The 143,050-nt window shown below is 49.7% G+C and overlaps 2 protein-coding genes, 1 long non-coding RNA gene and 1 other non-coding gene across 4 annotated transcripts; all 4 read right to left on the reverse strand.

Annotated features, from left to right (window-relative positions):
* Nucleotides 1–38,240: 38,240 nt before the first annotated feature.
* Nucleotides 38,241–41,209, reverse strand: LOC104651442 (uncharacterized). Its single transcript, XR_744908.2, has 2 exons — nucleotides 38,785–41,209; nucleotides 38,241–38,543 (listed from the first exon to the last, which is right to left on the reverse strand). It is a non-coding gene; the product is annotated as an uncharacterized LOC104651442 (long non-coding RNA).
* A 46-nt stretch (nucleotides 41,210–41,255) lies between these two features.
* LOC104651455 (uncharacterized) lies at nucleotides 41,256–91,295 on the reverse strand. Its single transcript, XM_074387965.1, has 6 exons — nucleotides 91,024–91,295; nucleotides 90,291–90,334; nucleotides 90,034–90,129; nucleotides 51,483–51,638; nucleotides 48,424–48,580; nucleotides 41,256–42,319 (listed from the first exon to the last, which is right to left on the reverse strand). Exons 1-6 carry the CDS (start codon nucleotides 91,293–91,295, stop codon nucleotides 41,797–41,799), a joined length of 1,248 nt encoding a protein of 415 aa, XP_074244066.1. The 3' UTR covers nucleotides 41,256–41,796.
* Nucleotides 76,270–80,286, reverse strand: SOX1 (SRY-box transcription factor 1). The gene has a single exon (XM_039473456.2). The coding sequence runs from the start codon at nucleotides 79,457–79,459 to the stop codon at nucleotides 78,290–78,292; it is 1,170 nt and encodes a 389-aa protein (XP_039329390.1). The 5' UTR covers nucleotides 79,460–80,286; the 3' UTR covers nucleotides 76,270–78,289.
* Nucleotides 91,296–94,877: 3,582 nt separating the features above from the next.
* Nucleotides 94,878–94,938, reverse strand: LOC120365833 (small nucleolar RNA SNORD44). The gene has a single exon (XR_005580676.1). It is a non-coding gene; the product is annotated as a small nucleolar RNA SNORD44 (small nucleolar RNA).
* Nucleotides 94,939–143,050: the final 48,112 nt, after the last annotated feature.

The raw sequence follows: 143,050 nt of genomic DNA on the forward strand, positions 1-143,050 counted from the left end.
CGGTGGGCTTCTTCGGCTCTCTCCTCCCCAGGGCTCTGCACAGCAGGTGCCTGTGGCTGGGGGCTCCTCCGCCTGGCCACAGCACACACCCACACCCTCTCCCTGGCAAAGGCCTGCCACTGCTTGAGGCTCAGTGTAAGGGTCAGTTCCTCCAAGCAGCCTGCCCTGGGTGATGCCCAGCGGGCGTCAGCCTCACGTGGAGGCTCCACCTCTCCTCCTGGATTTTACTTTTATGGTTTAAAAGGCAGAAACTCTGTTTACACCCTTATTCTGTGCACATCGTACCGCATATAGTCCATCTTTAATAAACATTTGTATAATCCATCAATCTACCTGTGAGCTTAACTCAGCAGCCCAACCAGTTTATCATCAAGCATTTACTTCTCCCTAGAGAGACTGGAAGGAGGGTTCCTAGCCCCACCTGGGGCAGACGAGTGTGTACCGTGAAGCAGTTTCCAGATTTGGGGGATTCTTCCTGAAAACTGGCTTTGGAAGGAACTTCTTCAGCCTTACCCTTGGAAGTCTTGATGGCTGTGCACTCAACAAGCCAGGACCAGCAGCTGGAGAAGAAAGGAGAGAGCAGACGAGCCCCAGGGGAAAAGGGCAGTGGTCAGCACCTCCCTGCATGATTCTAACTCAGCTCCTTAAGAGACAGAAACTGGCTGGGTGTGGTGGCTCACACCTGTGATCCCAGCACCGTGGGAGGCCAAGGTGGGACAATTACTTGAGCCCAGGAAGCAGAGGCTGCAGTGAGCTATGATCATGCCACTGCACTCCAGCCTGGTGACAAAGTGAGACCCTCTCTCAAAACCAAAAACAAATTCACAGTTGAACTCCTGTTTCTGAATGTTAAGAGTTCAACTGTGAATTTCCAGGTGTTACGAGTTCAACTATGTCTCTCAAAAAACCATGCTAAAGTCTCAAAGCACAGCGTCAGCGCACTCTTATTAGAGAGATGGAGGCCTGGGGTGCGGAAGAAGACGTCCCGCAGAGTCACTCGGAATACAAGGGTCACATTTGTGTCTTAAAGAGAAGCGGGAGGAAACAGAGTGGCCTTTGCACCAGAGCGCACATTTGGGACGAACACGTAGCCCTGGAGAGGACATTTGGGACGAACACCTAGACCTGAAGTGGACATTTGGCTGGGACATCCCGGGGCTCCCTCACCCCGGGCCTGAACACTGTGTGCGGGGAAGAGCAGAGCAAGTCAAGTCAAGAGGCCTTAACCTCACAAGCCCTAAAATCCCGGTATCCTTGCGTTCTCCTTTTCCGTCTTCCTCATCCTCTCATTTAACATGCAGCTGAAAACCCGTTCGTGCTGACCCAGAGTGTGACCCTGAACTTGTAATTATAGTTATCTTCAGAGGCAGGCGTTAGGGAAGTGTCCAATTATACATCATACAATTGCGAAATGCTTGAATGGTTTTGTAGGTGTGTATGGCTTATCAATTCACTATTGATGATCAAGGAATAATAAATAAATTAGCTAAAAGGAAGTCTAAACAACTTGGGAAGAGTTGGGGCAAGTGTCAGGAAGTGCCACAAGCTCCCAGCCCCCAGCAGGGCGGGTGTATCCATCGCCATTAGTCACCAATCTTGGGGGCCTGGTTCCTTCTGACCCCAGCAGGTGTGTGTCTAGAACACATCTGGGGTGTGAGGAAGGTGCAGCTACGCAGGGCAGGAGGGTGGGGGTTCCTGCCAGACCCACGGCATCCATTCTGCAGCTTAGTGTGTGCCTGAGGCCGGCCCCCCGACTGCGCGGCTCAGAAGCAGAAAGCTTCTGTGGGGGTGAGGCTTCTGGATCTCCAGGCCAGCAGGGCTTTCGAGGTCACTTGCCCATCAGCCACATGGTGACAGAAATCTGAGGCTGCTGCAAAGGCCACTCTCTGTTTTCTCCTTCCTCTCTTTAAGACCCACACATAAAACTCGCATGCCGAGTGAACCTGTGGGACAGCTGTGTCTGCACCTCAGGCCTCCCACGTCCCTGGTATGAGGACGCTGGGGCCGTGGCTCAGGACTTCAGCGTATCTTTTTGAGAGACACAGCTGAACTCGTAATAGCAGAAATTCAAGCTGTCATTGTTAGTAGCGTGGCTGGCTTCAGCACTCCCGTCTTGGGTGGAATGCATTTGTGTTTGCTTTGAAAGGTTTCGTTTTCTAGTTCCCTTGACCAGAGGCTCATCCTGAGCATGAAATACTGGGAAAATTACTTCACCTGCTGTAGGCCTGGCTGGCTCCTCTCTGTAAACCGGGGTGCTAACACCACTCCTGCCTCGAGATGCTGTCCAGACGAACCCCGGAGGCAGTGTGCCTGCTGCACGTGTGGGTGGCAGGGTGCCTCCGTCTCTGTCTTCTCAGGGAATGCCAATGTGATGATTGCCCAAAGCAGAAAACAACTTTTAGAAATGGTTCCAAGGAATTTTAAACCCAGTGGCACTCAGAGCAGTGGGAGCTGAAGGACTTCACATTTTGTTCTCTGAGTGCCATCGAGCGGCCTCTCGGAGGCGGGATGGACGCTGCGGTGCCGGCGGGAGGGAGCCTGATGGTGGATTTCTATTTCTAGCTTCTCCGTTACCTTGACGCGTGACCTTGTGAAAGCTTCCCTTTAAAAAAAAGTATCTCTGTAGCTGATTTCTTCTTCATCTTGAAAGTGCAGGTGGTAGTCATGAATATTTGTTTCCTGCAGGTTGGTTTTGTAAACCTCCTCTCGAAGGAAAAGTACCACACAGCTGCAGAGTATTGTTCTTATTAATAACCCCATGTTGGCACGCACTTGCCGGCTTCTCAGGCTTTGTAGTAATATTCTGCTGCAGAAAACACGCCGCAATAACAACTTATCTGAGTTCTCTGTCTTCTCTCTTGGAAGCTGATCTACGCACCAAATAGTTAAATTGTCCTAAACTGAACACGTCTTTTCCCTTTCCACGTCAATGTCTAACTGCGGCTATGTCTTCTCTATGGTGGCATCAGTTGGGGCCTAGCGGTCCAGCTGTCTGTTGCCAGCTCTGCTGGTCATCTTGGGGCTGCCATGACAGTAGACCGTGTGGCTCAACCCACAGGAACTGATTTTTCACTGTTCTGGAGGCTGAAGTCTGGGATCAGCCTTCAGCGCGGCTGCTTCCTGGTGAGGACTCTCTGCCTTGTAGATAGCCGCCTTCCCATTGCGCCCTCACAGGGGCAGGGAGCGGGGTCGGGAGAGAGAAGGCTGTTGTCTCTTCTTAAGAAGGCGCTGGTGAGGAGGGCCTCACCTATGACCTCCTCTGAATCTAATTATCTCCCCAGGGCCCCATCTCCGAATACCATCACCCTGGGGTCAGGGTTTCTGTGAACTTTGGGAGCCACAGCTCAGACCAAAGCACAGTGGTAGACGATCCTCGGGCAGGATTGTTTTGTGCCAATCTGCTCACAATTGCTTATAGCTCAGTCTATTGGTGTGTTTCGGGTCTTCGAAGCTGATCTAGGGACATCAGGATGATTAGGTCTTTATGCTCAAACACCATCATCTGGGGCTGCCCCAGGACATCCCAGCATGGGTGCAAACCAAGGACTCCCGGACCCTTGGTGCAGGTGCAGAGCAGGGGACCCTACCTGGTGTGAGCACAGCAGGAATTTGGAAGCCTTGAGCTTTGTTTAAGTCCAGGTGTCATGACTCACTGAGTGACTGTGTTCTAAACTCATCCAATAGCATAAGTTATCAGGGCTGCATGTGCAGAAGGCACTGGGTGCCTGTTCTGGGTCCCTCGGAGTCAGAGGCAGGGCATCTCAGTGCCCCTCAGCTGCCAGGCCCCGGACATGGCGCACATCTCAGGAAGACACAGGGGAGCCTCACAGGGCCACCTGCTCACAGGGAGGCTTGTCTCGCTCCCATCCTCTGCAGGCTTACTTGCAGCCTTGGGGTGAAGTAAAAGTGATCTTTAACCAAGTCTCAGCTCATGCGCAGCAGCCTCAGGCTCAGCCAGAGCCCTCTGTGCTCTCAGAGATGGGTGTACTGTGGGGCACACAGATGGCAGCTCCAGCGCTCAGCTCACATCCCGTTCAAACGGGGCGGGGTTCCTGTGGGAAGTCTGGCTGTCTGGGGGTCTGGCTGTCCGCAGACAGGGCTTTGGTTTCAACATCAGCGCTCTCAGGCAGCACCCAACTGTGGCAGAGCTCCAAGCAAAGCCACGCCAGCCACGCTTCCCAGGACAGCTTTCTGCCCGGGTGAGTCACATTTCTAATAGATGTATTTCTCCATAAAGTTCAATTCATAATTCATCTAGCTTTTTCAAACTCAACTCTATTGTTTTTGAACAGAATATGAAATACCCACAAGTATCTGGTGCCATCGCCTTCCAGGCTATGAAAGCAACCAGAAGAACGCTTTTAAGAGGCCTGGCTTTGAACGCCTGCCTTTGTGTTGGCTAAAAGGACACAGAACAATCCTAAAAGCCTGGACGCTGAGGGAGAGAGCCCGGGAGGCCCACTCAGCAGCTCCCGCTCCGTCACCATGCTAACAATGATTGAAAAGTAAATTGCTTTTTAATAAGTGTGGTGTGCTCGGGGGACCGGGCGAAAGGGTTAATGCGGTGCTTGACCCATTAAAACCGTGGGCTCCTGGGAGAACCTTGTCAGCTGATCAGATGATCATTTCTGCAGGAGAAGGGGTTGAAAACTGAGCCTCGGTGGCCAGGTAATCAAGGAAGTCAGCTTCAAGGAGGATGCGGCCCAGTAGCGCCGGAGCGGCTACCTGAGATTCGACTACTTGTTGTCTTTCAAGCATTATAATGAGATTACAGTAACCCTAAACTGGCTGCAAACAGAAATCTGGCTGTCTGTCAAGTTCATTGTGCTGAGTTTTACAACAGTGCAGATCCGGTTCCTCTGAACCTGCAATCATTACGCCAGGAGGGAGGGAGGCCCCCAGAAATCCCTGTGACGTCCAGCCTTGCTCAGACTTCAGCAATCGCACTGCTGTTACTGCTTGAAAACTTGCTGTTTTATTTTCCTTTTTTCCACCATGTGATTCAAGAACTAGTGATTCAATAGTGCACAAGTCTTTCCTTCCCCATATCTGTGGCAGGTTTCCTGGGTCTGGAACGGGCGCACCGTGGGCCCGCATCCTCCGGCGCAAATCACACCAGGCTTAGGTACCCGCGTGTGTCCACGCCCTGCAACTACCACGTTGACTCTGCCTTGGTGGGGAGAGACAGAAGCCTCCTTCGCTCTTGGGGGAAAACATGCGTCTTGTTGGAAAGTCACCTGGCCTTCTGCTGGGTCACCTGTTTTGATGCTCAGGACGCACTTGTTGAAATGCTGCAGCCACACCTGGCGATGTGAGCTGACATTAGTGAGCACTTACTGTCTGCCAGGCTCTGCTCCTGCTGTTTACATGTAGCATCTCACTGCATCCTTTCGCTGGTGTGATTGTGGCACCTGGTCCGGCTCCAGGCAAGCAATGTGCCCATCCCTGTAAATAGCAGAAGCAACAGGACTTGGTCCTGGAGCCCGAGTTCCCAGCTCTGGAGGGATTGGGCCTCCTCAGGAGCATGAGTGCTGGGTCTTGAAGATTGATTCTTGCAAGACTGGTTTGTAAATGCCACATGTTCTCTTAAGCAGCATAGGATTCTGGAAGAGCAGACAGGAATGATTCACAAACGGCTCATCTTGCAAACACCTTTGCTTTGTAAGAACTGACTCCAGGCAATGCTCTGATCTCTTTTTCTGCAGGTAACTTCTGTGGTGACATCCCTAAGGCCAAAATTTATCATTTCAGAGGCTGTTGATTAATTAAAACTCAGATGCGTGCCCTCTGGCTGAAGCAGATGTGAAGGGGAGCAAAGCTTATTGAATATACTAAATCCCAGCCAGGGTAGCAGAGACCAGGTGCACAGCCGAGGCTCACTCGTCTGCTGAGCTCTGTGGGGCCTATGCCCAGGTGATCGTTGGTCCCTGGATAATGCTAAGCTGATGGCTCAGGCAGTCTGGAGCCCAAGGCCACCTGACAGGGAGGGCTGAGACAGCCCAGGGTTGCGGCAGCCAACTTCCTAGCTTTTTCTCTTGGCCATGGGCTGACACGATGGCAGGGATGGCCGTGGGCTGGCACGGTGGCAGGGGTGGCCATGGGCTGGCACGGTGGCAGGGGTGGCCGTGGGCTGGCATGGTGGCAGGGGTGGCCGTGGGCTGGCACGGTGGCAGGGGTGGCCGTGGGCTGGCACGGTGGCAGGGGTGGCCGTGGGCTGGCGCAGTGGCAGTGGCAGCAGTGAACTCACACTGCAGAGATGCTCCTGCTGCTTTGTGCCTGGTTTTGCCATCTGTCAAGTGGAAGCACAGTCCTCACCTCCTCACATCCCAGCCCCATGGCCACAGCCACCTCCCTGCAGTGTCCTGAGCTTTGAAGGAGACAATCTTGGCGGAAGTGCCGTAGGGAGTCCCAGGGCCTGAAAAATGTGAGGTCGCATGTTCACAGACCCTGGTGATGCTTGGGTGTGGGGGACATGCAGGGCTCCTGCCGGCCTTCCCTGCTGGCAGGGCTGACTGTGGGGACCTGCTTCCCTGCCCTCCACCGGGACGTTGAAGTACCCTCTGAGCACAGAGGGAAACGCCCCCCCACTCCCTGTGTCCCAGCTGACTCCTGGAATGGACTGCAGGCAGGGACATGGTGCTGAGCCTGAGCGGGGCCTGGCCTGCTGTGGCTCAGGGGTGCAGTGCAGGCCTTTTGCCCTCTAGGGGCATAACCCTCCCCCATTCCTAAGTGAGGCCACCAGCCAGGGCAGGTGACACCAGCGTCTCTGTGGTTCGGACCCAACTGTCCTCATCTCATCTCCACGTTTGTATTTGCTGCATCCACTTCTAGTTCCCGATCAGCTGACCCTGCAGGTGTGCGCCTCCCTTAGGGGCTGGTGGAGACAGCCAGGTGCCCTGGACCTGGAGGGGGCATTCCTCCTCTGCCAGCAGCCCTCCCTCCCTCTCTCCCAGCTGCCTGTGTCAGCTCTAGGCCCCCCTGAGAACACCTGGTTCTGTGGGGCCAGCCTCTGCTGCAGCTGGTCTCCCCCCTCGACCTGTGGGTGCAGATGGGTGAGGAGTGGTCCCCACGTATCAGCCTGAGGCCAGCAAGCCCACTGCCCACGTGCTGGTGTCCACAACGGTCCTATCGGGATGAATGCTGGCCACTGTGATGAGGAGCCCCTGCTCTGTGTCCGGCCCCAGCCCTGCACCTGAACAGCCTCTCCTCTAGGAGTAGTGAGGGGCACAGGACACACCCTAAATGTGTCATCGTAATGCAGTCGCCCCAGCTGCCAAGTGGCCACGCCGCAGCTCACCAAGCGTCCCTGTCTCCTTACCTGGCCTGATTTGGGTGGCAAGTCTGGGTTAGCTGGTTGTGTTTTTACTGTTACATATGGATATGTCCAGAGGCTCCGAATGGCTGCTGCACCTGCCCAGGGTACTGCTGTCGATGACACTGAGTTAAAATGCAGGTTCCTTTGTCCCCTCAGAAAGGCCAGAGAAAAGCCCTATGCGGGCCTCTGTCAGCGCCAGGCACAGCTCCTCAAGGTGCGCCGTGAGGACTGGAGGGAAGACATGGTCCACTCTGGTTTTCAAGGAAGGACTTGGAAAGAAGCAGGGTGGGTGTACACCGGGAAGCCTGGGAAGTATGTTGGCACAGAGGCAGGAGGGTGAAGAGCTGGGCTGTCCAGCAGGGCCTTGGGGGTCCACCTGCAGAGAACGAAGAACATCTGCCAGAGGGAGGCTGGGAGGCTGAGTGGGGACTGTGGGTTGGAGAGCGTGGAAGGCACGAAGAAGGTGCTTTGCCTGCAACAGCACCAGGGTTAGCAGAGGATTTTCTATGTCTGAGCCACGAGACCAGAGTGTGCTGGGCACGGGGCTGGGAGCCACGGGAGAGCAGGTGCGGCACGGGCAGCTCCTCAGCTTGCTTTCTCTTCTTTGCATCCACTGGTCCTCGTCCCGGAAGTGGCAGGTGGAAGCCTGGAACCTTCCTGAACAGCCGTGGCCACTGTTGTGCTTTCCTCTCGGGCTCTGTTCACCAGGCATGAAAACCTTTGTCCTCCTGACCACGCGGCTGAACCATAACGGAATCCGCACACTTAGGGAGGAAAGGAAAGTGGAAATCTGGTGCCGTTAACCCTTTGAAAAGGCGCTGGGAGACCTGAAGTCACCAAAGCCGCGTACTTGGCGTTTTGATGACTCTGATCCTGTGACCACACCTTGATAATAGACGTGCCTGTAAGAGCGTCAGATTCAAAGAGTTTCATCTCTTAACAACCCGGTCTGGTTTACCATAGTATCTATTTCACGGATCATGAAGAAATCACTCCGATGCTAGAATAAACGTTAAGTGACAATGCATGGATGCTGCTTTGTGGTAGCTCTTCATTGAATATGGACATGGTAGATATTGAGGGAAGGCCAAAGCGAGCAAGGTAACCACACCCCCGTGTGTGCATAAATGTGTGTACGTGTGGATGGATGCGCATATGTCTGTGTGGAAATCTCAGGGCCAGGACTCTGGTCTCTTCTCTCACTGAAAGGAACCGAGGCTCTGGGGGGAAACGGCGGATCCCAGGCTGGAGTAATGCAAGGGCAGCCTGGATGTTCTGTCCCAGAACATGGTGAGGGAGCCCGTGGAAGGCGGCTTCCAGTGCCCAAAGAAGGGGTGCTTGATGGTCAAAGCGTAACAGCTGCAACGGATTGAGACCCAACACAAATGCTCAAATACACAACTTCCTAATGAAACTAAAAAAAAAAAAAAAAAAAAAAAAAAAAAAAATTAATTGGTACATTAGAGAATGCTAACGAATAATTCATTATTTTGAAAACTCATAAACAAAGGGAAGGTATTAAATATTTATCTCATCTTTCTGATATAAACTACACAACTGGGTGAGCAGATCTAATACGAGGAAGATTTCCCGTTAATGCAAGTGTTCCAGCTAATACGTGGAGAAGCGACGGAATTGGAACCTGCCCATGGTGCTGGCCTGAGGGCCTTAATGTATCTGTGACAACCCCTGGCAGTGCAGAGTGAGAGGCAGAAGCTGACACCACGTGCCTCCCGCAGACACAGCCACCCAGGAAGGAGCTCACCTCTCTCCGCCGTGAAACCCAATCTGATCAAATCCCCAGATCTTATTTCAGTTTATGGGAAATTCGGAGGAGCGTGTTAGATTAAACCACTGGAGTGCTACCAGGAAAATCCCACACGAGGAAACCCGTTACATCAGTGACTGTTCCTCCAACGTATAAATTATAAGAAAAAGGAAAGAAGGAAGAAACAGCAGTGAGACCTTTGGATTGAAAAGACTCACAAAACATTTCAGCCAGTCACAATTGTAGAACTCTCATTTTCATCTCAACGCAAACAAATGAAAAAGCAAATGAAATACATGGCATAGATATATGATGTTAAATAAGATGACTGGGAAATTTAAACACTGACTAGATATTTTATGATATTAGGGAATTATTGCTTTTTTTTTAAGGTGTGACAGTGTATGTATGTAATCATGACTTTAAACAAAGATAACATATTTTTTTAGAGCTCTGTGCCTAAATATTTACACATGAAAATATGCAACATCTGGGAATTGTGGGGGAGGAAATTGGGAGGTTTGGATTGAAGAGGAACTCTGTGAAGTGCACAGGAATGTGGGGATTCATATACTATTCTTCCCGCTTCTATATGTTTTACATAATTAAAAAAATAAAACATATATACGTATGTATAGTCTCAGATTCTTAGAGCATAAAATCTTCACTTTTGCTGAAACACTAGAGCTGCTCCACTCCCATTCGCGGTGTTTACCCATACACACGCTCCTGAATGCATGCGTCAGTGCAAATTCCTGCTAATGTCCTTAAACATGCATTTTCACAGATAACTAGATGTGTGTTTTAATTGCTTTCCCCAGTGAACAAGATAATGCGTGCTGGAGCCATTGATTAAAAATATGAACTGTAAAATTATGCTGCAAAGTTTAGAAAACTTTCAGAGGTTACATTTTGACATACTAGGATCTTGCCTTTAACAATGACAGAATGCTATACAAAAATACTGCATTTCATCTGGTGTGGGTCTTTATCTTATCTTGACAGATTATTGCTGGTTAAATTGTAGTGCTGACTTAAAGGCAGGACTCTTCAAGGGAGTCAGAAATTAAGGCTTCACCAAATGGTAATAAAGCTATTAAAAATGCAAACAGCAAACAGCTATGCTGTACAGGTTAGACAGCTAATCCAAACTCACAGTTTAAAAAGCAGAGCAATTACACTTTTATTTAAATGCAAGGAATATGAGCAAGAATAGAATAAGGAGCCTTGTTTAAATGCATTCTTTTGAATATTTATTAGAAATAATACATGTAGTTAAGCCACTTATCTGATTTCAGTGAATAAGTAAAATGCAAAAGATCAATTTTCATAATTATACCGAAGAAGTCTGTCTTTCATAAAAATCTCATTAATAACACCATTATTACTGAAAAAATATCTCAGTATTATTATTGTTATTCTAATTATCAGCAAAATGCTACTGATAATGTTGTCATAAAATTTCCTTTTAGTATCCTATTAAGAGAGATAGAGTAAGTAGCGGTTTAAGTTAAATCTAGACCCTAAGTGGCATTATGAAAATCTTCTTTGTGTATTGGGTAAAATACATTATGTGTATAATTACATAAATTACGATGAGTTTGGCAAACAGGACTCTCTGTGCATCTATGTCTGTAGGTTGAATTCAGTAGCCCAGTGCACACCCAGCCACACACACGCGTGGCGCCACCGCTGCCCACGCCGTTCGTGCTGTGGGAGGACAGCAGCGGTCATCCATGGACGTCAGATCATTCATTATCTTAAAATGAAATATTCTTGTTATTAACCACTGTGAGTTACTGCTTTCAGAATTTATTCCTTGTTATGTTCGTTCCTCAGTCGTTCACCGGTGCTTACTGGCGTCCACTTCAGCAGGAACCGTTTCCTCTGGAACTCTGACAATTCGCCAGACTCCTGCCCGGGTGGAGAGGAAATTCCTTCAGTTCTCTGGGCCTGGGTTTCCATCTCCGAAAAACTCTGCCCGGAGAAGGAACCTCCACGACCATTTTATTCCTGATGGTTTAGCTGAAATAAAACAATGTGTAGCCTGAATCTTTGGCAAATATTGCTGCAACAGAGCAAAACAGAACAGAAAGCATCTGAGACTTCTCTTTGTGTGATGGGCTCTGTCAAGAAAAAAAGGATTTGAAGCAAAATTAACTAAGCAGTTATTATTGGTACTTTGTTCTTGATTCCGATAAAAAAGCGATTCAATCAACCCCAGTGTCTTTGTTTAGGCAGCGTGTTTCCCCAGCCCCCTCAGCCTGACTCTGCACAGGCCTGAGCCGCCCCTGCGCTCAGCCGCGATTTCTCCTTCAAAACCTGCAGAGAAGAGAGCAATGATTCCTTTCACCCCTCACTTGGAAATGATACTGATGACTGAAGACTAACAAAAAGCCTGCTGAGATTGATTCTTGTTTGTGAGTATATTTAAAAATCACTGTGCTCATAAAAATAAAGACTTGTAAATATCTGAAGCATTTTAAAACTTTTATTTATTTATTTATTGAGACGAAATCTTGTTCAGTTGCCCAGGCTAGAGTGTCATGGTGCAATTTCAGCTCACTGCCAACTCCGCCTCCTGGGATCAGGGGATTCTCCTGCCTCAGCCTCCCCAGTAGCTGGGATTAAAGGCACGCACCACCACACCCGGCTAATTTTTTATATTTTTAGTAGAGATGGGGGTTTTACCATGTTGGCTAGGCTGGTCTCAAACTCCTGACCTCAGGTGATCAGCCCGCCTCAGCCACCCAAAGTGTTGGGATTACAGGAGTGAGCCACCGCGCCTGCCTTAAAGTATTTTATTTAGTGAGTTAAGGCTGAACTATCTCTTTGAATTGGAAGACATAATAACTTTTGACAGTGCAAATGAGTAGAAATCGCCACAACTAAAGTGAAAGGCTTATTATGTTTACTTTCCACTCAAGGTTGAAAACAAAGAAATCTGGGTGTAGAAAGTGATATGGTCACCTCAGGGTCCTACCTCTTTCTTCATTTTTCCACACAAGGGGCTCCCAAAAGATCCACACACCCAGGAGGCAGGCGCTCTGCGCTCCAGGCCTCCAACTCTGGCAGTGGCCACAGGGGACACACGTCTATGGGGTAGAAGCTCTACCTGAGACTCCAGAGCCTCAGGTTGTGGAGCAAAGGGCTCCTGTGTCTCACTCCGTATCTCACGGGAGGCCCTGCATCTCACAGGAGCTCCCACAGCCCACTGGAGGCCCCGAGTCTCCGGGGAGGTCCCGTATCTCACAGGAGGTCAGAATTTCAGAGACAGGCTTCCAAGCCCCGGCGTGCAGCCTTCCACGAAGACAGCACCTCCCCGCACGACACAGCTGCTGTGAGGAGCCCTCCACCTCCGTGTCTGCCCGGGGAGACCTGCTGACCCAGCACTGCTAGACAGCTGGGCTAGAAAGCTGTCTCTGAAACCAGCAGGACCACATGCAAATCTGTACCTGATGATCCTAGCTCAGCCCGCCGGAGCTGTACAAACTCCCCTTGTTCCTATGTCAGAGGCCTGAAGCCTCCGGGGAAGGACACCGCTGTTTCCTAAACCGCCTTTCCCCTGGCCCTGTTTCAGCTCCCATCTTTCATACCGGGGGCACCGTCCTCACCCAGAGGCAGAGCCACCCCGCGGCTCCTGCAGAGACTGCCTGTCACAGGGCCTTCCCCCTCCATTCCATGAAACTGGGCATCCCCGTGTGTAGCCACCGTGTGGGGACTGCAGGAAGGGAGGAGGGAGAGAGAGAGGAAGGAAGGGACGGAGGGAAGAAGGAAGGGAGAGAGAGGAGGAAGAAAGAAGGAGGGGGCGGGGGAAGACAGAGGAAGAAGAAGGGGAGGGAGGGAGACAAAAGAAAGAGAAAGAAAGAAAGAAAAAGACGGCACGTGGGCACAGCAGACCCAGTCCCTGGCGGCCTTGGGGCTCCACAGCGAGGAACATTCTGGGTAGAGAAGGATGTCACCTGGAGGAGGCCCCGGGGGTCAACACAACCCACCTTAGGAGAACTCCCTGGCACCGAGACCTGGAGGAAGGGCAGGTGCTGGTCACACCCAGGAAGGGGAGCCCTGCTGATCCAGGAGCAGGGGGAAGGTGTGGAGCCTGCTGTTCCAGAACGTTCCCTCCTGGTGTGTTGGGGAAGTTGCCGACCGAGGCAGGGCCAGGGAGGCGGTCGGGCTGGAATCTGGTGACCAGGTGCCCCGGAGGCTTCGAGGTGGGAAGCCCCCGACCGTGGCCGAGGGCGTGGAGAGTGGATACGTGGGTGAACCCAGAGGCAGGGCCGGGGCAGAAGTGGCACCCTGGGTATGCAGAGAGACTGCCCAGCAGAAGAGCCTTAGACCCTTCTCTAAACGATTTCTGTACAGCGTTGGCTGCATTACAGGTAGAATGGGTTTGGGTAGGCTTCTCTGGGAACCTGATTTCACTTTTTAACATTGTTTCTGTGAGGAGGTGTTCTAAGGCCCTGTGAATTGACCTTGGGTGTGACCCGTAGGGAGACAGAGCGCGGCGTATACCACAGCTTGGCAGTGCCGCGGGAGGCCCAGCTTCCTGGTGGCTCCTAGGGAGAGCTGGGTCTCAGACGCTGCTGGAGGGAGGCTCTTCTCCTGCAGGGCGGAGGGTCCCTGAGACAGTCCCCAGCAGGAGCCCTAGGACAGAGTTTTAGGCCACGTATGAAGGCACCTGAGCCGGCTTCCCCAGTACCCTTATTCCCTGGTATGAAAGAGAACCATCTTTCACGCCAGGTGCACTGTCCTCACCTAGAGATGTTTCCAAAACAGTTTTTAAAAATAAGCCATTAAATTGAACCCTCTGGAAGGCAGGCCTTGGCTGATTATCACAGCGGTTAATCCTCACACAGAATTTGTGGGCACAGACTCTGTGATGAGGTCACCAGCCTATGGTCAAGGACTAGCATTTTATTTTTGATTTACAGCCAGTCATGGAACGATGCTTTTGTAAAATACAATAAAAAGGGAATTGCTGAAGAAAAAAAGTGAAATAAAAGTAATCCATAAAAGTGCCAGGCATAATGATGGGCTCCTGTAGTCCCAGCTACTCAGGAGGCTGAGGCAGGACAATTGCAGGAGGCGGAGGTTGCAGTGAGCCGAGATTGTGTCACCGCACCCCAGCCTCGGTGACAGAGCAAGACTCCATCTCCAAAAAAACCAAAAGTAATCCATCAAAGAAAAGTCAGACTTTTAAAGTGTGAGTCAATATCGGATATGGCATTGCTGTATCCGATCGCTGCAGGAGAGTTAAATTCAGGCTCCTCATTCTGCTCGGTTTCCTCACCTGTGAGCCGTTCAGTGTGAGGGGTGGAGCCGCCGGGGCCCTCACTGGAGTGCGAGGTGTGCCACTGTTTTCCAGGACAGCTGGCCGGACAGCGCGGTTGTGCTCAGGGCTTGCGGGTGGTGAGGGTTCAGCCTCCACCCTCTTGCTGATGCGGCGTTCTCGGAAATCCAAAGCAGCATGGTTACTGAGGTCATGTTAGACCTTGAAACCAGTTCTCTGGTGTTCCTTTTCTTTAGGGGAACATTGCTATGTCTGTGAAAACAGTGGCTGGGCTTTCAGGATAAAGGGGGAAGATGATCGTTTCTAAAACTGAAGAAACGGCAGAAAGACAGGAGCCATGGTGGCTCAAGCCTCAGGAACCTGGGCCGGCGGCCATGGAATCCCAGGTCAGCTCCGGCCTAGCATGAGCCCTGGAGAGCACGTCCGCACACAGCAGCAGACCTCACTGTTTCCTAAGGATCTGATGGAAGGGCACCGTGATCACCTTCATGCTCAGCCACCCTCTACTGGGGGCCCCCTTCCTCCACCCCCGGGGTATCCACAGGCCCCCGCTGTGCCTCCCCGGCGTCCACACAGAAGCCTTGGTGTCAGCTGACGAAGCGACTAAAGCATACGCCGTTTCCAGAACGCAGAGGTCACCTGGGCTTCCTCGTGGGGCACAGGTCCCACACGCGCAGCTCTGCGAGTCTGGGTTCGTCTCTCGGTGGACGGGACAGGGTGTGTTAGTTCACAGCCACCTCTGGTGCAGGGTGCCGCGGCAGAATCCGATGGACACATGGCTGGTTTCCCGGCACACACTCGCATCCCTCTGTTGGACACGTTTTTATTTGTGAAGGCATGTGCATAATCAGTGGGAATTCATTTTCAGAGAAAGGACCCACTAAAAAAAAGTGACCCTAATGAATGTCATTAGAAAGAAAACGCTGCTTTCTATCAGGCCACTGTTTACACCGGAGCTGTAAACAGTCCAGTGTGTCCATGGCAACCGGCCGCTCCACATCTAACTTTTCAGTCTATAAAGGAGGTAATTACTTCCTTCTTTACATTTGTATAGTTTATAATAGCAATAAGACTGTCCCCGCCCTGGGTCAGACAACTCCTGGTGATTAATGAACAACTGGCCATTTTCGTTTTTTTTTTTTTTTTTTTTTTCTTAAGGGCCTTTGATTTCACTCCAGGTTCCTAAACTTCCCTGGTCACTTGCTAACTGTCCTTGTGGGTTATGACTGCAGCACACTCTTGGTTCTAAGACAAAGGCAAGCCTCCTGCAGTACTTTCTGTGTGGCCATGCCGTCTGTGAGTGGCACTATTTCACCCTCTCTGTGTGCGTACTCATGCAAGTGGATTCTGTGCACTTGAGGAGGTCGCTGGGAGGAGATTTGTGGTACAGAAGCAATATAATGCATGACAGACAGAACACAGTCTGTGAAACGCCACAGCACTGAGGCGTTACAGCTCTGTGAAATTCTCTGTGATCTACAAAATGAAGATGGGAATGCCATCCTGCACCCTCCTCTACTCGCCCATCTGGACCTGGAGACATTCAACCTTCATTCATCACACGAGAAACACTTTTCAGTCACCACCAGGTGGATAAGCCGCATCAGGTAGGGTTACAGACACATATTTGTCCCGTAATCAAAAGATATTGCACCTTTACTCTGCATGAACGTCTTGGCCAGACTTGGGCTGTGCACATGCAGGGATCGTGAGATGTGGAAGGAGACAGGTGTAGACAGTGAATCCTCCACCCAGTGTGGGAATGGGAATCTTCAAGGAGGTGCTGTGAGCTTGAGGTGGCCAAGATGCTGTCTCACTGTGGTCATCTCCAGCTGCAGCTGTGGTGGCGGGAAGACAGCACTGCTTCCTGACGCCCGCCACGCCACGGAGAACACTCCCTCGGGGGCTCTTTGAACCATTTAAATGGTCAGAACGATTGACGTGCTCATGGGACCAGCCTGCCTGTGGGTTAGAAGAGACACCACTTGGCGTATTTACTGAGGACGCAGAGCAGACACACGGAGGCTGCAATTCTCTTCGCAGTGTGAACACAGGCTCCGGTGTGGCTGATGATGGTTTAGCGGTGGAAGACAAACGTCTGATCCTCTGTTGCGGCTCTCAAGAGAAAAGGCTTCCTGGACGCTGGTGGCCCTGAGCAGCCAGGCAGTGGGTGCTGGACGCACTGGGTGGGTCGCCTGAACACTGGGTGCCTGTGTAGAGTGGGGGCTCGGCACTGAAGGGACTTCCTTCTGGAGGTGCCGCTTGGCGATTTTTAACTCACTATAATCCTTTCTTCGGTGGTCATGTTCCTGAGAATCCAAGGTGGTTAAGGTTGGTGAGAACCCAACTGTTACGTGTGTTGTTTTTAGCCTCTAACCTATTCCAGATATCTATCGTGAACTGTATGTGTAAAGGCACTTTTAAGTGACAATCTTAAACACAGTGGATATCCAATGACAGCACCAACCTGCTCAGCAAGCCATGTGGGCGGAAGTTACTTGGCGTCATCCATCCTGGGAGACAGTGCGGTCCTACGGTTCAGCACCTCCGTGTGTATCTGCGGCCGGGGGGGGACGCGCCACCTGCACCCAGCCGGGCTGACCCCACCTTCCTCTGCGGCCACGGCTGCTGCGTGGCACGCAGGCGGCTTCCTGCCCCTCCACCTCATGGTTTGCCAAGTATCATGGCTGAACATTTTTTTGACAAGAAGGAAGGAGGAAGAAAAAGCTGTTCCATTCTGCAGATTCTTGTCCTGGAGAGTGCTGTCCACGCCGGGCACGTGCTGTCCACGCCGGGCACGTGCCTCCGTTTGCCGGGCGCCCTGTGGGCTGTTCCTGCCCGTGCTCGGCTTCCTCCGCCTCCTCCGCCTCCTCCGCCTCCTCCGCCTCCTCCGCCTCCTCCGCCTCCTCCGTTTCCTCCGCTTCCTCCGCTTCCTCCATTTCCGCTTCCTCCGCTTCCTCCGCTTCCTCCGCTTCCTCCATTTCCGCCTCCTCCGCCTCCTCCGCTTCCTCCGCTTCCTCCATTTCCACCACTTCCTCCGCGTCCTCTGCGCCAGGCTGTAACCCTGCCTGCTCCTCGCCGCTCGGGTTCACCGTCATCTCGAGCCCTGCACTTTGCTTGGGGAACGTCTCTCCTCACCTCCCTGCGTGAGAGCTGCGGGACCCTGTGGTCTTCCTGTCTCCCTGAGCGTGGGACAACCCTCAAAGGCCGAGCAATGGGCACAGACCCCAACCGCAGTGGGACCCCCCCTCTGGGCTCTCAGCCAGAGAGGGCCTGTCTGCTTCCTGAGACAATGCGTTTTACTTTTCAGCCATCAACCATTCCCCGCTCCCCGGGTGTGCCAGGCGCCAGGCCGGATGCTACATTCCCATGGTGAGTGCCTGCGGCGGCCCCACACCCGGGGCTCAGGCTTCAGGGGCCACCAGCAGCAAAAGAGAGACTCAGTTGTGCAGGAGCCAAGCAGGGTGCTGCGGCTCAGAACACCGGGGGCTCCTGAACACCGAGGGCTCAGAACACCGGGGGCTCCTGACTAGGTGGCCAAAGCGCCGTGGGAGAGGGGGCCTGGAAGCTGAGTCCTAGTCCTGGGAAGAGTCAGGAAAAGCATCCTAGACAGAGAAAAGGGCGAGTCAGAAGCTCTGCCTGGGGCCTGCAGGCTGTGCACAGCCCCAGGCCTGCCCAGAGTCACCGTGGCTGGAGTCTGTCCCAGGCAGGCCTGGAGGCCACGGCCGGGATTTGATCTCCCTCTGTGAAGGGAGCCGCAGAGGAGTTTCCGACGAGGAAGTCTTGTATGGGAATGATGGCTTCAAACGTGATCTCTGAGGCTCTGGGGGAGAACAGACTGTAGGCAGAGGAGAGCGGAGGTGAGGAGGCCACCGTCCCTGATGGACCCCATGGCAGGGGGTACCCTGTGTGACCCCCTGGGGTGGAGACACTGTGGGATGGCAGAGCAGCAGCAGGGAGAGAAAACTGTAGGCCTCGGGCCTCAGCGACGGGTGAAGATGCCTCCGTCGGCCCAGGGGGAAACCCCGCAGCCTGGAGATGGCCAGCGCTCAGAGAACGTGGGCCCTGTGCCTGACAATAAAACTCCCCCAAGTGCCATTTAACTTGTTGTTGGAAAGATTCCCCGTGATTCTGGGCACTCCCAGTTCGTTACTGTGGGCCTCAAGCATGATACTGCCACAGAGACACAAGTGTGACAGCTCACGTCGTTGGCAGCGCACCGCAGAAGCTGGTTCTTACCCCAACATCCGCCCGATTGGCCAATGCAGACTTTGAAAATGCACGTGGAAGAAACAGTGGTCAGGTCTGGGGTCATCAGAACTCAGCAGAGAAGATTCACGACCCCCTTCCGACCCCTCTTTCTGCAAAGCTTCAGTGCTCACTCATCAATACTTCTTTGTGAATTTCTAGAAACCCAAGTTCCAGGAGCCTAATTAGTTTAGCTCCTCTGATGGGAGGATGAGCCAAGGGAAAGGAACGGGCTGTTAAAGGAGCTTTTATCTCAGCCCGAGTTGTAATCAGCTTTCTAATTAACGGAACAATTTAGCTGAAACTAACTATTTTAGTTAGCACCGTCCAGGAATTTCTGATGAGTCTTTGTATGACAGGAGCAGGAACGTGTTGGTACTTTTTACCTGGTTTCTAACGGTTACTTACCTTGCTTCCATCTCTTTTTTGTGGATTCATAATGCTGGTTCACATTTACGGAAACCTGTGATCTGCTGCATGCAGGCGACGTGGAGTGGTCACATCAGAGTGCTCAGGGCATCCATCCTCATTCATCCTTTCTTTGTCTCGGGAACATTTCAAGTCTCTCTTCTAGCCATGCCGAAATGTAGGATGATTTTGCTTGGTGCTCAGCACTGTGCCCCTGCCAGGCCAGCACCCCTCGTTAGCTTTCTGTTGACTAATAGCCGTCATTAACACCTTATTCCCAAGAGCCCTTGCCTGCAGCCTGACACCTCATTCACTTCCCTTCCTGCATAGAATCAGTGCACTGTGACTTTTATATGTATTCGGGGCATTATCTGTTTAGTCTTTTAATCGGCAAATAATAATCGCATGTATTTCTGGAGTGCAATGTGATGCTTCAGTGCGTGGCTCCACTGTGGAATGGGCAAAGCGGGCTGATTAGCATACTCATCTCACGCTCACCGCCCCTTTGTGAGGAGAACATTTAAAATCCACTCGTTTAGCAGTTTTGAAATAAACAATGCATTGTTAGGAACTGTAGCGACCTCTCTGCGCAGTAAACCCACAGAGCTCCTTCCCCTTGTCTAGTCGAAATGTTGCATCTTTGACCAAGTTTCTCCTTCCCTCACCCATGCAGCCCCTGGGACCACCATTTCATTCTCTGCATCCGTAAGTATGAAATGTTAGACTCCACATAGGAGGGAGATCACCCCGTGTTTGCCTCTCTCTGCCTGGCTTGTGTTACTTAGCATAGCATCCTCCATGTTTATCCATGTTGCCACGAATGGTGGGCTTCCTTCCTCCCTCCCTTCTCTTTCTTTCCTTTTCTTTCTTTCTTTTTTCTTTTTCTTTCTTTCTTTCTTTTTCCTTCCTTCCTTCCTTTCTTTCTCTCTCTCTCTCTCTCTCTCTCTCTCTCTCTCTTGTTTCTCTTGTCACCCAGGCTGGAGTGCAATGATGCAATCTCTGCTCACTACAACCTCCTCCTCCCCAGTTCAAGTGATTCTCCTACCTCAGCATCCTGAGTAGCTGGGATTACAGGTGTCCACAACCACGCCCAGCTATTTTTTTTTTTTTTATTCTTTCAGTAGAGATGGGGTTTCACCATGTTGGTCAGGCTGGTCTCAAACTCCTGACCTCAGTTGATCCACCCGCCTCGGCCTCCCAAAGTGCTGGGATTATAGGCATGAGCCAATGCGCCTGCCCTGTTTTCTCTCTTTTTCCTACGGCTCTTGGCTGGGAAGCTCCACAAGAGCATTGAGGGCAGAACTTCTGAGATAATCCCAAGTATCTGGCCACAGACACTGGGAACAGGGAACCCTAAACACTGCAGACTGTGGGGAAATCCTAGAAAGAAGAATGTTGGGGGAATGGATTCCCAGTTCTGCAGATAAAGCTGCAGGTGCACGCGACACACTATGGAAGTGCAGTGAAGGCTGCGGAGACCCCATTCCCAGGCTAAGCTCTGGGGTGCACCTGAGGGCTGGCCCGAGACAGAAAGGCAAAGGCCGTGAGAGCAGTTGGCCCTGGAAACCTGCAGGCCTCGCCTGGCTGGACAACTGTCTGCTAACACAAGCCAGTCACACATCAATCTCCTCTAGAAGGTTTTAATAAGACCCAGACTTGTCTAGAATCACTCCGCACAGCAAACATTCCTGGCCAAGTCTCAGTATGAAACACAGTCAGAAGATGCCAACTCTTAGTCCCATCATCAGTAGACAAAGGCCAGACAATCATCAACGGCAGAGAAGACCCGGGCACCACGATGAGCCTGTTGGCCTGATTGGTGCAAAGACACCGCACAGCACAGAGAGGACACCAGCAATATGCCCGGGTGACCATGCCGTGTACCGTGGAGCCAGCCTTTGAACATGCGTAAGAACTGACATCGATTAAACATTGTGGGAAATAAAAGTTCCTCTTTAAAGCTTCCTTTCTTGTTAAAGAATAAATCATAGGTGTGCTAATAACTCTTTGTGAAGCCCTATCCTATGTAGCTGTCAAACATGCCATGCACATAGTACATTCTATGTCCTTGGACTTTAACCAAGATATCTGTGCTGGATGTGCTCACAGGCATGTCCCAGCTCTCCATTGCTTTTACCTGTTTAGAAAAGTTTTTTTTTTTTTTTTTTTTTTTTTTTTTTTTTTTTTTTTTAGACAGAGTTTCGCTCTTGTTACCCAGGCTGGAGTGCAATGGCGCGATCTCTGCTCACCGCAGCTTCCGGCTTCCGGCTTCAAGCAATTCTCCTGCCTCAGCCTCCTGAGTAGCTGGGACTACAGGCATGCACCACCATGCCCAGCTAATTTTTGTATTTTAGTAGAGACAGGGTTTCACCATGTTGACCAGGATGGTCACGATCTCTTGACCTCGTGATCCACCCACCTCGGCCTCCCAAAGTGCTGGGATTACAGGCTTGAGCCACCACGCCCAGCCTAGAAAAGTTTTAAGTTGTTAGCCAATTAGGTTTTAGTTTAGGTTGTGAGGTCTCACTCCAGCCAACGGAGATGGGACAGAGCAGTAAGGACGACCCCAAATGCGTAAGGGATAAATATGTCTGCTTTTTCTTTGTTCGTTGTACTCCCATGGCAAGATGGCTAGTGAGAGTAGGCTTCCTGCAGTCCAGGAAGTTAAAAAAGTAAAAATAGCTTTGCTGAGAGATACATTGTCTCAGTGCTGATTTTTCTTTGCAGCACTGAGCATCTGTTTCCAACAAACATGATGGAATTGAGGTACCTAGAATGTCTGCAAACATGTGGATATCAAACAACAGATTTTAAATAACTCATATGTCAACAGAAAAGCAAGGGAACTTAGAAACTATGTTTGCTTGAATAAATATTAAAACACAGAATATCAATACTAAAAGGACACAGCGAAAGCAGTGCTTAGACCAAAAATTATAGATTTACATTGTTACATTTGAAAGGAAGTAATGTCTCAAATGAAGGATTTAGCCTTTCACCTTAAGAAACAAAATGAAAGCAAACTAAATCAGAGCAAACAGAAGGAAGAAAATAAGAAAGCAGGTAACATTGGAACTGGAGACAGACAGCCATGGAGAAAACGATGGAACCAAGAGCTGGCTCTTTGAAAATACCAATAAAATCAATGAACCTCTCTCCAGACTGACCAAGGAAAGAGCAAGATACAAGTTAGCAGCATATGGAGTGAGAGGCAAGTTATCACTACAGGTCTAGAAACATGAAAAGGTAATAAGGGAATACTATGAACCACACTCTAACCATATTCCATAGCAGATTAAATGACCAATGTTTTGAAAGATGCAAGCAACCAAAGCTCACTCAAAAAGAGAGAGGGAACCAGACTTATTCCATATCTATCGGGGAAGCTGAAGTCACACTTAAGAACTTAAAAAAAAAGAAAGAAGAAACTCAAAATTCCAAGACCAAATGGTTTCACTGGAAAATGCTATCAAACATCAGAGGCAAACCATGACAGCAGTGTACACACTCTCTTCCAGAAAACGGAAGAGGGGGGACATGTTCCGGCCGTTTATCAGAGCAACGCTGTGCTGCTACAGAACACAGGCAGACATCACGGTATGACAGCAGACCCGTACCCTCCTGCACAGAGATACGGAGACCCGTAGCAGAAGAAACAGCATGGAGAATTTGCCCGTTTATAATAAGGATAATATATACTGACCAAGGGGGGGTTATTCCAGGAATGCAAAGCGGGATTGACAGTTGAAGATTAATATGTCATCATATTAAGGAAAGAAGAAAACTCATGTGATCATCTAATTAGACACAAAGAATTTAACAAAATGTAACATTCATTCCTGATAGAAATTCTCAGCAAACTAAGAACAAAAGGGTATTTCTTTAACTTGCCAAAAGTAATCTACAAAAATCCTATAGCTAGCATCATACTTACATGGTAAAGACTGACTGCTTACCCCACAAAATTAGGAATCAGGTAAATTTGTCCAATGTCACTACTTCTATTTTCATTAAACATAATACTGGAAATCCTTGCCAATGAAATTAAGCAAGGCACAAAACAAAGCACACGGGTTGTAAAGGAAGAAATACAACTGTCTCTATTTGCAGATGACATGGTCATCTACAGAACAAATTCTGTGGAATCTACATAGAAAGTCCTAGAACTAATAGCGAAGTCTAGCAGGGTCACAGGATATAGTCAATATCCTAAAAAGAAATCAATTGTGTATCTATATATTCCACATAAACAATGGGGAATCAGTTTTTTAAGTACCATTTCCACTGTGGCATAAAAATAAAATATTTAGATATTCATATGAAAAAATATTGCGGGATATGAATACTGAAAGGTATAAAATGCTGATAAAAGAAATCAAAGTAAACCTATATTAGTGAAATCATGTTTGTGTGCATGAATTGGAAGAGTTTATAGGGTTGCCATGTGTATTCTTCCCAGCTGGATCTATAGGTCTGAGGCAACCCTAACCAAACCTCCCCAGGACTCTGAGGATAGCCAAACCCCGATTCTAAAATCTACCTGCAAAGGCAAGTTACTAGAAACATCCTTACTCTAAAGATACCATAATCAAGACAATGTTCTACTGGCTGAAAGATAGACATAGATCGATAGGCAGGAGTAGAGTCCAGAGATAGACTAGCACAATTGATTTTTGACAAAAGTACAGAGACAATTCAATGAAGAAAAGATAGTCTGTTTAACAAATGTCACTGGAACCATTAGACATCTACATGGGAAAATAAAAAGGTCTCCATTAACTAAAAAGGGATCACAGACCTAAATGTAAGGCATGAAACACTAAAAAATTTAGAAGGAAATCCTTGTGACAAACTTCGTTGTATAAGGAAAAATTAATAAACTGGACTTCATCAAAATTAAAAATGTTTGCTCTGCCCAGCTCAGTGCTAAAAGAGTGAAAAAAGATGGAGATGAGAATAAAATATTTTAGAATCATGTATCTGGCAAAGGACTTGCCAACTGACCACATAGAGGACTCTCAAAACTCAACAATAAGAAACCAGGAAACACAGGAATGAAATTGGCAAAACATTTGAACACATACTTTATGAAAGAAAATACATGAGTGACAAATAAACACATCTTTAAAAAGCTGGATATCATTATTCACTGGGGAATGAATGCAAATTAAAATCAGAATGAGAGGGCACTGTGCTTCGTATGTTTAGTATGATTTATTTATTTATTTTTGGGGATGGAGTATCACTCTGTAACCCAGACTGGAGTGTAATGGCATGATCTTGGCTCACTGCTACCTCTGCCTCTTGGGTTCAATCGATTCTACTGCCTCAGTCTCCTGAGTAGCTGGGATTATGGGCATGTACCATCATGCATGGATAATTTTTTTTTTTTTTTTTTTTTTTTTTTTTTTTTTTTTAGTATTTTTAGTAGAGATGGGTTTTCACCATGTTGTTCAGGCTGGTCTCGAATCCGAATCCTGACCTCACGTGATTCACCTGCCTTAGCCTCCCAAAGTGCTGGGATTACAGGTGTGAGCCGCTGTGCCCAGCCTAATATGATTATTAACGACTAAATTTTAAAACATGACAAAGCTAAGTGCTGGAGAGGCTGTGGAGTGACTGGAATTCTTGTACAAAGTGGAATGGTCCAGCCTTCTGGAAAACAGTTTCGAAATATAAAATCAAACAGAATCCTTTTTTTTTTTTTTTTTGAGACAGAGCCTCAGTCTGTTCCCCAGGCTGGAGTGCAGTGGTGCCTCTCAGCTCACTGCAACCTCCATTTCCTGCGTTTGAGCAATTCTACAGCCTCAGCCTCCTGAGGAGCTGGGATAACAGGTGCCCACCACCATGCCCAGCTAATTTTTGTATTTTTAGTAGAGATGGGGTTTCATCATCTTGGTCAGGCTGGTCTCGAACTCCTGACCTCAGGTGATCTGCCTGCCTCAGCTTCCCAAAGTGCCGGGATTACAGGTGTGAGCCACTGCACCCGGCCACTAGAATCAAACAGAATCTTATAAGAACTCATAAATATGTATTTGTATTTACTCAAACGAAATGAACAAATAACCCATTCAAATAACACACTTCAGTGGTTGTTATCTGATCTCCACATGCACTGACTGAGCGTGACCACATAACGGTTTTATGGGTGTTTCTTTTCGACAACTGTTTTCATGAAATTTAAAAATGACTCTAATAAATCTTTGCATTTGGGGATTTCTGGAACAGGCCTAAGCAGTTGCTCCCTTGAAACTTCTCCCAGAGCAGGACGGCTCCGTGTCTGAGTGCAAAAGCATCTGCAGAAGGAAGCTGAGGCAGCTCAACTCCCGGAAAAGCGTCAGTGGGATGAGGGGTGTGCACTCACATTTACCCTGTGGATGCCCCATGCCACCCCCACACACAAAGAATCTGCAAGGTTCGGGCTTACAGATCTGTGTACGTCAGATCTACAGTCTTTTGTCAAAGGTAAAATAGCTCATTATCCATGATGGGAAAAGCCGTCTGCACACAAATTCGGAGCCTCCTATCTCAAGGCCTTAAACTGAGATTTTATAGCTCTTTGCACCAGAGCACTCAGCTGCGGATGAGCACTGATGGCTCACTCCAGCAAAAAGGCCGAGATTTGTGTGCTCAGTCTCAAGGTCAGAGTAAATGTCTTCATCCTTTTAAAAGCATTGGCAGGTGCGGAGACAGGCTGCAACCTTTCCAAGACTGACTGGAAGTGCTTCTCACGCTCCTGTCACCCCGCCTGTGTCTGTCTAGTGCCAGCACAACTGTGATGCTGAGAACAGAACGAGGCTGCCCTGCAGCAGGCCCGGCCCCGCTGCACTGTCGGGGAACCCCTTTTTATCATGTCCCTTCATTTACTTACACCCCTCCTCAACCTGTCACAAAAGAATGCCTTTTTTCCCTAGATAATGCAAGTAGAAGATGGCAACAATAAATAATAAAATAAATAAAATAGGACTGTGGCAAACAGTGCCAGCCAGTCGCTGGAACAGTCTCCCACTGTCAACCAGAGAGCTCGTCTGGGGTCCATGGAGGGAGTGTGGCATTTGGGGCGGCAGGAGCTCAGGTCACTCTGGCTCGGACTCCTGGCTCTCGTGTGCTGTCCCAGAAACACCCCTTTCTCCTTTAGACACCACAGGACGGAGGGAATCAGTCCACACCATCGGGAGGGCTCCTGCTCTCTGTGCTTAGCGACACTTCCTTTTCCTCTTCCCCACCTCCCTTCGTTCCCCCCCCGTCCCCCTCCTTCCCCCACCTCCTTCCACTCCCTCCCTCCCTCCTCCCTCCCTGCCTTCCTTCTTCCCTTCTCTCCTCCCTCCCTCCCTCCTTCTCTTCCTCCCTCCCTGGACAACCATGTCCAGCAGGTGCCAGGCGCTGTCCTAAGAGCTGAGGATCCAAGTCCAATGGAGGCAGCCTTCCTTCCTTCCTTACAGGAGTGACAGGGACAGGAAAATGGAAGGTGGTCACAGAGCGGTGTGCCAAGGTGGGGGAGCCTCTCAGTGACACGGGTAGGGGGGGCAGACGAGTCTTTGGCAGGGGGCCTTGTGGACCCAGGAGGGGTCTTTGTGACTGGCACCCATCGGGCAGGTGCCACCAGCAGGGCTGTATCTCAGCCGTGTGTGAATTGCTGCGTGTCTCAGGTGTGTGTGCGTGTCTCAGTCTTAAGTGTGTCCCAGCTGTATGTCTCTGTGCGTCTCAGCTGCGTGTGTGTCACTGCGTGTCTCAGCCATGCGTGTGTCTGTGTATCTCAGCTGTATGTCTCTGTGCGTCTCAGCCGTGTGTGTGTCTCTGTGTGTCTCAGCTGTGTGTGTCTCAGCCATGCGTGTGTCTGTGTATCTCAGCTGTATGTCTCTGTGCGTCTCAGCCGTGTGTGTATCTCTGTGTGTCTCGGCCGTGTGTGTGTCTCAGCCATGTGTGTGTCTCTGTGTGTCTCGGCCGTGTGTGTGTCTCTGTGTGTCTCGGCCGTGTGTGTGTCTCAGCCGTGTGTGTATCTCTGTGTGTCTCGGCCGTGTGTGTGTCTCTGTGTGTCTCGGCCGTGTGTGTGTCTGTGTGTGTCTCAGCCGTGTGTGTGTCTCTGTGTGTCTCGGCCGTGTGTGTGTCTGTGTGTGTCTCAGCCGTGTGTGTGTCTCTGTGTGTCTCGGCCGTGTGTGTGTCTCAGCCATGTGTGTGTCTCTGTGTGTCTCAGCCCTGTGTGTGTCTCAGCCGTGTGTGTATCTCTGTGTGTCTCGGCCGTGTGTGTGTCTCTGTGTGTCTCGGCCATGTGTGTGTCTCAGCCGTGTGTGTATCTCTGTGTGTCTCGGCCGTGTGTGTGTCTCTGTGTGTCTCGGCCGTGTGTGTGTCTCAGCCATGTGTGTGTCTCTGTGTGTCTCAGCCATGTGTGTGTCTCTGTGTGTCTCGGCCGTGTGTGTCTCAGCCATGTGTGTGTCTCTGTGTGTCTCGGCCATGTGTGTGTCTCTGTGTGTCTCAGCCATGTGTGTGTCTCAGCCGTGTGTGTATCTCTGTGTGTCTCGGCCGTGTGTGTGTCTCTGTGTGTCTCGGCCGTGTGTGTGTCTCAGCCATGTGTGTGTCTCTGTGTGTCTCAGCCATGTGTGTGTCTCAGCCGTGTGTGTATCTCTGTGTGTCTCGGTCGTGTGTGTGTCTGTGTGTGTCTCAGCCGTGTGTGTGTCTCTGTGTGTCTCAGCCATGTGTGTGTCTCTGTGTGTCTCAGCCATGTGTGTGTCTGTGTGTGTCTCGGCCGTGTGTGTGTCTCTGTGTGTCTCAGCTGTGTGCATGTCACTGGCACATGTTCCCCAACGTCACTCATGCCATTTGAGTTTTAATATCCAAATTGCCCGTTTTGAAATGTGTCTACACGCATCTATTTAAAGTCCTGTCTGCGGCGCAGTGGTGCATTCCATGTATGAGGAGTTTTGATTTCATTTCTCATTTATTATTCTTCATATTCAAATTGAGAATGTGTGATTTCTGTCTGAGCATCCTCGGAGGGCTGTGAGCGGAACCAAGACACACCTCGCCTTCCGCAGGTTCTGGGATCCAGCCGGTGGCCACACTTCCGAGCCGTCACAGCACCGGCTGCCGAGGCCAGCACTGTTGGTGATAGCCTCCCGGCCTCCTGTGAAGGAGGCCACGGCACACTCAGGGGTCACCTGCTGTTCTCCCCCTGCCTGGCTCTGCAGTGAAAGCCCCAGGCTGCTGAGCCCATTAGGGGTCCCAAGGCAGTTCATCCCTCTGCACCCTCCCCCGCACCCCCCGCAATCTCAGGAAGGGGCAGCCTCAGCGACAGCCCCTTGATTGGGGCTTGGCAGGCCCAGCGGGGATCCGGGGCTTGAAAACATGCCGGCCCCTCTGCAGCCCGAGAAGCTCGCAGGCTCCCTGAGTGGCAGGGCCTTGGAGACCTAAGTGGCCGTCCTCAGAGCCGCCTCCTTTTAGAGTCATCCCGGGCGGGACCCAGCCACGAAAAGATCGCTCTGAGTCTAATCTTCTCCAGGGCTGATTGGCAATTGCACTGCAGCTCACAGACGCAATCAGATGGGAAATCACTTGGGCAGACTGTCGCGCGCTCAGGCCTCCCTCGTGCACCCCTGATGCAGCACCCATGACGCTCGGGAAGGAGCTGCGAGAGCAGGTTCCACACCCAGCCCAAGCCACCACAAAGGCCGTTGCCCTGCACAGCAGAGATGACAGCGTGACGGGGCGGAACCCAGGCCTGACCAACGGCCCAGTGTGCACAGGGAAAGAAAATGCTATCGGAGACATCGACCTGAAATTCAAATTAAAGAGTGGGAGATATTGAGCATTTCTTTATGGACAAAGGGTTTCCCTGTCCTCTCTCCTATACCACACACAGAGCGGGATGTGGCTCAGACACCGTCCTGTTCCTGTGCAGTGGGACCCAGGATAAGCCCTGCACAGAATCCCAGGCCTCAGCGCCTGCTCCAACGCCCCCATCACCCCCGACGCAAGGCTCCGAAGCCTGTGTGTGTGACACCCCTCCTCCTCAAAGGTGGAGCTAGCTGCAAAGCTTCTGCTATGTTGGCCACCCCCAGGGCTCCCCTGGCCAGGCGGCGTTTGGCATGGAGGTCCAAGCTTATTGCTGTCGGAGCCTCGGGTTGCACGCTCAGCCTCTCAAAGGGGAGACCCTGGAGCCTGCAGATCTTCATCTTGGTCAGTGCTCGCCCCAGGCTCTCCCGCGCTCTGCCCTGGAGTTCCATCTGGTTTTGGTGCCTGCAGGGCTGGAGGCAGGAGAGAGGGGGAGGTGGCAGTGGGGTGCCTGTTCAGTGCCTGCTCCTGCTCCCGCCCCTCCCTGAGTCTTGGGCAGGCCGCTTCCTCAGCTGAAGGTCGCTGCTCCCTGCTACTGTGGCTCCCGAGACACAGTTCCCTTCTCCCAGGCTGGGCCGTGGCCTCCTCCATCCTGTGGGCCTGGGCTGGAAGACCTCAGGGCGCTGCCCCACCACCCTGGACATTCTGGCTGCCTGGCACAGTGCCCCACTCTGCAGGCCCCTGCCTTCCCCAAGTCGCCTTAGGTATCTCGTTTTAAACGGGCCACCTATTCCCCGTGAGTCCCTGGGCTGGTCCAGTGCCTGGGGACAGCTCCTGGTGCTGGGGTGTGTCCATGTGAATCTGTGCAGGGCATGGGAAAATGATTCTTACCCAATAGCCAACCTTCTTCTGCGCCCGCGGGCCCCGTCTGTGCTTCAGAAAGCGCCTCAGCGAATGGCCTCGCATCTGGACTGCCCCCGCCGCCTTCTCCGTCTCCCACCGGCGCCCAGCGTTTCCACTCACCTCCCAGGATCCCGCACCGCCTGGTAGGTACCCCAGGACTCACCTGGCGAACTCAGCCCTGACTCTCGGCACCATCAGCCCTCCGCGTCCCGCTGCTGGCTTGAGGAAAGCATGCTCTGGCCTCGTTGTTTCACCTGAAAATCATGACCATTTAATTCCAGGAGGCCAGAGGCTGCCACCCGAACACGCAGGACTTCCCCAGGCTGTTCACCCTCAGAGTGCAGGGACAGCTCTCCCGCGTCTCCCCAGCTGGCCTCCTCCTCACGGCCTCATCGTGGTTCACCCTCGGCCACGTGTTCATTCCTCCTTCCTTTGGAAACAGCCACTGAGTGACCAGGACACACCGGGGTAGTTCCAGGCACCCGGGTCGAGGGTGCAGCACGTGCCATGCAGATGGGAATCCCTCCTGGATGAAGCTTGCTTCTGGGTGGGGGACGACACCAAGAGAGCCAGTGAGGGATGTGGCTTGGTCCTTGGGGTAAGTGCAACAGAGACGAAAGAAGACAAACAGAGGTTGGGGCCCATTGAAACGGGCGGTCAGCAGGGCCTCGCTGACAAGGGGGCCTCTGAGCAGAGGGGGTCGGGGAGGAGACGAGGTGAGCGGCCAGGTCCTCTGGGGAAAGGGAAGCAGCATTGCCAGGGCCCGAGGTGGGCTAGGAAGGGTCCGAGCGCTAACGTAGGTTGAGCAGGGGGAAGTGTAAGTGGAAAATGCAACCAAAGGGGTTACAAGAGGCCAGACAGCGGAGAGCGTGTGGAGGGTCATACAGGCAGGCGCTGGTGCCCTGCGCACTATGCAGGGGTCGCTCATCTGTTCCAAGAGCCCTGAGTGTGGCCCCTCCCCACCTGCTCCAATGCAGACATGGATCTCCCTCTCTCCCTCTCTCTCTCTCTCTCTCTCTCTCTCTCTCTCTCTCTCTCTTTCTCTCTCTGAATGAGTACAGTTGCTCTCAGAATTTTCTCAAGGGCTGATTCTCACGGACCAAGAGGTGCTCGAAGACGGTTCACAGCAGCCATCACAGTGATCTGTCCCCACTTGGCCCTCACACTGCTGCGCACACCAAGATGCCACAGGCCACCCAGGGTGCCTCTGCTCCGAACCATTCCCGAGGTTGTCACCGCCCCAAGAACCAGGAGAGCATTCACGCATCTGCCATCCGAGGCGCTCCATCGCACAGCAGACCCTCCTCCTCCAGCATGCTCACCTCTGCTCACATACTCAACCTCATCTTTGGCTCCAGCCAAGCTCAGGCACGGCCACCACACAAGCATCCGGCAAACCAGCCGCCGTGGCCTCACGTCCTCCGCCGAGGGACACCGCCTTCCACCCAGGTTCTCCAGCCGTGGGCTGTGTTTGGAGGCCCTGAGCAAGTTCTGTCTTCCTCTGGGAAACTTTCTCTGACCACCCAGCCCAGAACCATCTTTTTCTCTGCAGAATCATCACTCTGCCCCTTGGCACGGAGCCCACTTTCCTGAAGATGATTTGCTGTGTCCTGCCCTGTGCCTCTGCAGATGCCGTTCCCCTGCGAGACTGCCTTCCCCTCCCTCTTCTCTTCCCTCGGGGCTCAGATCCCGGGATGCTTTCTCTGACCCCCCAAGAAGAGAGTGCCACTCCTTTCTAAGTGCCCCTGTGAATTACCTAGGATTGCAGTTGTCATGCTGAATGACATTCAAGTGTTTACTGTCTCTTGGCTGCAAGGCTGTGAATTTCTTGAGAGCATGAATCGTGAGCTGTATCTTCTTTACTTCTGTATCCTGCACTTTGCAGAGTACCGTAAATATAGTAGATGCCTGACAAACATCTACTGAAGTGAATTCTTACCCTATCATCTTTTCCCGTCTTATCAAAGGAATGTAAGTTACTGCGTTAGCTTATGAATAATCTCCAGTCAAGGTACCAGTTAATTTTTTCAGACTAGAAATAAAAGACCACGCCGCAGAGCTTCAGACGGAGCCTCCCGCGGAAAGAGCTGTGAGAGTCCTGCCTGCCCTTGCCTTCGCCTTTCCTCCTTAAGAGAGAATCGCATGAAATAGGCATTTTTCAAACCCACAAACCTTAGGTTTGCTCAGATCAGAGAGGAACCAGGACTTACGCTCTGTGGCCTCCATCCAGCCCTTCTTTACAAAGTGCACAGCAGGGAAGAAGGGATGAACTTAGTTTCCTTCTGAGGAGAAACGGCCTTCATTAGAAGCACTGAAGGGCTCGGAGGGAGGCTCAGGGTGCTATGTCTGCTTCTGGGATGCTCCTGGGTTTGGTGTATGAGGTTGGCTAGGGTGCTGGGCTAGGGTGCTGGGTTAGGGTGCTGGGCTAGGCTGGTGGGCTGGTAAGAGCAGTGACACGGTGTGTGGAAGGTCCAACCAATGTAGCACAGCTTGCCTGAGCCTGCCAACGGAAAGGATCCCTGTGATGTGGGCAGCAGGTGGATCTTCTGAAAGCTTCTCTGCGACTCAGAATGGGGCTCAAGACCCTGAGATCATGCTGGGGACCCTGAGGTCAAATCATGGTGGTGCATCTAGAAGCTTCTAAGAGTCAAGTAAGGAGGGCAAAATGTCATGGGCCACGTTCGATCCTTGATGACCCCTCTTCCCGTGGATGCAGGTGATCCCATCTCACCTGCCCCAGACAAGCGGTATAGCAAGGCTGCATGGGCCGCAGTGCAGAAAACTGGGTGAGCTGAAGACACCAACCAGAGCACTGACCCCGTGGGCACCAGCTCTCCCCTGGAGTCAACCAGAGAATGGCCGGCAGAGCTCCGACTCCCTTGTTTTTATCTGAAACTTTATGTTTTCTTTCTTTCTTTAATTCCTTCATTCTAGACCTCGGCCTCCGATTTACTTTGCGTATACGATCCTTGTTTCAGCAACTGCTTCTCCAAGTTCATAGCACCTGTAGCTGCGGCTCACTGAGTATTGAACAGCTATGAGATTCTCCCTCAAAGTGCCCACTTTTCTATTAGAATGCAATCAGGAATGTCCAGCTGTAGGCTCTTGGGCTTCCTTCTTGATTTTATTTTGTTAGTTTTTTTGCAGGCCCAGGCATGCATTCGCAGTTTAGTTTAGTCCTGAAGATGAAGATGAAGGTGACCATCATTATTGTCCCCCCAGAAACATGCTCTAAAGATAGTAATTTTTCAGTGGAATGGGATCCTCTGTGGGCAGCAGCCTGCTAGACGAGTCTGTGTCTGTTTCTGAAATATAGGTACTGACAGCCATTGTGTTCATTCTATCAAATTATCAACTTGTTAAATACCTTCTGTGATAATAGATTATAATGGTGACGGGAGCAACAATTCAGTGAACTTGGGTTGATACATGGATGACAATCACAATGATCAGACAAAGAAATCATTTTCTCACCTACAAAATTACCAAAGAGGCTACCCATGAAAACAAGCTGAGCTCTGCTACCGACTTCAGCAATGTGGTCTCCGTGTGAAAGCCTCAAGAACCCTTTTTTCCAACCCTTGACATTTTAGTCTTGTATGAGGACTTTGTTATATTAACAGCCATTTTCAGAAAGAGAGAAACAATGTGTGAAGGAGATACGAACAACATGTAGATAAGCAGTAAGTAGCTCTTCGACAACTACACTCAGGTGTCCTTCTCCTGAGCTATCTCCACCCTAGAGTGAGTCAAACAGCCCAGCCAGTGTGACCTGAATCTTATGGAATGTATCTTGAGGAAAAGCACAGAGAACCCACCAGCAGCAGATGATGTGCAAACTCTATGACTGGCTGAGGATTATGGGAACTTCAGGAACGTCTGTTTTCCCATGCAAGTTGTCTAACTTGCAGAAACATTTATAATTTGCCTCCTGCCATATTAAAATCTAGATAAGGTCCCTCATTTACCAGAAGACTTCGTTGCTTTCTTATCTGCTTTTGAGACATCTTGTAATAAGAGTTGTGTTTTTTTTTTCCTTTAGGTCTGTAGTGCTTTTTCAATCAATGTAGCTGACACCAGACAATTTCAGCACAAGGGACATATCACACTGGCCCTGTATGAACGTTGACCTAATTTATTTAATCTTAGATTATTTATCCAGAATATCTTGTCTGTGAATATTTGAAAGTATATAACCATTGTAGTCCTTAGGGAAAAGAAGAAAAACAGAAAGCAAATGAGAGTCTCTCTGGCTTTATAAGGTGACAATGCAAATGAAGCAGTGTAATACATATCCTAAATGAACAGACCGTCTTAAACATCCAGAGTCTGAGTGCTGGAGTTTCCAACGGGATGCTGATTGCTCCTTAACAGGAATGTGCTAAGTTTTTAGTTTTTCCTTTGGCAGGTGTTTTTTTGTTTTTTTTAAATCAGGTAGTTTGATGAAGGAATAAAATAATTCTATTAGTTGCTTACTTAAATAACAAGAGTGATATTCCCCAAAGAGTTAATACCAAAATTAACCCTTTCAATTATGTTACCCACAAAGCCTTGTTTAACCTCGGTATTTCACAACATTTTCTTTTTCCTTTAGTGAAATTTAATTTAGCCAAAAGTAGAACAGTAAGTGAACAACATACTAATAACGAACAATAGGACAGTTCCTTTTATAATAAAAAAAATCTTAATTTTATTCAAAATTCTCTATGAGACACTTCCATTATTGGCAAAGTACACGTGACCTCACATTCTTATTGCATTTTTAAAATTAATTATGCAACCCTCAGGATAAATATGTAAAAGTATAACGTGTGTCTATGCAGCCTGCAGGCAGAATTTTTGTGTTGCCGTTACACTGAATTTATTGAAAACAACATTCTTGGAGCAATCTCTTTTCACTTGCTGTTATCAACAGGCAAAATATCGTTTCTAATTTTTATAAGTTCACTTCTAGAAATCTGTGGCTAACATGTAAAATATTTTTAAATACCTTCTTTAAAATAAAAAGTTGGCAAATATGGTTTCTTGCAACTTCCATGACCAAAGTATGACTCCATGGATGTTTGAAGCTGTGAGTCGATTGTGGGAATAAAAGGGAATCCCACTCTTGATGAATAGAAGCATTTTCCCAGATGTAAATTCCTCCCGAAGCTTTCCGTTTGTTTGCTGTGTTTTGGGTTGTGGTGATGGTTCGTGGTGGCAGTGAAACGCGTGTGGGGGAAAATTAAAGCAAAAAAGTACCAAACTGCTGACCCGAGATTTGAAAATAACAGGAAAGCTTTCGAGCTGCACTGACGTTCTGCAGTCACCTTGGTCACTCACGTCTCCTCATTATCCAACACTTGGAGCAAGATGCTTCAGAAGTTGCTGGAGAGTTCCCACAAGATTGCTGACTGAGATCACAATATAGTAATTAGATGGAACTAAAGTTAAAATGAAAAGAAAATGAATCGAGAAGTAAAACACCAAGTGTGATGTCCTTACTCGCCCAGCCCGCCCCCCCCCCCCCCCCCCACCGCCTGCCATGCATTCTCATGAAAGGAAAGACGCTTTGGGAACAGACTGTGGTACAACAGCAACTTCAGAACGGAGGACTCTGTGCGGGCGTCCCTCCAGGCCACCTGCTCAGCCGTCTCCACCATCTTTGCTTTTCCTTTGTAGTTTCTGAAGATCCCTGAGAAGGTCTCCTGCTGCCCAGCAGAAGGATAAAGCACACATAGCCACGCAGGTAATCGCAAAGTTCCCGGGAGCTACAGTTTTAAAAAGCAAAACGAAGGAGATATTTCAATAATGTATTCTATTTAACCTAAGGTATCTAAAATACAATCATTCCAACCTGTGGTCAATATTTTAAGTGATTCCTGAGGCGTTTCACCTGCTTTTGAGTACTGCGCCTGGAGAACCCCGTGCGCGTTTCACACCGAGCTGCAGGCCGAGCGGCAGGCGGCCCTGCTCCCCTGCGGGCCAGCGCCCACCACCCCCGAGGACACAAGTCCAGGGGCAGCCGAGGAGCCTGAACCTGGGAGCGCTGAGAACCCACCGCACCGCGGGAGGCTCAGGCAGGAGGAGCCCGCTCCGAAAACACAGGAGGAAAGGAATTGCTGAAGCCGAGAGGTGACGTGGCCTCGTTCTCCGTGTTTGGCTGCAGCTGTTGAATTTCTATAAGGATCAGCTCACCGGGCCTGTGTGTGTCCCTGAGCCAGTAACCTGCCCCCTGTGTGACTTTCCCTCCCATGAGAAGTCCCGCCCAGCCACGAAGAGCCACCTCAGTGTTCAACCGGCCCTCGACTCTGTGGAGACGCAAGGGGATGGCAGTGCGTGTGTGTGTGGGGAATGCAAGTGTGCAACTGTGTCGTGTGTAAGAGTGAGTGCCTGTGAGTTTGCTGAATCTGTGAATCCTGTGTAAGAAAGAGTGCGTGACCTGCACGTATGTGGGGAATATTGATTCCGGGAATTCGTGTGTGTGGGATGTGTGTGTGTGTGGATGTGTGTGAGTGTGTGTGGGGTGTGTGTGTGCGGGGATGTGTGTGAGGGTGTGTGGGATGTGTGTGTGTGTGATGTGTGTGTGGGATGTCTGTGTGATGTGTGTGAGTGTGTGGGATGTGAGTGTGTGGATGTATGTGAGTGTGTGGGGTGTGTGTGTGTGGGATGTCTGGGTGTGGGATGTGTATGAGTGTGTGGGATGTGTGTGATTGGGATGTGTGGGTGTGGGATGTGTGTGAGGGTGTGTGGGATGTGTGTGTGTGTGGGATGTGTCAGTGGGATGTGTGGGTGTGGGATGTGTGTGAGGGTGTGTGGGATGTGTGTGTGTGTGGGATGTGTCAGTGGGATGTGTGGGTGTGGGATGTGTCTGAGGGTGTGTAGGATATGAGTGTGGTGTGTGTATGTGAGTATGTTGGATGTGTGGGAAGGTGTGGTGATGTGTGGGTGTGGGATGTGAGTGTGTGGGATGTGGGGGTGTGGGATGTCTGTGTGTGGGATGTGCGTGAGTGTGTGGGATGTGTGTGGGGGGATGTGTGGGTGTGGGATGTGTGTGGGGAATGTATGTGGGGATGTGTGAGTGTGTGGGGACGTGTAAAGGCGTAGGATGTGTGTTTGTGGGGATGTGTGAGGGTGTGTGGGGATGTGTGTGTGAATGTGGGGATGTGTGTGAGTGTGGAGATGTGTCTGTGTGGGATGTGTGTGGGGGTGTGGCAATGTGTGAGGGCGTGGGGATATGTGTGAGGGTGTGGGATGTGAGTGTGGGGTGTGAGTATGGGGCTGTGTGAGTGCATGTGGTGTGTGTGGATGTGTGAAGGTGTGTGAATATGTGAGGGTGTGGGGATGTGTCTGAGTGTGTAGGATGTGTGGGAGTGTGGTGATGTGTGGGTGTGTGGATGTGTGTAGGTGTGGGGATGTTTGTGAGTGTGTGGGGTGTGTGTGAGGGTGTGGGGATATGTGTGAGTGTGGGGATGTGTCTGTGTGGGATGTGTGTGACGGTGTGGCAGTGTGTGTGGGTGTGGGGATGTGAGGGTATGGGGATGTGTGTGAGGGTGTGGGATGTGAGTGTGGGGTGTGTGAGTGCGTGGGATGTGTGTGGGGGTGTGTGGATGTGTGAGTGTGTGGGATGAGTGTGGGGGTGTGTGGATGTGTGTGGGGGGGATGTGAGTGTGTGGGTGTGTGGATGTGTGTGGGTGTGTGGATGTGTGTGGGGGTGTGTGGATGTGTGTGGGTGTGTGGGATGTGTGTGGGTGTGTGGATGTGTGTGGGTGTGGGATGCGTGTGGGTGTGTGGATGTGTGTGGGGGTGTGTAGATGTGTGGGTGTGTGGATGGGTGGGGGTGTGGCGATGTGTGTATGTGACAAGTGTGTAAGTCAGTGTGTGGGAGGGAGGCCACAGCAAGCCGAGGGTCACGGGTTACCAGGCGCTGGCCAGAACCCCTGGGCACCCTGTGGAGCCCTTTGGGCAGGGAGAGGCCCAGCCGGTGCCCAGAGCTTCTGCGGGCCCTTGGCTCCGCCCCCAGCGATGGCCTCCGCATCCCCTCAGCAGACAGATCGGAAGAGCTGCAGGCAGCCAGGTACTGTCCCCCACCCCCGCGGGGACATCAGTGACCCACACCGGCAAAAACTCCCTCTCTTGGCAACTTCCTGGCACTCTCCCTCCCACGGCCACGTCTCCCGAAGCCGCCTCTGGCCTGCAGCCCTGTCCCCAGCCTTCGGCAGCCTCAGCCTCGCCTGCACGTGGGGCGGTGGGAAGGGTGGCAGGAACTGGGGCCAGAGGACGAGGGCAAGGCTGCCCAGGCCCAGCCAGGGGCTGGCACAGATGAGAAACCCTGGGGAGGAGCTTCTGCAGGGTCTGATCTGAGACCTTCTAGACCCTTCGGGCCACATCATACAATTGTCCAGGGAGAAAACGAGATGGTGTTCCAGGTCAAAGGGATCCGCATTTACCAGGAGCCTGCCCCCAAACCCCACTTCCCACATGGCGCTGTAGCTTTTCCTGGATCTAGATGACTCCACCTTCAAGCCCGCCCCCCCACCAAAAATGACACACCCAAAAGATAGATTTCCTCCATTTATTTTTCTATTCTTGTGTTTACAAAAGCGTAACTGGTTGCGCTACCCCTCCACATCCTACCCCCTCCGTTTGTCAGGAGCAGGGCAGGCATTTCGGGGGCCTGGGCGCTCACGGACGACCTCGCGGGTGCTGGAGAGGCCTTGGGGTGCGCAGGGGTGAACCCGCTCCTCTGCGCCCCTCGACCCCAACGTTTAGTCCTCGGCCCTGGCTGGCGGCTTTCTCTTGCTTTCTCCTAGGAAGTTTTCCCAGCCTCGGAAGCTGCAGAGAGGGAAAAGCAGCTTGGAGTCCTGTGGGGAAGCGGAAGGACACGTTACTGGAGATCCTGGTCGGAGGAGAACGAGTGTCCTTTGGGGGAGGGAAACTGCCTTAGTTGACCCCGCCTGCGGCCTCCCACACGTCTGAGAAACTGACCCCACCCACCGCTGGGTCCCTCAGGCCCTAACGGTGGTTTGTGCTCCTGGGTTCTAGCGCCCTTCCCCGCCGGCCCGCCCTGCACCCTCCCGGAGCATCAGGAGCACCCTTCCCCACCCTCCGGGTTCTGGAGAGACCAGGCCACTTGGGCAGGTGCGGGCAGGGGACCGGCGTGGAGAGCGGGCGTGCACGCAGGTCGTCGGGTCACGGAGACGCGCCTCCCCTCGCCTTGCTGCGGGCACTGGAAGCCCGTGAGCTGCTGGCAGTCCTGCAGTCCGAGGAGCGAGGAGCGCGGCCTGGCGTTTTAACTGGTTTGCTGGAGGGCGCGCAGCTTCTCTGACATGCATATTGTGAGTTCACCCTAAAGGACGATTCAGAAAGGATCACTGCCTCTGCCTTTAAAACAGAAGATGATGTCTCTGTGAAAGTCACTCGACTTGCTCTGTGGGCCTCTTTCAGTGACGTTAAACTGGCAACATAAAAGCAACACTTGAGAGAAAACGGGAATATGTCCAAATCTCAGGGTCGTTCGAGGCAGACATTCGCGCTCAGAACCCCAAGGAAGGCTTTTAAAGCTGCAGGACCCACCAGAAGGAGGAGACCAGGGACCCCCCCCTTTCCTGCGGCCCCACTTTGAAAGAACCCCTTCCCGGGCCCCTGCTCCTTCTCCCACCCCTACCAACGTTGGAGGGGGTCTGGACTTTGAAACTTGTCGCGGCGAAAGGAAGGCTGCTAATGAATTCAGGTGGCATAGTTCTCCAAAGCTGATGTTTGGCAATGATGACATGAGCGTGGCGGCCGAGGGTCCCAGCACAGAAAGTCTGCGCAGCTGCTCGGTGCTTTGAGGCCCGGGACAATGGGCGCAGTGTTAGGGCCTCGGCCTCTTCAAACCATTTGCATACCCCGTTCTGCCTGAGTGACCAGCGGCTCTGCGGCGGGGAGCAGCATTGTTCACGGTCACTTCAAGATGACCGAGGTGACAAGAGCCAGGTGAGCCATGGGGCGGGACATCCCCAACCCTGAGGAGATGAAAACGGCGTAGGGAGCCTTGGCCAGAGCTTGCGTTTGTTGATTCTCGCGGTGAAGTTTACTTGTTTGCTCTTAAAGACCTCATCAGATGTTGCAGGAGGAAATTCGAGACTTTTAACAAGAATCTACAAAGCCTCATTTTGGGAGTAATTTGGGGTTATCTGGAAAATCCAGTGCTCTTATGGCACTTTATTTCGTTGCATTTTTTCACTCTTGGAAGTTTCAAGTTCCATTGCCAAAGGGAAGCAGTTTCATTCTCTGTAGCCAAAAACTGTCACCAGATTTTTGTTATTTTCCAGAAACACCCTTTTGAAAAGTTGCAACTGCGGCCCTTGGCCGGCAAATCCCAGCTGCAGAAGCGCCGGAGGCCGGGACGTGAAGCCTCCAATCACCAGCCACAGCAGCTCCGGCTGGGACGGCGCGGGCGCACAGCCCCTCCACCGCCGCCAAACGCAGCGCGCTTGACGCCCCTGTTTTGACTTCAGCTTAGAAAGACAAGTCTTTGCAATGCAAGTTCCTCTTCCCTAGAGAGTTGACGCACCAGCCGCCACCATCTTTACCCCTAGAACCGGGACTCTTCTCTCGGAGATTTCAGTTGTGGAGAGTGCAGCTGTTGCCAATGATGTTCAGAGACCTGGATCCTTAAGGAGGGGCTCCTGGGGCGGGGTGGGACCTCAAGTGGGAAAGGTGGATGGGACGATGGGCGAAACCAGTGGAACCGAGACCACGGGGCAGCGGGGAGGCGAAGGTCTGAGGGCAACGTTCCCCCAAGCGAAACACTGCGCTCCGGCACTGATGGGTCCTCCCGCTCCTGGAGCCCGGGGCCCTGCCGCGATGCGCCCAGGGCCTCCCGAGGCCGCGCTCCACCCAGGCTGCGCCGCGGCCCCACAGGCCTCTCTTCCCTCGCCCCTCCTCCTCCCTCCGCCTCCTGTACCCCCGCACCCCTACTTCAGCAAAAAGAGAGTCAAGCCCTCTCCCGGGGGCACCAACACCTGGGCACACCGCGTCCCAGGCTGAAGCGGAGCTGGCCGGCACCCGCCCCACCAGCGCCCGGGAGGCGTCTCCAGGTCCCCACCCGCGTTCGCTGAGGATTTCAGCGACGCTCATCTCGGGAATATAACGATTAATCCAACCGCAGGTTTCCAGATAAGTGATTGTGATGGAGACTGTTGGCGAGAAAATAGACAATTATCCGCTGTTAGCTTTACATAAAGATCGCATTAACTCAAATTAGTTATCAGACAAAAGAACGTCGGCGCGCGCGTCCTGCCGGCCCGCGCCCTGCCCGCGGGACCCCCGGGAACAACCAGGCCCGGAGCACGGCAGGCAGGGCCGAGGCCTTGGCGGCGCGCTGCGGGGCAGGGCGCGGGGAGAGGGGGCACACACGAGGGTGCTCCGAACTCCGGCCCCTGCGGGGTCTGCGTGTTGCGCCCTCCTAGACGCAGCGCGGGGCTCCCGACTGGGACGCGGTGGCCTTCCGGGACACTGGAGCTGCAGCTCCTCCCAGCGCTCCCCGCCCCTAGCGCCCCCCGCCCCCCGCCCCCCACTCTCCCCTCCACTGCGCTCCCCTCCCCGCTGCACCGCCCCCATGCCCCGAGTCTCGCTCCCGAAGTCCCTCTTCCCCCGCGCGCTCCGCGAGACGCCGCCCGTTTCTTTCTGGCGCCCGCAGTCCCAACTTTGCGGTTCTTGAGTGCGAGGAGACTTGGTGAATCAGTCGGAAGGAAACTGCCCTTCGCCCTCGCCGCGGAATCAAATCGCAGCGAAAGCGTCCTCGACCACGTCGAGCGCTCTTAGACCATGGCTGCATGACCCGCCATCCCCACTCCACGCGTGCGGCCACTGTCCCACCCGGGGTCGCTCTCCGCGGGCCTGAGCTGCCACGCGGGAGAGGGGATCATCGGGAAAGGTGGGCTTCGGAGAAAGGCAGCAGAGCGACCGCGGAGCTGGGTGTCGCTGGCCTGGGGACCCCGGCTGAGACGTGGCCGTGCGGCCTGGACCCCGACAGAAGTTGCGCACTGCCCACGCGCCGCGTGGCCTCTTGGCACGCTCCTTTACCTGTGTCCCCACTAGGGTTGACATCTGCCTGCCCGAAAACGGGTTTCACGGACGCAGGCGGTGCAAACGCACGGCCCAGCGCTCGGAGCCTTGGCCTGGCCGCAGCGCCCAGCGGGGCACCCCCCCCTCCCCGCCCCCGTCGGCGGCGCGCGCTGGCGGAGGTGCTCCCGCCCGTGCTGGCCTCGCTGGGCCCCCAGGGTCCCCAGGCCCCGCTGAATAGGGCGGATAATGACCCCCGGTTCCCAAGGCAGGCTTTCTGCTGCCTGGTGAGCCTTGGATTTGTGTGGTCCAAGCCTTTCCCAGCTTGTCCCATTCTGTCACCGGGATAAGGGGCTCCCTCGGCTCGTTTGCACCTGCGTCGCTTTTGGCTCCTTCAGGAATGCGCTGAAGCTTGTAATCAGCTTTGTGAAGCCATTGAGTGCACGGCTGAGTGAAACTTCCAAAGCTCGAGGAAAACGGGCCGGCTGAATGGGAGCCAGCATGGGGCTGCTCTCCAAGCCTCCGCGCTGCCAAATTCCAGCAGAGCCCCTCACAATCGCTCCGCGCGGGCTTGACTGCTTTCCCCACACTGAGAAAAGTGAGAAAAGAAAAGCGAAAATACCAGTCACCGAGGTTAGCCGCTTGTTCCCAGATTAATGGCAAACGGCCCCCTCCTCCTCCCCGCGCCGCTGCCCTCGCCCCCCTCCAGCAGAGCACACGGATTCAGGAAACACGGCAGAGAGGAGGGGAGGACAGTTATTAATAACTCCCCATCTGATTTCACATTTTCTGTCCCCTGCCCGGGGGGGGGATGGTCTTCGCGCCAAACGCGCGGTCCTCCCACCTGCCTGCAGGTGCTGAGCTGGGCTGCCAGCCCCTGGTCTGCCGCGCACCCGCCCGTGGCCTGGGGAGGTCTAAACAGTCTTGGCTGCGCTCCTTGCCCCAGTAGAGGAGTTAGATGAAGCCAAACCTAAGATTTCCCAAAACTAGCACTGCAAAGCCTCCACAGTACTCTTAACAGGAAACAAAAACACCAAACCAGCCCTGGGCCTCCACGGACTCCCATCCCCGCATTCACTCAGCAGGGCCCGCGCCTCCGAAACGCACCTTTGGATTTCAGGGGCTTGGGAAAGAGGAGGTGCAGGCAAGGGAGGACTTCTCTGACACCCAGGGTGTGTGTGTGTGGGTGTGTGTGTGTGCCTTCTTGCAGATAGTGTAGGAGTAGAGGTGCCTGCAGCTGGGGACACCCCCCCCCCCGCCCCACCCCACTGCAGCCTGCGTGGCAGGTTCTGGAAGACAGGCGTTCTTCCGCTGTCATTTCTTACCAAGGGTCTAGCCCTTCAGATCAGTGCCTCCCGGGGCTGTCCCCCAGGCCCTTGGGACCTGCCTTCCCAATCAAGGTAAATCAGGGTTCCAGGCTGGCTTTCTCTCCAAAAATGGAGCTACTTGGCAGCCAGTAGAAAGCATCCAGTTTGCAGAAGAAAAGCAAGCCAGCTCCTCCAGGGCAGGGCTCCTTCCTGCTGCTGTTTCACCCCGTGGTCCTGGAACTGTGCCTGGCAGTGCGTGCAGAGGAGACACTCAGCACCTATTCATCAATGAATGCTGTCCAGCTTTACCTCTCAAAACGCAAGGCCTGCAAGCAGGTCTTCTGGAAGGGAAATATGGAATCTTTTCTCTGGAGGGCTCATAGGGCCCTCTCGTCAGTGAACCCGCACAGGCATTACTTGTGGGAAAGAAAGTGAAGACGACATGCGATCCACGTGTACAACCCTCTTTACAATCGCTGTGCATTTCTTTTGCTAGTGAATTCTTGCCACCATGAATTTGGACTCTTTTCCTTTTCTGCAAGCACAAATATGAAGCACAAGTTTTAATATCCGAGCTACATTTGCATTCCTTCTGGTAAACACACGTTCAGTCCTCCAGGTTCTTTCTCCTGCTGCAGAACCTTGCCTTTGTAGGGGCACCACAATGCCTGACTGCTGCTCTGTGCTATAAATAGTCCCCTGGTGGATCGAAAGGTTTAATGGGCCTCTTTAAATACCGAACTTATTATAAAGCCCCGGGAGAATCCCATTAACAGGCGAAGAAGAGCAAGAAGAGAGCTCCCCCTGTAGATGTCCTGTTACGGCGTTCTTGGAGACCTGGAACAGGCAAGACTTCTATTTCTATACATTAATGTGTGTGAGATGCCGCAGCACGCTGGCGCCAGGAGGGGCTGTAGAGGTGAAGCGGTGCCTCTAAGCCAGGAGGAGGTGGCGCTTACGAGGTCAAGTGATTTGCCCAGAATTACCCAGGGGCATCGTGACTGTTATCAGTAATAATAAGAAGTCAGAAAAATCAGTGGATGCTTGCTTTGTCCTGTTTTTAAACACATCAGATAGTCTTGTTTAAGAGCAAGGAAATCCGCCCCCCCCACCCCCCTTCAGCCAGTTCTGAATCCCCAAAGGTGATACAATGGCAGAATTGGTGAATCTCAAAGAAAAGTCGAATTTCTGTCTATGCCAATCCTTTTGTCGACGCTAAAATGCTTTAAACATTCCAAATTCATACCGCCTGCTTTGACAGTTAAAGTTTACTTTTTATGATAAAGTTTGACATGTTGTTTTCAGCAACGTTTCTCCTTCCAACCATTCTCAGTAACAAGTCAGGAGGATATGCAGTAATTCAGAAATTAGTGAAATTTTGTTCCTGGTGGGGGTGTTGGATTAAGAGGCTGGGAGAGTGTGAAGCAAGTCAACGTGTAATTGCATGATAAGGCTCTCACGAGGAATTTATTGGCGAAGTCGCTATTTCTATTCCTTCCTAATCTCGTTTAGCACATTCATTCTCTGCAATCTGTCTCCATAATCTTCTGTAGCAGAATGGCAGCCAACAGAAGCATGCATGTTTGGAGAGAAGAGAAAATATGCAGAGGCGTGATAAACTGATGCTAATTATCCATATTTAGGACACGGAGTGCAGAAGATCAAGGTTTACAAATCACAAGCCGGAGCCCGAGATGGTGGCTTCCTCGTGTGGAATACATTGCAGGAGACCAGATAAGGGTTTCATGGGCAGGAGAGATTTATTGGTCAAAGGGTTCACCTTCCACTTTTCCACTTTTATATAGCAGTAAATTATTTAGGCTAAATTCACCAGAACATTACTCTTTCATTTGGCGATGTGCCATGACTTGCTCTTTCTTTGTGTCTTTTCAATGCAAATCCTTGTAGTTTAACATCAGTTGATAAGAAACAAATAATTGAAGTAATAGGTAATTCCCTTTAAATCGTGCATATAGGATAGTCCCAGAAAGAATGAGATGAGGTAGAGAGCAGAGGGCTGAAGGTGAAGCAATATCAACCTCAACCCTTAAATGGCATGACTATCAGGGAGAAGAAAAAAAAAAGAATGTAGACATTCAGTGCATGTATGACTGCACAGTCTCTGTGAGTTCCACAGCCAGCGTGCTTGTGGTAAGAAGAGGTGTTCCAGCGTAGCGCCGACATCATTGCTTTTCCTGTCTGGAATCCCAATCATTTAAAAATTTTTAAAAATCTAAACAGTTTCTCTCCCCTCCACTATGCCCACATCACCTCCACCTGACTTCATGTTTACAGTTGGCTCTCAACGCTCTCCAGGACTTCTGGCCCTGACAAAGGACACAGGAAGATGCAGACCAGAAATACCACGTGACCCGGCTGCGGGGCCAGTGGTGGAGACCTTTCTGCATGACAGTAACTGCCTTCTAAAGTCTCCCAAGAACAAGTACAAATGTGACACTGTATTTTGCTGCAAGTGGGCATGCTTATTTGACGATTTATAAGATTAACTAAACCCCATTCAGTGATACTAACTTTTTGTTGTTGTTGTTGTTGTTGAGGGGACTCATTTTCAGCTTTGGTACCAAATGGGAAACTGATCTAGAATTTTCATTTGTAGATTTTTTTAGTCAATGGGAGCGGGAGGCAAAGCAACAGAAATTTTCTGTTGAATAGGCACTGCAAACCAGCATGAACCACTCATTATAAGGACAAGAGGTTTTTAGAATAAAAAGAGTTATGCAGAAGTTTGAGGCTATAATTTATAAACCCTACATCAAAAGGTATTAGGGAAGAATAGCTGATCTTTGACACAAACCATTTTTTTTATACCTGAGACCATCTGGACAAGAAATTATCTGTCGGTTACTTACACACACACCACACACACACACACACACACACACACACACACTTTCTATTTCAACAAACCTAATATACCATTTATTTTACAAGCTGATATCAAAGAAAAAACTCCTCTGCCAATTGTAATTCTAAGTTGTCACTGATGGTAATGGTGTATTTAGATTCCAGAGATGATGAAAATATTTAAAATTGGTATCTATATAGAACCAAAGAAATACAATATGCATTTTTTAGTTCCTTGAATAATGAGTTTGCAACATTTTGTCTAAAATATTTTCAAAATTACCCATTGTTCTATAGAAATTAACTTTGTTGTAAATTAATAAATTGTCAATAATCACATGTGAGTAATGGGCAACATAAATACACGGTTTCAAAATGTAGAATTGAAACATTTATCCATTCCAGCCACCTCACCCAAAGGAGAAAGAAAAGTTAAAAATATAAATATCTCATCAGTTATAATCCAGCAATTGAGGCAAAAGATGTAGATTGCTAGTTTTTTTTTCCCCCCAGAAATTATCTAAATTAGAGAAAGAAATCGAATTGTTCACCTCATCTGATACACATACGCATATTTGGTGCCTGCCAAAGTAAAGTGAACAATTTAGGCTGGTTGGTTTGGGTTGGGGTTTGGTATTGGTACTGCAGGTTGGATGTGGTTAATGAGAATAATTTGGTTCTTAGAATCAGCTTCTCTCTCTGAGAGACTGGTTTTTCTCTACGTGATCTAAACTATGCCTAAACTCTTTACCTGGAAATGTTCCCATATTCACCTTCAAATACCTCTCCCTCCTCACACCGAGGACTCTACCAGTGTAAGAAAACTGACCATAATTTTGAAAATAGGATTAAGTTCAGAGAGAGATCAGCAATTTTAAAGGAACCGGTTAAACCTAATTAATTTACATTTTAAAACGAAGTTAAAAGTTTTAAATTCAATCTAATAGTTTAGGTATAATTTAAAGTGGACCTAATTTGAAACTTTTAACTTCAATTTAAAATTAAATTTCATGTTTCCTTGTAAGTTAGCTTGTGTTCAGACAGGCAGACATGGAGACCAATTGTTACTGTCCAGGAAGTGGGCCTTGGCAGCATGTGGGACGCATGTGGGGGAAAGGTACCTGCCATCAGACCCAGGAGTTCTAAACATGCCCTGCTGAGGCTGCGTGTGCCTGTGCAGGTGTGTGTGTGTTCTTATGTGTGCCTGTGTGTGCCCTGTGTGCCTGTGCAGGTGTGTGTGTGTGTGTTCCTGTGTTTCTGTGTGTGTTACTGTGTGCCTGTGCAGGTGTGTGTGTGTGTCTGTGTGCCTCTCTGTGTCCCTGTGTGCCTGTGCAGGCATGTACATGTGTTCCTGTGTGTGCCTCTGTGTGTTCCTGCACACCTGTGAGAGGTGTGTGTGTGCCTGTGTGTGCCTGTGCAGGTGTGTGTGTGTTCCTATGTGCCTGTGTGTGCCCTGTGTGCCTGTGCAGGTGTGTATATGTGTTCCTGTGTTTCTGTGTGTGTTACTGTGTGCCTGTGCAGGGGTGTGTGTGTGTCTGTGTGCCTCTGTGTGTCCCTGTGTGCCTATGCAGGCGTGTACATGTGTTCCTGTGTGTGCCTCTGTGTGTTCCTGCACACCTGTGAGAGGTGTGTGTGTGCCTGTGTGTGCCTGCGCAGGTGTGTGTGTGTGTCCCTGTGTACCTGTGCAACTGTGTGTGTTCCTGTGTGACTGTGCAGGTGTGCGTATGTGTTCCTGTGTTTCTGTATGTGTTACTGTGTGCCTGTTCAGGGGTGTGTGTGTATTCCTGTGTTTCTGTGTTACTGTGTGCCTGTGTGTGTCCCTGTGTGCCTGTGTGGTTGTGCATGTGTGTGCCCCTGCGTGCCTGTGCAGGTGTGTGTGTGTGTTCCTGTGTGCCTGTGTGTGTCCCTGTGTGCTTGTGTGGTTGTGCATGTGTGTGCCTCTGTGTGCCTGTGTTCCTGTGCAGCTGTGCGTGTGTGTTCCTGTGTGTCCCCGTGTGCCTGTGCAGGTGTGTGTGTGTGTGCCTGTGTGTGTTCCTGTATGCCTGTGCAGGCGTGTGTGTGTGTGCCTGTGTATGCCCGTGCAGGTGTGCATGTGTGTCCCTGTGTGCTCACTTCTGCATGCCTCATGAGTGGCATCTGAGTTGCAGCAGACAGCACTCCTTGCTCTTGTCAGAGTTAAGCACTGACCAGGCCCCGGTGCAGGAGAGAGTGGGGAGCTGTAGAGACACCAGGGAGAGCAGCAAGGGGAGGTGGCGAGAAGCGCAACTGTGAGTTCACGTCTTTCTGGAAACCAGCTTTGCTCTTCCTTGCGGCTCATGAGGCCAAGCATGTGTGAGTGTGAGCTACGCGCTCAACGCCGCCTGCGGGACTTGTTCTCACGGAAGGAAATGGTCAGCTTGGCCTGTGGCTGTTCTTTGCTCTTACCATCCTCCTGGGACCTCTCCCACAAGCCTGGATGAATTAATCCACAAATACCTATTCAGTGCATGCAAACTGCAGTAAGCATCTCTTTCATAAATACCTAGTTTCCACTGAATTTTCCAGTAACGCAGAAGATGGTTCTGTGTGTTCATCTTCCTGGATCACGCTCCTGGGCCACTTGAGTGGAGGCTTTTTCACCCCTTTAAAACAATGTCTCGGGTCGTGGTCTCTTAACTGAGCAGTGTATACTGAGGTATCTGAAATAAACAAGAACTCCACTCATCGTTCGCCTGCGCCCCGGTTAGCAAGATGATTACAAGATACTCTAAATGTGCCTGGCGTGTTGAAACACGCTTTCAGCTCCAATGACTTCAAATAGCTTATAAGTTAAACAAATAAACAGAATAATGGTGGGATTTATTTGGATTTATTCATGAGACTACCCAAGGCATGACATTTTCAGGCATGTCTTCATTTTTGCAGGAGCAGGAAGGGCTTCCTCTCTTGACGTGTTCATCCTGCAAGCCTCAGGCAGTTCTCAATCTGGCCCGTCCCGTGGCTTGAAGAGCCGACAGGGCACTGCGGAGCCTTTTGCAGCTCATGCCTGGCTTGCCCCAGCTTCCACACATTAAAAGTGAAGTAAATACCCAGGCTGGCTCCTGGAGATTATGATCTGTGAGTTGATGGGTTAAATGAGCCCATTGCCTTAAAGGTTATAAATGACAAGATTTTTACTCTTACATGTAATTTACAGCTATTTCCTGTTTGACGTGACAGACCCTCATGGAGAAGCCCAAATTTGTCTGCTTGACATACATTTATTTTAACACTTCTTCCCTTCTCCAAATTCTAGCGTGTATTAACTACTGTTTTCCTTGGTGTCAGTTTGCACCTGTGGGTCTCCCTCTTGAGGCCTCAGTGGGGTCCCCTGGCCTCTATTCCAGCTGGCTGCTTGCATTTCAGCAGCTAATGTGGGTGATTACTGGCATATTTACTGTAATTTATAAAAATCACAGGAAATGACATTTTTATTAGTCACTGACTCCACCATCAGCAACTGCAATGGATGTTATGCATACAAATCCATTTTAAAAAATTGTTCTTCCAAAATCAGATGCTCTTTCCAGTCTTTAATTCTGTGGAATGATCACATTTCACTTTCATTTAACTGAATGGGATCGTGGCAGAGCTCAGAACTCAGCTGATTTCTCAGGCCCTGGAACTGCTTGTGTGGGTGCTGGAATAGGGTCAGGGAAATGCTCTCAAAGACAGAGAATGATCTGGAAACATCCTGACCTCAGTCTGAGAGTGAGTGTGGCGCCCCAGCTTGCTATTGTCCTCACCGGCATGTGTGCCAGGATTTGTGCCACCCGTGCATGCTGACAGACACCAGGGCTGCTGGCAGAGCTGGCTCCATGCAGGTCAGATACAGCAGTGAGAACCTAATAGAATCTTCCTCCCAAAGTCCCTCTCTGCATGGCTCCAGGAGGCCTGGCTTCTCTGAGAAAGTTGGGAGGGAGTTGAATCTTAAAGGATGAGTAGCAGTTTTCTGGTTGAGAGCAGAGGAGGTGGGGAGGGTGCTATGAACAAATGCGTGGAGTTCTAGGAGAGGATGTTGAGGCTGGGGAATTGCAAGGATTTTTGGTATTGTCGGGAGTGGGGTGCAGACGAAGGAACAGGAATCATATCGTGAGCATTCGTGAATGTCATCCTACAGGCAATGAGAAACCACTGACAGATGCTAAGTGGTTCTGTGTACATTGCATATAGCTTGGTTGGAGTCACATGCCAAGGGAGGAGAGACCTCAAGGAGGATGAACTATCACTTATCTAAAAGGCCGTAGGAAGTCCAGTTGGTGAAAGTTTCAGCATATTCATTGTATGGGGAGAAGTAAACGGTCACTGTGAGCCCTCACAGGAGGACTCGGGTGGAGCAGAGGGGCAGGGCCTGAAGGGAGGAGGGGCTCGGGGAACAGGGTTCTGTATGGAGCTTGGCTCCACTGGGAGGGAGGAGGAAGGAGGGAGGAGGGAGAAGGGGGTAGGAGAAGGAGGGAGGGAGGAGGGAGGAGGGAAAAGGGGGAGGAGGGGGGAGGAGGAGGGGGAGGGAGGAGGGGGGAGGAGGAGGGGGAGGAGGAGGGGGGAGGAGGAGGGGGAGGGAGGAAGGAGGAGGAGGAGGGGAAAGGAAGGAGGAGGAGGGTAGAGGAAGGAGGGAGGAGGGAAAAGGGGGTAGGAGGGGGGAGGGAGGAGGGAGGAGGGAGAAGGGGGAGTAGGGGGGGAGGGAGGAGGGAGGAGGAGGGAGCCCCAGTGCTTCAGGGGCTGTAGGGGTGCAGAGAGGAGGTTGATGGCAGGAGGCACTGAGGATCCCGAGAGTGGACAAGCGTGGTCACCACCGCGTTGACTAAGAACACAGCATGCACCGGGAGCTATTTGCACCTTCATCATCTCATCTCACTTTCATAGGAGCCCCGTCTCTTTTCCCTGATTGTAAATCACACAGTAAGTGTCAGCTTTGGGTTTCACCCAAGGAGTGTGACTCTAGCTGGGCCTTTACCACAGAGTTATGGGGCATAATTGAGGGCATCTGTGGGACCAGGAAGCGTGCCTTCCGAACCAAAACAGAGAGAGAGCCTTTCCCTGGACAGGCGAAGAGGAGGGAGGAGGAACGGGGCTGCTGCCTGCTATGTCTCTAACATTTGCCCACGCATCCCAGGCATGAGCCACTTTAAATCTGTTATTGGCCGAGCTCAGTGGCTCACGCCTGTAATCCCAGCACTTTGGGAGGCCAAGGTGGGCGGATCACAAGATCAGGAGATCAGGACCATCCTGGCCAACATAGTAAAACCCAGTCTCTACTGAAGATACAAAAAATAAGCTGGGCATGGTGGCACATGCCTGTAGTCCCAGCTACTCAGGAGGCTGAGGCAGGAGAATTGCTTGAACCCAGGAGGCAGAGGTTGCAGTGAGCCGAGATCACACCACTCACTCCAGCCTGGGTGACAGAGCGAGACTCCTCTCAAAAAAAAAAAAAAAAAAAAAAAAAAAAATCTGTTACTTATTCTTATAACAAGGCTGAGGTGGGTGTTTCTCATGCCCTGGTGACAAATAAGGAAACAGGTTCAGAGAGACACAGCGAATACGCAGGAACAGTAATATCCAAACCTGCATCGACATGACTTCGAATTGTCCCTGGAAGCCCGCCGTTCCACCCTCGGTGCAGCCCGTCCTGAGAGGGGTCCCTGACGATGGAGGACACACAGGCCACAGGCTTGGGCCAGCCTGAGAGCCACAGCTGCTCGGAAGACGACAGGAAGCCATCTGGAAGAGAAGAGAATGCGCTGGTGGGCGAATGCTGGAGGAGGCTGCGGTTCTCAGACTTGGAAGTGGGTTTTGGCCAGGGAGGGGCGCAGAAAGAATCCCAGGGGGTGTGAGGACATCACCGGTTTTTCAGACTAACCGAATGGAATGGATCCTGATCGTGTAGGGGTGGCTGACATGGTACGGAAGCTACTGGGCTAGAGGCTAGAGCCCAAGGTGGCCATTACAAGCCAGGGTAGTGAGAAGCCAACTGCACGGAATGTCTTCACTGGGGCGGCCTCATTCAGCCCAGGGAAGATGAGTGCGCTGTGAGTGGAGCGCAGCGCGCTCTCAGGAGCACTTTGGAATCACGCAACTCTAAAAGAAGAAGAAAGGAAGGAAGGAGAGGGAGGAAAGGAGGGAGAGAGTTTGCTGGAAGGGGTGGGAATGTGTTATCGCTTACATTCCTAAGTTGGGACTATCTCACAGTGCAATAGATTTTTTTCCTTTACTACTATGGCCAGTATCAAAGATCGGATGAACAAATCCCCTGCATTTTGGAGTGGAGAGTCAGATTTAACACATATTTGCTGAGAACTTCTAATGTCTCAATCTTTCAAGAATGTTTCCTTTTTTAGTTCTCGAAACAGTCCTTCACGTTACGTATCATTTTTGCCGTTTTCCATTTGAAGAAACCAGCTCAAAGATGTGAAGCAATTTGCTTTATGTTTACAAAGCGAGTAAGTAGCATAGTCAACATTTGAATGAGATCATCTCACTTCAGATCAGTGCCCCTCCACCACAGCTACCACTGAAGGGTCTGCATGTGATGTAGATCACAGCACAGCTCAGGCGGAGCTTCACCGGCCAGCAAGATGCAAAGACTGAGTGCTGTGGAGGCAAAGGAAGTGGTGACCACTTGGAATTGCTTCCGAGCTCCAGTGGGTCTTACAAGAGAAGAGGCTGAACAGCAGTGGGCTCTCGGAAGGCTGACATTGGTAAAAGTCCGAAAGCAAATTTGATTTACTTAATCTTAAGTCAGGTCATGGCTTAAAATTAACATCCTTTTTGTAAGCCCAAGATGTCGTATTGACCTCTGTGACTCCTGGGATAGTCTAAAATGGGAGTTCCTAACTGTTTTGTGATATCAGTCCCTTTGACACTCTGGTGAAGCCCTGGAACCCCTTCTCAGGGTAATGTTTCTAAATGCACAAAATGAAGTGCATATAAGGAACCAACTCGCTATTTTGAAAACTGGCAAATAAAGGGAAAGACTGTAGCATGTGCACGCTGGCTTTCTGCACTAACTCTACCCCTGGGTCACCTAACAGTCAAGAAGACATATTTTTTCCTCTGTAGAAGCATTATAGCTACTACGTTATAGTAATGATAGAATTCTAAAAAGTATTTCGTATCTCCTGATTAACGGATGGATCCACGCATTAACCCTCCATGGCGCCAACTCCCGGAAGTCACGCTGCTTCCCTTTCCCCCAAATCAAACCTGAACGGCATCAGGACTCTGAGTCCAACTGTCGGTTTCCAGAAAACTCACGGACGAGGGAATGGTCAATGACACCACGAATGCAATCAGCAGCCTAGACCATGGGAAACTCTTCAGGGTAAATAATCTTCTTTTCTCCCCCAGGAATTCCAAAGAGAGCGAAGAGTGAGGTTTTAATTACGTTCTTCGATAGTCATGATTTCTTACTCATGGCATGCGTGTTCCCGCCACTGGAAGCAGGTTTTGCTGCTGCCAACTTCGTACCAGGTGCTCCTTTGATTTTTGTGGGGTACTTGCTCTTTTATTGCAGCAACTGTCAGAAGCCAGATTCACAGAGACAAGGCCGCCGTGAGGGATGTGGCCCTGTCTAACGTGGAACCGTGAACCACATCGGGCTACTAGTTTGTGTGGTGTCCACAGACGACAGTTACCACTGTGCTTCCCTTGAATGCTGAAAAGATCAACGCTGTTGGCACCCCTGTGAGTTTGCTGTGAGGTCCCAGCGTGCCGTGGCACAAAGTTAGGGAGCTAAGTGCTAGTCTAAGTTGTAAAGCAGGTGCCCTGGATCCAGAAGAACCCATAGCTCTTGCTTTGTAGTCCCATTGGCTGTCTTCATGCCAGGACAAGGTCCCTCTTCTGATTTCATTTCATATGGATAGTGATATGTGTCCAGAATTTGGCGAAATTATGTAACAAGTTACTGGTCTGTTAAATTCTGAAAACCGTCTCTTCTTAGGTATATTTGACTTTATCTGGACTACGTCCTCTTAGGCAAATTTCTCTGAGTGGAAGGTCTACTGTTTAAATGTTTAAAAAATTCTCACTGCTCTTTTAGCTATGACGCTTAATTTCCATTGTGCATTTCTACTTCTGGTCACAATGAAATTAGTATCAAACTAGACCTTCTGCTGTTAAAAATCCATAAAGTCGGACAAAACGTATGAAATGAGTGTTTTCAGACGCTGGACAGTAAGAGCGCAGGCCTGTGCTCCCTGAATGAAGGGCAGTAAATGAGATGAGCCCCAGGATTGCCCAGTGTCCTGCCCCGAGACGTCCCAAGGCGGGGCCCAGCGGAGCCCGGGTGGGACAAGGCCGTCGTGCTGAGTTGAGAAGCATAGGCGATGCAGTGGAGCTGGAGGCCCAGAGAAGACGCTTCAGAGATCCACAGGGAGGCCTGCTGCCATCTTTGAATACTTAGCTCTATCTGCTAAGGCAAGACTCCAAAACAGCAGGCAAAGGCCGACGACCAGGGAGATGAGCTGAGTAGAAGTTCCAGAACTGATACTTGGCTGGAAGACAATGAGGACCAACCCACCAGTGTGGAGAGACCTCATCAAGCACCAGGCGCTCAGCTCATATCCTGGAGCAGACATGCTTTAGGAATAAGGTTACTTAGCCCTAGAGTCAAGACTACCCTAGGCGTCCACTAACTGAGCTTAAAATCGAGCCTTAAGAGGGTCAGGTCAGTCTGCAGGCAAAGGAACTGCCTGCTGCAATTGAATTCAATACTCTTCGAGTGAGGCCAAGGAAACACCGATATTCCACAGTGTGGCACCCACTATGTCCAGCATGTAATAAAAACTTGCCAGGTGTACAGAGAAGCAAGGAAAGGTGAGAAAAGTGTGAGGAGAAAACTCAGTCAAAAGAAACGGACTGGAAATGGTAAGGGTGATGGACTTTAATATAACCACCATCAACAGGCTGAAAGATTAAAGTGAAAGTATGGTGGGACCTGTGGGAATATCAATGGAGAAGCAAAAACAGTTGGAAAGGAAGCACGCGAGACTTCTAGAACTGAAAAATACAACGGAAAAGGAGCACTTGCATTTCATCTATAAACCTTCTGATGACAATGTCTGTTTTGTCCATAAACACGATGCAGTCATACTTGTCTCGCGTGTAAATAAAATACAGTGCAAGTGAGTAATCCTTCGTTTTACTCTAGCGGGTTTCCTGCAAAGAAGCCAAGGGACTTCACACACACCCAGGCGCTCTCAGATCAGCTGGGCAGCACCGGGTGCCACAGGTCTGTTCTCGAAGGCAGGGCTCTTGAGGGGACAGAAATGATGACGGAAATGATCAGTGTCTGTACTACCCAACATGGCTGCCACCAGCCCATGTGTTATTTACGTGTATTTTAAAAACTCAGTTCCTCAGTAGCAGTAGCCAGATTTCAAGTGGTCATAACAGAGCTCTGAGGTCTTAAAGTCAATTTTGTAAAAATGTTTTGTGTGTTTTGTTTTGTTTTGTTTTGTTTTGTTTTGAGACAGATTCTCACTCTTGTCCAGGCTGGAGTGCAGTGGTACAATCTTGACTCACTACAACCTTGGCCTCTTGGGTTCAAGGATTCTCCTATCTTAGCCTCCTGAGTAGCTGGGATTACAGGTGCCCACCCGGCTAATTTTTTATTTTACTTTATTTTTAGTACAGATGGGGTTTTGCCATGTTGGCCAGGCTGGTCTCAAACTCCTGGTCTCAGGTGATCAGCCCAACTCGGCCTCCCAAGGTGCTGGGATTACAGACATGAGCCACTGTGCCTGGCCTAATTTTTTTTTTTTAAATGTTGAAATAATTAACTCAACTTCCAGAGCTTGGAATGGCTCAATGACTGCATAGAAGAAATGTATGCACTAGGGAAATTTAGGCGTGAATTTTTTTTCATTTCATTAGTTAATATGAAGTGAAGGCCTTGTCTGAACACAGTGGTTCTAAAGTTTCATAGGCAAAGCAGTTAGTTGGAGGGTTTGTTATAATGAAGATTTCTGAGATACAGCCACCCTCAGATGAAGGAGTATTTAATATGGTTGTCTACTCCTGGGTGGGACTCAGAAATCCACATTTTTTGGAAACATCCCAGATAATTCTGATACATGAGTGTACCTTAAGAAAAGCTGATAAAATATTCAAATATTCAAAGCAAATGTTGCCACTTCAATCGGTGTGAGTTTACATGCATGGTGTGGACAATTATTTAATTTTTCCTCTTGGTTGAACAGCTATGCTCTATTCATTTATTTATTTTGAGAGAAGTTTCACTTGGTCACTCAGGCTGGAGTGCAGTGGCACAGTCTTGGCTCACTGCAACCTCCACCTCTCAGGTTCAAGCAATTCTCATGCCTCAGCCTCCTGAGTAGCTGGGACTACAGGTGCCCGCCACCAAGCCCAGCTAATTTTCATATTTTAGTAGAGACAGGGTTTCAGCATGTTGCCCAAGCTGATCTCTAACTCCTGAGGTCAGGCAATCCGCCTTCCTCAGCCTCCCAAAGTGCTAGGATTATACGCGTGAGCCACCGTGCCCAGCTTATGCTCTTTTTAAATATAGAAAAAACAAGTTTTTCATTTTTTCCTTTTTCTATTAAAAGCAAACTATCTTTCTCAGATGATTCAAAACGTCATGTTATGTGTACTAGAACTTTGGATACTAGGTCCTATTTACTTGTCGAATGAGCAAATCCAGGTGAGAGATGTCCAGGACGCTGTCTCTACACACTTGCTCCACACGCATGTGTGAACTCAGAGTGTGGCCCCGAGACCCCTGGTCCCAGCTGAGTGCCTGCTTCTGTGTTGGCAGAACGCATTTCACAGGCAAACCTGCAAGTGTCAGCACGTTCTGGATCATTCGTCTTTTTTTCTTGGAAATAAATTGTAATAGGATTTTCACTTGCAAACTCACCAAAACGCGTGTTCTCCCTTTGAGGTCATGGAAAATTCTCTCACGTAATAACATAGGATAAATACAGATTTGGCTTCCTGAATTCATTTTATGAAAATCCAATTTGGAGGCATTCTAGAAGGAGGACAAATTGATTTTAGGAACCTTTTTCATTCAACTTTTTCCACACTGAGCTGGCAAGCCAGCTCTGAAGACTGACAGAGCCAGTGTTTTCATCAAATCCGTTTCTTATTGAACCACTGGGATTCTTCCACTTCAAACTAAAACTCTGCAGGATAGTGTGTCTAAAAAAATAATTTTAGAAAGATTTTCTAATCTTATATTTAAAAGGATTTTTTTTGTCTGTTTGCTTAATTAAATTCCTCATTCTATTTTAAAAGCCAAACCAAACTGTTTTATGTTGTAGCGTTTTGCACTTTTGATTTAATGGTGGGAGACACGTGAGGCAGTGGTATACATGTGCCCTATAAATGCCGCATCATACACATTTTCCAGATTACATAGGAATCATCTAAGTAGCCCCAATACCAGCCATAATTCCATTTGTCTTTTTTGTATATGTTACGTACCAGTGAGGAGAAGGGCACAGTTATATTTAAGGATAGCTATGTATGTGTATTTTGAGAAGAAAAAAATCTTTTCTTTATTTATTCTTTATCCAAATTCTGAAGCTTATACAATGGTCTGCCATAAAGTACTTTTTTTTTTTTTTGAGAGTTTATTTGATGTGTAGATTCCCTGAATCCATTTTGCTTATTCAAAGAACATCTCTAAATTTGGGGCCACAGCAGTTTCATTGACTTTATTTTGGGAAACTTTGGCCCCAGCAATCGCCTACTTTTTCTGTGATAGAGAAGAGATGAATGAATGAACAACTTTATAAATCCCACATGCACCTTCTGTTTCTGAACATTTCTTATAGGGCCCATGAATCACTTAATAATTCTGCGACAGGCTTTCTGTGGCAATTCTTTGGATATCTCTAGCCACTAGATGAAATTCCATGTCCATGGACTAGGTGGAATAATTACCCTGAGTTGTTGCTTACGTGAGAGCACTGAGATCCTCTCATCTTCTGTGGGGACTGGCGTGCTTCTGTGGCCGTGTTCCCCCTGCTTGCCTGAGTGCCCTGGGGCTGGCCTTGTTGCTGGGGCTGTTGGTGCTGGTGGTGCTTGTCATTGTGGCTCCTATTCCTAAGGATGCCCTTCACAGAAATGCTTCCCCTTCAAGGTTCTATGGCACCGTCCATACTCTCCTCAGCATGCTCAAGTGTGGGGTGGCTCCTGCCACTTCTATGGGAGTCACACTCCTTTCCTTTCCCTATTTCAAATGCAGACAGTCTCTTCCAGTTAAAAAGAGAAATGAGGGATCACAGCTAACATTAGACTCGAACACCAAAATCTAAACAATTGCAACGGGCATTGGGGCATTTCATCTCTGGACACAGAATCACACACCCCGCCCCTTCCCCGCCAACCAGGCACTTCACAGGGAGGACCCACAGACATCTGAAAGGCACATTCAGAGATGGAGATGTAAGAAGGGCGGATTCGGCAGATCCAAACGCTTCCCATGCCTAAAGGACCTCTAATCACATCGTCCTCACGTGTCTCCCAAGGAGCCAGGAAAAACGGGTTTCACCTGCTGTGCTTTGTGAGGAACTGCACTCCAGTCTCTGAATGCCCCTTCCTCATGCCCACACAACTGTGCACGAACCTCAGCGTCGCCAATGGCGGGACCTGGTGTGTAGAGAGGAAAGGCTGAGGAACTGAAGCGGGCTCTGGTTTTCCATAGAAACCCAAGCACACAGGGAGATGAGGGTAAAAAGGAGACTATTTTGTGAGACAAAACGGCGAATGTCCAAGACCCACTACAAAAGAAAATTCCGATACGATTAGCCATGCGAAGCCTGAAGATGGATGACAAGCCAGGGGAGCAAAACCTCCCGAGACCTTCTCCAGACCTCTGATGAGGGTCAGCGTCACCAAGGACAGCCGTCCGGGGTGCAGGCTGCAGCGTGGGGGACTCCCAGTTAAACTTGGCAATTTCAACATGAGTTTCATTGCTTTTTTCTTTCTTGTAACCCCACTAACATGAAAATGAAATAATATCAAAGAGGAGAGGAGGCAACACTGGCTTATGAACAGCAGTACAGTTTTTGGAGATGATAAATGAAGAGAAAGCAGACCTAAGAAAGCCAACCCAATGCCCAAGAGAGTGATAGGATAAGAACCACGCTCATCTCACCACAGAACCAGAAAGGACCCAGAAACTGAAATTCCAGTGTCGGAATGATAGAGCTAAAAGGAATCCACGGGAGAGATGCTGCTCTTGGAAGGCCCCCTCCTCCCCAGCGCACCAGTGGCAACCCCTTCTCCATCGCAGCAGGAGAGAGGCAGGAGGTGAGGAGACAGCAAGCCTAGCAGAGGGGAGGGGAGAAGGGCTGCACTGGAAACAGTCCCGTCCGCGAGAGCGTCTCTCCTCGAGAGCTTGTGTCCTGAACTGGGGGGGTCCCTCTGTCCCCTTCTGCACAGTTGTAAGAATGCCTTTAGGTGATGGCAAAATTCTTGTCTAGAGAAACGAAAGGATTCAAGAAGGTGGGAGGGGGATCCCCAAAACCACAGCTAACTGACATCCGATGTTTCTGCAATGAAACATTCAAGTTTCAGGCTGCAGTAAAGCCTGCTGGGTATCATACAGCCCCTCCCAAAGCTTCCAATCAGTTTTTTTGTGCCTCATTTAACACTATTAATAGAAAAAACGAATACACAGACATTGGAGGAAAGCCCCTACATGAAAGACAGTACAAAATTAACAGGCAAAGGGGTTCAGGAGGAGCCAAAGCCATTCAGGACAAGTAGAGGCATTTACATAAAATTCATAAAGAGGATATTATAATTCATGAAATGAAACTAGCACAGTATTTAAAGCAAAAAATATAAACAACTCAGAGAACAAAATGTGTCCTGGAATATAAAAATATGATTGTTGAAAACAAATCAATGAAATATGTGAAAGATAAATGTGAGAAACTCTCCAAGAAAACAGAACCAAAAGAAACCCTCCAAGAAAACAGAACAGAGAGAGAGAGAGAGAGAGAGAGCGAGCAAATAAGAGAGAAACAATATAAAAATCAAAAGACGATGCAAAAGATGTGATCTCTAGCAGGAATTCCAGAAAGAGAGACCAGAGAAAAATAGAGAGTTTTTTGTTTTGTTTTTGAGATGGAGTCTCGGTTTGTCACCCAGGCTGGAGTGCAATGGTGCCATCTTGGCTCACTGCAACCTCCACCTCCTGGGTTCAAGTGATTCTCCTGCCTCAGTTTGCTGAGTAGCTGGGATTACAGGTGCATGCCACCACCGCTGACTAAGTTTTGTATTTTTAGTAGAGACAGGGTCTCACCATATTGGTCAGGCTGGTCTCAAACTCCTAACCTCATGATCTGCCCGCCTCGGCCTCCTGAGAGAAAATTTTAAAGAAATAATTCATGAAATTTCTCAGAATTGAAGGATACGACTTTCAAGATGGAAAGAGTACACCAAATTCCCAGCACAGGAAATGAAAAAAGACATCAATACACATCATCATGCAACCTCAAAATCCAGGAATAAAGAGAGAAAATAAAAACAGACAACAAAATAGTTTGCATAGAGAAACCATACATCAGGCCAGGCGCGGTTGGTCACGCCTGCAATCCCAGTACTCTGGGAGGCTGAGGCAGGCAGACCACCAGGTCAGGAGATCGAGACCATGCTGGCCAACCTGGTGAAACCCTGTCTCTACTAAAATACAAAAAAATTAGCTGGGCGTGGTGGTGAGCACCTGTAGTCCCAGCTACACAGGAGGCTGAGGCAGGGAATTGCTTGAACCCAGGAGGCAGAGATTGCAGTGAACCGACTTCACACCACTGCACACTCCAGCTTGGCGGCAGAGCAAGATTCCGTCTTAAAAAAAAAAAAAAAAGAAAAACAATAGATCAGATTTTTAAAAAAGCAAACTAAACAAAAAATTGGTCACATACAAAAGGCTAGGAATCAAGAGAGCATAGGCTATCTATAGCTAATGCCATACTTGACCTGGAAGACTGAAAGCTTTCCCTAAGATCAAGAGTAAGACAAGAATGCCACTCACCACTTCACTCCAACACTGCACTGGAGGTTGCAGCCCAGGAATCCGCAGCCCCCGGCCGCTGACTGGTACCTGTCCTGCTCCTGCTCTACGGCCTGTTAGCAACCAGGCCACCCAGCATAAAGTGAGCAGCCAGCAAGCCTTCATCTGTATTTACAGCTGCTCCCCGATACTGCACCACCGCCTGAGCTCCGCCCTGTCAGACAGCCATGGCATTAGATTCTCATAGGAGCCTGAACCCTATTGTGAACTGCTCATGTGAGGGATCTAGGTTGCATGCTCCTTATGAGAATCTAATGCCTGATGATCTCTCACTGTCTCCCATCACACTCAGATTAATCATCCAGTTGCAGGAAAATGAGCTCAGGGCTCCCACTGATTCTACATTCTGGAGAGTTGTATAATTATTTCATTATATGTATCAATGTAAGAATAATACAAATAAAGTCCACAATAAATGTAATGCACTTGAACCATCCCAAAACCATCCCCACCACCCCAGTCTGTGGAAAATTTGTCTTCCACAAAACTGGTCCCTAGTGCTGAAAAGGTTGGGGACCACTGTTCTAACCTGCGCAATAAAATAAAATAAGAAAAATAAAATACATCCAGATTAGAAAGGAACAAATAAAAATGTCTTTCTTTTGCATGTGGCAGGATGTCTATGGCAAGAATCAAAAATTAAAATTGTTTGGGATAAATATGACAAAAGATGTATGAGATCTTTGCACTGACAACTGAAAAACATTACTAAGGAAAACTAAAGAAGATTTAAAGAAATGGAAATTATGTAACACATTGATGGATTGATGACTTAGTGTTGTTAAGATATCAGTTCTCCCAAAATTCATCTACAGATTCCATGAGGTCTCAATTAAAACTGCAGAAGGCTTTTATGTTTTCTAGACATTGATAAGCTTATTCGAAAATTTATATGGAAATGCAAAGTACATAAAAGAGCCAAAACAACTTTGAAAAACACTAACAAAGTTGGAGTATTTACACTACCTGTTTTTAGGACTTATACAGTAATTAAGATTGTGTGGTATTGACCAAAGATAGATCAATATATCAATATAAAAGAATAAAAAGTCTAGAACTAAAACCACACATATATGATCAACTCATTTTTGACAGAGGTGCCATGGCAATGTAATGGGGAAATAATAATCTTTTCAAAAAATGACACTAGAATGATGAGTAGCAATATGCAAAAAATACTAACACTTACTTCATGTCCCATATAAAATTTAATTCAAAATGCATCATAGACCTAAATGTGAGAGCTAAAACTATAGAATGCTAGAGTGTTGCTCACTAGAATTTCTTGTGATGATGACACTACTCTTTGTTGTACTGATCAAGATGATTGCCACTAGCCCCCTGTGATGATTCAGTGCTTGAGATGTGACTGGTTGACTGAAGGATGACATTACTTATGGATAAACCACTGTCTCTTCTTACAGCAGAATACTCACCAATAAAAGGAATGGCCTATTGATGCATGCTATATATGGATTACTCTTAAAATTATTATGCTAAGTGAAAGGAGCCAGACAAGAAAGAGCACACACTATAAAATCCCATGTATATAAAATTCTAGTAAATGCAAACCAACTCATAGTGACAAAAAGCAGACTCGTGGTTGCTTGCAGATAGAGAGAGGTAGGAGAGAGGGTTTGTAAATAAGGGAAAGGAAATTTTGAGGGTGGTGGATGTGTTTGTTATCTTGATTGTGATGATAATTTCATGGGTATATATATCTGTCAAACTGTATCAAATTGTATATTTTATATGTGTGCTTTTTACTGCATATCAATTATCCCTCAGTCAGCTGCAAAATACAAATAGTATGGATTGTTGAAAAGCAACGTCATACGTTGAAGCCAAAATCACAAGGGAAATTTAATTTTTACCTAGATTCCTATACCTAGCTAAACTATCACTCTAGGGTTGTATGGCCTATTAGAAGGCATACTTACCAAAACAAGAAATGAAATCCAGCAAGAGAATACATGGGATGTGGAAAATGGGAGATCTGTGGCAGAGAGGTGACCTGAAATGTGATGATGACCACCATGCAACAATGGGACAGAGGCCTCCCAGGGCTGGCTGCAAGAAGAAGCTGAGCTGACAGTCCCTGATGTATTCAATCTTGCAGAACATACTATTTAAAGGTGCTTACTAATAATGATGCAGAATTTGGAAAGAATATGTGATAGGAATGTAGAAAACCAAATAGATGAACAACATCAACTCTCACAAAACAAGACCATTAAAAACTTTAGGTAAAGCAAACAGCTTCCCAAGAATGGAAATATCATAGCTTACCACTGGGCTCAGCTGTGAACAATACTTCTACATTCAAAATAAGGTAAACACTGGGCATTCACTTAACAAAAACTAATGATGTACCTACTTTGGAAAAGACAGGAGTAGGAAAGAACACCATAGCTTTATAGTCTCCTCTAAGTTCTCAATAGATAATGTCTGCAATTAAGGAATCAAGAATAAGCAATATAACATATAATCCAGAAATATGGAGACAAATAAGTGAGAAAAATGCCAAAAGAATTATACAAAGTTGCTGCTGGGGAATGGGTCTGAGGGATGGGCTTGGGCAAAGCTCAGGTCTGCTGTTTTCCTTAGAAGCCTATGATACTGTTTGCCTTTTAAAGAAATGTTCATATCCATTATATTATTAATATCAGAGTCTGTCAGCTCTGGGTTTTAATCCTGAATCTTCTGTTCATTGATGCTATGCCCTTTGGTAGATTACGTGACCCCTCTTAGTCTCCTCACTCTATAACAAGGGGAATAATTATACATCTCAGAGATGTAGTGGGGATAGAATGAGATTATGTATGTGAACTGCATAGTGATTGTGTTGCGTCCTTCCAAAGGGATGAGAGTGGTTTAGTAAAAATAACAATAACTCCCAGGTGGCATCTGGGAGATACTCAGTTTCCTTTCTGCTGTAACAGAGAGACTGTGTCGTTTGGGATAGATTTCACATTAGTGTGGCCACTACGTGCTGTCTTAACACAGCAACAAGAAGTCCCCTCTGGCCTGCTGTGGCTTCTACAGTGTCGTGATGCAGGTGATCAATTCAGGGTGGATTCAAGGTCACTGAGAGGGTAAGCAATTGGTAGGAATATGTATAAAAGCTTCTTTTGCAAACAGGTCTAGGGAACAGCAAGCATATTTGAAAGCTCATGAAACACTAAACTAGCAGAACCAAGACCTTTAGAATGTGGACTATTTACTAGGCAAGAAAAGTTAGTGTCCTCATCAGTCACCACCCATATAGCTTGAACGGTGTTTCCCCCAAAAAACGTGCGGTCCTAACCCCTAGCACCTTTGAATGTGCCTTTATTTGGAAATAGGGTATTTGCAGATGAACAGGTCAAGGCACGGTCATTAGAGTGGGCCCTAATTCATTGCCTGTTGTCCTTGGAAAGAAGGGGTGCTTGAAGCAGGCATGCGTGCACTCGGGGAGCTCGCCTGTGAGGGGGAAGGCAGCAATCAGGGTGGTGCGTACCTAAACCAGGGAACGAGGAGGATGCTGACTACATTGTAAGCTGGGGGGAGCCTGCCCCGACCCCCTCACGGCTTCAGAAGGGACCAGCCCCGCCAACACCTTCATTTTGGACTCTTCTCCAGAGCTGTGAAAGAATAAACTTCTGTGTTTTAAGCCACCCAGATAGTGGTACTGTTATGGCAGCCCCAGAAATAAACACAGTGAGGCCCCATTTAGTACAAGGGGGTTCAAGAGTCTCCTAACTTAATCCTCCTAAAATAATCCTGCGAGAGCTTAAATGGAGGCTGTTAACACTTGTGCGTCACCTTTGATCCACACCTTCCAGCCCTGATTGGCCACGCAGCAGCATCTCTCCGGATAGGGTGGCCTTATCACCAAAATGTCCTTGTCTTTCTATCACTTGGTCTTTCCGATATGACCCATCTCTGCCTCTCCTTTGGATTCACTTCTAGCTTGTAGGTAATCCCTTGCTCCTGATAATATCCTTAATGTTCCACGTATTTCTTGGCCTGAATTACAGTCTTCGTTGCTATGGTCCAGTCATTGTGATGAATGCATACAACCAAAATATTTAATCACATCTGATACAAATGCAATTCAATGACTATAGCACAGGGTCTGACTTCAGTAGGCATGAGGTTGTTTCAGGTGGTTTTTATGTCTTTTCAATGAGCATGGGTAACAACAGGTAAGGAAGCCTGATGCCTTTTTTTTTTTTTTTTTTTTTTTGCTCAAATTGGCGTCCAGTGAAATACTGGCCAAATGTCAATAACCTGCTTGGTCTTGTTCAGTGCTGTCTCTCATGACTGCCCCGTATTTTTCCTCAGTCTTTCTCAATTTTATTCAACAATGAAAAAAGAAGAAAGTAAATTTTAAAATAATAAAATGCCTTTGGCCACATGTGGTGGCTCCTGCCTGTAATCTCCGCACATTTTGAGGCTGAGGCAGGAGGATCACTTGAGCCCAGGAGTTTGAGACCAGCCTAGGCAACATAGCAAGATCTTGTCTTCACAAAAAAAAAAAAAAAAAAAAAAATTTTTTGAGAGTCTCACTCTGTCACCAGGCTGGAGTGCAGTGGCGCAATCTTGACTCACTGCAACCTCCGCCTCCTGGGTTCAGGTGACTTTCCTGCCTTAGCCTCCTGGGTAGCTGGGACTACATGCACACACCACCATGCCCAGCTAGTTTTTGTATTTTTAGTAGAGAAGGGGTTTCACCATGTTGGCCAGGCTGGTCTTGATCGCTTGACCTCATGATCCGCCTGCCTTGGCCTCCAAAAGTGCTGGGATTACAGGTGTGAGCCACCGTGCCTGGTCAAAAAATTTTTTTTAAGTTAGCCAGGTGTGGGGGTGTGTGCTTGTGGTCCCAGCCACTGAGGAGGCTAAGGTGGGAGGTCCACTCGGGCCCCAGAGGCTGCAGTGAGCAGTGATGGTATCAACACACTCCAGCCTGGGCAACACAGCAACACCCTGTCTCTAAACAAGCAAATTAATTAACAACAAAAGGATTTTGAAAAAAGTGGTTTAGTGTGCATAATGAAGAGTTCTCCTTTTCAAAGCGAGCATTTCCTCAAATAGGTACATATTTGATTAACATATAAGATAAAATAATTATTCAAAAAAATAAAAAGCTTAATGAGTTTTGGTTTCAGGGTGCCAGTGATCATTTAGTACTGACTTCTCTGCTTTTTGAACTTCTACCTTTGCTCATGGACTCGACTGGTCATTTCTGTCACTATCACGTAGTATTCAAGTCTTGCTGCTGGTGGCACACGAAAACTTTCCCATGCAGCCACCCCTGACATTCAGAACTATAGACACTGTAACCTGATGGCTTAGAAAGAAGAAAACTCTGAACGCAAAAAGAAGGAAAGTACTGGAACAAAATTGTTTCTAGGAGAGTTAATGAAATGAAAGAGAAAGGTAGAATCTAGAGTAACTCCTAGAGCAGTTTTGGTGATGGTCAAAACGATTAGACTAAGCATCTTCTTTAGAAAGTTTGTAGAAATCCCTGCCTTGGGAGCATCTGTGACCAAAATAGGCACCAAGCTGATGGACACGCTTTAGAAGCCCCTCGGCACGTGAGTGCACATGCCAGCATTCTGCCATCTCTAATTCTGTCTGACTTGCATAGATTTAAATTTGGTTATGTTAATCTGAGTAAGATGTTAACGTAAAAGCTTTCTTGCTCATTAAAAAAATCATTTATTTCAGTCTTTAAACTGAGAATACTACTAGAAATGTAGTCTCAATTCTAAAATACTGACTATGAAATTTGGATAACAAAACAAATTATCCACACTAAGGAAAACTATATAAAACTCTTAAAATAATTAAGCCAACACTTTATTGTTCAAAAATGAACACATCCCCTGTAGAAACTATTTGCAAAAAGCTAAAATTGTGTTTAAAACCACAGCTTCAATTGAATGGTGTAAGGGCATAAACACAAAATGTAGGAAAAAATAGATAATTTTATGTCAGTCTATAGGCTACCAGTTCAATAACAATTTGAATACTATAAGTTTTCCTAACACCCTTAGCACCCCAGGGATTTTTTACAGTGTTCCAAGCTGAAATGCCTAACTATTCTGTTTGTTAAATAGTTAAATTCAAACAACTTAATATGTATTTCTGTTCTAACAATGTAGCAGCCTTTTTTAAAGGGACACATGCAGATTGAAATGAAAAGTCGTATTTTCTCCTGACTTCTTGCACAGCAGCCTCCCGTCCTGGCGGTCTGCACGTGGCTGTCTTGAGCTCCCCTGCTCTGCAGCCCTGCGTCTCCTTCTGCCCAACCCTGCATCTCCTGGTCTGCACCACGTTTCCCACAGGAATTGCTTTTGACACAGCAACTGTCAAGAGCCCAGTTTCACAAATATATGATGTCATCCAGAGGGGTGTAGCTGCTAGTTCACTCTGGGAGTCCAAAGCTGCCTCCAGCTAGCTCACAGGGCCTGGGACTGGCCCACAGTACTGTTTCTCTCCAACTCTAAAGCTATCCTGAGCCTCCGGAGCTCTGGGGTGCCTTGGCTCACAGTTTGAGAAACCACAGGCGTCGGGGACCAGTTGGGGTGGGTCACGAGGCACCATCCTGTCACCGGGAAAGGAGCATATTGGCTTCTCCTGCACTGTACTGACACCAATCATTCTGACTCAGTACACTGAATTCCAAGTTTTGTACATTTCAAATATCCAAGCAAGTAAGGTAGTGAAATCCACACTGCAGCAAGGGGTGGTTCAAAGTGGAACCCTAACTGGCACCGGAGGCAGAGCGGGTGGGATGAGCTGTGGACCTGTTTCCACCTCAAGATCCTGTCTCACTGCATCTCACGGGAGCCTGCAGAGGCCTCCTGATGGCTCCCTGACAAAGCCAGAGTGGGGCCCAGCACAGTCCCTCACAGTTCTGGTTTCCGTCTCGGGCAGGGAGTGGGGCTGCCTGTTCCCTGCCTGATCTGCGCCTTCCATGTGCCTGAACCAGCCCCGTGCACCTTATCTTAACAGGGTAGGGCCCAACACAGCACAGCACAGCACAAAACAACAACGTGACACACAGCGCACAATACAATAAAGTACAACACAATTTAACACAGCACACAGCACAGCGCAACACAACACAGCACAATTTAACACAACGCACAGCACATAGCCCAATACAGCACAGCACAATATAACACAACATACAGCACAACACAACACACAGCACAATTTAACACAACACACAGCACACAGCACAATATAACACAACACAGCACAACACAACACACAGCACAATTTAACACAACACACAGCACACAGCACAATATAACACAACACACAGCACAACACAACACACAGCACAATATAACAACACACAGCACAATATAACAACATAGCACACAGCACAGCACAACACACAACACAACACACAGTACAACACAACACATAGCACACAGCATAAGACATCACAGCACAACACAACACCACACATAGTGCAACACAACACAACACACAGCACATAGCACAGCAAAACGCAAAACCACACAGCACAACATAACACACACACACAGTACACCACAACACCTAGCACACAACACAGCACAGCACAACACACAACAGGACAACACAGCATGTAGCACAACACAACACGACAGCACAGCACAGCACAGCACAACACAGCGCAACACAACACAACAGAACAAAACAGCACAGCACAATACAACACAACATAGTGCAGCAACACAACAAAGCAGCACTGCACAGCACCGCAGCACAACCGACAAGCATTCCTCGCCCACACCCCGTGGGAAGGATGCAGCAGCTCTGGGAGTTCGGAGCTGGGCAGCTCCAGGTCCCAGGTCCAGGGCTGACTCACTCAGACCCCAGGGCCTCCTCGCGCAGGAGCTCCCGCCCCCTCCCCAGCTCTCCTGCCCCCGCTCCCCCACGCAGCAGGAGCAGCTGCTTACCTGGCTCCCTCTCCAGCACCTCAGCTCTGGGCGCTGGACTGTGCTTTGTGTCTCAATAAGCACAGCAGCCTCAGCTGGGCAGTGACTGAGGTCCTCAGTGTTCTGTGACAGGGCCTCTGGGGTGCACGGCCCATCATGAGGACGGGCTGGCCCCAGGTCCACAGGGACAGAGGCACTCCCTGGACCGACCCGGGCCGGCCTTTCCCTGAGCTGGCTCTGGGGTCCTTGCCTCTGCCCTGCTCTACTGAATTCAACTCCGTGAATATTTATTGCCCCTCTGCTATGTGCCCAGAGCTGTGCTGATGCTGGAAATCAAAACGGAAAGAGTCTAGCCGTGGCAGAGGCCAGGTGATGGGGGTGGGCCTGCCTCCACCTGCCCTCTTCCCAGGAGCACCCGCTTCCTCAGGACACATCCAGGGAGGGCAGCCTGGCGCTGTGGCCAGAGCGCAGGGCAAGCATGCTGCCTTAGCCCTTATTTGGTTAAGTTTTGAAAAAAATGCTCAAGTGAACAAATCACCGTCAAATGTTATTGCAAATGTTCTACTTTTCTCAAATCTAATTTAATATCATCAGAACTGGTTCAAATTAAGTAGAAACATGTTATTCAAATTGGTATTGAGCTTTTAGTTTATAGATTGATTTTAAATGATCTATAGTGTATCTATTATATCTTAATGCAATTGCATTTTTTAATTTGAGCTGTGATTTTAAATATCATTTTATTTTTCTGCAAATAGTTGCTACAGGTGATATATTCATTTTCAAATAATAAAGTGTTGGTTAAAACATTTCAAGAATTTTATACAATTCCCAAGTAAGTAAATAACTTGATTGTTATCCAAATTTCACTCAGTATTTTAAAATTAAGAACATACTTAAAGCAGTATTTTTGAAAAACTAAAATATATAACTTTTCTAAATAACCATTTTAAATTAAAAGCATTTTTAAAATTCATTTAAAATTAGTTTTTCTTACATGCTCTTCTAACAGAGAATGAGGTCTTCCACAACCATCCTTTCATCTGTATCTGTGTCTATAAATACAGTGAATGCTGTCTTCATTATCAATGGCAGTATGGTAACATCCATAATGCCGGATTAAATGCTGTGTAGATAAAATACTGTTGATACACAATAGTTTATACTGTTTAGCCCTTTCTATTGGCATAACCCCTTCCGCTCAAAGAAATTTAAAGTACTTAATGTATCAAGCCTCTTTAACAAGCTCTTCCCATTTTACAGATGATACTACTGAGAAATTCAGTAGCTAGATAACATATCATCATCATTATTATAGTCATGATCTATTGGACCAAAGCAATTCAACCCTTTTGTGGTACTATTACATGGCCCTTCTCTGACTTTTCAAAGGCCCTTAAAATAACCCTCAATAATAAGAGTGTTTGGGCCCATATTGTATTCATAAGTATTGCACAGAGCCAGTCGACTTACATACAAATTAGTCCGCTACAATTAGAAACTGATAAGACACAATATCTGACTTTGGTTAGTCCTTTTCATCATCCTGTCTTTAAAGCAAAAATGGGTGTGTGGTGTGTGCTGCCTCTGTTCCCCCAAGTACTCTTCAGGAGAGTCAGGATGTATTTACAGGCAGCTAGCACAACCCACAGGAAAATGGAAATAGAATCCGTACATCAGTCTTTTTCTATTAGGAAGATTCTAATAATCCAGCTCAAAAAAAATTTTTTTTTCTTCTTCCACTAATTCAATTTTTTAAAAAAATCATCTAAATTGAACAATTAAATGAGAGCACTTTATAAATAATAAATAGCTACTCAAATTTAAATGAAGTAGAGACAGCCTTGGTAGCTACTAACCATTAAAAAAAAAAAAAAAAAAAAAAAAAAAAAAAAGCACCATCTCCTAACACAGGTTTCCCAAGTGTCATCCAGGATTGGCCTCAAAATCTCCCCAAGTGTGCCTAAGAAAGGGCAGACCCTTGAGGCCCGCTGGAACCCCAGAAGCAGCCTCCCAGCGGCACCGAGTCTGAGAACCTGAATTTGGAGCCATCTCTCCCAGTGATCTCACGTACCTTGAAGCTGAAAGACTGTTATCCTTGTAAACCTCCGAGTTTCCACCTTTGACCACCAAGACCAACCTGAAGCAATCATTCATCAAAAAACAAAGCATGATCATATCCACTCTGTTCACATTTACACTGCAATCTGCATCTATTGATAAAGAACACCTAAAGTGCAAGTCTCCTAGGAAGACGACCCGAGGGAGTGTTTGTCCGAGCACCAGCAAGTCATGGGCTCCAGCGTGGGTTTACCTCCTCTGTGAAACCTTCCCTGGTTCTCACACGCTGGGCAAGAGCACCCTGCCTGAGCATCTGGCATGGGCCCGTGTCACACACCCATACCCATTGCCATCATACTGCCTGTGTGATCATCAGTGCCACGCACCAGATGGTGAGCCCGGCAGGACTGATCTTCACATCCTCAGCACATGGACACAGCCTGGACACATAGCATGTGCTCATACGCAACTTGAACACTTAATGGACTCGTAATAAATGCTTGTTGAACAGATGAAAGAATGAATGTCACAACTGTCAAGCAACTTTAAAGAGAAATTGAGATGAATATGGATACACGGAAAGACTGTGGTGTGTACAGCTTCCCTTGCTTCCTACCTAGGCCGCGTCCGACACGGCTTGTCCCAGTCGTCCACTGGACCTGCCCTGAGCTGACTCGGGATCCTTGATCGAGTGCTTCCTATTTGCTGGGCATGCACTTAGATGATGCGTCCCTGTGAAGCTGGTTTTATAATTTCTGTTTTACATCTGAGGAAATGGACTCAGAGGTAAGGACGTTTGCCCAAGGACACAGAGCTAATCTGTGACCAGCATGTTGACACTGTGAAAATGCAAACGGCCAGTTTTTACAAGGAGAGGCTTCATTCTTCAGTTCAATTTTTAACACAAAGAACTGGCTGCTGCTTCTCCATCTACCTGGACACTCACCACTGAAGTTCAGGCTTTTCCACTTACTGAAATTTCCCACAAGAGTCTGAATTATAAAGCATGAGGTTGTAAAATCCTTTGAGGTTAAAATATGCTCACCTGGCTTTCCTTCTATTCTGCTACTTGGAACGCAAATGTAAGTTGACCTCTGCTTTGAATGTTTTCAGGCTGATCTTGACACTACCAGTCTAGCGTTTACAGATTTTAGGAACCGGGAAGGCGCCTCCGCCCTGGAAATCCCAGGTCAGTTCCTTAGCTGCCTAAGACTGTTTCTGCGTCTCAGGAGTGCGTGGGACTAGCATGGAGTGCTACTCCTGCCACTAAATATCATCTCTCGTTAGCATTTCCGGGGTGCTCGGAGAGAAAACAATGTCTGGGTGATGACTCTTGTCAGTCTCGCCATTGTCAAACCCCATCTCACGTTCCTCCACACTCACAATATTTCCCCATTGGGAACATGCCTGACATTGCAATTTCTCAAAACTGCAGCTCTGCAGTGAATGCCTAATTCCTGAAACTGCAAAATCTAACAAAAGCGGATTTTTTTTCCACTGATTTGACTGGCTGACTATTTCAAGGCTTTGCATGTGATGACCTGCTGCTCTCCACAAACAACGTCTTCAATGCACCCACATGGTTGCTCTGAAGTGGCCCAGGGCAATTACAGCCTGGCCAGCTGCCTACCAGGCACTGGGAATTACTCACAAGGTCCAGCGTTTCTCTCCCAGACGCGATTTCCCCGCAAGTCACACTTAGCAACTTGCCAAGCAGCTGTGACTTGATTTTGAACTCAGGACCCATTTTCCACCAGTGCTCTATGTCACCAGGGTGAGCTGCGGACAGGTCACTCACTCAGAGCTGCTTGTTTTGTGTTGTTTTAAAAACTGCTTTGTCCTCTGTCTGTGTTTTAGTGTTGGTGTTTCGTGTCGGCGGATGAAAAGTAATTTAGACAAAAACATGGCAATCCTGTTCTTTTAATTTTTACTATCAAAATAGATAATCTTTTCCCGTCTTTGGATGTGTCACTTGCTTGGGTTTTTCAGGCCTTTTTCATGTTAAAACTCTTGCTGTTGTACTTCCAGCAGAAATTTCCAGCTTGGTTGCTAAGGAAGATTAATTCATCTGCTTTCTTCCCTTGCCCCCTGACCTCCCCCTCCTCTTCACCCACACTCCGGTTTTCACTCCTTTCCCGCAGAGCCGCGGCTTTCCCTCCGCGACGAAAAACGCCACGCGCAACGCCCAGGAGCCGCAGCGTGGCCCGGGTGGAGAAGCCAGTCTAGTGATATTTTGTACCCCGATTCTGCGTCACACAGGCCCCCCAGAAACAGGTCAGGGGCTGCGAAGAAGCTCAGCTAAGGCGCAGATTCCTGGAGAGCCTGGGGACGCGGGGTCCGGGAGCGGAGCCAGGCCTCTCTGAGATTTTTTGTTTCTTATGGAAATGAAGAAAGAGTTTCTAAAACAGCCTCCGGGGCTGAGGGCGCGGGCAGCGTTCTCTCCAGTCCTCCCTCCGGCGGAGCAGCCGAAGCAGCCCCGGGCAATGGAAAAGGCAGGTGTTGACGGAGGAGGCTGAGTCGGGGGAGGGCAGCCAGGCACGCCCTGCAGGCCCCCGGCCCGCACCCCCCACCCCCCACCCCCCACCCCGGGACGCCACGGGCCTGGGGCGCCGCGGCCCCTCCCCCTCTCTGGTCCCCTCCCCCCATCGCCGGGACCCGGCCCGGCCTCCCCTCCCCCTCCCTCGCGCCCACTTGTTGCTGTCCAGCCCGAGACGTGCTCGTTCCGCCGGCTGAGTGTAAAAGGGTTTGACTTGCGGCTGACCCCGGGTCAGCACTTTCTCTCCGCTAATCCTGCTCTCTTTTTACACAAAACCCTCGGCCCCGTCCCTCGCATCAGTCATCTTAATCTCCACTCGCCCCCCACCGGCGGCTGACACCCCGCCTGGCCTCCAGGCCCCGGCGTGGACCCGAGGGAGATGGGCGCCCGGGGACCCCCACGTCCTCCCACCCCGAGCCTGCGGGGACGCGGCCGAAGGAATGAGGGGCGAGTGGGGGGAGCACGGGCCGCCCCGACACCTGCCGCTTCCCCGCCCGGACCCTCAGGCTGGGCCCCCAGGAGCCAGAGAGGGACCGAGAGGGGAGCCGCGCGCGGGCCTCCGCGGGGGAAGGACGGGGCGGCCGAGCTTCAGAGACAAAGAGAAGGCCGGGCCCCGCCGAGAGGCCGGAGTCGGAGGGTGGTGAAGGCGGCGTCGGGACCGGAGGGGAGATGGGAGTGGGTGGCGGGGCCTGGGAGCGAAGGCAGAGCCCTGGGACCCGAAGGGCAGAGGCGCAGCGTGCCGGGCTGAGCGGCGGGCAGAGCCGGAGAAGGGGCGACTCAGAGGCGCAGGCAGCGGGGTGCGCCCCGGAGGCCCGAGACCCCGAGGAGGCCCGGCCACCCCCGCCCGGAGGGGACCCGTCGGGACCAGCAGCGGACCCCGCTCGGCTCCTCCTGGGGCTGGCGGAGCGGGGTCTGGGCGGGCGCGCAGCTGGGGAGGGAGAAGGGGGAGAGGGAGGGAGGGAAGAACAGGCGAGGCAGGGAGGAAGCGGGAGGAGAGTGCTCGCCCTCAGATCCTGGGAGGTGGTCCCGAGGCCTGGCCCGGGGCGGGAGCGGAGGAAGGGTGAGGGGTCCCCGCGTCCCCCATCTCCCGGCCCGCGCCTCCACGCGCCCCCCGCCCCGCTCGCCCTCGCTCGGTCCTGACACCGCCCCATCCCGCCGGACTCGGGGGGCACCCAGTGCCCCCTTCTTGCTATGGGGCCCGCACCCCGCTCACTCCTCCCCATCTGGCCGGGCCTTTCAATCTCGCCAATTAGGCTGGAAAGAGAGACCAGCCAAGGCCAAGTCTGCGTTCCACTTGCAGTTTCCAAGGACTCAGCCCAGGGGTTAATTTCTGCCCTCGCCGCCGCCTCTGGAGCCTCTGCCCCCGGGCACAGGCAGAGCCTGGGTGGGGCGGAGGCGGGAGCCGGCCCCGGCCGGATGGGGTCCGGAGGGCGCTGGAGCCCGGGCCGGCCGGGAGCGCGCCTTCCGGGGACACACGTCCCGGGACGGGTTTCTTGAATTAACCGGAATTTTCCGTAGACAGAAATCTGCGGTGCCGGGTCTTTGTCGGGAAATGAAATGCGGGAGCATGAGTGCCGTTCTCCCACACGCGTGATTTTAATAGACCTATCAGTCACGCTCCCGACGCGCATCTGCAGATCAGGCCGCTGTGCCCCAGTCTTCTTTCAAACTAATTCATCTAGTACGAGTGGGTTTCTCCGGGGAAGGGGGTGTCAAAATCTCAACAACAAAGGGGCCGAGGAGTTGAAACACAAAACAAGGCTTAAAAGAAACAAACAAACCAAAACAGAAAACCCTCAAGCGAACCCTCCTACCCCCGGTGTGGAGTGCAGGGCCCAGCGCAATGGCGGATTTAGGAGTCACACAGTCGCCCCCGCTCGAACTGCTACAAACTTTCCCCAGGTCTCAAAGACTCCTGTCCGCCTTCTCTCCAAGGCTTGCAAACATAATTGGACTAAGCGACAGAAGCACCACCCTGTGATTTGGGAAGTGAATGAAGTCGTCATATAATATAATAACTATCATCATACAGTATTTCACTCCGTGACTACGAGGAGTGTTACCTTGGCCAAGCACGGCATTCGCAGTTGTCTCAGGGCCTAGTGTAATCTTTTCTCCGCGAATTTTAATTGGAGAGACACTGCTGGGGGCGGGGAAAGGGGGATAGAATCTCTATGTTGAGATGAGTCTCAGCTAATTTCTTTGCCCCTCAACCCTGTGATATTTTTAAATGTCATTAAAAAATTTCTATTTGCTTTTGTCCATGCTGTTCTCATCAACAAAACAAGGAATGAAGATGGCTGGAGCGCCCGGCATTGGCTATTTCACTGACTGTGCATGAAGCACCTGCCTAATGCCGGTCTTTAACACCATCCTGCGGGGAGACACAGGCCGCTTGCCTGGCATCCCGGGCACACTAACTCAACTTTTCATAGTCTGTGGCTCTCAAGTGGGGCCCACATCCTAATGTTGAGCCAAGACTCAGATGCCAACAATCGCACACAGAAACTCCAGGTTACACACAGGCGAACAGGGGCCAGACTGAGGAGCGGACGCCAAAGAACCCCGGACAGTCCTTTAAGTCTGTATATTTCAGAGAAAATCCTCAATGTCCCAGTGAGTTAACAGAACAAGCATTATAGAATTTCCCAAAGCAACTCCCAGAGGGGATTGGGAAGGCCCTTTCCCAGACTAAGTCGTAATGCTGCTCAGCCATCCATGGGCACACAGACACTTCTAGAAACAACTGCTTCAGAAAGGATCAAATAGTTAAAAGAAAGAAAAAAGAAAAAGAAAAGGGGGCTTTTATTGTTAGAAAGCAGTGGACATCATTCTTGAAGTTTTTTTTTGCAATCACTTTAACGAATGAGTGGTTTAAGCAAACTTATCAAAATGACTCCCCAAAATTACACACGTCAATTGTCAGATTAGCATTATACTTAAAGCTGTTCTCAAAAGTAGGCTGAATTCAGTTCTTATGAAACTGATAACATAGGCCCACTTTTGGATGGACAGTCCATACTCACTCCAGGACAGTAAAAGGTGTTGAGAAAACGACGGGGAAGCCTAAGGCTGCTGAAATCAACCTATTTCCACCAGGATTTAAAGTGGTTTTTTTTTTTTTTTTTCAAAAATATAATTTCATCTTAATGTGATTAATTTTTAAATGTATTTGCTACAGTATAACTTTTAAATGCAATATTTAATGCTGTCAGATTACTTGAAGACAAAGTTTTACAGAAAACTTTAAATTTCAGAAAAAAACTGCCATGTACCAATAAACACCTAGAAAAAAATATAAAAAAATTTAAAGCATCAAACAACCTCAAGATCGCGTCAAGAGTAATGAACAAGGCATTTTGCGTTCAACGTCGGTTAGCAACTTGCATCCCAGTTCACGCAGGGGAGGGTGATGGTCGATATTTCTCTGTGTGTATGAGCATCCAACACAATGATTTCGCCCGTTTTCCCAGGAGAAAGAAGCCAGAGGGAGGGGTAGCGGGTGTACAGAGGGGGCTCGGCTGCAACACATTTTGGTTCGGCGATTTTGTTTCCTGGAAACACACTTAGATAAATTCTGCTCGAAATTTTAATTGCTGGGGAATTGGGAAACCCGTGACCTGCCCTGGTCTTTGTCCCTCATCCAAGGCCTAGTCCCGGGTCCCGCCATTGGGATCTTCCCTTCCTCCTTTCTCCTCCGGACCAAACAGTGGCGCAGAAGCCCAGTCAGGTGGAAGGCGCCCCGCTTGCAGCAAGGTAAGGGACGCGCAGCCACCCCAGCCGCCCGAGCAGAAGATACTTTTAATTATTTCTCGGCCCGTAGTAACAATTCTATTCTATAAAATAACCTATAGGTTTTAACTTTCTTCTCTTCCATTGAATAATCTTCCTTGAAAATCCTATTTCCTCCGCCCCGTTCCCCGGGGTTCCCTTACTTTTAGTTCATACAGATGATTTCCCTTTCAGATTTCCTAATTGCATTTTGAACTCATAGAACATGCATAGAAAAATAGCATGTTTCAAATTTATGGGGAAATGGGCTTTCTCTGCTAAATTTATTGAGTCAAAACATTTTTGGGGGGCGATGTCTTTTTCCGTTTTTAGAAGACAGGCTTTTTAGTAAACTATGTACATAATCTGACTTCTCCTCCCTGCATTGCAACGCCTAAAATAAAATTTTCACAATGCATTTACAAGAAATAATACAAAACCAAAAAAAAAAAAAATGGAAATGGTCAGATACAGAAAGTTTTACAAAACCCAGAATATAACTCCGCCGCCTTAAGGAGGGGATGGTGGTGGTAATCGCTTTGTATAAATTAACAAACCAACCCAAAAGAGCGGAAACAAATACAAAAAACTTGTAAGTGCTTGGACCTGCCTTACTACATTTATAACAAATGCGACGAGCTCCGGGTCGCTCGGGCTCAGGCTGTCGGCGCCGTCAGGAAGCGACGCGGGGAAAGTGAACGCGCCGGCCGGGATACAAAAGTTGGCTTCGCCTCTCGCCTCCTTTTGACTTTTTTGTCCCCTCGAGCAAAGAAAACGCTTTCCGCCTCCTCCGCGGGTGATAAATACTGTACAAAAAGTCTCAAGAAAACACCGAAGTACAGTCTAAAACGCAAGTCTGGTGTCAGCGCCCAGCGGTCGACCAGAGCTCCGGGAAAGGTGAGCACGCGCCACCGGGCGTTCGTCTCGTGTTTTCCTTTTGACCGGAGCCTGGAAACGTCTGTACAAAGCCAGGCCGCACCGGGGCGGGCCGTGAGCTCCGGAGTCGCCGCCCAGGGTCCCCGGCGTCCCGGCGGCGCTAGATGTGCGTCAGGGGCACCGTGCCGTTGACGCCCGCGCCCGCGCCCTGGTAGTGCTGTGGCAGCGAATGCAGCCGGCTCTGCGCGGCGGCGGCCGCCGCCGGGTCGCCCCCCTCGCCCGCGGGCAAGTACATGCTGATCATCTCGCGCAGGTCCCCGGGGCACGGCGCCCGCGAGTGCGCAGGGGCAGGCGGGCTGCCGCTCGGCTCCGACTTGACCAGCGAGCCCAGCGCGCCCAGGGCGCCCGACGACGCGGCCGCCGCCGCCGCCGCAGCCACGGCCGAGTTCTGGTGCGCGCCGCCCGCGGCGGCGGCGGCGGCGGCCGCGGCGCCGTAGGGGAGGCCGCCGTAGCCCGAGGGCGAGGCGCTCATGTAGCCCTGCGAGTTGGAGATGGGGCTGTACTGCAGCGCGCCCATGTCGTAGCGGTGCATGGGCTGCGGGTTGTGCGGGTGCGCGTGCGGGTGGTGCGGATGCGGGTGCGCGGGGTGCGCGTGCGGGTGCGCGCCGCCCGCGCCCGGGTGCTGCCCGTAGGCCAGCTGCGCCTCCTGCATCATGGCCGCGGCTGCCGCCGCCGCCGCCACCGAGCCCGGGTAGGCGCCGTTGGCCCAGCCGTTGACGTGCGCGTAGCCGCCGCCCGCCGCGCCGCCGGGGCTCTCCAGGCGCTGGCCCACGGCCGCCGCGCCCACGCCCACACCCACGCCCATGGCCACGGCCGCGCCGCCGCCGCCCGCGCCGGCCGCCAGGAGCCCGCCGGCCAGCGAGTACTTGTCCTTCTTGAGCAGCGTCTTGGTTTTGCGGCGCGGCCGGTACTTGTAATCCGGGTGCTCCTTCATGTGCAGCGCGCGCAGCCGCTTGGCCTCGTCGATGAACGGCCGCTTCTCCGCCTCGGACATGACCTTCCACTCGGCGCCCAGGCGCTTGCTGATCTCCGAGTTGTGCATCTTGGGGTTCTCCTGGGCCATCTTGCGCCGCTGCCCGCGGGACCACACCATGAAGGCGTTCATGGGCCGCTTGACCCGGTCCTGGTTGGCCTTGGTGCCCCCGCCGCCGCCGCCCCCGCCTCCGCCCCCGCCGCCGCCGCCGCCCGCCCCGGCGGGGCCCGAGAGGTTCGTGGGGGCCTGGGCGCCGCCGGGCGAGTGCAGGTCGGTCTCCATCATCATGCTGTACATCGGGGCGGCTGGCGGGTTCACCGGCACCGCGAGCAGAGGGCCTGGCGCATAGACGGCCGGGTTGGGGGGTAGGCAGAGAGGAGTTCGAACGGAGCGAGACGGGGGCGGGGGGGTCCTAGCAGAGAGAAGAATGGGTAGGGGTGGAGGCAACGACAACAAAAAGAGGCAGAAACACACGCACTCAGCGCCGCTTCGGCTCGCAGGTTGAAAGTTTCTCCCGGTGCACAAACCACTTGCCAAAGAGGCCGACAGTCGGGGTCGCAATCCTCGCCGCCACCGCAGCCCAGGCGCCCTCGGCGGTGCAAACAGGTGCAGTCGTGGCCAAGTTGCGGCTCCACTTTCGGGGCCAGGAGCCTTGCGCTGGGCCCGGCCGGGGGTGCACTGTCTCCTCCTCGCCGGCCGCCGCCGCGCGTGCTGTCTCTTTCCTCCTGTGCTCGATCCTCAGCGGCCTCCAACTCGGGGGCTGCAACTTCTAGCAGCGCGGCGCGCCGCGTGCGCTGGGCATGTGCTGCTCCCAGGTGCCCGGGGGGAGCCAGGCGCCGAGGGGGGGGCGCAGGGGGGCCCAGAGGGGGCTATTACGGTGCAGCCACGGAGGGGTCCGGGGACAGCGGGAGGAGCGCGGGCTCGCGGAATGGGCCGGAGAGCCGGGGCCGCCGAGCCCGGAACGGGCTGCCCGCTGCCTGCCCGGGGCCGTGCGCTCGGAGCGGAGGCGCACGCGGGGCCGGCGGCGCGCGGGGCCCAGCAGCCATACGCCGGGCCCGGGCTGCCATTAAATGTGCGCGCCGCGGCCAATGGGAGCCGGCGGCGGCGGTGATTTGCATGGCGCGCTGGCAAGTGACGTGGGGAGGGAGTAGATACACTGGGCGCGGGCGGCAGAGCGGGGAGGAGGGGAGGAAGGAGGGGGAGCAAAGCAGGAAGGAGGGGGGGAGGAGGCCCGGGAGGGGGTGACAGCCACACCGCTTCCTGAGCGCGCGCGCGGCGGCGGCAGCGGCGGCGGCGGCGGCGGCGAAGAACCCCGAGCTCGCCCTCCTCGCCGCTCCCCGCCCGCCCGCGCGCTCCGAATGATTAACGATTGGGTTGAAAAGCGAAGACTCAGGAAGAATCGTCAGGGGTTGGAAGGAGGAAACGCAGCCCTGGGCCAGTTTTACACGGGCGCGGTGGAGACCCAGCTCCTCCTCTGTCCCCGCCGGCCAACTCCGAGGCTGCAGGGACCGGGAAAGTCGAGCGCGAGGCCGGGGATCACCCTCAGCTCACCCGAGTGCTGAAAAGGAGGGGCGCTCCCCTGGGCGCAGGGGAGACCCTCCGAGGGCTCCTACAGGTTCTCCTTCAAGGATCAGGCGGCTCAGTAACCCCATCCCCACCCCGCCCCACATCTGTTCCCGGCCGCGAGGCGCACTGAAGTTCTCGGGTGCCCGCTTTTGCAGCCAGGGCCTTCACAGACCAGGCCCCTCAATTCGGGTACAGGGGGAGTATTTGTGTGCGCTTGGCTCCTTAGCCTCGTTTCGTACCAGCTCTAAACTTTTTGGGGGTGGGTTTTTAATGAGCCTGGGGTCATAGTCACGCACTCTTCCCAACCCGGGTCTTCTTCCTCTGGAAAAGGAGTTTATAGGAAGGTGAACACTGCAAGACCTATCTGGAATCTAGTTCCCGAATAACAGTTGAAAAAGTTTGTTGAGTCGCAAAAGAATGATCTGGCCCACGCTTTTCTGGAGCGAGTCTCCCACGAGCTGGTTGCCTAAGTACTGAGAAAACTGCGTGAACTGCGCGGGGCCAACTAACCCGAAGGAAAGGTGGGGCCTCGAACCGGGTCACAGCGCGGGTCTAAATCCTGCAAAGGAAAGGCCCGGCTCGTGGAAAGAGGAAGGCCTTCACCTGCGGTTATATTTCTTAAACCTCAAAGTGGCTTTGATTTGGGAACATGCAAGAAGAGATTGTCAAACCCAGTCTCAATGATCATAGCGCTCACGCTACGGTTTCCACCAGACTGATCTGAAAGTGGTCCAAAGACTTCTTTGAGCCCAAGTGTGCCTCCTCGGTCCTCACCGAGGCACCCTGAGATGAGAGTGCTTATGGAGATTGGTGGTGGGTAAAGTGGAGCCTTCACAGCATGTCACGTGTTTGCTTGTCTTGTAATAGAAATATTCAGTAAGGATGATGATAACGATTATAGAAGTAATAGGATGCTTGAGTCTGTGGGGCAGAGAACACGTGACACCTTTTTTTTTTCCTCTTAAAAAAAAATTCTGAGGTTGTGAATTTCTTGACCCTGTTGCTTGTCCAAGGTAAAAGAATAATGCTTTATTTCCTCAATTGCTATGATTATTACTGTAGGGTTTATTATTATTATTATTATTATTATTGCAGGGTTGCCTCAGCGTGCAGTGCAACAGCAAATCGATCTCTCTGCAGATTAAACTGCTTTTATTCCAGGCCATTCAGCATTTAATAGTAAATTCATCAAATAATATATAATTATATTAGGGAACATCATTTCATATTTATTTTTCACTAAATATCGAGGCTATAAACTGGGTTTCCAACTACCTTCTTATTTCACCGGTCGAGTTTGTTAAATCTTTTCATTTGTTCCAGGCACTACCTACAAATATCAGTTACATTGTGAATGAACAAAAAAGGAGCAAGAATATTGTTTGGGAATGCTATAGACCCACTTTTTTCTTGATAATTTAGGAGGCAATGAGTGTGCAGTGAGATCCAGTGTGTTAGGGAAAGTCAGCAAGACTGAAATAAAGGAAATGGTTTACAAATTATAAACTATATTATCCACTTAGCAGTTGAAAGATTTCTTTCCTCTGCTTTTCAATTTAGAGTTTAAACTAAATAGCTTAAGACTCCCTGAAAATGCATTGTATGAATCAGGCTTGGCACATTATTTTCCATATCAATGGAGTGATTTATTTTATAAACACCCTGCACTCCAGTGTGCTTTGCAGGAATGCTTTATGCTTTGGGGAACTTGGATAGCTGAGTTTGAAATGGTCTAGTTTATTTCTACCATAGTCCTGAAAATTGTTTCCAAATACGACGTTACCCTTGTTTTTTCAGAGCATCTAAACAGGAGGAAAATGGTTTAGCGTCGTATGAGATCACACTAGTGCTCGACGTTCAGGGTGCTCTCCATAAGCCCTCGTTAGTGACGAGATGTTCTCTAGGCCCACGCGGGTTCACACACTATGGGTGACCACCTGCATAAGTATTAAACCAAAGCTGCAGGTGGAACTTGTTGCCAAGCAATGAATGGTTGGCAGCAGCAGGCAGTGCAAATTAGGTAGCACAGGGCACTGCATGCCAGACCTCTGTGCCTTCCTTCCTGGCATGAGGATTGAAGAGCATCATATTAACTCCTGCTGGCAATCGAAGGCTTCTGGAAGCCTCAATTTCTTGCTCCTTCCAACCTCTTTCCTCGGCGACTCTTTAAAAAAGCAGAGACAATCCAAAACCAGTTTGAAACGCACCTTCTTCTCCCTTCCACCCCCAGCCAGGTTGTCAGGGACCTCCTTCAAACTCAGTATTTTCCCTAAGGCGGGACTCCTGAAGGTGTGAACACTAACTTTCCTATTCCCAAGTAATATCATAGGAAGTCTGGACCCCCAAGCAAAGGGTTACTCTCACTGTTGATTGACCAAATTCGCTTTTTTGGCAGCTCAGAAACTCCATTGTGGTTCTTTGCTCAAAATGCCAAAGTGAAGATCAACTTAGAAATGTGGATAAATAAAAATACTTTCTATTGTATGTGACCTGTGGTCATAATCTTCAAAGACAATCCAGAACCAAACCATCTTTAGAAGTCACACACACACACACACACACACACACACACACACGTACACACACGTCTATATGCATGTGGTAGATTAGGCCATTAGGCCAGAACCCTCAGCTTTAAGTGCTGGACTTCAACGCCATTAGCCTAAACTATCTATATGGAGTAATGAACACTTTTAGCTTTTGCCCCTCCCCACCCGACCCCCACCAGGCATGAAAGAGAGCTTTGTGGCATCTAGAGACGGATTTGCTGTGCCCAGTGTTAGTCCCAAGCCCCAGGCAAAGAGCTAGGAGTTCTGGAGGACAGTGAAAGAAGACAGAAACCCTGGCCTGTCTTTCGGGGTCCTGGTGAGGCCGACCTGTCCTGCTGACGCTCTCCAGGGACATCTGGCCGCACCACAACCGGTTGCCCTCCTGGGTTCAGCTCCTGCGGCTTCTGTGGGCCGGTTGGAGGGCGGAGGCCACGTGTAGGCGACTCCCCCCGACCTCCGAAGGGCTCGGGCTTCTGGGCTCTGGCGTCGCCCCAGAGGGCCGAGGCCACAGTTAAAGGAGGCAGATGAAGAGGAAGCCGCCAGTTTCCAGGCGGAGCTTTTGAAAGAGAAGAGTAGTCGGAAGGAGGAGAGGAGAAGGCGGCGAAGAAAGGGCGGGAGAGAGAAGAAGAAAGAGCCATTCAATTTGGAAGAGGCCTTCGAGGCCATCTCTGCCAACAGGAGGCGCGGGGCGAGGGCCGGGAGCCCGTCGGGGGCAGCGCGCGGGGGCGGGCGGGGGTGCGGAGGTCAGCAGCGGGAGGGCGGCGGACGGAGAAGGCCGGGTTTTCTGCCGTGTGGAGCCACTGGGGGCGAAAAGGCAGCTGGCTCAGCCGCGCGGCTCCGGCCTGAGGCCCCGCGGCGCGCCAGCGCTGGCCGTTCCGTGGCGCGCGCCGCGATCGCCGTCTGCTGGCCGCTGCCGCCCTCGCCGAGATTCCAGGGCTCTCCGTTCCCTGAAGCCTCGGCGCCTCTCACCCTCTCTGGCAGCCAGAGGCCTTGTTCGAGGCCTGGAGCGCGCGTTTGGGGGACTGCGCTCCAGGGTGCGCGGGTGATGGCCAGGGAGCTCTTGAGGAACGTTCCTCTCTCTCGGGTCGCTGGGCGCTCCATCATCTGCGCCCTGGCTAACTTGGTTCCACTGTTACCAAAGAAAGCCAGAGAAGCCGAAGTAGCACAGAAGTTTCTGTGGGTGGTGGTTTGGTTTGTTTTTTTTTAAGGGGGGGGGGGAAAGCCCAGGGAAAGGGAGTATGTGGAAGAAGAACGGAAAGAGAGCCCTGGCCGTCAGGGATAGCAGCAGAGCAGACCTTTCCAGGCGCTCTCAGCTGCGGGCGCAAGGCTCTAGCCTGCCGAGGCGTCCTGGTTTGGAGGGCGTTCTTGCAGCATCTGTGGGAGAAGGGTCAAGAAACCCCTTCTTCTCAAAAGCGACTCAGGCTTTCTTTCGGGTGATTCGTGTGGAGAGCTGCACATTCACAATCGAAGAGCAAACAACTGTGTGTGTGTGTGTGTGTGTGTGCGTGCGCGCGCGTTCTGTGTGCCTCCGAGCTCTCTGGGTGAAAGCATTTGGAGAAGCTCTGGGAGCTTTGGAGTAGGGGCTCACCCTGTGAGCAGTACTCACACATATAATTCAAATTTCACAGCTGACCTGCTCTGAAAACCTCAATCAGCTTCTAATTGAAGGGAAAACAAATATTGCTTCCCTACAGCAGAGCTAACGATTTAATCATTATATCAGACATTATAGCTTTTAATTAGGCTAATGCTGATACTGTATGGAAAGAGATAATTCAACACAGTTCTTGATGAATTCTGTAATTGGGTTAACGGCAGAGCAGTTGGGGGAGAGACGTCAATATTCAAGCTGCGTCTGTAGCCACCAGGTTTATGAATGAAAGAGGAGACAAGGCGAGTAAAAAGGCTGGAACCAGAGCGGGGCATTGCGCCCTCCGCCCCACGGAGCTATGGGCGGCTCTGGTGAGAGGCGTCGGGAGACGCGGGAAAAGCTGGGCAGCCGCCGGGTGCCAGGCTTTCCGGGCCTCGCCGCTAAGCGCGAGCTCCTCCCGCTGCTCCGCCTGCCCGGCCCTTCTTTTATGAGAAACTTTCCGAGAAGACTCTCGGCCGGGCCTACACGTCCTGTAAGCCCTGGAGCGGGAGTATCTCAGCACAGTTCCCAACCAGCCCAACGGGCGCAGCTATAGTGCGCAGTTCGGTCGCGTGGCTCTTAAAGACACGAGCTCTCCCTGGGCTTCCACCCCTCGCCAGCTCCGAGTGTCACCCGGACGGGTATAGCGCCCCTGGCTGAGGACAGCCCTAGTCGGTCCCCAGCGCTGTGGGAGCGGTGAGCGCGCCGAGCGCTGGGAGCCTCTGGGCACCACAGGCTGCCCCCCACTCTCGAGCTCAGAGTAATGATTGCGGGGTCGGCGGGAAAGGGTCCTTCGAGCGGGCGCCGGGCCTGCTGCCCAGAGGCCTGGGCTGGTGGCCTGCCGTGGCTGAGCCCTGTGGCTGCATCAGGAAATTGGCAATTAAACCGCCCGGCCGGCGTCCCTTCCTCTCCTGAGGCTAAGGGTCCTGGAAAAGAAGGAGGAAGCAAAAGGCGGTTCGCACTCGTCCGCAGGAAGTCAGTTGTGCGTGGGGGCAACGGTGACCCCTCCTCTCACTCCCCCATCTCGTCGCGCTACGTAGGGCCTGGGCCACAGGCGGTTTCGGGGTCCCCCGGGAGCAGCGCTGGACGGGCTGCGTTGTCCAACCTCTGGCTTCGCGTGGCGCATGCACGCCCAGTGCGGCTGCCGGCAGGGAGCGTTCCCCTCCCTCTTCTGCTGCCCAGATTTCTAGAACCCGTGAAAGTTATGCCCAAGTGGGTGAAGAGGCGGAGCTGAGACTGGACCCTGCCAGAGGAGACGGTTCTCCAGCCTTGGAATTTGGAGAGAAAGTGCCGGCGCCTTTCAAATTTGGTCAGGTTCTTTAGAGGAGCTGCCTAAGTCGCGCCTTCCGTGGTTTTAACCCAAACGGTTTCTGGGTGTGATTTTTGGCGCACTTTTTATACTTCCGAATCCCCCTTTTAAATGTTTGCTCTTACCCTTTGGTTTAACCACGTCAGCGCAATATTTTCCTTCAAGATAAACATACGGTATTGTGATTCATCCTTGTCTTATTTTGTCAGTAATTACGGCAAAATTAAACGGGTCACTGCTAAAGTTTCATTTACACAAACCCCCGTAATTAACAGTTTGAATACACCTTTTTACGTTGTACAAAAGTTGTAATTTTCTAACGGGTGTTGTTTTTTATTGACGGGGAATGCCTGTGTTCGATGCCATCCCGAGCACACAAAGAGCTCCTCGGAGCACTAGGTGTGTTTGTTTCTGTAATAGTGTAAAGAGCCGGCACGAGATCACACTTTTCTGAATCTGGGGCAGCTTCATAACCGCTCCATTAAAAACTGCCGATTACACACGTCCAGGAGTGTGGGGCATCTGATTAAACTGGGAAAGCAGAACATTCTGGGAAGAAACAAACCGGTCTGGCCGGTTACAGGCACCCTCCACCCCTGCTCCCAGAGTGGAGTGTGGAGGAGCAGGTGGGATCTGACATTCTAGGGCTGCTGTGGTTTCACTCTGAATGATGGAGAGCAGCGTTTCCGGCAGTGCTGCGCCCGCTCAGTCACAGCGAGTCAGTGCCCAGGGGCTGTGCAATCCGCCGCAGCAGCTACCAGTCAACAGGCACTCCCTCCATCCTCTCATTAGCCCTCAGATGGAAAAGGCATCACTCACAAGAGGAGACAAGTCATAGGGAATTTCTATATGAAAAGAAATAAAGTGAAATCAGAGATGCTTTTTCTTACAGGCCATCCCTGTTATTGCAAATTAGATTAGCTACACAGGCTTCAATATAAACATGACACGAGGTTCACACGAGTGAAAGCACCATCCACTCCAATCTCTGCTTTCATCGAAGCATCTCACATAAATTACGTCTTGTCCTTTAATACACTTTTCAATGCGATTAAAACATCACTTTGACACAATTTCAAGCCCTTTCAGTCTCATGGGTTGCTTACTTCAGAAAACAGCCAACAGGGAGAGTGGTTCTGTTTAAATCTTCAGGCTGTGGGATGGGGCTTTAATGCAGCGGCCGAGCTAAAAGAGGGTCTCTTGGCCCCGTTTGAATGCCATTTATCTTACCTCGAAGAGACAGAAACCAGCTGTTCTGTGAGCGGAAATCAGATTTCACTGGGTTGGGTGGAGGCCTGTGCCTACCTGGGTCTCTTTGGAAAGCACATTTGTATCATACAGTACAGCATCCTTCTGACAGGGGAAATGGTCAAGGCCTGCGCTGACCCTGGAAGGGTGGGATACCCCGCAGGACAGGACACTAGCTTTGGGGAGAGAGTGCCACCTAAATGAGATAGGTGAAGCTTTAGCAGATCAGGCAGAGATAGAGCCCTGTTTTGGATGGTGTTTGACCCTAAATCTCAACTTAGGGGCAGTGAGAAAAAGTAGGCAAATATACTGAGTTTTCTGGCAAACCAGCTAAAGGGAGATTTGCACTTCTTGCTCCCGAAACACACCACTCCGGCTCCTCAGGGGCCACCTGTCCATTTACCAACTGACTACTCCTGAACTGGCTCCCATGGTTCTGGGGAGTGGAGGAGCCCCACCCAGACATCAGGCAGCAGTGGAGGGCTGTGTGGGTTTCAGGGTAGGGATTCCATGCATATTCTTGATTTTTAGCTATTTACAATTGTGCTCAACGCTCAGAACACAGGCGGTTTTGCTTCTGGAGTAGAGGCTGGTTACAGCCCCCCTTCTCAGGTGTATCCTCTACCATCAGGAAGGTAGGTGCAGAAACCCCCCACCTGGAGCCTCTTCCCTCAGACCCAGCACAGCCAGAGCAAGGTTCCAGGGGCCTCCTCTTTCCTTGCAAGGAGGGAGACTAGGACCAGCGAGTCCAGCGGCCCAGCTGCCCGTCCCCTCCCTTCTATCCCCGTCTCTTTCCCTCTGCTCCCACGCAGCCTCCCACACCACTCTGATATTTGGCTCCATCCATTCCCATGGCAGTGATAACAAGATCCCAGCACCAGGCGATCTGAAGGCTCTCTGTTCATCCTCACAGGCACGCATGGCATCCCCTGTGTGCCGGCCTGCTCCAGCCCTACGAACTGGCCTGCGTGGCATCCGGGAGAAGCGCTACCGGGGAGGAAGCCTGGTAGGTGCCAGGGGATGTGGGTGGGGATGGAACTGCTTTCCTCCTGGATTTTCATCTAACCACCCTTCCAAACCACGAGAAACTCCTCGGGTGACACCTGCCAGCCAGTCGCTGGGGGCTTCCCCCTCCGCTTCGAGCATTCTCTGCACGAGGCTTGAGGAGCAGGAGAGGAGGCCGGGATAACAGGACATCAGCCCTGGGCGGGGGCCAGAGCAGGACTCCTCTCTCCACCCCAGCAGGAGGGAAAAGCTGCCCTCCCAGCCTCTTGAGGTGATGGGGGGTTTTGGGGGTCTTCTGCACCCACTGGGGTACCATCAGGGTAATTCCCCCAACCCCGCCTTCCACAAAGGAGCTTCCAGAACGCAGGCCCCACAGCACTCCAGAAAATCGATGCCATGAAGCGAGCTTTTAATGGGTTAGTTGACTGGCGGCCGCTATCGCGTTCAAACACCTGTTTCCTGCCAGGGGAGGCGGCCAGCCGGGTCCCTGCGCGGGTCGATGATTGCCAGGCCTGCCCCGCCCTGCCCATCGACTCCAGCACTAGCCACCGCCGAAAATCCATTTCACGTTTGAGACTTCCTGACCTTTCCCCTTCACGGGAGGCTCAAACCCGAGGAAAGAGGGGGCGGAGGCAGGCGGCTCGGCGGCGCTGCTAGGGGAGACTCCCGGCTGTGCCCACTGAGAACCTAGGCACGCGTGGTGCTGCAAGAGGAGGCGAAGCGGGTGCGATTTCGCTGGAGGAGGGAGGACGCGCGCACGGAGCTCTGCGCCCGCGCGGGGTTCACCCCTCCTAGGGCGCCCCGCTGGGATCCAACCAAGGGACGCCCTCCATTGGGCGCTCGGATCCCACCTCGGGGCGGCGAGACTAAGGCGCTGGCCGCGCTAGTGGGGCTCGCGGGCGGGCACTGGGAGCTCTGCCAGTCCAGGGCTTGCGGCTCATTGATTTTTTTTTTTTTTTTTTTGGTAGCAGAATTAATACCGTCAAGCCCGTCGGTCAGTCACCGTTAAATTGATTCTTTGCCCCAAACACCTCTCACTAATGGCGCATGCTTCAACATGTTAATTTTTAAAACGCAATTTCAGCCGGCGGATTTAGTTCTCCGCGCGGCCGGGTGTGCACCGCGGAGAGTGCAGCCTGGCGCTGCCGAACGCGGGGGTGGGGGAACCGCGAGGAGCGGGGAGGAGGCGAGGAGCTGAGGCGGACGCGAACTTCTCCCCCAAATCCACAGGCTCGACCTCCCTCCTCCTCCCCAAAAATGGCGACCCAGAGAGAAATAGTCTGGGTCCATTGGGCGGCGGCCAATCCCAAAAGCCGAGGATCGGGGGAGGAGTGAAGGCACAGATAAGAAAATGACAAATGTGCCCCGCGGAGAGTCCGCTAGCGATGGCCACCACATCTACCAACCTGTTCTTCCCCGGGGCCACAAAGCTGCGGAGACACCCCATACTCCTTCACGGAAAGTCACCGTGGAGACACCGCACCCCTCTCCCGAGATCCTTTACTGCCCAGCTCCCCAGCGCTGGGCGGGCTGAAGCCCCTGAGCAAGTTCGAGACACACTTACAGTTAGTTCCTCCTCCAGCTCCAGTGGGTCCCCAGGGCGGGTCCGGCACGGCCGCGCCCCTAACGCTCTGCCCGCGGGCACCTCCGGGAGCCCAGACTCATTCGGGTCCGAGTGGCCCGCCCGCTCTGCGTGCCCAGCGCGCCGCAGATCTCAGACCCGGGCCCGGCCCGGCTCCCGGCAGCCCCGTAGCCGCGAGCGCCACGCGCACGCACACTCACACGCGCACACTCACACGCGCACCCGGCTCGCACACTCACTCGCACACGCGCCTCTCTCCTCGCCGCGCGCGCGCACACACACACTGCAGGCGAGAGAGACAAGAAAATGAAATTTATTATTGATAGAAAAGACTTTAAAGACAATTTCAAGTTATTGTTTCTCTCTGGAAAAAGGAGATCCCTCCACATAATGAAACGCTTTTGTGTGGCGCGGAACAATACCAAACAAGTCTTCTAATAAATAGCCACTTTTTTGTTCCTACTCGACAGTGAATAGAATCGAGCAGTTGGTTCGCGAGCAGCTGGGACGCCGTTTTGAGCTGGGAGGTGGAGCCGCGTCTCCCGTCCTCCGCGCGCCGCTCCCCAGTCCCCTCTCCCCTGCGTCCCCTCCTGCTCCCCGCTCCTCTCCCCATTCGCTCGCTCTCGCCTACCGCCGCGGACACTCCGCCCGCGCCCGCAACCCCGCCCTCGCGCCCAGGCCTGGCCTGCGGGATTCCGGCCAGGCCACTGCAGGGAGCGGGGCACCTCTCCTGGCCCCTTGCACCTCCGTCCCGAGGGACTCGGAAGTTCACCCCCGCCCCCCAAAAATCAGTTGTCAATTCTGTCATCACAGAGCGCTGCAGATTTTCGCCCGGAACTACTACCCCGGCCTTTTCTAATCCCTGGGTGGGAGGATGCCACCCCCTCCGGTCCCGAGTCCACTCCTTGGGTTTTCTGCGCCACACCCCCACTCCCACCCACGCCACGTCCCCGCGCCGGGCTCTCTCCTTACGCGAACAGCGCCTCAGCTTTGTTGGCTCGCAGCGGGGACACCGTGGCCCTGGGCGCCGCCGCGCCAGGCCTCCCCGGGGGGCAGCTCGGGTTTTTTTTTTTTTTTTCCTTTTTTTCATATTGCTCTGCAACGCACTCGTGAATTCGCCCCCATCCCCACACTAGTGCCCTCACGACTAACAGCAGTTGCTGAAAGCAGCAGTGTCTAAGGAGTAGTGTTGTGGACACAAAGCTCTCCAGGTAAATGTCCCTCAAGGCCAGGCGGCTCCGCATTCCAGGCGCGCACTGAGGGAGGGGAGGCCCGGGGGGCTGTGCCGGGCTCCGGGGTGCGGGCCACCCCCACCTGGGGTGCGCTGTCGCTCTGTCTGCAGGCGGAGCCCGGGCCGCGCCTCGGAGGACGGAGCTGCCTGCCCTCCCTAGCGCGGGGCTCGATCACGCGGAGCCGAAGGCGGAGAACGAAATGTGTGGTGTGAGGCGCCTGGGCTGGAGCCACACTCGATTCTCGGGGTCCGGGTCAATGCCTCCTCCCCCATAGTGGAGTGAAGCTGTCAGCACTTCGGACTCCAGACCATCACCCTGGAGGCTCCTTGCAAATGTATCACAAGCAAACTCACTGCTTTTTAAAAAATGATGACCCCACGTTTGCCCGGAGGATTTGTGACCCCCTCCCACCCAAGGAAATATGTTTACCAACATTAAAAAGAAAAAAAAAAAAAAAAAAAAAAAAAGGAAGCCCAAGTCCAGCAGAGTTGAAGACAGTAAGCGCGTGCCAGCCCTGAGTGTCGGTGCGGGGTGCGCACAGCTCTCCCGGACAAACGCAGGCTATTTTTTCCCCATTGTCGGCAGCTGCAGTTTGCAGGAGATCCTTGTCTGTCTGGCTCTAATCTCGGAGACAAAAACCCCACATGACTTCGCTCAATGGATCTTAATCTAGAGAAACACTGTGTCATTTGCAAATTATTTCTTAATCGGACTAAGCTATTTAGAAGTGCGAATGGAGGAGTGAGTGTTTTGGAAGCCGCCAGAGCTCAGATGTTGACTAGGAACACTCTTCCTAGCAGCCCCGCTTTCCCCCAAAGGAACGTTGGTCTAAGTGTCAAAAGCAAAATCAAGCAACTATGTTTCTTTACTTGGGGATTAATTTTTTTGAATTTACTTTGGAGAAACTGTATTCCCTTGGAGTTTAAGACAATTTAGTTCCGTCAGTCCTCCAAGATGTTGGTGACAGGAGGAAGAGTTGGTCCTTGACATCTTTAAAACACCGGGTTTGTGCAGGAATTTCGTGGCGGGAAGCGCGGAGAGAAGTTGGAATTGGACCCATTCCAGCAGGCTCCTTGAAAGCGTTTTCCTTTTGTATGGAAAATGGAAACATTTTGGAATCCAGATTTAAAACTTTGACTTATATTTTACATGTTAAGTCGCTGAAAGATTGGGTACAACACTGCATAAACCTTCAAAACCTGCAAATATTTGAATGGTTTTTGTAAGCGGAGCAGCTGCCAGTCAGCTGGCTTTGACAGGCTGCCACAATTTTGTCACTTAATAGCGGGTGTTAGGCTAAGTGCAAAACACTCTGGCAAACAGATGTCAAACCCGTATCAATGGGGGTTGTGAAATGGAGTTTTAACCCACATCGAGGTCTCGCGCGCGGAGCCAGTGTGTACACCGCGCAGCGAAGGCGAGCGCTCCTGGACGTCGTGGCCTTGCCGGCGGCCCTGAAATTCTGTAACAGCGAGGCTGCGCCTCTCCCGCCCAGGCAAAGGAGAAGCAGGGCCGAGGGGCCTGGCAGGGCGTGGGGCGTGGACCCATGTAGCCGCCGCCAGCCCCGCTGCGTCCCGACCCGCTTCGCCCGCAGAAGGCGGCGGCTCTCTGCCCAGGCTGGGGCGCAGCGGCAGGCCCCAAGCGCGGCCCCGGCCTCCCTCCTCCGGGCTCGCTGCGGGCGCTGCCCCCCAAGTCCCGGACTCCTCTCCCCGGTCCTCAGAACTCGGCCCCAGCAGCGAGCCTCTCCTGCGGCCTCAGTGGTGAGAAGGCGGAGGCGACAGATCGGGAGACCCGCAGTCGGAGCGGAGCCGGCGTCCAGGGCCGAGGTCACCCAGGCGTCTGCGGCCGAGCCAGGCCCCGGCGAGGCCCAGAGTCAAGTGCAGAGCGCGGCGGGCACCGGCGCTGATTCCCTTCCGCGCGGCCCGCCGTCTGGGTCGAAACTGGTTTTTCCTCGTGGTTTGCAGGAGGAAGCGGCCCGGGAGCGCGGGGTCCGTGCGCGGCGAGGCGGGTGGGCGGAGGCTCGAAGCGCGTCTCCTTTGTTTAGGCACCGGAGGCGGGCCCCGGGGCACTCCCTCCCTCCTTCCTTCTCCCAGGCAGGGTCCTCTCCAAAGGCCCGGTTGGCCCCGCTTTCCCGAACCACTGGAACTCTTCGGGGCTGCGGCGTCCAGAATGACCCCCGCCCCCTGCGGCTCGCGGGACCCCGCGGCCTTTGTGTTTCTCCGGCTAAGGCTGAACGCCTGGGCGTGGTTGCTGAGTGAGCCCCACACGTTCTGCTCTGCCGGCAAACCAGGGCCACCGGGATTATTCTGCACGAAGAATATCTGTTCACTCACTCAGAGCTTCCGTGATGCTTGAAATGTCTTTCCAGATTTTCATGTCTTGATGCTGTTTAACTCCTACACAAACTGCACACTGAACAGAGCGCACCCGTGACTTTAATGCCACATCACAGCAGAGCATGGCTGGTTTTCGATTTTTACAGTGGGGATTGCATTTGACTTAGTGCCTAACGCGCACTTCTCTTTTTCTTTGAATAACCATCATGCCAACTCTTCATTTTGGGAACTTAATATTGTGGCTGGAAGGCCAAAATGAAACTTTGGATTTCACTACAAAATGTGACAAAAGGCAAATTTTTCCTTATGTAGATTAAAAGAATTCTCAGAGCTTTTTCTGGAGGACAGCGATTTCATTCTGCATCACATAAATCTTCATGATAGGTATTTTGCAATTGATTATGAGTCCTTAGGCGAGTATCCGCTTTATAATGAGTAGCAGTCAAACATTAATTTTAACTTGCCTTACTATAAGCTCAGCTTGAGACCATTTGTGTGTCCCATGAATGCACACACAGTTAATGAGTACTTATTTGTTTCTTATAATAAGAAATATTTATTTGTGTCTTGTATTTTTATTGATGGAATACAATCAAAGCATAATTCAATGCCCTACAAAACGCTCTTAAAAATACACAGAACAAATATTCTACTGGGGGGGGGCGGTCATTGTAAAAATAACTAAAGCTTCTCTGTGCCGTTTATTTTAATTATATTTTAATAGAAAATCAGATGTTTAAAAGCAGGTTCCACAGGTCTATGGGATTCATTAATTCTAAATGTACAGAATGTATTTTTACCTTCTGATTAAGTTCACTATTTTCACACGTAAAAGTATCCAACCACAGAATTCCACTTGGTCTTCTCCCAAGGTGCGTGTGGGGCTCAGGAAGGTGGGGGCTGACTGGGACAGGTGTCAACTCCAGCAAGCATCCCTGCCAGGCTGCGTGCAGTACACTGGATGTCTGCTTTGAGCTGTGAGGTGGAACTGGGCCTAGGTCTTTTGAGGAAGTGGCAGGGAACACTGGCTCAGGGCAGATGTGCAGTGCGGGTGTGGCAGAGGAACCCGGGGATTTCTGTGTTGAATTGTGGGTTGCAGCGCTGCAGTCCCGGGAGGGACAGGCCTCCTGGTGGGGGAGCTTGAAGGAGGAAGAGCATGCAGGTAGAAGGATGAGTCTCTCATTACAGTGATTCCAGGGGTGAAATAACTTTCTGAAATCAGCATTTGCAGTGGAGGGTTTTGTTTTTGTTTGTTTGAAATCAGCTGAAGCCGATTATGACCTTCACATTCAGGAACCATTTGCTTGTCAGCGCCCAGGGCAGTGGCTTACACATTGCTGGAATTCACTTCATCAAAAAGCAGAATTCCATAACTTGAAGTTCTACTAACCCGTTCTTTATTAGAGGCAGTAATTTCACTATCGTGGTAATATTTCTCTATGCAGTTAATCCAAGGACTTAAGCTGAACTGACTGGTGAGCCATAAATAAGGAATTTCACTGGTTTGTTGAATTTTTGTACTTATGTTTAACTGAACACAAGCTTCCCTCTCACATGGCCCTGCCCTGTTCTTTTTTCTCAACACTCAACCTCTATAGTAAGCCAGATGCAATTAGAATGGAATGTACGAATTGCTGAATAGGAATACAATTGGTATATAAAAATCTTCTCTGAATCAGAGCTGACCAGGGTCAATATCTCACTTTATTCCAGTCCTTGAATATAGAAGCACAGCTGCAATTATTCAAAGACTTCACCGAAGAGTTAGATACTGTCAATGGGGTGAGTTTGAGTAATTGTCCTTTAAAAGAGGAAGAGTATGCTGTAAGTGTGTGTATAATATTGTAATAATATTATATGCTATACAAAATGAAAATAATCATGTTATGTAGGAATAAAGGGCCTTCTCAGTCATTAATTAATTCACAGTAAAAACAAAGTTCATTTGAAAAGTTAAAACAACAGTAACATTTCTAGTATTTATTGACTATGCTAATTCATAGGGGATAGGCACATGAGTAGGGTTAGCCAGACTTCCCAGCCTTTAGTCAGCAGTTTTTGGAGGCAAGGTCATAGTTTCACGACCTGCAGTTGCCTGGAGCACTGGTTGGTGCCCAGCAGGTGTTCAGCTATCTGTTCATAAGCAAAGAGTTTGCAGCATGGGCCCTTGCACAAGGCAGTTCTGTGTCGGAGCTTGGATTTGTTCAGCTGTTTTGTGCTATGCGTCCTTGGCCAAGTAACTTAGCCTCTCTGTTCCTCAATTTTCTAATCCATAGAGTGGAGATATTAAATTGTACGTGGTAGGATTATTGTGACTACTGAATAACGTCATGAATGTAAATGCCCCTGGACCTGGCACTCAAAACATCACTGGAGGACTATCATTTTTTTCACTAGGTCTTCTTGGCAGCCCCACTCACCTGGATTCCTTGGCAAAAAGGGTGGTGGAGAGAGTGCGGTCAGGCCAAGAAACACCTCATTTTCTTAGGGATAATCCCCAGGTGTGTGCAGTGTGGTGTGTGCTGTGTCCCCAGCATGGCCTCCTCGTTAGAGGTCTTTGCTGGCAGCCCCTCGGACCATGGCCTACCTTGCCATTTCAGTGTTTTCTTCTGAGTGCTGCTTTCTCAGAACTCCTGAAACATCTACAGTCAGTCACTCAAATTCGACACTGTGTCATGTGCTGTCACATGTAACCCAACTGGCCTTTCATGGGAACGGCGGGCGTATCTCAAAGTCTTATGGACTTTGCTCATAAAGGCTTACTTATGGAGCAAAATTAAAGTGTAATTGGAAAACACATTTCCTGTTTCATAGACTACAGGATTTGGAGGTCTTGCCTCTTCCTTGCTTGGGGAGTTTTAAAATTTTGGACCTTCATTCATTTCTTCATTCATTCATTCATTCATTCATTCATTTTAGAAACGTTTCCCAGTCTCCTCCACTGTGCCAGGCACTGTCCTGGGCCTGGGGAAGTAAACATCTTCTCCTCACAGAATGTGGGCAAAGCCTCACTTGGTGGCATGTGGTGGGGCCCGCTGGTGATTTTTCTGGGCAGGCCCCTCTCTGCCTTTCTCTGATGCTCTTTCTTTCCATCTGAGACACACTTCTTCTTAAAGCTTTTTTTTTCTTTTTTGTTTTTGTTTTTATTTCTGGTGAGTTTTTCCCCCCTGTTGGGTCAATGATCATGGAGCTCCAACACAGATTCCTTGGGAGAAAAAGCTGATGGAGTCGTTTTGTTTCCGTCTGAATAACTGAGTCCACGTCTTACTGCACTGGGGCTTGTCGAGCCTGATGCAGGCAAATGACCCTGGCCAGGTGCTTCGCTCTTTTAGAACCACTGTCTTCCAAGCTCAAAAATGAAGTAGCCAAACTCAATGGCTTCTGAATCCACCTTTCAAATCGAACCCTTCATGGTTCTAAAATTGAATAATGGAATATTTTGTCATGGTTTAGACCCCCAGAGTCTAATTCCTTGATCTGTGAAGTGGGTACAAAAATGTGTTAGCCTCCTGGGAACGTTAGTGTTCTGAGGGGAATTCAGAAGCTTCTAAACATGTCAAATGCTTATTATTATAGATAAGTTTTATTCTTTCCCACATCAATGGGGCAATAAGGCACACAGATGAGAGGGGGCCCGAAGATAGTCCTGTTCAGACAGTGCTTCCTGCTATTTACATTTAGCAGCTCTGTCAGAGTACTGGGTATTAGGAACTCAAAGAGTGATTTCATAAAGAAAAAAAAAGTGTAGTTTATACCAAAATGGAATAAACCCCCTTTTGAGTAACAACAATCTGCATAAATGCTTTAAGAAAGCCTATAATTATGATAAAAATGTTGCTCAAAGTTAAAATTATGAAGCAATCAAGATTTATAAACAGTCTCTCATCGACGTTTAATCATTCTTTCTTTTTTATATACAAACTGTACACAATATATGGTTGTAATATATCATGCTATACATTTTATTTTCAGTAATTTAGCTGAGCAAAATATATATGAGGTGACATTGAGAAAGTAGGTTATATATGCACGCGATTATGGGAATGTAGCTGTTTCCAGTGTGCACGCACACACACACACGCACAGACACACACACGCATGCACATACATGCACACACATATATGCACCCACACACATGCATGTGCACACACATGTGCACACACGCAAAGACACACATGTACACACGCACATGCATGTGCACACAGGCACACACGTGTGCACACACACAGTGATAGTTATGCATCTTTGTTGGTATCTTACACAGAAAAGATGCATGCTTTTACTGTATCAGAATCTCTTTAAAATTTTAATTAGTATGGCTCCTTTTGCAAGAGTTTGGAAAAGTATGACATGCAAATGAGTATTAATTCCTTTTTGCCAAAATATTTAATTACTGGATGACTGAGACAAAACTGACCAGACTGATCAGTATTTGTCTATATGGGGCAAAAGTCACCTCAGTAGAGGAGCTGGAAATGAACAATATGGCGACCACAGGAAGAACTGACCTAAAATATGAGTTTATAAGTGCTGTTTTTGGAACTTTCCGTTTAATGACTTTAAAACGTTTAGGCTTAAATTGAAGAGGTTAACATAAGGAGACCCCAAGAGGTTTATGTCAGAAATCCAAAAACAATTCTAGAAATAGTTTCAGTAACTGCATGAGGCCGGTCCCTTGCGCCCGGAGCCCCTTTCCTGCAGGCCACCCGTGTCTGCTTTGTGCATAATCCCTAATGCCAACCTCACATATGTCATGATGCCCTCCAGCGTACCAGCCCAATCCACCTCGTTCTCATTTTTTCACTCGGTCAGTCCTAGCTACCTAAAATTAAACATATTAGAGAGCAAAGAACTAACTCACAGGTTTAAATCTTCAGATGATAAAATCTAGGTAAAATTTTATCATCTGAAGATTTGAGAGAGAAAGATTCACTATTGAAACTCTATTGCCTCAACAAATAGTGACCTAGAATACATTGACTCTCCTCAGGCGAAAGTCCTCAGCTGGCTCTGTGTTCTCTCAAAGGCATCTTTATTCCTTCTCTCCTGAAGGCTCAGCCATGACAGATGTATCAGCACCTGCTAGAATTTTGGCACCTACTTATAAGAATACATTTCTGAACTTGATCTTTTTGCTGGAAACGTCTCTGTGGGATTCCATTTCGCCACAGGTACAGCCTCAGATCTTTGAGGGTCTGCTGCCTTTCCAGCCTCATCTTCAGCGTCTGCTTCCAGCCCAAGGGCTCTCCGTTCACTTCTGCTGCAGGGCCCCCTCACCACCTGCTCTTTGTGCGAGTCCCTTGTGAGCATTCACTTCTCCTGAGTCTCCCCCAGCCTTTCATCCACGTGACTTGTCTCCCAAGTCACATGTTTAAAGTGGCTTCCTCCCCCATCTACATTAGAGTGCTGTTTTATTTTCCCATGACACTCTCTGCTTTTAGCACAGAATATCTGTCGTGATTTAACGACAGAGTTAGATTTTTGGTTGTTTGTTTCATGTCCCATTTTTCCCGTGGACTGTCTGCTCCAGGAGGGCAGGGCTCATCACATTTGGCTCACACTGTGCCTTGTGCCCAGCACACTGAATATACTCAACAAGTACTTGTTTGACACATGCAGATCAGCAAAGTTGGGTGGCTGTCTGTGGTGGAGAAACTGGTATTGAAGTAGTGCCCAGCAATAAACAACTGTAAAACCTGACAAATGTATGAGGCAACTGTTTTCCAGTGGTGGACAACAGGTGTTCCCTCAGGTCCTGTGAATGAAGGGAAATTCTAGAGCTGAGTCCCTGCCCTGGTCTCTATCTGCAGACAATTTCCTGGCCAAGGAGCAGAAGGCTGGATCCCAGGGAGAGTATGGCGGTCCCTCTGAGTTGGGAAAGCAGAGGTCAAGTTTGAAGTACCTGAAGCAGCTGGAATCCACAGGGTCTAAGAGTAGAGAGCAGAGAGCCATGCAACAAGATGGTCTGTGGCTGAGGGTGGGGATGCCCATGAACAAGGCAGAAATAACCAAGGCTTATCGATAGAAGCTGGCAGGGGATTGAGAGTTAAGCAGAAAACCTGGAGGTTGAGCAGTGGAATGCTGTCAGAGCTCCCGTACTGCCAGGGTGGAGAGATCTTAACACCACTTGAACATCTGTGTCGTCCAGATGAGACTCCACACAGGCTGCCTTAGGTAGTGGGATCAATTGCTAGTGTAAGACCACCCTAGTCCTGCCCTAACAAAACCCAATATCAAACTCCGTAAAGACACACAAGGGATACAGAGGCTGAAAGGTGAGTGTGGCAAATTTGGAGGGGCTTGGGAAGCACTTTGGACTTCCAGAGATATGCACTCATTCATGGAGATCATTCAGGGATTGAACTGCCTGCTCCCATGAGAGTCAGTAATGCAAAGAGGAAGGTACCCAAATCCAGAGTCTCTACAGCATTTATTCACTAAGTCCAGTATCAGTGGAAAAAAAATCACCAGACAACTGAGAAACAGGAAAATGAGATTCACAGTCAAGAGAAAAAGCAGTCAAAAGAAATCAGTCCTGGGATGGCTTAGATGTTGCACTTGGCGAAAATCTTAAAGCAGTTTTTACAACTTGGTCAAAGAACTGAAGGAAAAGACAGTGTTAACAAGTGAACAGACTGACAACCTTGACAACAAAGTGGAAACGATAAAGAACCAGATGGAATTTATGAAACTTAAAAGTGTAATAACTGCAATGAAAAATTCACTGGATAGGCTCGGAGGCAGGTAAGGAATATCAGAAGGAAGAGTTGTTAATTTGAATATATCAACAGATGTCATCCCACAAGAACCGAGAGAGGGAAGGAAAAGGGGTGGAGCCTCAGGGACCCATGGATAATAGTAAGTGGCTTACCATGCATGGAATTGGAGGCCCAGAGGGGAAGCAAGTGATACTGGGCATCACCTTTTGGGTTTTTTTGTTTTTGGTCAGATAGGCCAAATAATGACCAGATACTTGTCTAAGTTGATGAAAAACAACTTTCATATTCAAGAATCTAATCAAACTCCAAGCAGGAGTAAACAAAACAAAAAGACAACCATCTCTAGGTACATTATAGTCAACCTGCTAAAAAAAAAAAAAAAAAGTAAGGGAAAAATCCACACGTGCAGGGTCTAAGCGGACCCCCTAGAAATACCACGGAGACCAGAAACAACGGAAGGGCGTTTTCATAACGATGAAAGAAAAACCCCAGAAACCTGTCAAGCCGCGGCAATTGTGTATGAAACAAAAACCTCCTTCAAAGGAAAGCTGGAAAAAAGACCTTTTAACATCGGTGACGGCTGATGGTATTCCTAGCCAGAGGGCTGCATTACCAAAAAGCTAAAGAAACCCTTCAGGATGATGGGTGCTGGGGAGACATGAGAGCAGCAGACATCTTGTTCTCCTTCTTCCTGTAATTTACTTAAAAGGAAATTAAGTGTTTACAACGTAAGGCTGCCACTTGGGAATTAGTGTGGGCTTCAAGATGCCTGAGGACATTAAATACCACTGTGTCCTTGGCTTCACTAATTCCAGCAAATTGCATGTTTATTTACAGGTGAAGCAAAAATGAAAGACAGAGCGTGAAACAACGTAAGGTGCAGAATGACAGTGTTTCGTCGCTAAGTCAAGGGGAGCTGTGGGCGTCAGTGACCTTTCAGGATACCTCGCCAGCCATGAGCGTTAACCCAATCTTCTCAAATTTCTTGAAGATGAAATGCCTATTATCTTCCAGTCAAAAGCTAGGTTATGTGGAGGAATTATTGCGTTCTTCAAAAATACAATAAATACGCTGACTTCTCTGTATTATTAGGTTGTTTCTAGGCCTATTTCTCAATCTTCCCAACAGTCCTTGAATGCATTAAAGACAATGGAAAGCAATGTGGAGGGAGGAATCTGGCTCATTTTTTAAATAGAGATTTGTTTGCAACATAACCTGAGCATTATCTTTCATATTGCTGCCCAAGGGTGTTTGAAATAATTTCTCCAAGCGGTTCAGGGGAAAGACTTTAGAGCTGAAGAGTTACTTGACTCTGGGCCTCTTTCTATAACAATAAAATAAAGATGCATTTCCTTTGGGAATTAGAAAAAATAGTAGCCAAACATCCACTCTAAGATTTACGTGATTTTCCTTCCTCCCTTCCTCTGTTTTCCCTTCTCTCCTCTAGATAATTTACTATTTGTAGTTATAAGTCCTCCGTTTTAAATGAATTACAAACTGGAATGAAAGAAAGCATGTTTTATCATGAAACTTAATACCTGAAAAAAAGAAATACGTCATTGGAACAGATGTAGTATTGCCTGTGAGGACAGCTAGTTTCTCTCTATATATACATACATTTTTGCTGCTTGACATTGAAGCACATTTTTGATTTGGCATCCTCATGGCCTCGGAGGTACAGCACATGCATACACACACGTGCACACATGTGCATACACATGAATGCACAAACGTGCATACACAAACACATGTACACACATGTATATACACGTGCATTCACATACATCTGCATGCATGCCCACATGTACACAAATGTACACACGCATACACACACACACACACACACACACACACACAGCTCTTTCATCCTCTTGATGAGATCCACACTTACCAAGATCTTTTGTTTGAGGCTGTGTTCTCTACCATTCTTCCTGCCCTCCATGAAACGCTCTCTCAAAAACTGAAATTCTTCGCATTCATAGAAGCATCTGAAAAAACGTGTTTTATGTGCCAACTGGATAGTAACTTGCAAGGATAGAAAATATTGATAAAAGGGCAATGTTGAACAAAACCTATGTCTTATCTAACTTATGTAGACTTATGTTTGCTTTTATTTAAGGAGAGGATTGGCATATGGTTGAGCGTTCTTTTTTATTTGCACCATTACAGAATTTTTCTCACATCTCTTTGATGTTATTTAGGGGTTGTCCTCCAGAGCTTTGTATCTTGAAGATGAACTACTCCATGACCTGCAGCATGGGCCCTGCCAGGAAGCTTCTGAGAAATGCTGAATCTTGGGGGCCATCCCAGACCCACGTACTCAATGTCCGCAATTGAAAGGAATCCTGGAGGGTACTTCCCCACAGCATAGGTTGATGGATTTTTCTACTAGACTGATATTTACTTGGATAGATTTAGAGAAAAACAGTATTTTTACTTCTTTGTGGTAGGCTTATGCAATGAATCTCCAAACAGAAGTGAATAAGAATTTGTAATTATTGTTTTTGATACTTTTCTGGAATGTGTATTTATACTCAGTGTTTTACAAAAAAAAGATTGATTGTTTTATATTTTACAATAATGATAAAAAATGCATTATGGTGTTTCTCCGAGTTCACTATCCAAGACAATTTGTGAGTTATTTTAGGGTCAGACTACTTTAAATGCTAGTTTAGCATGTAAGTACTTACTGAATGTCTGGTTACTGATTACTATCTAAGGCTGTTTTGTCCTTGCTAAAATATAAGCTAGTTTTATTGATTTGAAAAAAATGTAAACTTGCTCTCCATTCTATATACTTCCTAAAATAATTGGACATTTGGGTTATAACTCTTCTGTCATTTTGAAATTGAGGAAAGTGAAAGAAAATCGAAATAAATATCCATGGATTGCTGGTATAGGCTGAGAAACAGGGACTTGTGGGTACAGCTGAAGACTAGAAACAGCCTCTAAATTAATGTTACCTCTCTCTTCTCTGGATTTCTCAGGCCATTATTTACAAGCTGTCAAATTTTATGGTTGAAGTAATGTGTATGAACTATGCAGTGAAAGCACATTTTATCCATTGATTTCCTGGCTGTTCATGGTCACCACTCATCTCCTGAAGAACACTTTTCTGCTTGCACAAAACATAGATTAAAGTATCAATCTTCGATCCTGTCTCTAATGCGGAGAGAGAGAGAATGGGTTTTGAAGTTTCATACTGCTACTCCACCCAGAGAGCTACAGAAGCAAACAAAAATCTTCCCAAAAGGAAGAAGATGACATCCCAGGCCTCAAATTATATCTTCAAAAATTTAAAAAATTACTGTGCCAGGTCATAGTAGAAGATGGCCAGATACAAGGAGACCAAACACCATTAAGTGAGATGAAACAGAAATAAGGGATTCCAAAAACAGAACTATGATGACTCCAGATACTGAAACCAATAGATGAGGTATGCATTGTATTAGTGTGTAATAAGAGATTAAGCAAAACTTTAAAAAATGGGCAGGGAATTGGAAATCCAAAAAACAAAACAGAAATTTTTTAAAATTCGAAGAAAAAAATAACTCAATTAAGAAGTCACTGGATGGATTTAAGATCAGATTAGATACAGCTAAAAAGAGAATTAGTGAACTGGGAGACTGTTGAGAAGTAAACCTAAAAATCATCATGGAGAGATGAGAAATGAAAACCTCAGAAGTAAAAGTAAGAGACATAGCATATACAACGTGAAAGTTTAACACATGCTTGAGTCTTAAAAAGAGAAAAGAATAAGAATGAAGAAGGAAAAATAGTTGAAAAGGTAATGTATGATAATTTCCCAGAACTAATACAGAACGTTGAAATATAGAATAAACAAACCTGGTATGTTCCAAGTGGGATTAAATGAAAGGAAATTCATAGCTGGGCACATTAGAGTGAAACTGCAGAAAACCAAAGACAGATGAAACTTCTAAATAGCCGGGATGGCAGGCGGACTATCTTTAGGAACAGTGCCTTCCCCAGCTGGCTTTCAAACAAAAGTAAACCCAAGAAAATCATGGAGTGATGCTTTCAGACAGGGCTGGGGCGAGGGAGAGGAGATGAAGTGCCTGCCTCTGGTGCACAATTTAAGGAGATGCTACAACACTGAGTCATCAGGATGAGGAGAAGCTCTTGACTGTGCTGGAAGAGCCTGCAGATGTTGCCTTTACTACCAGTGTCAGGGGAAGTAGCTGTTTCAGGAGTTCTGAAGCAATACTATGGTTAATCAGATATGAAAATCCTTTTAACCTAGGAATTTTGCATGTTTTTTAACCGACCTTAACAAAAATTTATGGAAGAGCAGAGAAAAGAAAAAAACTCAACTCTACCGCCTTAAATGATCATTTTTATACGACCCTCCTGATCTTTGAAGTTGAGTTGTCCCCAGGGACTTGGGACTCCGGGCAGGGTCCTCCCTTGCCCTTCCCAGCCTCTGGCCATAGTCATCCACCCTCTGCGTTCCCTGGCTGTGCTCCAGCCTTGGCCTCTGTTTGCACATTGTGTCCCCCACCCGCCCCCGTGTGTCTCTGTTTTCATCTCCCTTTGGGTCTTTCTTCTCTTCTTATAAGGACTCGGTCATATTGGATGCAGGACCCTTCCTACTCCAGCGTGACCTCCTCTTAACTAACTCCAACTGCAAAGGCCCTATCCCATTAAGTTCTCCTCCTGAGGTGCTGGGGCTAGACTCCCAGATGCCTTTTGTGGGGACCCAGTGTGACCCACAGCAGACAGCAAAGCAGAGAAGGCAGCAGCTGATGGCCCTCAGCCTTCTCCAATCTTGGCAGACTCCAAGTGAGAGTGTTTCTCTGCTCACTTCAGTATGACATCTTGTTGGGCTAGAGATTTTTTTCACTGTTAAGCTGGATTCCAGGGGTCCGTCTTCCCAGTAAATAAAAAAGTGTGCTGATTTCATAGAAAACAGTCACAATCTCACATTTTAATTCAATTGTTCGTTTTTCTAACAGAAGTGATTCTTCCCCCCAGTCCCCTGGCATCAGCCAAATTAACTATTATGTTATCTTAAGAGTTCTAAGGATTCTGGGGACTCTGAGTTTGAGGTGGAGTCTTATCATGTTCTCAAATAAATATCATAGATCTTTCTGAGAATACAGCTAGGAAAACCAGTGGTTTAACTGGTCTTAAAGTAATTTGGACTTTTAAAAGTTTTTAAAGGCATTCACATAGCCAAAGGTCACGTTTCCTTTCAATGAACAGCTGAGCATCTTAGTGAAACGAAGCATGCTGTATGTTTCCATGCATATGCTATAGTTTGTTTGAGTTTTGCATGAAAAAGTGAGTACTTGTCAATTACCCACTAGGGAGGTGTTGTGATAGGGAGGTTATTTTTCAATAACTGCCTGAATAAAAACCATTTATTCAAAATGGCATTTCTGCTGCATGTGTGCAAACAGGCAGCAGAGCTTGGCGAGGGGCCTCCCCTTGCTGCTGTCCCACATGGAAGCAGTGCAGGGCAGCACCGATTTGAATTCTGTAGGAAAGAAAATGCGAATTAAAGCGACAGTTGCTAACCTTTACCATACTCAGTCTCTACAGCAAATGTGATGCTGCTTGCTTTTGCCCTATGAGATTTTAGGTGTATAAAGATGAAAGAATAAATCAATTCCACTTTCAGTTTTCTTCCTCTGGGTAAATGTCACTGCTGTGCACTGGGCTGTGACTTCTTTCTCTCCCTTCCCACCTCCCAACCCTCAGCAGGACCTGGCAGCGCAATTCCTAGTTGAAGGAGAACAGGGCTGTGGGTGACGGGTGCCGGCCAGAGGCTTGAGCCCAACCTGTGGGCTGGGGCCACTGTAAACTATGAGTGTGGGGCCACATGCGAGTCTTCCAGGTCTTAGACATCACTGAGCTGAGAGAATCAGGGAACCACAGCTTCCCATACATTTTGGGAGGGAAAAAACAGGCGCACCCAAACCTACTTCTGGTGGCTTCGTTCTGCACCACAATTTTGTGACTACCATGGGCGCTGATGCGGTTTGTAGCCCCACGTCCTCATGCTGATGCTTATGCAGTTTCACCACTGCCCACAGCTGGAAAGCAGGCACCTCTGGCAGCAAACGCTATGGGAATGGTTTAACGGAAGCCCCCAGCGTTGATGCCCAAGATCCATCTTGCTCAGTTTTATCCGTTTCTCTTCCATGCACACATTCATGTGGAATCCAGCCAGATGGCAAGAGGGTTTATTGAAATACTTTTTTCTAATGAGTGCTCATTTTTATCACCATGAAACTGTATTTAAAGAAGATAAATTATTTTTCTTTGCATTCAACAACCCCAGCTTACCCCCCAAGGAATTAGAGACGAATTCAAGGCGATCGAGGGTTTAGCCCTGAGCCTTCCTGATGAAGGAAAATTTCGGTGTCTGTTCTGCCCCATGCTCACACACGGCCCCTCCCACACATGGCCGCAAAGTGCTTGATGTACAGAGAGTGCAACAGAGGAAGGGAATTTTAAATTTTATTCAATGTATAGAGCTGCTGCCTTGAATTTTGCAGGTATAGAAACATGGAGGCTGGTGTGGTTGCTCATCTTCCTAACAGAGCTCCTCAGCAGGGAAAAGTATATTTTACATTCCTTCAGATCAGTGTTTGAATCACTCGTAATAATTGTCATGCTTATGAAGAAAATTCTTTCTGTTTCACAGCAGAAACACAGGAAACCAGGAGTTCTAGAGACTGGTTTAGTATGTAGGAGGATTAATTGATTTTTTTTTGGTTGATGATTATAGATGTGAAAGTAACTCAATTTCTTATTGATTCCCAGGTGGCTTTCACTGAGACCATTGCTTGAAGTAGGAGATCCAGGCTCTGGAGATGCAGCCTGGGGAAATCATAGCTCCGTATGCACAGAGCTTGCTCCACACTCACTCCAGCTGCCTCCTGACTCCTGATGCGCACCCTGCCTAGAAGTCTCTTCCCTCTGACACCCACCGTGCATGTGGCTCTCCCTTCACTCTGCCCTTCTGCTGGAATGCCCTCATCTCAGAGCTGTCCCTGCCTAACCCCCGCTCCCATGACCCTCCCCAACCGTGATTTTCTACGAAGTACAGATCACCATTGGACATTGGCATGAGGTGGTCTTACTTGCTGCTGGAGTGTGGGGGTTCATTTTGGCCAAGTGAAGTCCGAGACGCCTGCTCTGTAGCTAAGCAGAAGCGTTGAAGAGCCGCTAGAAGAAAGAAGGGTAGCTTTGCCCACTCCTGGTGGATGAGTCAGACGGAGACGGAATCGGCCCTGACTCAGTGTGTGGAGTCATTCTGCAGATCTCGGCAAGTGCTGCTCATGTGAGTGCTGGTGTGAGCAGCCGGGAGCAGGAGGAGTGAGGTGGAGACTGGGCACAGCCAGCCTGAGGGCGTCGCTCCGATGGAGAGAAGGCAACGCTGTCATTTACAAACGCAGACGGCCTACGTGTGTGAGACAAGCTGAGACTGGGGTGTCCGTGGCGACAGAGTGAGTTACTCACATGGCCGTGTCCATGCTACTCACGTGTGGCAAGAATGTCGCTGACCCAGCGCGTGTACGCAGATTCATCCTAAGCAAATGATTGGATTAGGATTCCCATGCTTTTTGCCTTATTTAAAATACGTGCTAATCACTGGTCAACATACATCTTTTCAAATAAATCTGTTTGAACGTAACAACAAAGTTAGGAAGGGAAGATAGCATCAGTAAGCCCTAATGTGAATGATGCAGAGGGTGAGGGGACCTGGAGAGACCTTCCCATTTGTTCTCCTAAAGTTACATTTAGAGCCAGAAGAACGTTGCTTACCAAAAAAGAAATCCCAGAATCCTCTTTCAGAAAACTTTGAAATATGAGGTTTAATTTAACCTTTCTAGGAGAATTCAAGGCATTTCAAGATCGATATTGTTGTGCTGGTAGAGAAGTTCCTTCTGTCTCTGATGCTAAGAAAGAAAACCTTCTCTGCCTCAAATTTACCTTAGAAAACACCAGGCAAGCACTAAACCTTGATGCCTAAGATCCATCTTATCACTTTTATCAGTTTCTCTTCCATGGACACGTTCATGTGGAATCCAGCCAGATGGCAAGACAGTTTATTGCAATAATTTTTCAAACATGAAGTCATTTTATTTTTCAAATGTTTCAAATGTGAAGCCATTTTATTCGAGCCATTCAAAATGGCTTCAAAAATGTCACGGGCTGTTTCTGCCGTCCTGACCACCCAAGACTGCACGTCCACTCAGAAAGGCATCCTGGAGGTCTGAGACAGAGCTGGGCACTGAAGCCTCCACATAACAGCAGGAGCTCGCTCATCCCTGCCTTCGATGGGTGCAAACAGCCCCCTTCATATCTGACCAGCTGTTGCTGGAGTCTCCACGCAGCTCCACGGCTCACGGAAAGCAGTCGTGCCTTTGCCATGGGTGCCCTGGGAGATGCAGTCAAGCAACGGTTCACACTCCACATCTGCCTTGACCAAAGGAGGTGAGGTAGAAGAAACCGCAGGATGCCAAGCCCTCAGCCGGAGAGAACGATCCGGCCACTCTGGAGAGCAGCATGGAGCCGGGGGACTGAGGTGTCCGAGACACCCTAACTCATGAAAGAGCCTGGGCCCCCGTGCCAAATGCCCAGAAAGGAATGACGACGGGAAACCATACTGAGGTAGAAACTCACGCATTTTCGTGGTAGGTATATTTCAGCTTCTGGTTTTCAGAGAGTCTTTCGGATCCCAGCAGAGGCAAATGACTGAGAAATATTTTTCATTGCTGTGGTTTAAGCCATCGTCAGTAGATTTCGGAAGAACGCCCTGCCTTAGACTTGATATGGACTCACCTGGTCAGACCGGAGCAGAAGGCACTTGCAGGGGGAAGGGAGAAGCGCTTAAATAAAGGAAATATAGTTTGAAGTCCGGTAGTGCGATGCCTCCTGCTTTGTTCTTTTTGCTTAGAATCGACTTGGCTATGCGGGCTCTCTTTTGGTTCCATATGAAGTTTAAGGTGTTTTTTCCCAGTTCTGTGAAGAGGGTCATTGGTAGCTTGATGGGGATAGCATTGAATCTGTAAATTCCTTTGGGCAGTATGGCCATTTTCACGATATTGATTTTTCCTGACCATGAGCATAGACTGTTTCTCCATCTGTTTGTGTCCTCTCTTGTTTCGTTGAGCAGTGGCTTGTAGTTCTCCTTGAAGAGGTCCTTTACATTCCTTGTTAGTTGTATTCCTAGGTATTTTATTCTCTTTGTAGCAATTGTGAATGGGAGTTCGTTCTTGATTTGGCTCTCTGTTAGTCTGTTATTGGTGTATAGGAATGCTTGTGATTTTTGCACATTGATTTTGTATCCTGAGACTTTGCCGAAGTTGCTAATCAGTTTCAGGAGATTTTGGGCTGAGACGATGGGGTCTTCTAGATATACAATCATGTCATCTGCAAATAGAGACAATTTGACTTCCTCCTTTCCTAATTGAATACCCTTTATTTCTTTTTCTTGCCTGATTGCTCTGGCTAGAACCTTCAGTACTATCTTGAATAGGAGTGGTGAGAGAGGGCATCCTTGTCTAGTGCCAGATTTCAAAGAGAATGCTTCCAGTTTTTGCCCATTCAGTATGATATTGGCTATGGATTTGTTATAAACAGCTTTTATTATTTTGAGATATGTCCCGTCAATACCTAGTTTATTGAGGGTTTTTAGCATAAAGCGCTGTTGAATTTTGTCAAAGGCCTTCTCTGCATCACTTGAGATAATCATGTGCTGCAGTAATCAAAACAGCATGGTACTGGTACCAAAACAGAGATATAGACCAATGGACCAGAACAGAGGCCTCGGAAGCAACACCACGCATCTACAACCATCCGATCTTCGACAAACTTGACAAAAACAAGCAATGGGGAAAGGATTCCCTGTTTAATAAATGGTGTTGGGAAACTGGCTAGCCATGCGCAGAAAGCAGAAACTGGACTGCTTCCTGAAACCTTACACTAAAATTAACTCCAGATGGATTAAAGACTTAAACATAAGACCTAACACCATAAAAACCCTAGAAGAAAATCTAGGAAAAACCATTCAGGACATAGGCGTAGGCAAGGACTTCATGACCAAAACACCAAAAGCATCGGCAACAAAAGTGAAGATAGGCAAATGGGACCTAATCAAACTCCACAGCTTCTGCATGGCAAAAGAAACTGTCATTAGAGTGAATCGGCAACCAACAGAATGGGAAAAAATTTTTGCAGTTTACCCATCTGACAAAGGGTTGATATCCAGAATTTACAAAGAACTAAAACAGATTTACAAGAAAAAAACAAACAAGCCCATTCAAAAGTGGGCAAAGGATATGAACAGACACTTTACAAAAGAAGACATACAGGAGGCCAACAAACATGAAAAAATGCTCATCATCACTGGTCATCAGAGAAATGCAAATCAAAACCACATTGAGATACCACGTCATGACAGTTAGAATGGTGATGATTAAAAAATCTGGAGACAACAGATGCTGGAGAGGATGTGGAGAAGTACACTCCCACTGTTTATGGGAATGTAAATTAGTTCAACCCTCGTGGAAGACAGTGTGGCGATTCCTCAAGGACCTAGAAATAGAAATTCCATTTGACCCAGCAATCCCATTACTGGGTATATATCCAAAGGATTATAGATCACTCTACTATAAGGACACATGCACACAAATGTTCATTGCAGCACAGTTTACAATAGCAAAGACCTGGAACCAACCCAAATGCCCATCGATGATAGACTGGACAGGGAAAATGTGGCACATATACACCATGGAATATTATGCAGCCATCAAAAACGATGAGTTCATGTCCTTTGTAGGGACATGGATGAAACTGGAAGCCATCATTCTTAGCAAACTGACACAAGAGAAGAAAATCAAACACTGCATGTTCTCACTCATAGGCGGGTGTTGAACAATGAGAACACATGGTCACAGGGAGGGGAGCACTACACACTGGGGTTTGTTCGGGGGAAATAGGGGAGGGACAGCAGCAGGTGGGGAGGTGGGGAGAGATAGCATGGGGAGAAATGCCAGATATAGGTGATGGGGAAGAAGGCAGCAAATCACACTGCCACGTGTGTACCTATGCAGCAAACTTGCATGTTCTTCACATGTACCCCAAAACCTAAAATGCAATTAAAAAATGAAAATGAAAAAAAAAATAGATAAAGGAAACATTTACGAATACATGGGCAGAACTAGGGAGAACCACGACCAGCGAGGAAGCCCCCTGGGGCTGGTGTCGGTGAGTGGGCGTCGCTGCCTCCCCTCAGGGAGAAGGGCAGCTGCCCTGAGGTGTGGAGAGAGCTTTGTGCAAGGAGCGGCTCCTCTGCGCCACGGCCACTGGTGGAGACACGGAGCTGCTGGCCTGCAGCCCCAGGAGAGCCCGGGGGACGCCGGTCCTGACTCCCCACTATTCCTGCCCCCCAGGCCCCTGCTGTTCTTCCCAGTGACCAAACCCACCCACCGGCCAGAGTGCTCTGGAACTCAGCTTCCAGGAGGACAGGGGAGGGAGGAGAGGGGGCTGCAGAGTGCCCAACCTGGCCATGTGAGGGAGCTGGACCCCCTTCCCCTCCCTTGGTGCTGGGTGGGGTAGGGCAGGGGAAATGACGTACACCCTAGGATTCATGGACATGGGCACATACAGCCTGGGCAGGTGCCACTCAGGGACGTGACGGCCACACAGAAGAAGCATGTCCTGCTCTGAGACCTGCTGTCCAGACAGGGGGGCTGGAGGCGGGCGCTGGAGGCGGGGCTGGAGGCAGGGCGTCTCTAGGTGGCCCTGGAGATCACTCTGTGTTGGTCTTGCCCTGGGAAGGGTGCATCAGCATGGAGCCATCACGGCGGGCCTGGCCTGCCGCGGAGGAAGATGCAGGCCCCAGGCTGCGTGTGTGCGGCTGCAGGGGGCTTTAGCTCTCATCTGACAGATTCAGAGAGATCTCCTGCGCCCCGAGCCGTCTGTATTACTGAGGCCTTTTTCAGGCCGGAGCAGCGGTGCCCCATGCAACCACCTCGGGAAAGGCGTCACGACCTGGCCGACTGGCTCTCGGCAAGGGCCTCAGATCCTCAACACATGGGCTGAGCCTCCCTGCCACTTAGTCGCTGGGTGACCTGAGGCACGCTACTTCTCAGCTTCAGCTTTTCATTGGAATAAATGGATAATCTTGCTGTGAGAATCGGCACAGTCTCTGATCCCTGTTAAGCACCAAGAAATAGCCTCTGTTTTACTGTTGGTTCAACAGGAACAAGTCTGTCTCCCAATAACAAATGCAGTGGCTGATGCGTTGTTGGAAGCCATGAACCTGGTATCATTGAGCTACTCAATTTCTGACCCTGGGAAAATCTCTTGCTGGTTCTCCGAAGGCGTTGTCAGTGGAATAAAGTATTTGGACAGGACGAGGCAATCTGGAGGCTCCAGTTCTGATATGCTCTGCATTGCAGGGAAGGGCAGCAGGACCCCTTGCCCAGAAGACACTGGACAGGTCCCTTTCGGTCTCTAAGACATGAAGGAGAACAGCCTGGGTATGAAGGAGATGGGAGGTGGCATCTCAGGCTTCACCCTCTAGGCTGGGGACAGGGGGACAGGGCTAACCCTCTAGGTTGGGGACAGTGGGGCAGTGGCTCACCCACTAGGTTGGGAAGAACTTTTCTCTTGGTTCTCGTTTGGTGCTAGAAGCAAGCGCTCTTCCCCGTTCTTGGGACCCAGACACACACACAGGTGATCAGGGGCACGCTCCAATGCATTTCTGCTTCCCTCAGACCCTGTGAGGCAGAAAATGCAGAGCCCTCATCAGACAGGCCTGAGGGTCACTGCTTCCTGCTTCTCCTGGCAGCTGCCCTGAGGGTGCATGGGTCATGGGTCATTCTGACTGCCTGCAGCTTCCAGGAACTAGGTCTCCTTCCGTAGGGAGAAGGACATTCCATTAGCCGGGACGGGCCACCAGGGCAGCGGAGACCCCGGGCCCGTCCTGCAGCCTGGGGCTGTCCTGGAGGGACGCCTCCCGTGGCCTTGCTTACCACAGGAGCCCAGATCTTCGCACACCAGCGGCGAATAACAAATAACTCACTCATCCCTAAAACTTTACCCAATTAGAAGTCAGTTACTGTTTAGAATCCAAACATAACACTAAGGCCTAGATTAAAATAGCTTTACCTAGCTGTTAGATTTCCACCTATGCCAACAAACTTCTCTAGGCAAGGAGTAGTGACCAAAAAAGAAGCAAAAAATGAATATTTGCTTTTAAAGTCTCCGCTTCCATAGTGAAATCGTCCAGGGGAACTCCCAGGAGTCCCCTGGAGAGGGTCAGTGAATGAGCTGGTGTGTGGGTCATCTACGAGCAGTGGAACCCGAGACCAGAGCGTGTGCCAGAGGATGCTTCCAGGCAGAACAGCAGCCCTAGGGAAGAGCCCGGGATTCCCGGGGGACTTGGAGTGTGCAGGCCTGAGGCCCAGGCTGAGATGCCCGGTGGCCAAGCCGTTTCCTCTGCCTAGCAGCACTGAATGTGCGAAAGCTGGCCTGTCTCCATTTGGACTCCGAACATCAGAAATGATTCCTGGTGTTGCTTTTTGATTTTAATGGGTCATGAGGAGAATTCCAGAGAAGAGGCTACAGCAGGAGCGCCTGAAGTGGGGGAGAGGCGACAGTCACGCGGGCTTCTGGCCATTGTGCCAATGAGCTGTGAGTGAGGGGCCTGAGCTGTGAGTGCCGACAGGGGAGGGGTGTGCCGCCCCCGGATGCACAGAGGCCACTCCCATCGTCGCTGCGCAAACGGATTGGTATCTCCTGGGCCTGGGGGAACTGATGCCTCACCAATCACCGTGAACTCAGACGGAGTGCGAGGCAGAATCGGCCTCTTTAGCTTTGGGATGTTCCAGGTTTAGGGATACGGAGGGCTCTGCTTACGAGGTCGTGGGCTGTGTGCATTTGTACACACATTGGGTTGGAAATGGCCCTTTTCACAAAGCATGCCTTCTCTCCTCGTCCGGTGTGTCTTCCTCGACCTCGGAGGCTGGAGAGCTCGCAGGAGTCCCAGCTCCTGACCTCTCCGCAGCTGGGATTCTGCACACCACTTCCGTTTCCCCACTAGCTTCTCTTACCTGTGGAGACGTCAAAGCAGAAGCAAGGTGGGCCCCGTCTCCTTGCTGTGTATGGCCATTTCCTGCTGCACCTTCGGAAACGCCCACAGCCCCGTGCTGCGGAGCAGGGTTTGTGCAGAAAGGTTGGGAGGCCCAGCTGAACGGCGGGGTGGCACCTGCAGCCCCCTGGTCCTGCCTGTCTTTACCTGAATCTGGTGGTTGTGGTGCACCTGCTCCTGCATGTTCAACTTGTGGCAAAGGCTGTTGGTGGGTCAGGTCTTTGGGGTTCTTAGAACCCATCCTGCGGTCCCACCAAAGCCCTGTCTACCAGCCCTGCTCCAAAGGGTCTTCAGCTTGCCCTGGAGGCCCGGGTGGTTTCTGTTTCTTTTGCTGCAACATCGCTGGTACAACTCACTCTTCCCTGAGGAGGTGGAATACCTTTGCTCATTTATTTATTCATTCATTCATTGATTCATTAGTTCTTTTGTTTAACTATATTATAGATAAATAACTATATTAGTTCTTTTAACTTTATTTAACTATAATATAGTTATGTATTAATATATTTAGCCATATAATATAGTTATATATAATATATAGTTTTATATATGTAATATAGTTATTTATGTTATAGTTAAACAAGAGAACTATTTAATAGTAATATCTTTTATTACTAACACTGAACATCTATGACTTGTCGGCACTTTCCCAAGCTCTGGGGACCTAAAAATAAGTAAGACCTGATCTTTGATGAGATGACAAGCTAGTGGGGGATCACAGCAGTCACCCCGTCTCTGAACATGTCACGGCAGTCACCCCATCACTGAACATGTCACGGCAGTCACCCCATCATGGAACATATCATGGCAGTCACCCCGTCACTGAACATGTCACGGCAGTCACCCTGTCTCTGAACATGTCACGGCAGTCACCCCATCACTGAACATGTCACGGCAGTCACCCCATCACGGAACATATCACGGCAGTCACCCTATCTCTGAACATGTCACGGCAGTCACCCCATCACTGAACATGTCACGGCAGTCACCCCATCACTGAACATGTCACGGCAGTCACCCCATCACGGAACATATCACGGCAGTCACCCCGTCACTGAACATGTCACGGCAGTCACCCCGTCTCTGAACATGTCATGGCAGTCACCCCATCACTGAACATGTCACAGCAGTCACCCCATCACGGAACATATCACGGCAGTCACCCCATCACAGAACATGTCACGGCAGTCACCCCGTCATGGAACATGTCACGGCAGTCACCCCATCATGGAACATGTCACGGCAGTCACCCCATCATGGAACATATCACGGCAGTCATCCCGTCTCTGAACATGTCACGGCAGTCACCCCATCATGGAACATATCACGGCAGTCACCCCATCACTGAACATGTCACAGCAGTCACCCCGTCACGGAACATGTCACAGCAGTCACCCCATCACTGAACATATCACGGCAGTCACCCCGTCACGGAACATGTCATGGCAGTCACCCCGTCATGGAACATGTCACGGCAGTCACCCCGGCAGTCACCCCGTCACGGAACATGTCACAGCAGTCACCCCATCACTGAACATATCGTGGCAGTCACCCCATCTCTGAACATGTCACAGCAGTCACCCCATCACGGAACATGTCACGGCAGTCACCCTGTCACGGAACATGTCACCGGCAATGGTGGAGCCCAGTCCTGCTGGGTGCTGAAGGTGGGCTGCCAGGGAAAGTTTCTGGGAACCATCCCAGGGGAACACTATCAGGACATCTACACAGAAGCACCGGGGTAAGGGAGAGGCTCTGTTAGAGGGTGCAGTGGAGTCCTGGAAGGGCGAGGCTGACTTTCAAAGGCTTCGCGAAGGTCATGCTTGAGTGACGGCTGAAGGGAGGGAGAGCTGCAGGTTGGTGCAGACGCAGGAAATGGCAGCTGTGGCCATCACTCACTGTGCTCAAGATATTTTAACTCTTCCCTCATCCTGGGTTCAAGGACGAGGCCACAGAAGCAGCCGATTCTCATGCCAGGCTGTTCCCTGCAGCCACACTCTTCCATGTACACCAGCCTTCTGGGCTGCCGCCCGGGATCAGATCCAGGCCACAGGAGGAGCTGCAGGGGCACCTCCGAGGTCTCCTCCATGCCACGCTCCGTGGTTGCTCCTCTGTGTCTCTTCTCTCCACCAACTCCAAATCCTCCTTCCGTTTCCACGAAGCTCCCATGGGCTCTTCTGGGCCAGGCCACACCTGGGTAGCCTTCCTTTCTGAGTTCCTCCTGGCCAGCCCTGGCAGACCCCTGGCTCTGGGCCCACTGCTATGGCTGTCATCGTTTTGTGTGTTCTGACTTGGCCCTTGACGGCCAGCCCTGCAGAGAGCCCGTCTGTCACGATTTCATCCTGCCTGGCACATCTGCACTGTGTGGGATGACCATGTGCCTGAGTACTCAGCACAAGCCACGCACTTCACAGGCATTCGCTGTGGCCCTGCCACGCGCAGGCATGGATGTTTCATTGAGTAGAGGGAGGCTCTTTTCTGTTGGTATGGACCTGGGGAATCCAGGTGATAATCCAGGAGGGTGACCATCTGGTGCAGACAGCAGAAGGGTGAGCCATTTAATCCGGGTGGCAGGAGCTGGCATGGGGCTCTTTCCTCTGTGTAGGGAGGGACCAACGGCCTCTGACACCAAGAACAAGGCAGTAAGAGCCGGTGGTAGGTTTCGGCGTCAAGGAGCCTGTAGAGTCACAGTCTCCGCTGACACCCATGGTGGATCTCTCTGTATCTCACAGATGAGGAAACAGAGGCACACGCAGGCTCAGGAACTCACTCAGGTGTGCAGGAAGGAAACAGAGGAGTGTTTGATCGAGAGCTGTTCTGTCCGAGTCCTGGAGCAGGAAGAGCTCCCAGGTGGGTGGTGAGGAAGGAGAGGGAAGAGCAGGTGCAAAGTGAGGAGGCCGGGACAGGGGAAGCCAACACAAGTCGGGGGATGATGGCTCCCCATGTCTGCAGAGTTCAGGGTGCACGGTGGGTGCCCAGCAACGCTGATGCTCTGCCAGCCACAGTGGCTCGGGGCGTGTGTCCACAGTGGCTCGGGGCGTCTGCTCCACAGTGGCTAGGGGCGTATGTCCACAGTGGCTCAGGGCATGTGCTCCACAGTGGCTCGGGGCGTGTGTCCACAGTGGCTCGGGGCGTCTGTCCACAGTGGCTTGGGCTGTGTGCTCCACAGTGGCTCGGGGCGTCTGTCCACAGTCGCTTGGGCTGTGTGTCCACAGTGGCTCGGGGCGTGTGCTCCACAGTGGCTCAGGGTGTCTGTCCACAGTGGCTCAGGGTGTCTGCTGCAGGTTCTGAGAGGAGCCATGAGCGAGAGCAAAAGGCTCGCGGGCTGGGCATGTCTCATCCTGTCCAGATTGTCACATTGCCACTTACAGTGTTGAAACCTTTGACAAAACTGACTACCCCGAGCCTCAGTTTCCCCAGCTACAAATCACGAGTAACATACATACTCTGTGGCATTGTCTTGCGGGTCACAGACAGTATGTATGGAGCAGTTGCACAGTGCCTGGCAAACAGTGGCTCTCGACAAGTGTACACAGTTAACATCCTGCACTCCGCACACAGCTCCCCAGGGCACGGGGAAGCCCTGTGACGGGGTGAGAGCCACTCCTGCAGGCCCGTCTCCAATCTGAAGCTCACAGAGGACTCTCACGCTGTGGCTTTTATTCCTACCATCTTACATCTTTCCGGTAAGTGATAATGCTGTTTGTTACTCCCATGAAATTTAAGAACCAGCAGAGATCACAAAACAAGAGCAGATTTACCCACACATGGTTCTCCCTCTATGGGTTCACCCCTCCCTGTGGGAACCCTATGGGAATTTACTGAATTTAGCGTTTCCTGCTTTCTGAGCTCCATAAACCTTGAGTTAACATGGACCTGTGGGCAGGGCAGGTGGAAAACAGCCCCCAACTCTCAAGGATGCTGGAGTCGGTGCCTGCCCGTCTCGGCCATCTCATGGGCTTGTGCAGAAGCTTCTCGGACGTATCGATGGCTTTTCTTTTTGCTACATGCAAAGGGTTCCGCTCCTCTCGTATTGATCTCTTGCGCTCTCCAGCCAGGCCTGTGAGCAGAGGAGAGGCCACAACTCACAAGATGCCGACAGTCTTCTCAGGGCCCAGCATGGCTTTGGGGTGCATAACCCTTACCCTCCCAGGGAGCAGTGAAAACAAAGCACACACACGCACAGCCTTTCCCGCCCACCGTGCACGGAACGGTGCCGAAGCTCCTCATTGATTTTAGCTCCTGGGGTTGGGCGACTGTGGCATTTTGCTTGGACTCTGACTTCATTGGAAACACCATGGGTGAGAAAATATGTCAATCATTGTTGTCTTGAGAATGAGGCCTTTGCTAACAGGCATGGAAATCTCACCTGCGTGATAAAATCAGGCGGTTTCTCCTGGACAGGTGGGGTGAAGTTTGGATCTTTAGAAACTCTGGGGAAATGTGAACAACAGTAAATGCTGAGAATCCATCTCCGTCATCTTCTTGCTGGTGGTTCCAGTTTTGGGGGAACGAGTCACAATTCTGCGCATGGCAGTGAGGGATGCTTCCAGAAGGTAGCCGTCCACCTGGGCCCTCTCCCCGGCCTGTTCCACGCCCCATGGCTCCAGCCACACCCCCGGGCAAGAGCCGCCTTTGTGACCTTCTGGATCTGTCTCAGGGAATGGTGCCCTCTCAGGCATGAAGCATGAGGGTCCGCTTCTTAAAATTTACTTGCTCTTTTAAACAACGTCTAACCCACATCAAGTCTCAGTAGAGGCCTCTGACATCTCCAGGATGTTTGGGCAGCCTTGACGCCCAGCACCAGGGTTTCCGGCTTCTCTCCATGTCACATCAGGACAGGCGTTTTCAGTCCCTGTTCCAAATCATTGGCAGTTTCCTAGGGAGCTGGTGCGGCGGAGGGAAATAAACAGCATTGCAGGGCTGAGTTAAGTCCTGCGGAACAGGCAGAATACACAGGCAATGGGTTTACTGGGTCAGATGTAGAAAAAGGTTTCAAGTGTAAAGGACACTGGTTTTTGCCCCCCTCCCCCACCACTCCGATCGATGCCAATACATCCGTTTGGGTGCAGAAGCCATTTTTATCGAGAGGTTCATTTATAATGGGCTGTCTCATGTTTGTATCTGCATAGTTTCCCTCTAGACAGTTCTATCCTTCAAAAAAGAAAGGAGACTTTTCTTGTTCATCTGATAACATCATTTCTTAAAAGCATCAGTTTCTTCATATGTTTTTGAAGGAGCTGAACTACCTGCTCTGTGGGCAGCCTGGGTCAAGGGACGGGTACGACCCTGTGAACGGCCTTGGCTGGTCATGAAACATCTAGTCATGGCTGGTTTACCGGGAGGGGTGTGTGACTTTAGGGTAACATTTTCCCAGGATATTTGGCCAGCTCCGCTCCAAATGGAGGGCGTCTGCTGGTGCCCGCTGGTCCCTGGCAGGCCTTTGCTGTCCTCTGAGCTGGCCGCACACAGATGACCTTCACGGCTTCCGAAGCTCTGACCACGCCAGCCCCCGCTGTCTTTCCCAGCCATGCCGGGTTTCCCTGACGTCTCTCTTCACCCGGGTGGCCCCGACTTCAGCAGGGCCCTCTCCCCCCGGCACCGGCCCCCTTCCCCTGCAGCCCAGGTCCTGCTCACTGAGCAGCCCGGAAACCGCTGGGTGGAATCTCTGAAGGAAAGGACACTCGGGGCAGCGTGAGCACAGGGGAGCTATGCAGACGAGACCCACACAAGTGGCCAGTCACCCATGAGTGAAAATGTAGACACAACCCCTGAGACAGAGGAGAATTAATCTGCACACAAAACTGGTTAATTTTATCCTGGAAGCAATGCCAAAAGTTTCAGGGGCTCTTCGATCTCGCATGCAGAGTAACCCGGAAGGTCTGTGGGTCGTTTCTCTCTCCAGATACAGCTCCTCCTCTTGGAGAATGTACCCATCCTTCCAAATCTTCTGCCGAGCTCCCACCAGGCAGCTGGTCGGAAATGCTTCTGCACACAGAAGCGAGGGCTCCGGTGCCCGCACAGTCTCCGCTGAACCCACAGGTTCCTGACGGTGGCGCTTGTGGGGATTCAATGCCCAGTGTCCCGCGGAGAGACTCCTTCCTTACAGCCTCTGTAGACACTTGCTGCGCTCCTTTCTAAGTTTAGGCCGATTATGGTTCCGTTCTCAGGAATTTCCCCCCAGCTCTTGGGACAGCACCAGACCCGAGGGCACAGCGGTGCTCCCGCCTCCTCCAGGGCTCCCATCTCCTCTGGTGCTCCCACCTCCCCTGCTGTTACCACCTCCCCTAGTGCTCCCACCTCCTCTGGTGCTCCCATCTCCTCTGGTGCTCCTACCTCCCATCTCCTCTGGTGCTCCCGCCTCCTCCGGTGCTCCTGCCTCCTCCGGTGCTCCCATCTCCTCCGATGCTCCCATCTCCTCTGATGCTCCCAACTCCTCCGGTGCTCCCTCTTCCTTCAGTGCTCCTAACTCCTCTGGTGCTCCCATCTCCTCTGGTGCTCCCTCCTCCTCCGATGCTCCTACCTCCTCTGGTGCTCCCATCTCCTCCGGTGCTCCCGCCTCCTCTGGTGCTCCCGCCTCCTCTGGTGCTCTCAACTCCTCCAATGCTCCCATCTCTTCTGGTGCTCCCAACTCCTCTGGTGCTCCCTCCTCCTCCGGTGCTCCCAACTCCTCTGGTGCTCCCTCCTCCTCCGGTGCTCCCAACTCCTTTGATGCTCCCCCCAGTGGACAATGCTGGCTGCTTCGCTTGCACTGGCCCACGGTGCTGGACTGTCCTCCCTCCCTCTGAGCTGCCCTCCTTCCTGCTGGCCCGTCCTCCCTTCCTCTGTGTGATCCCCTTCCCTCCTGCTGGGCCATCTTTCCTCCTGGCTGGGCCGTCCTCCCTCACGGCTGGTTCATCCTCCTTCCTGGCTGGGTCCATGCCCCTGTGCCTTCAGGAGACACCCCTGGTGCCATGGGGCTGGCCCCATCCACGTTAGAGTCCCCTGCACCCCAAGTCCTTCCGCACAGGTCCCTAACTTCCTGAGCACTCAGCTGTGTTTTGGGCGGGCTGCAAGGAGCTTTGATGCCTTTGTGCCACACATTTCTCACCCTGTTCCAAATGGACCCACACAGCCTGGCATTTCACCTTCCGACCCTCATCCCATCTCTCCCCAATCAGGGTTCTGAAGACTCTCTTGCAAGAAGGGCACAGGGCAAGCCTTCCCATGTCCATTTGCTGTCACCCACTTCACATGCCAAGGTCAGTGCCAGGTCCTTCTAGCCCCGGCCCCATGTCTATGGGGGGCCATCTGTCCTCCACCCAACTCCTGGGACCCCAGGTCTCAACCTGTCCCCCACCCGACTCTTGGGACCCTGGGTCTCAGCCTGTTCCCCACCCGACTCCTGGGATCCCGGGTCTCAGCCTGTCCCCACCCGACTCCTAGGACCCCGGGTCTCAGACTGTCCCCCACCCGACTCCTGGGACCCCGGGCCTCAGCCTGTCCTCCACCCGACTCCTGGGAGCCCAGGTCTCAGCCTGTCCCAGCGCTGCTCATGTTCCAGGCTGTTGCTGGAATGCTCTTTCTATGTGACGATCTTTCTAAGTGCAGATGGGCAGTTCGGCCCCACCTCACTCTCCGCGGCTCCCTATCTATTTCTGCAGGATAGGGCCGAGGAGGTACGGCTTATGGCCCCTCCCATGCGCCCCTACTGAGTTCTGCTTTTCACTGTGGCTGAATGTTCCATTTGAAGATTCTGTGGAGCAGCTGGGATCCGGTTCCACCTGGGCAGTCCTTCCTCTGCTCTCAGATGCGGACCCCTCGGGGAACCGGCGGCCTCCAGGATGGGCCGACCACGCTCTGTTTTCTTTCTGCAAACCGTGGGTTGACTTTGGTCACACCCGCAAAAAGGCTGTGATTTCTTTCTCACTCAGACTGTCAGCTCTTGAGGACAGATGTCAGGCCTTACTGCTCACACCCCTCACCTCAAGTCAAGTCCGATGGGCTCTGTGGGGCCATTTGGAAGATGTGCGACTTGTTCTGTAAGCCTGCAACTCGGGGGCATAGGCGCCCGCGGAGTCCCTGCGAGGGAAAGTCTGTCTGCTGCCATCTGCTTTTCTGTGGAGCCTGAGAGGCAGCCCCACTGGCCTCACTTGTCCTCTCAGGGGTGTTCTCCCAAGGGTCCCCATCTGTCCTCCCTCAGCAGAGGGACCCCCTGGATCCACTCCATGTGACAGGTGCCTTCTGGATGGCACCCATGGGAGGCCTCTGGGTGTTCCAGACCCTGGGGACCTGGCCCTTGCCTGAGAGGTTCCTTGGGTGCAGGAGTCTTGTTCCCCTCACTCTCCTTCTTCAGCACCCACTCTGCTCCTGGGCATAGGGCAGACGCCTCCTGCCCCTTGCACCGAGGCGTTCTTGTGCCTTTGGTTGACTGAGCTTCTCTCTTGCTCTGTGGTCCAGGGCTTGTCCACAGGGCCTTGTCTGTCACACTCGGGAGGGCAGGTGGGGCTGGTCGGGCCGCCTCACTGGAACCCACAGGGAAGCAGGGAGGGAGGAACTGAGGACAGAAGAAATAGGGGAGGGGCTGGCCACAGCCCCCCACTTCAGGCTTCTAGGCTGGATATGTGGGGTGCGGTGGAGGGGGGACGCTTCAATGCTGGACGGATTTTAGAAGGTAGTGGGCCAGGACATTTCAAGTACAGCATGATTCCAGGAGGACTTTACATTATCCCCTAGGCCTGAGAGGAGCTCAGAGGCTGCAGGTCTCCTTCAGGGAGGAAGAGCAAGCCCCACCCACTTAGGGCCGCTGGGAGCAGGGGCGGCAGGTGTCATCGGACGCGTAGGATCACAACCCTCAGCCTTCTGCACAGGATTCTGGGCTCCCTGGGCATATGAACCAGCAACACAGTGCCCACCATGGGTGTGGTGCACATCCAGCATTTTACGTAGATTCTTTTGACCCCAGCGTGTTATTTGGAAAAATTTCACACTTACACGAAGCTGAGATAATTACATCACAAGCACTCTAAAGTCACCGGTTGCTAACGTGTTTCCATGTCTGTATTCTCCCGCTCTCCACATGTGCGTGTATGTACATGCATGAAGTTTTGTTTTGGATCTGCTCCTTGCTAACCCATCTGAGGGTACAGCATGGACTCAGCCCCCTTGCCCCAACACTTCTGCCTGTGTCATCCAAGAACATGGACATTTTCTGAAATAACCCAATGCTGGGCCAAGCCAAGCAGTTTAGCGATGACTCAGTGTGGATGCTGAATCACCTGTCAGAATGGTTGACTTGGTGCTATACCTCTAGTTAGAGAGTCTCCCTTCAAGTGTCCCCAGACATCCTCAAAGTGTCCTTGGTAGGTTTTTAAAGAAGACAGATCCACAGGAGAAACACACACGTCCCTGCTGGCTGAAGCTCTCTTGTTTCTTTTTAATCTAGAGCAAACCCCACCCCTGCCCCATCTGCTTTGCTTTTGCGTTTTTTGTTTCTGTTTTGGTTTTCATGACACTGCTGGTTTTGAGGTGTTCAGGTCAGCTGTCTTATATAGGTATCTTAAAACCAATATCCCTCATAGATACAAACAACAAATTACAACATCTGAGGAAGAAAAGACTCCTGTTGATCACAGCAAAAATAACAGCAAGAACTAGACGTAAATTCAATGAGGAATTGGCAAGATCTATGAGGAAAGTTTTCAGATGCCATGGAGGTGCAGGGAGACTTGAACACTTGATGAAGAAGTCTCAACACCACCTAGCTATAAATTCTCTTTAGGTTATCCTAAAAACATAATATGATCCCAATAAAATTACCCACAGTGATTTGTTTGAACCAAGCAAGCTAATTTCAAAGTTCATAAGGAAAAATAAGTAACAGTCAAGAAACTCTGAAAAGGAAGAGCAGCAGAGGCCCTCACCCTGCTAGATATGAAACACGACGACACAGCAGTGAAAGCCTCCTGGTGCCGGCTCGCACAGCAGAGGCAGTGGGACAGAGGAGGGTCCAGGCACAGAAGACAGCACTGTGGGGGTGAACAGGCGATAAAGGTGGCAGCTCAAGTGAGAGGAAAAGATGTGATTTTCAATACAACGTCGAATACCTGTATTTTTTTTACCACTGGCGGAGAAAACAACTTTGGAGCCACATAGCACAGCACACACTGGAGTGGATGGCAAACGGGTCACACAAAAAATGTAAGTGAGAGAAACCATGGTGATACTAGATAAAGCACAGGAAAATCCCTTTTCACCCGAATTAGAGAAACTAAGGCACACAAATTCAACTGGAGTTAAAAGAAATGCAGCTCGTATTATAAAAGACAAATACCTCTAATACGTAAAGTGCCTTACAAATCAATAAGAACAACAAGCCAGAAGAACATGGGCAGTGGAAATGAACAAATTGGCCCAGAGAAGGGCAAAGGCAAATGCCTCTAAAATACGAGAGAAGGTGCTCAGCTGACTGAGATACCGTTTCTTTCACTTACAAGCACAACAGAAATGAAAAATGTGGACAACATGCCCTTCATCTTGGGAAGGCAATGTGTCCATTGTGGGTGAGAGTGCACGCTGAAGGGTGATTCAGTGATGTCTATTTAATTACGGATGCAAATCCACCTCTGGGGATGTATCCTAACAATACACCTTCACGGGCGTAACGGTGTCCACTGCAGCATTGTGTGAATTAGTGAATCATTAGAAACAGTCCTAGTGATATGGTTTGGCTCTGTCCCCACCCAAATCTCATCTTGAATTGTAGCCCCCGTAATTCCCATGTGTTATAGGAGGGACCTGATGGGAGGTCACTGAATCATGGGAGCGGTCTGGTTTCCCCATACTGTTCTCGTGGTGAGTCTCATGAGATCTGACGGTTTTACAGGGGAAGCCTCTGTCACCTGATTCTCATTTCTCTCTTGCATGCTGCCATGTGAGAAGTGCCTTTTGCCTTTCACCATCATTGTGAGGCCTCTCCAGCCATGTGGAACTGTGAGTCCATTAAACCTCTTTTCTTTATGAATTACCCAGTCTCATGTATGTCTTTATCAGCAGCGTGAAAACTAATACACCTAGTGTCATGAATAACAGATGATTGAGTAGTATATTTTATTATAAACAAAATACGAAGCTGTAAAAATGAATGAGAAGGCTCTCTGCTGGAAACACAGATGAATCTCTGGAATATAATGTTTAGTGGACTAGGATAGTACAGAAAGGAAGGAAGTGGGGAAAATAAGAATAAATATTTATATTTCCTCCTGTTTCCACCAAAAAATTCAAGAAGGATGCATAGGAAACTGAGTGGTAACCTGAGGGTGGGGGCAGGGGTGGGTGTGAACATGATAAGAGTTGCAACATTTTTCACCTCTGCCTTTTGACATCATTTTGATACAGAAGCATGTGAACATATAACTTATTTTGAAACACACACACTCACACACACAGAGTACAGTGTAAAGTGGGACAGTTGCCTTGACAGCCTGTTTGGCAATTCAGGCAGACCTCAGCGATTCTCAGGTTTAGTTCCAGACCACGGTGATAAAGCAAGTATCATAGGAAAAGGAGTCACTTGAATGTTTTGGTTTCCCAGTGCCTTTTTTTTTTTTTTTGAGATGGAGTCTTGCTCTGTTGCTCAGGCTGGAGTGCAATGGCACAGTCTTGGCGTACTGCAACCTCTGCCTCCTGAGTTCAAGTGATTCTTCTGCCTTAGCCTCTGAAGTAGCTGGGATTACAGGCATGCGACACCACACTTGGCTAGTTTTTGTATTTTTATTAGAGAAGGGGTTTTGCCATGTTGGCCAGGCTGGTCTCACATTCCTGACCTCAAGCGATCCACCTTTCTCAGTCTCCCAAAGTGCTGGGATTACAGGTGTGAGCAACTGTGCCTGACTCTCAGTGCCTATTAAAGCTATGTTTAAATTATACTGTAGTTTGTTAAGTGTGCAATTGCATTGTGTCTAAAAAACAATGTATACACCTCAGTTAAAAATTACATTTATTGCTAAAAAATGGTAATGATCATCTTAGCTTGTAGCAAATTGTAATCTTTTCTGGTCTTGCCTGGATGTTGATGGCTACTGACTGATTAGGGTGGTAATTGCTGAAGGCTGGGGTGACTGTGGGAATTTTTTAATCTAAGAAAATGAGATTCACTGCATCAATGGACTCTTCTTTTTATGAAAGAGTTCTCTGTAGCATGTGATACTGTTTGAAAGCATTTTACCAACATAGAACGTCTTTCACAATTGGAGTCAGTCTTCTCTAACCCTGCTGCTGCTTTATCAACCAAGTTTATGGAATATTCTAAGTCCTTTGTTGTAATTTCAGCAATGTTCACAACATCTTCACCAGGAGTAAATTCCATCTCAGGAGGCCACTTTCTTTGCTCATCCACAAGCAGCAGCACTTCACCCATTCAAGTTTTATCATGAGAGTGCAGCAGTTCAGTCACATCTTCACACTCCTCTTCGAATTCTACTTCTCTTGCTATTTCCACTCCATCTACACTTCCTTCCTCTACTGAAGTCTTGAACCCTCAAAATCATCCAGAAGGGTTGGAATCACCTTCTTCCAAACTCCTGGTAAAGCTGATATCTTGACTTCCTTCCATGAATTGCAAATGATCTTAATGGCATCTAGAATGATGAATCCTTTCCAGAAGGTTTTCAATTTACTTTGCGCAGAACCATCTGAAGAATCATTATCTATGGCAGCTATAGTCTTATACAATGTATTTCTTAAATATTAAGACATGAAAGTTGAAGCGACTCTCTGATCCATGGGCTTCAGAATGGATGTTATGTTAGCAGATATGAATACAACATGAATCTTGTACATCTCCATCAGAGCTCTTGAGGTGCATTGTCAATGAGTGTTAATATTTTAGAAAGAAATCATTTTTTTCTGAGCAGTAGGTCTGAACAACGGACTCTAAGTATTCAGTTAACCATGCTGTAAACAGATATGTTTCATGTATACACCACAGAGTACACTTAGCAATTAATGGCCCTAAGATTTTTGGAATGGCAAATCAGAATTGGTCTCAACTTAAAGTCACCAGCTGCATTAGCCTTAGAGAAGAGGGTCAGCCTGGACTTTGAAGCTTTGAAGCAAGGCATTGACTTCTCCTCTCTAGCTATGAAAGTCCTAGATGGCATCTTCTCCCAATGTAAGGTTGCTTCATCTACACTGAAAATCTGTTGTTTGTCTAACCACCTTCATCAGTGATCTTGGCTGGATCTTCTGGATGACTTGCTGCAGCTTCTCCATCAGAACGTGTTTCCTCACCTTGTACTTTTATGTTCTGGAGATGGCTTCTTTCCTTCAACCTCAGGAATGAAACCGCTGTTAGCTTCCAACTTTTCTTCTGAAGCTTCCTCACTTGTCTCAGCCTTCACAGAACTAAAGAGAGCTGGGACCATGCTCTGGATTAGGCTTTGGCTTGAGGGAATGTTGTGGCTGTTCTGATCTTCTCTCTAGACCATCAGACTTTCTCTATATCAGCAATGAGGGTATTTTGTTTTCTTATCATTCCTGTGTTCACTGAGTAGCAGTTTTCATTTCCTTTGAGAACCTTTCCTTTGCATTTATAAGTTGGTTAGCACTTTGGTGCCACTGGCCTCATTTTTGGACTGTCTTGGCTTCTGACATAAGTTGAATTCTTTAAGCTTATGTCAAACTTCACTAAGCTTAATGATTTTTAGCTTTTAGTTTAAAGTGAGACATGTGCAACCCTTCCTTTCACTTGAACACTTAGAGGCCACTGTTGGGCTATGAATTGACTTCATTTTAAAATATTATTTTGTGTTAGGGAATATGGAGGTCTGAGGAGAGGGAGAGAGGCCAGGAACAGCTGATCACAGAGCAGTCAGAACACACGTTAACATTGATTGATGAAGTTTGCTCCTATATGGGCATGGTTTGTGGTGCCCCAAAATAGTTAACAGTGATAACATCAAAGGTCATTGATCAAGGATCATAACAGATATAATAATAATAATAATAATAATAATAATAAAGTTTGAAATATTGCAAAAAATATCAAAATGTAACATTGAGACACAAAGTGAGTACATACTGTTGGGAAAATGGAGCCAAAAGACCTATTCGATGCAAGACTGCCACAAAACTTCAATTAAAAAAAAGTAACATCTGCAAAGTGCAATAAAATGAGATATCCCTGTGTTTACTAAAAAGCTAAGTCCATCCTAAACCCTGGGACTTATGTCAGAGAAATGAGCATGAACAACTGAAAATAACACAAATATGTGTTGGCAAGAGAATGGCTAAGTAAACTGTGGGGTGTTCTTAGAATGGAACACAACTGAGGAATAAAAAAGAACAGATGATTATTACAAGCAACTAATGGATGAACCTCCAACATGCTAAGTTGAGAAAGCCAGGAATGGGTGAGCCTGATTCTGCATACTATTATTCCGCATACTCTGATTCTGCGTGTATAAAGTTTAAGATCAGGGAAAACGAATCATTAGCCATGGAGTGAGCATGGTGGTTTTTTCTGAGGGAGTGACAATGAGGGGGAGGGCCAGGAAGGAAGCTTTGTAAAGTGCTGGTGGCTACATGGGTCTTATCCTGTGCAGATATTTCCAGCCATCATGTACAATTCATGCACTTTGAGACTGTACAGGATGTATAAGATATCTTACCTCAATGAAAAAATAAAAGAAGACCAGAGTTTTCCTGAGGTGAGCTCATGCTCTATGTCCTGGCACAGCGCTCTCTCTGTCTTCATCACTCTTTTGATATTTTATTTTGGAATCATGACTGATTCACAGAAAGTTGCAAAGAAATGCAAAGGGAGGTCCCCTTTGTAACTACAGTATAGTATTAATCTCAGGAAGCTGAATCTGAAAAACCCACAGGGCTTTTTCAGTTTTTGCCAGTTATAGAGGTTCTTGTGTGTGTGTGTGTGCACACATGTGCATGTCTACACAGCTCTATGCAATTTTATTTTATGTGTAGCTTTGTGTCACCAAACCACAATCAGGATAGAGAACTTGGTTCCTCAGGCTTTGCCCTTATCCCGCAGATTCCGCGCCCCCCCAGCCCCTGGAAACTGCACATCTGTTCCCCACCTCTGTAATTTTGTCATTTCAATCATCTTGTTTACTCAAGTCTCTTTCCATTGTGTTTGGGCCTTTATGCATATTTGAGTCTATCTATTGGGTATAAGCACTATAAACTATTGTTTATTTCTAATTTAAACAGAGTGGCAATTCATGGGAATTTGAGAAGTTCATGGGATTAATAAGGAGCTAGCATTCATGGCAGTTTCCTCCATGGCTAGAGTGGGGCTTCTTATGTGGGATAGCGAGCTGTGTGAGCTAGAGAGAGAGTATCTTCATGCATTGATCTAGGTGATTTTAAAGCCTAACAGAACCAATTCAAGAAGATTGGATTTGTATCTAGTGTTGTTTCTGACCACAAAGGCATAAAACTAGAAATCAATAACAGGAGGAAACTCAGAAAATTCATAAATATGTAAAGATTAAACAACATGCTCCTGAACAACCAGTGGGTCCAAGAATAAATCAAAAGTGAAATTAAAAAGTATGTCAAGACAAGTGACAGTAGAAACTTAACATAGGAAACCTTCTGGGACACAGTGAAAGTAGTTCTAAGAGGGAAGTTTATAGCAACAATGCCTACATGAAAAAGCAAAAAGATCCTTCCTTACATCTTATACAAAAATTAACTTCACATGGATTAAAGATTTAAACATAAGAACGAACACCATAAAAACCCTAGAAGAAAACCTAGGTAAAATCATTCAGGACATAGGCATGGGCAAGGACTTTGTGACTAAAACACCAAAAGCAATGGCGACAAAAGCCAAAATAGACAAATGGGACCCAATTAAACTTAAGACCTTCTGCACAGCAAAAGAAACAAGCCTTACAGTAAAGCGGCAACCAACAGAATGGGAAAAAATTTTCCCAATCTACCCATCTGACTAAGGGCTAATATCCAGAATCTACAAAGAACTAAAACAGATTTACAAGAAAAAAACAAATAAACCCATTCAAAAGTGGGCAAAGGATATGAACAGGCATTTTCAAAAGAAGACATTTATGCGGCCAACAAACATAAGAAAAAATGCTCATCATTGGTCGTTAGATAAATGCAAATCAAGACCACACTGAGATACCATCTCATGCCAGTTAGAATGGTGATCATTAAAAAATCTGGAGACAACAGATGTCGGAGAGGATGTGGAGAAAAAGGAACACTTTTACACTGTTGGTGGGAGTGTAAATTAGTTCAACCATTGTGGAAGACAGTGTGGCAATTCCTCAAGGATCTAGAAATAGAAATTCCATTTCACTTAGCAATCTCATTACTGGGTATATGCCCAAAGGATTATAAATTGTTTTATTATAAAGACACATGCACACGTATGTTTATTGCAGCACTGTTTACAATAGCAAAGACCTGGCACCAACCCAAATGCCCATCAATGATAGACTGGAACAAAAAAAAATATGGCACATATGCACCATGGAATACTATGCAGCTGTAAAAAATGATGAGTTCATGTCCTTTGTAGAGACATGGATGAACCTAGAAACCATCATTCTCAGCAAACTGACACAAGAACAGAAAACCAAACACCACATGTTTTCAGTCATAGGCGGGTGATGAACAATGAGAACGCTTGGGCACAGGGAAGGGAACAACACTCACAGAGCTAGGTGGGAGGATGGAGGGGAGGGGGGCACAGTGTGGGGGGGAGGTGGGAAGGAGGGGGAGGGATAACATCTGGAGAAATACTTGATGCAGGCAATGGTGGGGTGCGGATGGAGACAGCCAACCACCATGGCATGTATATACCTATATATACCTATGCAACAATCCTGGAGGATGCAGGATGTGCACATGTACCCCAGAGCCCAAATACAATTAAAAAAAAAAAAAGAACAAAAGCTTGGCCAATAATAAAGACAGCCACAAAGCAATTACAAACCTTCCAACACACAAAAGCTCAGGACCACATGGCTTCATGGCTGACTTCTCCCAAATATTCAGGGAAGGATTATTACCAATACATCTCAAAGTTTTCCAAAACACAGATCTGAAGGGAATACTTCCCAATATCTTTTATGAGGTCAGTATCACCTTAATCCCTAAGTCAAGGACAGTGTAAGAAAAGGGAATTGCAGGTCAGTCTCTCTGATGGACATTAATGCAAAAATCCTCAATATAATAGTAGTAAACAAAATCCAGTGTGACAGCATGAAGGTTATTCATCATGACCAAGTGGGATTTATCCCTGGCATGCAAGGCTGATTTAATGTACACAAATCAATCAATGTGATACACCACATTAACAGAATGAACAATAAAAACCATGTGATCAATTTACACAGAAAAGGTACTTGACAAAGTTTAGCATCTTTTCTTGATAAAAACTCTTAACAGTTTAAGTACAGAAGGAAAGGTCCTTACTATAAGGGCCATTTATGAAGACCCTGTAGTTAACATCATAAACAACAGGGAACAACTGAAAGCATTTCCACTAAGATCTGGTACAAGGCAGAGAGGCCCACTCTTGCCACTTCTACTCAACACAGTACTGGAAGAGCAATCAGATGTTGACTGCAGGAGCAATCAGACGAGCAAAAGACAGAAAAAAGCTTTAGGGTTTCCTACATATGGGGTCATGTCATCTGCAAATAAAGATAATTTGACTTCTTCATTTCTTTATCTTGTCTGATTGGTCCTGCAGATGATAGCCTCTGATAAAAAATCAACATACAAAAATCAGTTGTATTTATGTACACAGACAACAACCTAGCTCACGAAGAAATCAAAGAAACAATCTACTTTATGACAACATCTAAAAGTAAAATACTTAGGAATAAACTTAGTCAAGGAGGTCAAAGTTTTACACTAAAAACTATAAAACACTGATGAAAGAAATTGAAGAAGACACAAGTGGATAGAAAGATAGCTCCTGTTTGTGGATCAGAAGCATTAATATTGTTAAGATGGCCATGCTTCTAAGCAATATACAGATTTAGCATAATCGCTATTAAAATTCCAATGGCATTCATTACAGAAACATAAAAAAATGTCCTAAGTTTGTGTGGAAAAAACACAAAAAACCAAGGCAATACTGAAAAATAAAAACAAATTTGGAGGCATCACACTTTCTGATTTTAAACTATGTTACAAAGGTACAGCAATCATTCTGGAATAAAAACAGAAACATAGACCAATGGAACAGAATGAAGGGCCCAGGTATAAATCCAAACAACATGGTGAATGAATTTTCAGCCAGAGCATCAAGAGGGTGCAGTGGGGAAAGGGGCGTCTTTGTCAGTCAGTAGCGCTGCTGGGAACACTGGCTTTCCAGTGGCCTTTTTTCCCACATGCAAAAGCAGACACACAAAAACAACAAGAGCAACAAGGAAAGAAAAGACGAGAAAGACATTGGGTCCTCATCTTACGTAGTTAGAAAAAATCAACTTAAAATGGATAAAAGACTTCAACATAAGACCAGATACAATAAAATCCCCTAAAAAGAACAGAGAAAACCCCCCTGGGTATTGGCCTTGCCGTGATGTTTCTGGGTATTGCACTAAAAGCTCAAGCAGGACTACATACAACTAAAATCCTTCTGCACAGCAAAGGGACCAACTCAAAATGAAAAGGCGCCTACCGACCAGGAAGAAAAACTGCTGACCACTTACCTAAACAAGGGTTAATTTATACAAAACTTATAAGAACTCATACAATTCAACAGTCAAAAAACAAGTACCCAATTTAAAACATGGACCAAGAACCTGAACAGACATTTCTCTAAAAATGACAGAAAAGTGGCCAACAGGTATTATGAGAAGGTGCTCCACTTCACTAGTCATCAGAAGCAAGCAAATTAAAATCATTGAGATACCACCTGGCACCCATCAGGATGGTTATTTTACAAAGGACGAGAGGTGATAAGTGTTGGCGAGAGTGTAAAGGGAAGCCTAGCACACCCCAAGTGGGAATATAGATTGGCACACCCCTTACGGGAAATAGCACAGAGCTTCCTAAATAAATTACAAAACAGCACTGACTACCATGTGACCCAGCAATCCGTCTTGTGGGTGCTCTGCCCACCCTCCTGTGCCCCTAAGTTGGGGGCCTGGAAGTCAGGATCATGTGTCATAGGCTGAAGAAACGAATGCTCTTCTGCAAGTGGGTGAAAACCCCAAGGAGATGAAATCGCCGCCTCTCACAGCCCGCACTTCCTGCAGTGGGCAGGGTGCCGGCATGGCGCAGGTGTCCGTCAGCACTGAGGGTGCAGGGACAAGGAGACCATGGTCTATACACACAGCGGAGCAGCATGAACTTTAGGAAAAGGAGATCGTGCTGTTTGCCACAACCTGAATAGACCTGGAGGCCATGATGCTAAGTGAAATAAGCCAGACACAGAAAAGTAACACATGATCTCACATACATGGGGAACCCTTAAAAAAAATAAAGCTCAAATATACAGAGATAGAGAATAGAACAGTGTCTTCCAGGGCCGGGGGTGCGGGGGCAGGGGCAGGCACGGGAGAAGGGAGTCAACGCAATCAAAGTGGTAGAGCTACAGGGAGATTAAGTCCAGAGACCTAAGGTCCCACATGAGGACTACATTTGATAAAGTTGTATTCTATTACAAAAAAGAAAGCAGCAGAGCGTCTGATGCCCGGCAAGTGAGTGTGGGCTTACATAGGTGTGAAATAACCGCCTCTCTCAGGGTGAGTGAATGACCAGAATAATCCACTTCCGACTGGAACGCATCAACACAGGTATTTTGTCTGCATGTAAGTTGATGCATTCGATGTTATTTTAAAACCTCATCCTTCCCCAGAAATCTTTGAAAGGACTTTTGTTTTTTCTTTAAAGCAAGCACAAGACTAGAAAGGCTACGGATCTGAGGTTTTCTCAGCGGAATGATGGCGTGGGGCCCGGGATGGAAGCTGAGGCTCCTCGTGAGTGCGCGACATGAGTGGAAGCAGAATCAGGCGGTGGTTCAGGAACTGGCAACAATCCCACTTCGGGGGAAGAACGGTCATTCCCGCTTAGCCTCAATTTTGCTTTCCAAGGTCTCAGTCACCTGCAGTCACAAGTGCAGTCAGAAAATACTAAATAACGAATTTCCAGAAATAAACAATTCACAAGTTGTAACTTGTGCACCCTTCAGGGGAGCATGGTGAAATCTGGCCTTGCCCGCTCTGCCCCGCCCGGGACTGAACCCTCCCTTTGCCCAGCGACTCCAGGCTGTGGGCGCTCCCCGCCCTTCGGTCACTTAGGGCCCTCTCTGTTATCAGATCCACAGTTGTGGGGTTGCAGCGCTCGTGTGCAAGGAACCCTCATTTGACCTCATGGCGCCAGAGCACAAGAGCAGTGAGGCTGGGAACACGGGCTCACCTAAGAGAAGCTATAAGGTGCTCCTTTAAGTGAGAAGTGACAGTTCTCGGCTTAAAAAGGAAAGAAGAATGGTACACTCACGTTGCCAAGATCTCCAGTCAGATCGAATCTTTTATCTGTGACATTGGGAACAGCATATTGTGATGATTGTTCTATTTTATTACAAGTTATTGTTAATCTCTTACTGTGCCTAATTTATACATTAAACTTTATGGAGGGGGTGTGGGGATATGGAAAACGTCGCACAAGTAGGGCTGGGTACTCTCCATCATTTCAGGCATCCCCTGGGGGTCTTGGACTGTCACCCCCAGGACAAGGGGGACCAGTGCACTTGCTGTGGTGACTCTGCCTCCCCTGCTCCTGGCCTGTCCGCTCACCGTTTCCTGGGAATGTCACAATCTTCTCTTGTGAATCTTCAGAAAAGAGACCGTTTCACACTCACTTCACTGGAGGCTGGGAGGCTGGGAGGCTGGGAGGCTAGGTTGATTTGTTCTGGAAAACACCTTTGCTCAATAACACAGATGCTACATAAGGTATGAGGACCCCTTTCTTTTAAGAAGCTTTGTTAGGAAATTGCCACTCTCAGGAAATGTCTTGGATGTGTTCTCCGAGCCCTTGACTCTCTGCATGGGTGGAACCATCTACAACCTTCTAGAGGACATTCTGATGCACTGTAGAGAGCCTTTTGAGATGCAGCATCTCTATAGGATCACACACCTTCCGACAGGCAGTGGGGAAAGACTCTGGTGAGCCACCTTTTGAGTGCGGGCAGCCCTGGGCCCCGGGGAGGGAGGTGTCCTCCTGAAAGTTAGGTGAGGTGCGTGGGTCCTCAGTGCGGGAGGAGGGCAGGCCTCGCCTCTGGGTCAGGCCCCACGCTCAGCACGGGCGCTATCTGGGCCTAACACAAGGAAAGCAACCGTGGGAGGCACCGTGTTGAAAGGGGCTGTGCTTCTGGAATCGCGAATGCATCCCACACAAAAGTCACTAAAACCCATGCTGATCCAGGCTAACTGGCTCTTCTCAGGAGAACTAAAGGTGCTGAAATACTCCTCCTGGAAGCTCGCGTTTCAGTCTTCACCTGTGTCCTGGCTCCGAGAGTCCCACGTGGGCGGTCAAAGAAGAACTATCCACAGATGTGGGTTGTTAGGGACTCAGATGGGAGAGGCTTGAGTTGTTAGGGACTCAGATGGGACAGGCGTGAGTTAGGGACTCTGATGGGACAGGAGTGGGTTGTTAGGGACTCAGATGGCACAGGCCTGAGTTATTAGGGACTCAGATGGGACAGGCATGAGTGAGGGACTCTGATGGGACAGGCATGAGTGAAGGACTCAGATGGACAGGTGTGAGTGAGGGATTCAGATGGGACAGGCGTGAGTAAGGGACTCTGATGGGACAGGCGTGAGTGAAGGACTCAGATGGGACAGGCGTGAGTGAGGGATTCAGATGGGACAGGCATGAGTGAGGGACTTTGATGGGACAGGCGTGAGTGAAGGACTCAGATGGACAGGTGTGAGTGAGGGATTCAGATGGGACAGGCGTTGAGTAAGGGACTCTGATGGGACAGGCGTGAGTGAAGGACTCAGATGGGGCAGGCGTGAGTGAAGGACTCAGATGGACAGGCGTGAGTGAGGTACTCTGATGGGACAGGCGTGAGTGAAGGACTCAGATGGGACAGGCGTGAGTGAGGGATTCAGATGGGACAGGCGTGAGTGAAGGACTCAGATGGGACAGGCGTGAGTGAGGGATTCAGATAGGACAGGCGTGAGTGAGGGATTCAGATGGGACAGGCGTGAGTGAAGGACTCAGATGGGACAGGCGTGAGTGAAGGACTCAGATGGACAGGCGTGAGTTAGGGACTCAGATGGGACAGGCGTGAGTGAAGGACTCAGATGGACAGGAGTGAGTTAGGGACTCAGATGGGACAGGCGTGAGTGAAGGACTCAGATGGACAGGAGTGAGTTAGGGACTCAGATGGGACAGGCGTTAGTTGTTAGGGACTCAGACAGGGCGTTTTCCAAGGCGGCATGAAGACATGGGTCTATGCAATGGGTGCTGCGTCCCTGCCCGGAGGGGCACCTGCCACAGAGTAACTCCAGCACCAGCACCTAACTGTCTCAACCTCAGGCTCCAGATCTGGCCAAGAGCCACCAGTTCTGAGCACCCCGAGCACTCCAGGGAGTGTGGGGGCAGCAGCAAAGCTCGGGCTGGGGAGGAGGGTGATGGGTGTGGGAAGGTGGGGCCTGGCTGCTTTGTGGGGGTGGGGGTGGTATTCCACACAGGACCTCGGCAGAGGGGGCAAAGCATGGGGACCAGCACCTTCCAGGCACACCCTCCTGGCCACTAGGCACGGCCAGCTCTGCCTGGAGTGCCAGGGCTTTGCAAGGCAAACATCCGATCAGCAAGGTCAACATCAATACAAGTGTTTCTGAGGCCCCTGCTCTATGGGACACTGAAGGAAAATAAGACATGGTCTTGTTATCTAGAAGTCTCTAATATTGTTTAAGGCAAAGTGTGCTTAAGGAAGGAGAAGAGGCCGGGCGCGGTGGCTCACGCCTGTAATCCCAGCACTTTGGGAGGCCGAGGCAGGTGGATCACAAGGTCAGGAGTTCGAGACCATCCAGGCCAACGTGGTGAAACCCCGTCTCTACTAACAAATACAAAAAAATAGCTGGGCGTGGTGGCGTGCGCCTGTAGTCCCAGTTACTTGGGAGGCTGTGGCAGGAGAATTGCTTGAACCCGGGAGGCAGAGGTTGCAGTGAGCAGAGATCGTGCCATTGCACTCCAGCCTAGAGCCTGTTGACGGAGTAAGACTGTCTCAAAAAAAAGAAAAAAAAAGGAGAAGAAAGAGAAGGGCTGAGGAGGAGGAGCAGGAAGAAAGAACAGAAAAAAATGAAGGAATCCAAGCTGGAGGAAGAGACGCTGTATAAGGGTGACTTGAGTAACATGCTGGGGAAAGGGAGAGCGAGGCTGGGGGTCTCCATCGGGGGTGACATGGGCTGTGGGGCTTGTGCCTGGAGGCTGGACCCGTGCAGGGTGGGCCCCCTCCCACGGATTTGTCTGTGAGGCTCCTCCGCGGACGCTGTCGGGCTGTTTCCAGCGGGTGCCTTCCCTCTCAGAGGGCCTTCCTACTGCTGCTGGCGCCGGGGCCAGGCCCGGGGCAGAGGGGCTGTCCAGGGCTCAGCAGTCTCAGGGCCCTGGGTCCCCTGTGGTGCAGCTGGTCCCGGGGACCACCCAGGCTGTGCCAATCTCGGGCTGTGGCAGAAGTCCCAGTGCCGGCTGCCAGCTGCATGGTGGTGAGGAAGCGGACAGGCTGAGCCACAGGTCTTGGGACCCAGTGGTGTCGGCAGAGCGGGGGTGGCAGAGCCTGTGCTACCCCCGCCCAGAAGCTTTTTCTGCAACCTGCCCTTTCAGCTCTGACTTGTGTGCTAAGCCAGGCGTCCTCTCTGACTTGACCACTGTGAGTTTCCCGGGGCCCCGGTAATGAAGTGCCACCGTTGGCACGGCTGGAGCAGCAGGCATTGATTGCCTCTCGGTGCTGGCGGCTGGAAGTCCAGGATCAAGATGTCTGCAGGGTGCTGCCGCGGAGGCCCCTGCACAGCTGCGGGTGGCCGTCCTCAGGTTCCTGTGACCTCCCTGCATGCACCTGCCCAGGTGCCCTCTTCTGAGAAGGACATGAGGCTTATTGACTTAGGCCACTCTGACAACCTCATTTTATTTGTTTTATGTCCCCCATCTTTTTTCAGGTATAATTGACAAATAAAAATTTATATACTCACAGTGTATAATTTGGTATCTTAATGTAGATTGTGAAATAATCACCACAATCAAGCGAATTCACATATCCATGTCCTTACACAGTCACCATTTTCTGTGTTTCTGGTGGTGAGAACACTCAAGAAGTTCTCTCTGGGCGGATTTCCAGTGTGCCACGAAGCACTGTTAACTCTACGCACCACAGTTCTCCAGGGCTCACTCGCCCGGCGTCTCCCCGTCTCCCTCCTCCTGGACCCAGCGGCCCCCGTGCCGCCCTCTGCTCCTGTGGGCTGGACTGTTTTAAATGTAACATAGAGGGGGTGCCATGCAGGGCCCGTTCTGCGTCCTGGCCTAGTCACTTAGCGTGTCTTCGGGTTCATCTGCGTCGCCGCGCGTGACACATGGCCTTCTACTCACGTTTCAGGCTGGATAACGGCCATTGCATCTGTACTATCCATGTGTCCGTTCACGGACACTTAGTTGGCTTTCATGCTGTCTGAGTCTATTTAGGCTGCTATGACAAAATACCCGATGGGGTACTTTATTAATATAAATAGAAATTTATTTTACACAGTTCTGGTCATGGAGAAGTTCAAAACCAAGGTGCCCGCAGATGTGGAGTCTGCTGAGGGCTGCTCTCTGCCCCATGACTGAAGCCCTGTGGCTGGGTCCTCATGTGGCCGGAGGGCAAGGCACCTGTCCTCTGCCTCTTTTATGAGGCACAGATCCCGCTCCTGAGCTCCAGGCCTTCGTGACTTAACCACTTCGCAGAAGGCCCCACCTCTTTGCCTGGTCACACTGGCATTAGGTTCCAGTGCACGGCCTTTGGAGGGACCCAGGCCTTTGGACCACAGCACTTGCCACGGCTGCAGCGAACACGAGGGCGGAGCTGCCTCCCTGAGCTGCTCATTTCATTTTGTTTGGCTGCCACCCAGTAGTGGGATGGCTGGATCATATCAGTTCTATTTTTGACGTTTTCAGGAACCTCCACGCTGTTTCCATCAAGGCTGCGTGTCCCGATTCACCTTCCCAGCAACAGTGTGCGAGCTTCCCTCTCCCCGCATTCCCACCAGCACCTGCTACGCCCTGTCTTCCGGATACTGGTCATCTTGCAGGTGTGAGGTGGGACCGCATCGTGCTTTTGATTTGCGCTTCTCCAGTCATTGATGTTGAGCACATTTTTCAGGCTTCTGGCCCTTTGTATGTCTTTTGTGGAAAGTTTATTCCGAAATGATCTCATTCTACCTGGACTACCTCTGTAGGGATCCTGTCTCCAAACGAGGCCACAATCTGAGGTACTGGGGGTTGAAACTTCTACATAGGAATTTTAGGAGCAGAGTCAGTCCGTAACACCGTGTGGTTCTCCCACTGCAGGGTCACCTGCTGCATGGCAGCCCAGATTCCTCCATGCTGACCCCGCCCCAGTCCTGCTGTGGAGGTGGCGACCACCCTGAGTTACGTCCTTGCTGTGCCATCAGCCCTATGACCCTCCGCACAGGGGAGCATTTTCCTTTGATGAAGCCACTTGAGCTGGTAATTGCTGGACCAGGCCTTTCTGTTTGCTTCAGTAACGTCCTTCTTCTGCAGAATAAAACCACTCGCCCTGTCCTTCCTGGGAGGTAGCATTATAAACAGTGTAGCATGGCACATGACCTCCACACAACGGGTGAGACAGCCTAGGCTCAGGAAGCAGACACGACCTGCCCCAGCACAGTGCCCTGGCGCCAATGTACTTCTGAGGGACATGGTGCCACATGGCCACTGCCCAGGAAAAGAAGGGCCTGCATTTTGCTTTCTGAACATGTATAAGAGAGAGCTGAAGCTCATGTGAAATGATTTTGCTTTTTGCACCAAACGTCACGTCTCCAACGAGACAGCTGTGAGCCCCGGCACGCAACCCCTGTGTGTTTATGGATGCACCTCTGTGTGCAGGCTCGGCTGGGGCTGCCAAGCAGTGTGCTACCCGGGAAGAGCGGACTGGTGGCAGAGGTCTCGCAGCCCACCTTGATGGCACATAGCGCTAGCTCATCTTTGTCATGTCAGTTCCGCCATTCAAAACAAAGCAAAATGACAAGAAAAGAAAATCAATCAACCCACTTATGCCAAAAAAAAAAAAAAAAAAATCTTGAGGAGTTAATTTTCTTTTTAACAGAACAGATGGCTGGTAACAATAAGTCAATATTAACATATATCAGAATTTTAGTCCAACAGCAGGCTGGGGAAATGGGTAGATGCAGAGAGGAAGAGGGAAGAGGCATCTTCGGACGTTCGTGTACTCCCAAACTTCAGGAAATTATGAGACTGACGTAAACATGAAGACGAGAAGCCCCTGGTCTTGCTGGTGCGCCACCAAAGATAAGCACTCTGGGAGGAAGCCGGATGTTTTTTGAGACCCAGTTTCACTCTTGTCACCCAGGCTGGAGTGCAATGGCACCTTCTCGGCTCACCACAACCTCCACTTCCTGGGTTTTAAGCAATTTTCCTGCCTCAGCTTCCCTAGTAGCTGGGATTGCAGGCATGCACCACCACATCTGGCTAATTTTGTATTTTTAGTAGGGATGGGGTTTCTTCATGTTGGTCAGGCTAATCTTGAACTCCTGGCCTCAGGTGATCCGCCTGCCTCAGCCTCCTAAAGTGCTGGTATTACAGGCATGAGCCACCGCATCTGGCTGGAAACCAGATTAAACCAGGCAGGAGACCAGTGGCTGAGAGCTTGGGGCTGGAGTGAGACAGCCGGGATTGATGCTGTCGTCAGCACTGACTGGCGTGTGCATTTTAACGTTGGTACCTTGGCTTTTCAACCGTGCCATGGAGACTTTACAACCAGATACCCAGAGAGGGACTGTGAGCATGAACAGGGCGTACAAATGAGCCATAACCGTGAGGGTGCCTCCCCAGGGGGGACTCCAGCATCTGCTCACAGCCCAGCGCCATGGTGGGGGGACAGATCTGAGCACAATGCCATGGGGGGGACAAATCTGAGCACAGTGTCATGGGGGGGGAACAGATCTGAGCACAGCGTCATGGGACGGATCTGAGCACAGCGTCATGGGGGGGACGGATCTGAGCACAGCGTCATGGGGGGGACGGATCTGAGCACAGCGTCATGGGGGGGACGGATCTGAGCACAGCGTCATGGGGGGGACGGATCTGAGCACAGCGTCATGGGGGGGACGGATCTGAGCACAGCGTCATGGGGGGGGATGGATCTGAGCACAGCGTCATGGGGGGGACGGATCTGAGCACAGCGTCATGGGGGGGATGGATCTGAGCACAGCGTCATGGGGGGGGATGGATCTGAGCACAGCGTCATGGGGGGGACGGATCTGAGCACAGCGTCATGGGGGGGATGGATCTGAGCACAGCGTCATGGGGGGGACGGATCTGAGCACAGCGTCATGGGGGGGGATGGATCTGAGCACAGCGTCATGGGGGGGACGGATCTGAGCACAGCGTCATGGGGGGGAGGACGGATCTGAGCTCACCCGAGTAAATGGCCCAGCACAAGGCTTCTTGGAGCTCCAGTCCTGTCATGCCTCCAGCCTGCGCTGCCCTGGAACTGGCTTTTCGAAGGTATTTAAAATCAAATTCCTCTAAATTAGATTGCATTCAAACTCAGTCCGTTAGCTGCACCAGCCACATTTCGAGGGCTCATTGGCCACGCGTGGCTGCTGGCTACTGCATGGACAGAGATGTGGCATGTTCTCACCCCTGCGGAAAGCCTGCGGGCAGCCTTGCTCGCCAAGTGGGGATGGGTGTGTAGACAGCACCGAGGATGGCGGCATATGAGCGGGAACTGTTTGGGGATGTGATCAGCAGCACGCAGGGGAGGGAGACCTGTGCAGGAAAACGACTTCGTTTCTTCCACTAACGGGCCACGGCGGTGAGGAGACTCCTCAGGGTGCACCAGCTGCGGGAGACTGCGTGCCTTGCTGCGTCTCAATTTGAACAAACCAGTGGGCAAAAAAGGCATTTATAAGACAACTGGGAAATTGAGAGCACCGGCTGCATATTTGATACATTACTGCATTGCATAATTTTTATTTCATTTTTAAAATGCTGGTAATAGGCCAGGCGTGGTGGCTCACGCCTGTAATTCAAGCACTTTGGAGGCCAAGGAGGGTGGATCACCTGAGGTCGGGAGTTCAAGACCAGCCTGACCAACATGGTGAAACCCCATCTTAAAAAAAAAGAAAAAAAAAATGCTGGTAATATATAAGTTTAGTGTTTAATCGTTTTCAGTGTACGGTTCAATGGCAGGAAGACCAGTGGCATTGCTGTTCGTCACCACCATCTCCAGAATCTTACAGCTCACCTAAATGGAAACTCTGTCCCTGCTAAGCACTGACTCCCCATCCCCCTCCCCACCTGCCCCTGGTGCCCCCTTTTCTACTTTCCTTTTTCTTTCTTTCTTTCTTTTC

This window comes from Saimiri boliviensis, chromosome 16 (assembly GCF_048565385.1).
Source record: "Saimiri boliviensis isolate mSaiBol1 chromosome 16, mSaiBol1.pri, whole genome shotgun sequence".
NCBI lineage: Eukaryota > Metazoa > Chordata > Mammalia > Primates > Cebidae > Saimiri > Saimiri boliviensis.

What these genes read in the sequence shown, in the direction of transcription:
- SOX1 (XM_039473456.2), bottom strand. Translation starts at nt 79,459, where the DNA reads ATGTACAGCATGATGATGGAGACCGACCTGCACTCGCCCGGCGGCGCC.
- LOC104651455 (XM_074387965.1), bottom strand. Translation starts at nt 91,295, where the DNA reads ATGCGGAGCCGCCTGGCCTTGAGGGACATTTACCTGGAGAGCTTTGTG. An exon ending in TCGAAGTCATGTCGATGCAG is followed by an intron (nt 48,581 to 51,482) that starts GTTTGGATATTA and finishes TGTTTATTTCAG; the next exon opens with ATACCTCAGTATACACTGCT. An exon ending in GAAAATTCAGTGGAAACTAG is followed by an intron (nt 42,320 to 48,423) that starts GTATTTATGAAA and finishes CACTTTTCTCAG; the next exon opens with TGTGGGGAAAGCAGTCAAGC.